Source organism: Leptodactylus fuscus, chromosome 8, assembly GCF_031893055.1.
Source record: "Leptodactylus fuscus isolate aLepFus1 chromosome 8, aLepFus1.hap2, whole genome shotgun sequence".
Taxonomy (NCBI): Eukaryota; Metazoa; Chordata; class Amphibia; order Anura; family Leptodactylidae; genus Leptodactylus; species Leptodactylus fuscus.
The window spans coordinates 21,502,923-21,647,101 of NC_134272.1; the positions used below are offsets into that span (position 1 = coordinate 21,502,923).

At 44.5% G+C, this 144,179-nt stretch overlaps 4 protein-coding genes and 1 pseudogene across 4 annotated transcripts; 4 read left to right on the plus strand and 1 right to left on the minus strand.

Moving 5' to 3' along the window:
• Positions 1–34,346: 34,346 nt before the first annotated feature.
• Positions 34,347–38,710, plus strand: LOC142217183 (serine protease 33-like). Its single transcript, XM_075285372.1, has 5 exons — positions 34,347–34,389; positions 35,706–35,910; positions 36,125–36,396; positions 38,056–38,225; positions 38,465–38,710. Exons 1-5 carry the CDS (start codon positions 34,347–34,349, stop codon positions 38,708–38,710), a joined length of 936 nt encoding a protein of 311 aa, XP_075141473.1.
• An 873-nt stretch (positions 38,711–39,583) lies between these two features.
• Positions 39,584–64,604, plus strand: LOC142217184 (transmembrane protease serine 9-like). Its single transcript, XM_075285373.1, has 10 exons — positions 39,584–39,602; positions 41,176–41,359; positions 42,018–42,289; positions 43,402–43,571; positions 43,799–44,031; positions 44,683–44,788; positions 61,221–61,444; positions 63,567–63,838; positions 63,933–64,102; positions 64,356–64,604. Exons 2-10 carry the CDS (start codon positions 41,187–41,189, stop codon positions 64,602–64,604), a joined length of 1,869 nt encoding a protein of 622 aa, XP_075141474.1. The 5' UTR covers positions 39,584–39,602; positions 41,176–41,186.
• On the minus strand, positions 47,878–57,371 carry LOC142217578 (serine protease 33-like). Its single transcript, XM_075285872.1, has 5 exons — positions 57,279–57,371; positions 55,767–55,953; positions 50,610–50,881; positions 48,427–48,596; positions 47,878–48,155 (listed from the first exon to the last, which is right to left on the minus strand). The coding sequence occupies exons 1-5, from the start codon at positions 57,325–57,327 to the stop codon at positions 47,907–47,909; spliced, it is 927 nt and encodes a 308-aa protein (XP_075141973.1). The 5' UTR covers positions 57,328–57,371; the 3' UTR covers positions 47,878–47,906.
• A 9,219-nt stretch (positions 64,605–73,823) lies between the features above and the next one.
• LOC142217185 (transmembrane protease serine 9-like) lies at positions 73,824–112,184 on the plus strand (annotated as a pseudogene).
• Positions 112,185–119,723: 7,539 nt separating this feature from the next.
• Positions 119,724–141,798, plus strand: LOC142217186 (transmembrane protease serine 9-like). Its single transcript, XM_075285375.1, has 11 exons — positions 119,724–119,789; positions 122,452–122,659; positions 125,992–126,266; positions 128,820–128,989; positions 129,488–129,761; positions 130,077–130,110; positions 134,375–134,481; positions 136,931–137,135; positions 139,845–140,119; positions 140,795–140,964; positions 141,347–141,798. Exons 1-11 carry the CDS (start codon positions 119,747–119,749, stop codon positions 141,623–141,625), a joined length of 2,040 nt encoding a protein of 679 aa, XP_075141476.1. The 5' UTR covers positions 119,724–119,746; the 3' UTR covers positions 141,626–141,798.
• Positions 141,799–144,179: the final 2,381 nt, after the last annotated feature.

The window sequence follows — 144,179 nt, forward strand, 5'->3', positions numbered from 1 at the left end:
AATCAGTATGAGAGGTCAGAGCCAGAAACAGTAAAAAAGGTCAGAGCCAAAATCAGTCTGAGAGGTCAGAGCCAGAATCAGAATGAGAGGTCAGAGCCAGAAACAGTAAAAAAGGTCAGAGCCAGAATCGGACTGAGAGGTCAGAGCCAGAATTAGTATGAGAGGTCCGAGCCAGAATCAGTATGAGAGGTCAGAGCCAGAAACAGTAAAAAAGGTCAGAGCCAAAATCAGTCTGAGAGGTCAGAGCCAGAATCAGAATGAGAGGTCAGAGCCAGAAACAGTAAAAAAGGTCAGAGCCAGAATCGGACTGAGAGGTCAGAGCCAGAATTAGTATGAGAGGTCAGAGCCAGAATCAGTATGAGAGGTCAGAGCCAGAATCAGTCTGAGAGGTCAGAGCCAGAATCAGTATGAGAGATCAGAGCCAGAATCAGTATGAGAGGACAGAGCCGGAATCAGACTGTGAAGTCGGAGCCAGAATCAGTATGAGAGATCAGAGCCAGAATCAGTCTGAGAGGTCAGAGCCAGAATCAGACTGAGAGGTTAGAGCCAGAATTAGTATGAGAGGTCAGAGCCAGAATCAGTCTGAGAGGTCAGAGCCAGAATCAGTATGAGAGGTCAGAGCCAGAATCAGTCTGAGAGGTCAGAGCCAGAATCAGTATGAGAGATCAGAGCCAGAATCAGTATGAGAGGACAGAGCCGGAATCAGACTGTGAGGTCGGAGCCAGAATCAGAATGAGAGATCAGAGCCAGAATCAGTCTGAGTGGTCAGAGCCAGAATCGGACTGAGAGATCTTAGCCAGAATTAGTATTAGAGGTCAGAGCCAGAATCAGTATGAGAGGTCAGAGCCAGAATCAGTATGAGAGGTCAGAGCCAGAATCAGTCTGAGAGGTCAGAGCCAGAATCAGTATGAGAGGACAGAGCCGGAATCAGACCGTGAAGTCGGAGCCAGAATCAGTATGAGAGATCAGAGCCAGAATCAGTCTGAGAGGTCAGAGCCAGAATCAGACTGAGAGGTCAGAGCCAGAATTAGTATGAGAGGTCAGAGCCAGAATCAGTATGAGAGGTCAGAGCCAGAATCAGTATGAGAGGTCAGAGCCAGAATCAGTCTGAGAGGTCAGAGCCAGAATCAGTATGAGAGATCAGAGCCAGAATCAGTATGAGAGGACAGAGCCGGAATCAGACTGTGAGGTCGGAGCCAGAATCAATATGAGAGATCAGAGCCAGAATCAGTCTGAGAGGTCAGAGCCAGAATCAGACTGAGAGGTCAGAGCCAGAATTAGTATGAGAGGTCAGAGCCAGAATCAGTATGAGAGGTCAGAGCCAGAATCAGTATGAGAGATCAGAGCCAGAATCAGTATGAGAGGTCAGAGCCGGAATAAGACTGAAAGGTCAGAGCCAGAATCAGTGTGAAAGATCAGAGCCAGAATCAGTATGAGAGGTCAGAGCCAGAATCAGTATGAGAGGTCAGAGCCAGAATCAGTCTGAGAGGTCAGAGCCAGAATCAGTATGAGAGATCAGAGCCAGAATCAGTATGAGAGGACAGAGCCGGAATCAGACTGTGAGGTCGGAGCCAGAATCAGTATGAGAGATCAGAGCCAGAATCAGTCTGAGAGGTCAGAGCCAGAATCAGACTGAGAGGTCAGAGCCAGAATTAGTATGAGAGGTCAGAGCCAGAATCAGTATGAGAGGTCAGAGCCAGAATCAGTCTGAGAGGTCAGAGTCAGAATCAGAATGAGAGATCAGAGCCAGAATCAGTCTGAGAGGTCAGAGCAAGAATAAGTCTGAGAGGTTAGAGCCAGAATTAGTATGAGAGGTCAGAGCCAGAATCAGTATGAGAGGTCAGAGCCAGAATCAGTATGAGAGGTCAGAGCCAGAATCAGTATGAGATATCAGAGCCAGAATCAGTATGAGAGGACAGAGCCGGAATCAGACTGTGAGGTCGGAGCCAGAATCAGTATGAGAGATCAGAGCCAGAATCAGTCTGAGAGGTCAGAGCCAGAATCAGTATGAGAGATCAGAGCCAGAATCAGTATGAGAGGACAGAGCCGGAATCAGACTGTGAGGTCGGAGCCAGAATCAGTATGAGAGATCAGAGCCAGAATCAGACTGAGAGGTCAGAGCCAGAATTAGTATAAGAGGTCAGAGCCAGAATCAGTATGAGAGGTCAGAGCCAGAAACAGTAAAAAAGGTCAGAGCCAAAATCAGTCTGAGAGGTCAGAGCCAGAATCAGAATGAGAGGTCAGAGCCAGAAACAGTAAAAAAGGTCAGAGCCAGAATCAGTATGAGAGGTCAGAGCCAGAAACAGTAAAAAAGGTCCGAGCCAAAATCAGTCTGAGAGGTCAGAGCCAGAATCAGTATGAGAGGTCAGAGCCAGAATCAGTCTGAGAGGTCAGAGCCAGAATCAGTCTGAGAGGTCAGAGCCAGAATCAGACTGAAAGGTCAGAGCCAGAATCAGTATGAGACATCAGAGCCAGAATCTGTATGAGAGGTCAGAGCCAGAATCAGTATGAGAGGTCAGAGCCAGAATCAGTATAAGAGGTCAGAGCCAGAATCAGTATGAGGGGTCAGAGCCAGAAACAGTAAAAAAGGTCAGAGCCAAAATCAGTCTGAGAGGTCAGAGCCAGAATCAGTCTGAGAGGTCAGAGCCAGAATCAGTATGAGAGGTCAGAGCCAGAATCAGTCTGAGAGGTCAGAGCCAGAATCAGTATGAGAGATCAGAGCCAGAATAAGTATGAGAGGACAGAGCCGGAATCAGACTGTGAGGTCGGAGCCAGAATCCGTATGAGAGATCAGAGCCAGAATCAGTCTGAGTGGTCAGAGCCAGAATCGGACTGAGAGGTCAGAGCCAGAATTAGTATGAGAGGTCAGAGCCAGAATCAGTATGAGAGGTCAGAGCCAGAATCAGTATGAGAGATCAGAGCCAGAATCAGTATGAGAGGTCAGAGCCGGAATAAGACTGAAAGGTCAGAGCCAGAATCAGTGTGAAAGATCAGAGTCAGAATCAGTATGAGAGGTCAGAGCCAGAATCAGACTGAGAGGTCAGAGCCAGAATTAGTATGAAAGGTCAGAGCCAGAATCAGTATGAGAGGTAAGAGCCAGAATCAGTCTGAGAGGTCAGAGCCAGAATCAGTATGAGAGATCAGAGCCAGAATCAGTATGAGAGGACAGAGCCGGAATCAGACTGTGAGGTCGGAGCCAGAATCAGTATGAGAGATCAGAGCCAGAATCAGTCTGAGAGGTCAGAGCCAGAATCAGACTGAGAGGTCAGAGCCAGAATTAGTATGAGAGGTCAGAGCCAGAATCAGTATGAGAGGTCAGAGCCAGAATCAGTCTGAGAGGTCAGAGTCAGAATCAAAATGAGAGATCAGAGCCAGAATCAGTCTGAGAGGTCAGAGCAAGAATAAGTCTGAGAGGTTAGAGCCAGAATTAGTATGAGAGGTCAGAGCCAGAATCAGTATGAGAGGTCAGAGCCAGAATCAGTATGAGAGGTCAGAGCCAGAATCAGTATGAGAGATAAGAGCCAGAATCAGTATGAGAGGACAGAGCCGGAATCAGACTGTGAGGTCGGAGCCAGAATCAGTATGAGAGATCAGAGCCAGAATCAGTCTGAGAGGTCAGAGCCAGAATCAGTATGAGAGATCAGAGCCAGAAACAGTATGAGAGGACAGAGCCGGAATCAGACTGTGAGGTCGGAGCCAGAATCAGTATGAGAGGTCAGAGCCAGAATCAGACTGAGAGGTCAGAGCCAGAATTAGTATGAGAGGTCAGAGCCAGAATCAGTATGAGAGGTCAGAGCCAGAAACAGTAAAAAAGGTCAGAGCCAAAATCAGTCTGAGAGGTCAGAGCCAGAATCAGAATGAGAGGTCAGAGCCAGAAACAGTAAAAAAGGTCAGAGCCAGAATCAGTATGAGAGGTCAGAGCCAGAAACAGTAAAAAAGGTCCGAGCCAAAATCAGTCTGAGAGGTCAGAGCCGGAATCAGTATGAGAGGTCAGAGCCAGAATCAGTCTGAGAGGTCAGAGCCAGAATCAGTCTGAGAGGTCAGAGCCAGAATCAGACTGAAAGGTCAGAGCCAGAATCAGTATGAGACATCAGAGCCAGAATCTGTATGAGAGGTCAGAGCCAGAATCAGTATGAGAGGTCAGAGCCAGAATCAGTATGAGAGGTCAGAGCCAGAATCAGTATGAGGGGTCAGAGCCAGAAACAGTAAAAAAAGTCAGAGCCAAAATCAGTCTGAGAGGTCAGAGCCAGAATCAGAATGAGAGGTCAGAGCCAGAAACAGTAAAAAAGGTCAGAGCCAGAATCAGTATGAGAGGTCAGAGCCAGAATTAGTATGAGAGGTCAGAGCCAGAATCAGTCTGAGAGGTCAGAGCCAGAATCAGTATGAGAGATCAGAGCCAGAATCAGTATGAGAGGACAGAGCCGGAATCAGACTGTGAGGTCGGAGCCAGAATCAGTATGAGAGATCAGAGCCAGAATCAGTCTGAGTGGTCAGAGCCAGAATCGGACTGAGAGATCAGAGCCAGAATTAGTATGAGAGGTCAGAGCCAGAATCAGTATGAGAGGTCAGAGCCAGAATCAGTATGAGAGGTCAGAGCCAGAATCAGTCTGAGAGGTCAGAGCCAGAATCAGTATGAGAGGACAGAGCCGGAATCAGACCGTGAAGTCGGAGCCAGAATCAGTATGAGAGATCAGAGCCAGAATCAGTCTGAGAGGTCAGAGCCAGAATCAGACTGAGAGGTCAGAGCCAGAATTAGTATGAGAGGTCAGAGCCAGAATCAGTATGAGAGGTCAGAGCCAGAATCAGTATGAGAGGTCAGAGCCAGAATCAGTCTGAGAGGTCAGAGCCAGAATCAGTATGAGAGATCAGAGCCAGAATCAGTATGAGAGGACAGAGCCGGAATCAGACTGTGAGGTCGGAGCCAGAATCAATATGAGAGATCAGAGCCAGAATCAGTCTGAGAGGTCAGAGCCAGAATCAGACTGAGAGGTCAGAGCCAGAATTAGTATGAGAGGTCAGAGCCAGAATCAGTATGAGAGGTCAGAGCCAGAATCAGTATGAGAGGTCAGAGCCAGAATCAGTCTGAGAGGTCAGAGCCAGAATCAGTATGAGAGATCAGAGCCAGAATCAGTCTGAGAGGTTAGAGCCAGAATTAGTATGAGAGGTCAGAGCCAGAATCAGTATGAGAGGTCAGAGCCAGAATCAGTATGAGAGGTCAGAGCCAGAATCAGTATGAGATATCAGAGCCAGAATCAGTATGAGAGGACAGAGCCGGAATCAGACTGTGAGGTCGGAGCCAGAATCAGTATGAGAGATCAGAGCCAGAATCAGTCTGAGAGGTCAGAGCCAGAATCAGTATGAGAGATCAGAGCCAGAATCAGTATGAGAGGACAGAGCCGGAATCAGACTGTGAGGTCGGAGCCAGAATCAGTATGAGAGATCAGAGCCAGAATCAGACTGAGAGGTCAGAGCCAGAATTAGTATGAGAGGTCAGAGCCAGAATCAGTATGAGAGGTCAGAGCCAGAAACAGTAAAAAAGGTCAGAGCCAAAATCAGTCTGAGAGGTCAGAGCCAGAATCAGAATGAGAGGTCAGAGCCAGAAACAGTAAAAAAGGTCAGAGCCAGAATCAGTATGAGAGGTCAGAGCCAGAATCAGTCTGAGAGGTCAGAGCCAGAATCAGTCTGAGAGGTCAGAGCCAGAATCAGACTGAAAGGTCAGAGCCAGAATCAGTATGAGACATCAGAGCCAGAATCTGTATGAGAGGTCAGAGCCAGAATCAGTATGAGAGGTCAGAGCCAGAATCAGTATGAGAGGTCAGAGCCAGAATCAGTCTGAGAGGTCAGAGCCAGAATCAGTATGAGAGATCAGAGCCAGAATCAGTATGAGAGGACAGAGCCGGAATCAGACTGTGAGGTCGGAGCCAGAATCCGTATGAGAGATCAGAGCCAGAATCAGTCTGAGTGGTCAGAGCCAGAATCGGACTGAGAGGTCAGAGCCAGAATTAGTATGAGAGGTCAGAGCCAGAATCAGTATGACAGGTCAGAGCCAGAATCAGTATGAGAGGTCAGAGCCAGAATCAGTCTGAGAGGTCAGAGCCAGAATCAGTATGAGAGATCAGAGCCAGAATCAGTATGAGAGGACAGAGCCGGAATCAGACCGTGAAGTCGGAGCCAGAATCAGTATGAGAGATCAGAGCCAGAATCAGTCTGAGAGGTCAGAGCCAGAATCAGACTGAGAGGTCAGAGCCAGAATTAGTATGAGAGGTCAGAGCCAGAATCAGTATGAGAGGTCAGAGCCAGAATCAGTATGAGAGGTCAGAGCCAGAATCAGTCTGAGAGGTCAGAGCCAGAATCAGTATGAGAGATCAGAGCCAGAATCAGTATGAGAGGACAGAGCCGGAATCAGACTGTGAGGTCGGAGCCAGAATCAATATGAGAGATCAGAGCCAGAATCAGTCTGAGAGGTCAGAGCCAGAATCAGACTGAGAGGTCAGAGCCAGAATTAGTATGAGAGGTCAGAGCCAGAATCAGTATGAGAGGTCAGAGCCAGAATCAGTATGAGAGATCAGAGCCAGAATCAGTATGAGAGGTCAGAGCCGGAATAAGACTGAAAGGTCAGAGCCAGAATCAGTGTGAAAGATCAGAGCCAGAATCAGTATGAGAGGTCAGAGCCAGAATCAGACTGAGAGGTCAGAGCCAGAATTAGTATGAAAGGTCAGAGCCAGAATCAGTATGAGAGGTCAGAGCCAGAATCAGTCTGAGAGGTCAGAGCCAGAATCAGTATGAGAGATCAGAGCCAGAATCAGTATGAGAGGACAGAGCCGGAATCAGACTGTGAGGTCGGAGCCAGAATCAGTATGAGAGATCAGAGCCAGAATCAGTCTGAGAGGTCAGAGCCAGAATCAGACTGAGAGGTCAGAGCCAGAATTAGTATGAGAGGTCAGAGCCAGAATCAGTATGAGAGGTCAGAGCCAGAATCAGTCTGAGAGGTCAGAGTCAGAATCAGAATGAGAGATCAGAGCCAGAATCAGTCTGAGAGGTCAGAGCAAGAATAAGTCTGAGAGGTTAGAGCCAGAATTAGTATGAGAGGTCAGAGCCAGAATCAGTATGAGAGGTCAGAGCCAGAATCAGTATGAGAGGTCAGAGCCAGAATCAGTATGAGAGATAAGAGCCAGAATCAGTATGAGAGGACAGAGCCGGAATCAGACTGTGAGGTCGGAGCCAGAATCAGTATGAGAGATCAGAGCCAGAATCAGTCTGAGAGGTCAGAGCCAGAATCAGTATGAGAGATCAGAGCCAGAAACAGTATGAGAGGACAGAGCCGGAATCAGACTGTGAGGTCGGAGCCAGAATCAGTATGAGAGATCAGAGCCAGAATCAGACTGAGAGGTCAGAGCCAGAATTAGTATGAGAGGTCAGAGCCAGAATCAGTATGAGAGGTCAGAGCCAGAAACAGTAAAAAAGGTCAGAGCCAAAATCAGTCTGAGAGGTCAGAGCCAGAATCAGAATGAGAGGTCAGAGCCAGAAACAGTAAAAAAAGGTCAGAGCCAGAATCAGTATGAGAGGTCAGAGCAAGAAACAGTAAAAAAGGTCCGAGCCAAAATCAGTCTGAGAGGTCAGAGCCAGAATCAGTATGAGAGGTCAGAGCCAGAATCAGTCTGAGAGGTCAGAGCCAGAATCAGTATGAGAGGTCAGAGCCAGAATCAGACTGAAAGGTCAGAGCCAGAATTAGTATGAGACATCAGAGCCAGAATCTGTATGAGAGGTCAGAGCCAGAATCAGTATGAGAGGTCAGAGCCAGAATCAGTATGAGAGGTCAGAGCCAGAATCAGTATGAGGGGTCAGAGCCAGAAACAGTAAAAAAGGTCAGAGCCAAAATCAGTCTGAGAGGTCAGAGCCAGAATCAGAATGAGAGGTCAGAGCCAGAAACAGTAAAAAAGGTCAGAGCCAGAATCAGTATGAGAGGTCAGAGCCAGAATTAGTATGAGAGGTCAGAGCCAGAATCAGTCTGAGAGGTCAGAGCCAGAATCAGTATGAGAGATCAGAGCCAGAATCAGTATGAGAGGACAGAGCCGGAATCAGACTGTGAGGTCGGAGCCAGAATCAGTATGAGAGATCAGAGCCAGAATCAGTCTGAGAGGTCAGAGCCAGAATCAGACTGAAAGGTCAGAGACAGAATTAGTATGAGAGGACAGAGCCGGAATAAGTATGAGAGATCAGAGCCAGTATCAGTATGAGAGGACAGAGCCGGAATCAGACTGTGAGGTCGGAGCCAGAATCAGACTGAGAGGTCAGAGCCAGAATTAGTATGAGAGGTCAGAGCCAGAATCAGTATGAGAGGTCAGAGCCAGAATCAGTCTGAGAGGTCAGAGCCAGAATCATTATGAGAGATCAGAGCCATAATCAGTATGAGAGGACAGAGCCGGAATCAGACTGTGAGGTTGGAGCCAGAATCAGTATGAGAGATCAGAGCCAGAATCAGTCTGAGAGGTCAGAGCCAGAATCAGACTGAGAGGTCAGAGCCAGAAATAGTATGAGACGTCAGAGCCAGAATCAGTATGAGGTCAGAGCCAGAATCAGTCTGAGAGGTCAGAGCCAGAATCAGTATGAGAGGTCAGAGCCAGAATCAGTATGAGAGGTCAGAGCCCGAATCAGTATGAGAGATCAGAGCCAGAATCAGTATGAGAGGACAGAGCCGGAATCAGACTGTGAGGTCGGAGCCAGAATCAGTATGAGAGATCAGAGCCAGAATCAGTCTGAGAGGTCAGAGCCAGAATCAGTCTGAGAGGTCAGAGCCAGAATCAGTCTGAGAGGTCAGAGCCAGAATCAGTATGAGACATCAGAGCCAGAATCTGTATGAGAGGTCAGAGCCAGAATCAGTATGAGAGGTCAGAGCCAGAAACAGTAAAAAAGGTCAGAGCCTAAATCAGTCTGAGAGGTCAGAGCCAGAATCAGAATGAGAGGTCAGAGCCAGAAACATTAAAAAAGGTCAGAGCCAAAATCAGTCTGAGAGGTCAGAGCCAGAATCAGTATGAGGTCAGAGCCATAATCAGTCTGAGAAGTCAGAGCCAGAATCAGTCTGAGAGGTCAGAGCCAGAATCAGTCTGAGAGGTCAGAGCCAGAATCAGTCTGAGAGGTCAGAGCCAGAATCAGACTGAAAGGTCAGAGCCAGAATCAGTATGAGACATCAGAGCCAGAATCAGTATGAGAGGTCAGAGCCAGAATCAGTCTGAGAGGTCAGAGCCAGAATTAGTATGAGAGGTCAGAGCAAGAATCAGTCTGAGAGGTCAGAGCCAGAATCAGAATGAGAGGTCAGAGCCAGAATCAGTCTGAGAGGTCATAGCCAGAATCAGTATGAGAGGACAGAGCCGGAATCATACTGTGAGTTCGAAGCCAGAATCAGTATGAGAGATCAGAGCCAGAATCAGTCTGAGAGGTCAGAGCCAGAATTAGTCTGAGAGGTCAGAGCCAGAATCAGTCTGAAAGGTCAAAACCAGAATCAGTATGAGACATCAGAGCCAGAATCTGTATGAGAGGTCAGAGCCAGAATCAGTCTGAGAGGTCAGAGCCAGAATCAGTATGAGAGATCAGAGCCAGAATCAGTATGAGTGGACAGAGCCGGAATCAGACTGTGAGGTCGGAGCCAGAATCAGTATGAGAGATCAGAGCCAGAAGCAGTCTGAGAGGTCAGAGCCAGAATCAGACTGAGAGATCAGAGCCAGAATTAGTATGAGAGGTCAGATCCAGAATCAGTATGAAAGGTCAGAGCCAGAATCAGACTGAGAGGTCAGAGCCAGTATTAGTATGAGAGGTCAGAGCCAGAATCAGTATGAGAGGTCAGAGCTAGAATCAGTATGAGAGGTCAGAGCCAGAATCAGTCTGAGAGGTCAGAGCCAGAATCAGTATGAGAGATCAGAGCCAGAATCAGTATGAGAGGACAGAGCCGGAATCAGACTGTGAGGTCGGAGCCAGAATCAGTATGAGAGATCAGAGCCAGAATCAGTCTGAGAGGTCAGAGCCAGAATCAGACTGAGAGATCAGAGCCAGAATTAGTATGAGAGGTCAGATCCAGAATCTGTATGAAAGGTCAGAGCCAGAATCAGACTGAGAGGTCAGAGCCAGTATTAGTATGAGAGGTCAGAGCCAGAATCAGTATGAGAGGTCAGAGCTAGAATCAGTATGAGAGGTCAGAGCCAGAATCAGTCTGAGAGGTCAGAGCCAGAATCAGTATGAGAGATCAGAGCCAGAATCAGTATGAGAGGTCAGAGCCAGAATCAGACTGTGAGGTCGGAGCCAGAATCAGTATGAGAGATCAGAGCCAGAATCAGTCTGAGAGGTCAGAGCCAGAATCAGACTGAGAGGTCAGAGCCAGAATTAGTATGAGAGGTCAGAGCCAGAATCAGTATGAAAGGTCAGAGCCAGAATTAGTATGAGAGATCAGACCCAGAATCAGTCTGAGAGGTCAGAGCCAGAATCAGTATGAGAGGTCAGAGCCAGAATCAGTATGAGACATCAGAGCCAGAATCTGTATGAAAGGTCAGAGCCAGAATCAGTCTGAGAGGTCAGAGCCAGAATCAGTATGAGAGATCAGAGCCAGAATCAGTATGAGAGGACAGAGCCGGAATCAGACTATGAGGTCGGAGCCAGAATCAGTATGAGAGATCAGAGCCAGAATCAGTATGAGAGGTCAGAGCCAGAATCAGACTGAGAGGTCAGAGCCAGAATCAGTATGAGAGGTCAGAGCCAGAATCAGTATGAGAGGTCAGAGCCAGAATCAGACTGAGAGGTCAGAGCCAGAATCAGTATGAGAGGTCAGAGCCAGAATCAGTATGAGAGGTCAGAGCCAGAATCAGTATGAGAGGTCAGAGCCAGAATCAGTATGAGAGATCAGAGCCAGAATCAGTCTGAGAGGTCAGAGCCAGAATCAGTATGAGAGATCAGAGCCAGAATCAGTATGAGAGGACAGAGCCAGAATCAGACTGTGAGGTCGGAGCCAGAATCAGTATGAGAGATCAGAGCCAGAAAAAGTCTGAGAGGTCAGAGCCAGAATCAAACTGAGAGGTCAGAGCCAGAATTAGTATGAGAGGTCAGAGCCAGAATCAGTATGAGAGGTCAGAGCCAGAATCAGTACGAGAGGTCAGAGCCAGAATCAGTATGAGAGGTCAGAGCCAGAATCAGTATGAGAGATAAGAGCAAGATTCAGTATGAGAGGACAGAGCCGGAATCAGACTGTAAGGTCGGAGCCAGAATCAGTATGAGAGATCAGAGCCAGAATCAGTCTGAGAGGTCAGAGCCAGAATCAGTCTGAGAGGTCAGAGCCAGAATCAGTATGAGAGATCAGAGCCAGAATCAGTATGAGAGGACAGAGCCGGAATCAGACTGTGAGGTTGGAGCCAGAATCAGTATGAGAGATCAAAGCCAGAATCAGTCTGAGAGGTCAGAGCCAGAATCAGTATGAGAGGTCAGAGCCAGAATCAGTCTGAAAGGTCAGATCCAGAATCAGTATGAGAGGTCAGAGCCAGAATCTGTATAAGAGGTCAGAGATAGAATCAGTATGAGAGGTCAGAGCCAGAAACAGTAAAAAAAGTCAGAGCCAAAATCAGTCTGAGAGGTCAGAGCCAGAATCAGAATGAGAGGTCAGAGCCAGAATCAGTATGAGAGGTCAGAGCCAGAATCAGTCTGAAAGGTCAGAGCCAGAATCAGTATAAGACATCAAAGCCAGAATCTGTATGAGAGGTCAGAGCCAGAATCAGTATGAGAGGTCAGAGCCAGAATCAGTATGAGAGGTCAGAGCCAGAAACAGTAAAAAAGGTCAGAGCCAAAATCAGCCTGAGAGGTCGGAGCCAGAATCAGAATGAGAGGTCAGAGCCAGAAACAGTAAAAAAGGTCAGAGTCAGAATCTGTATGAGAGGTCAGAGCCAGAAACAGTAAAAAAGGTCCGAGCCAAAATCAGTCTGAGAGGTCGGAGCCAGAATCAGTATGAGAGGTCAGAGCCAGCATCAGTATCAGAAGTCAGAGCCAGAATCAGTCTGAGAGGTCAGAGCCAGAATCAGTCTGAGAGGTCAGAGCCAGAATCAGCATGAGAGGTCAGAGCCAGAATCAGTCTGAGAGGTCAGAGCCACAATCAGTATGAGAGATCAGAGCCACAATCAGTATGAGAGGTCAGAGCCGAAATAAGACTGAGAGGTCAGAGCCAGAAACAGTGTGAAAGATCAGAGCCAGAATCAGTATGAGAGGTCAGAGTCAGAATCAGTATGAGAGGTCAGAGCAAGAATTAGTATGAGACGTCAGAGATAGAAGCCGTCTGAGAGGTCAGAGCCGGAGTCAGACTGAGAGGTCAGAGCAGGAATAAGTCTGAGAGGTCAGAGCCAAAATCAGTCTGAGTGGTCAGAGCCAGAAGAAGTCTGAGAAGTCAGAACCAGAATCAGTATGAAACGTCAGAGCCAGAAGCAGTCTGAGAGGTCAGAGCCAGAATCAGTCTGAAAGGTCAGAGCCAGAATCAGTATGAGACATCAGAGCCAGAATCTGTATGAGAGGTCAGAGCCAGAATCAGTATGAGAGGTCAGAGCCATTATCAGACTGAGAGGTTAGAGCCAGAATTAGTATGAGAGGTCAGAGCCAGAATCAGTATGAGAGGTCAGAGCCAGAATCAGTATGAGAGGTCAGAGCCAGAATCAGTCTGAGAGGTCAGAGCCAGAATCAGTATGAGAGATCAGAGCCAGAATCAGTCTGAGAGGTCAGAGCCAGAAGAAGTATGATAAGTCAGAGCCAGAAGTAGCATGAATCATCAGAGCCAGAAGCAGTCTGAGAGGTCAGAGCCAGAATCAGTATGAGAGGTCAGAGCCAGAAGCAGTATGAAAGGTCAGAGCCAGAAGCAGTAGGATAGGTCAGAACCGGAATCAGTACTTGACGTCAGAGCCAGAAGCAGTATTAGACATCAGAGCCAGAAGCAGTCTGAGAGGTCAGAGTCAGAATCAGTCTGAAAGGTCAGAGCCAGAATCAGTATGAGACATCAGAGCCAGAATCTGTATGAGAGGTCAGAGCCAGAATCAGCATGAGAGGTCAGAGCCAGAATCAGTCTGAGAGGTCAGAGCCAGAATCAGTCTGAGAGGTCAGAGCCAGAATCAGTCTGAGAGGTCAGAGCCAGAATCAGTTTGAGAGGTCAAAGCCAGAATCAGTCTGAGAGGTCAGAGCCAGAATCAGTCTGAGAGGTCAGAGCCAGAATCAGTATGAGAGATCAGAGCCAGAATCAGTATGAGAGGACAGAGCCGGAATCAGACTGTGAGGTCGGAGCCAGAATCAGTATGAGAGATCAGAGCCAGAATCAGTCTGAGAGGGCAGAGCCAGAATCAGACTGAGAGGTCAGAGCCAGAATTAGTATGAGAGGTCAGAGCCAGAATCAGTATGAGAGGTCAGAACCAGAATCAGTGTGAGAGGTCAGAGCCAGAATCAGTCTGAGAGGTCAGAGCCAGAATCAGTATGAGAGATCAGAGCCAGAATCAGTATGAGAGGACAGAGCCGGAATCAGACTGTGAGGCCGGAGCCAGAATCAGTATGAGAGATCAGAGCCAGAATCAGTCTGAGAGGTCAGAGCCAGAATCAGTCTGAGAGGCCAGGGCCAGAATCAGTCTGAAAGGTCAGAGCCAGAATCTGTATGAGAGGTCAGAGCCAGAATCAGTATGAGAGGTCAGAGCCAGAAACAAAAAAAAAAGGTCAGAGCCAAAATCAGCCTGAGAGGTCAGAGCCAGAATCAGAATCAGAGGTCAGAGCCAGAAACAGTAAAAAAGGTCAGAGCCAAAATCAGTTTGAGAGGTCAGAGCCAGAATCAGTATGAGAGGTCAGAGCCAGAATCAGTCTGAGAGGTCAGAGCCAGAATCAGTCTGAGAGGTCAGAGCCAGAATCATTCTGAGAGGTCAGAGCCACAATCAGTATGAGAGATCAGAGCCAGAATCAGTATGAGAGGTCAGAGCCGGAATAAGACTGAGAGGTCAGAGCCAGAATCAGTGTGAAAGATCAGAGCCAGAATCAGTATGAGAGGTCAGAGCCGGAATCAGTATAAGAGATCAGAGTCAGAATCAGTATGAGAGGTCAGAGCAAGAATTAGTATGAGACGTCAGAGCTAGAAGCAGTCTGAGAGGTCAGAGCAAGAATTAGTATGAGACGTCAGAGCTAGAAGCAGTCTGAGAGGTCAGAGCCGGAATCAGACTGAGAGGTCAGAGCAGGAATAAGTCTGAGAGGTCAGAGCCAAAATCAGTCTGAGAAGTCAGAACCAGAAGTAGCATGAAACGTCAGTGCCAGAAGCAGTCTGAGAGGTCAGTGACAGAATCAGTATGAGAGGTCAGAGCCGGAATCAGTATTTGACGTTAGAGCCAGAAGCAGTATTAGACGTCAGAGCCAGAAGCAGTCTGAGAGGTCAGAGCCAGAATCAGTCTGAAAGGTCAGAGCCAGAATCAGTATGAGACATCAGAGCCAGAATCTGTTTGAGAGGTCAGAGCCAGAATCAGTATGAGAGGTCAGAGCCACAATCAGACTGAGAGGTCAGAGCCAGAATTAGTATGAGAGGTCAGAGCCAGAATCAGTATGAGAGATCAGAGCCAGAATCAGTATGAGAGGACAGAGCCAGAATCAGTCTGAGAGGTCAGAGCCAGAATCAGTATGAGAGATCAGAGCCAGAATCAGTCTGAGAGGTCAGAGCCAGAAGAAGTATGATAAGTCAGAGCCAGAAGTAGCATGAATCATCAGAGCCAGAAGCAGTCTGAGAGGTCAGAGCCAGAATCAGTATGAGAGGTCAGAGCCAGAAGCAGTATGAAAGGTCAGAGCCAGAAGCAGTAGGATAGGTCAGAACCGGAATCAGTATTTGACGTCAGAGCCAGAAGCAGTCTGAGAGGTCAGAGCCAGAATCAGTCTAAAAGGTCAGAGCCAGAATCAGTATGAGACATCAGAGCCAGAATCTGTATGAGAGGTCAGAGCCAGAATCAGTATAAGAGGTCAGAGCCAGAATCAGTCTGAGAGGTCAGAGCCAGAATCAGTATGAGAGATCAGAGCCAGAATCAGTATGAGAGGTCAGAGCCGGAATAAGACTGAGAGGTCAGAGCCAGAATCAGTATGAAAGATCAGAGCCAGAATCAGTATGAAAGATCAGAGCCAGAATCAGTATGAGAGGTCAGAGCCGGAATCAGTATGAGAGATCAGAGTCAGAATCAGTATGAGAGGTCAGAGCCAGAATCAGTCTGAGAGGTCAGAGCAAGAATTAGTATGAGACGTCAGAGCTAGAAGCAGTCTGAGAGTTTAGAGCCGGAATCAGACTGAGAGGTCAGAGCCGGAATCAGTCTGAGAGGTCAGAGCCAAAATCAGTCTGAGAGGTCAGAGCCAGAAGAAGTATGAGAAGTCAGAACCAGAAGTAGCATGAAACTTTAGAGCCAGAAGCAGTCTGAGAGGTCAGAGCCAGAATCAGTATGAGAGGTTAGAGCCGGAATTAGTATTTGACGTCAGAGCCAGAAGCAGTATTAGACGTCAGAGCCAGAAGCAGTCTGAGAGGTCAGAGCCAGAATCAGTCTGAAAGGTCAGAGCCAGAATCAGTTTGAGACATCAGAGCCAGATTCTGTATGAGAGGTCGGAGCCAGAATCAGTATGAGAGGTCAGAGCCTGAATCAGTATGAGAGGTCAGAGCCAGAATCAGACTGAGAGGTCAGAGCCAGAATTAGTATGAGAGGTCAGAGCCAGAATCAGTATGAGAGGTCAGAGCCAGAATTAGTCTGAGAGGTCAGAGCCAGAATCAGTATGAGAGGTCAGAGCCAGAATCAGTATGAGAGGTCAGAGCCAGAATCAGTATGAGAGGTCAGAGCCAGAATCAGTCTGAGAGGTCAGAGCCAGAATCAGTATGAGAGATCAGAGCCAGAATCAGTCTGAGAGGTCAGAGCCAGAAGAAGTATGATAAGTCAGAGCCAGAAGTAGCATGAATCATCAGAGCCAGAAGCAGTCTGAGAGGTCAGAGCCAGAATCAGTATGAGAGGTCAGAGCCAGAAGCAGTATGAAAGGTCAGAGCCAGAAGCAGTAGGATAGGTCAGAACCGGAATCAGTACTTGACGTCAGAGCCAGAAGCAGTATTAGACGTCAGAGCCAGAAGCAGTCTGAGAGGTCAGAGCCAGAATCAGTCTGAAAGGTCAGAGCCAGAATCAGTATGAGACATCAGAGCCAGAATCTGTATGAGAGGTCAGAGCCAGAATCAGCATGAGAGGTCAGAGCCAGAATCAGTCTGAGAGGTCAGAGCCAGAATCAGTCTGAGAGGTCAGAGCCAGAATCAGTCTGAGAGGTCAGAGCCAGAATCAGTTTGAGAGGTCAAAGCCAGAATCAGTCTGAGAGGTCAGAGCCAGAATCAGTCTGAGAGGTCAGAGCCAGAATCAGTATGAGAGATCAGAGCCAGAATCAGTATGAGAGGACAGAGCCGGAATCAGACTGTGAGGTCGGAGCCAGAATCAGTATGAGAGATCAGAGCCAGAATCAGTCTGAGAGGGCAGAGCCAGAATCAGACTGAGAGGTCAGAGCCAGAATTAGTATGAGAGGTCAGAGCCAGAATCAGTATGAGAGGTCAGAACCAGAATCAGTGTGAGAGGTCAGAGCCAGAATCAGTCTGAGAGGTCAGAGCCAGAATCAGTATGAGAGATCAGAGCCAGAATCAGTATGAGAGGACAGAGCCGGAATCAGACTGTGAGGTCGGAGCCAGAATCAGTATGAGAGATCAGAGCCAGAATCAGTCTGAGAGGTCAGAGCCAGAATCAGTCTGAGAGGCCAGGGCCAGAATCAGTCTGAAAGGTCAGAGCCAGAATCTGTATGAGAGGTCAGAGCCAGAATCAGTATGAGAGGTCAGAGCCAGAAACAAAAAAAAAAGGTCAGAGCCAAAATCAGCCTGAGAGGTCAGAGCCAGAATCAGAATCAGAGGTCAGAGCCAGAAACAGTAAAAAAGGTCAGAGCCAAAATCAGTTTGAGAGGTCAGAGCCAGAATCAGTATGAGAGGTCAGAGCCAGAATCAGTCTGAGAGGTCAGAGCCAGAATCAGTCTGAGAGGTCAGAGCCAGAATCATTCTGAGAGGTCAGAGCCACAATCAGTATGAGAGATCAGAGCCAGAATCAGTATGAGAGGTCAGAGCCGGAATAAGACTGAGAGGTCAGGGCCAGAATCAGTATGAAAGATCAGTGCCAGAATCAGTATGAGAGGTCAGAGCCGGAATCAGTATGAGAGATCAGAGCCAAAAATAGTAAAAAAGGTCAGAGCCAAAATCAGTCTGAGAGGTCAGAGGCAGAAGAAGTATGAGAGGTCAGAGCCAGAAGAAGTATGAGAGTTCAGAGCTGGAATCAGTATTTGACGTCAGAGCCAGAATCATTGTGAGAGGTCAGAGCCAGAATCAGTCTGAGAGGTCAGAGCCAGAATCAGTCTGAGAGGTCAGAGCCAGAATCAGTCTGAGAGGTCAGAGCCAGAATCAGTTTGAGAGGTCAAAGCCAGAATCAGTCTGAGAGGTCAGAGCCAGAATCAGTCTGAGAGGTCAGAGCCAGAATCAGTATGAGAGATCAGAGCCAGAATCAGTATGAGAGGACAGAGCCGGAATCAGACTGTGAGGTCGGAGCCAGAATCAGTATGAGAGATCAGAGCCAGAATCAGTCTGAGAGGGCAGAGCCAGAATTAGACTGAGAGGTCAGAGCCAGAATTAGTATGAGAGGTCAGAGCCAGAATCAGTATGAGAGGTCAGAACCAGAATCAGTGTGAGAGGTCAGAGCCAGAATCAGTCTGAGAGGTCAGAGCCAGAATCAGTATGAGAGATCAGAGCCAGAATCAGTATGAGAGGACAGAGCCGGAATCAGACTGTGAGGTCGGAGCCAGAATCAGTATGAGAGATCAGAGCCAGAATCAGTCTGAGAGGTCAGAGCCAGAATCAGTCTGAGAGGCCAGGGCCAGAATCAGTCTGAAAGGTCAGAGCCAGAATCTGTATGAGAGGTCAGAGCCAGAATCAGTATGAGAGGTCAGAGCCAGAAACAAAAAAAAAAGGTCAGAGCCAAAATCAGCCTGAGAGGTCAGAGCCAGAATCAGAATGAGAGGTCAGAGCCAGAAACAGTAAAAAAGGTCAGAGCCAAAATCAGTTTGAGAGGTCAGAGCCAGAATCAGTATGAGAGGTCAGAGCCAGAATCAGTCTGAGAGGTCAGAGCCAGAATCAGTCTGAGAGGTCAGAGCCAGAATCATTCTGAGAGGTCAGAGCCACAATCAGTATGAGAGATCAGAGCCAGAATCAGTATGAGAGGTCAGAGCCGGAATAAGACTGAGAGGTCAGAGCCAGAATCAGTGTGAAAGATCAGAGCCAGAATCAGTATGAGAGGTCAGAGCCGGAATCAGTATGAGAGATCAGAGTCAGAATCAGTATGAGAGGTCAGAGCAAGAATTAGTATGAGACGTCAGAGCTAGAAGCAGTCTGAGAGGTCAGAGCAAGAATTAGTATGAGACGTCAGAGCTAGAAGCAGTCTGAGAGGTCAGAGCCGGAATCAGACTGAGAGGTCAGAGCAGGAATAAGTCTGAGAGGTCAGAGCCAAAATCAGTCTGAGAGGTCAGAGCCAGAAGAAGTCTGAGAAGTCAGAACCAGAAGTAGCATGAAACGTCAGTGCCAGAAGCAGTCTGAGAGGTCAGTGACAGAATCAGTATGAGAGGTCAGAGCCGGAATCAGTATTTGACGTTAGAGCCAGAAGCAGTATTAGACGTCAGAGCCAGAAGCAGTCTGAGAGGTCAGAGCCAGAATCAGTCTGAAAGGTCAGAGCCAGAATCAGTATGAGACATCAGAGCCAGAATCTGTTTGAGAGGTCAGAGCCAGAATCAGTATGAGAGGTCAGAGCCACAATCAGACTGAGAGGTCAGAGCCAGAATTAGTATGAGAGGTCAGAGCCAGAATCAGTATGAGAGATCAGAGCCAGAATCAGTATGAGAGGACAGAGCCAGAATCAGTCTGAGAGGTCAGAGCCAGAATCAGTATGAGAGATCAGAGCCAGAATCAGTCTGAGAGGTCAGAGCCAGAAGAAGTATGATAAGTCAGAGCCAGAAGTAGCATGAATCATCAGAGCCAGAAGCAGTCTGAGAGGTCAGAGCCAGAATCAGTATGAGAGGTCAGAGCCAGAAGCAGTATGAAAGGTCAGAGCCAGAAGCAGTAGGATAGGTCAGAACCGGAATCAGTATTTGACGTCAGAGCCAGAAGCAGTCTGAGAGGTCAGAGCCAGAATCAGTCTAAAAGGTCAGAGCCAGAATCAGTATGAGACATCAGAGCCAGAATCTGTATGAGAGGTCAGAGCCAGAATCAGTATGAGAGGTCAGAGCCAGAATCAGTATAAGAGGTCAGAGCCAGAATCAGTCTGAGAGGTCAGAGCCAGAATCAGTATGAGAGATCAGAGCCAGAATCAGTATGAGAGGTCAGAGCCGGAATAAGACTGAGAGGTCAGAGCCAGAATCAGTATGAAAGATCAGAGCCAGAATCAGTATGAAAGATCAGAGCCAGAATCAGTATGAGAGGTCAGAGCCGGAATCAGTATGAGAGATCAGAGTCAGAATCAGTATGAGAGGTCAGAGCCAGAATCAGTCTGAGAGGTCAGAGCAAGAATTAGTATGAGACGTCAGAGCTAGAAGCAGTCTGAGAGTTTAGAGCCGGAATCAGACTGAGAGGTCAGAGCCGGAATCAGTCTGAGAGGTCAGAGCCAAAATCAGTCTGAGAGGTCAGAGCCAGAAGAAGTATGAGAAGTCAGAACCAGAAGTAGCATGAAACTTTAGAGCCAGAAGCAGTCTGAGAGGTCAGAGCCAGAATCAGTATGAGAGGTTAGAGCCGGAATTAGTATTTGACGTCAGAGCCAGAAGCAGTATTAGACGTCAGAGCCAGAAGCAGTCTGAGAGGTCAGAGCCAGAATCAGTCTGAAAGGTCAGAGCCAGAATCAGTTTGAGACATCAGAGCCAGATTCTGTATGAGAGGTCGGAGCCAGAATCAGTATGAGAGGTCAGAGCCTGAATCAGTATGAGAGGTCAGAGCCAGAATCAGACTGAGAGGTCAGAGCCAGAATTAGTATGAGAGGTCAGAGCCAGAATCAGTATGAGAGGTCAGAGCCAGAATTAGTCTGAGAGGTCAGAGCCAGAATCAGTATGAGAGATCAGAGCCAGAATCAGTATGAGAGGACAGAGCCGGAATCAGACTGTGAGGTCGGAGCCAGAATCAGTATGAGAGATCAGAGCCAGAATTAGTCTGAGAGGTCAGAGCCGGAATCAGTCTGAGAGGTCAGAGCCAGAATCAGTCTGAGAGGTCAGAGCCAAAATCAGTCTGAGAGGTTAGAGCAAGAAGAAGTATGAGAAGTCAGAACCAGAAGTAGCATGAAACGTCAGAGCCAGAAGCAGTCTGAGAGGTCAGAGACAGAATCAGTATGAGAGGTCAGAGCCGGAATCAGTATTTGACGTCAGAGCCAGAAGCAGTATTAGACCTCAGAGCCAGAAGCATTCTGAAAGGTCAGAGCCAGAATCAGTCTGAAAGGTCAGAGCCAGAATCAGTATGAGACATCAGAGCCAGAATCTGTATGAGAGGACAGAGCCAGAATCAGTATGAGATGTCAGAGCCAGAATCAGTATGAGAGGTCAGAGCCAGAATCAGTCTGAGAGGTCAGAGCCAGAATCAGTGTGAGAGATCAGAGTCAGAATCAGTTTTGGAGGTCAGAGCCGGAATAAGACTGAGAGGTCAGAGCCAGAATCAGTATGAAAGATCAGTGCCAGAATCAGTGTGAGAGGTCAGTTCCGGAATCAGTATGAGAGATCAGGGCCAGAAATAGTAAAAAAGGTCAGAGCCAAAATCAGTCTGAGAGGTCAGAGCCAGAAGAAGTATGAGAGGTCAGAGCCAGAATCAGTATGAGAGGTCAGAGCTGGAATCAGTATTTGACGTCAGAGCCAGAATCAGTATGAGAGGTCAGAGCCAGAATCAGTCTGAGAGGTCAGAGCCAGAATCAGACTGAGAGGTCAGAGCCAGAATCAGTCTGAGAGGTCAGAGCCAGAATCAGTATGAAAGGTCAGAGCCAGAATCAGTATGAGAGGTCAGAGCCAGAATCAGTATGAGAGGTCAGAGCCAGAATCAGACTGAGAGGTCAGAGCCAGAATCAGTCTGAGAGGTCAGAGCCGGAATCAGTCTGAGAGGTCAGAGCCAGAATTAGTCTGAGAGGTCAGAGCCAGAAGAGGCATAAGAAGTCAGAGCCAGAATCAGTATGAGAGGTTAGAGCCGGAATTAGTATTTGACGTCAGAGCCAGAAGCAGTATTAGACGTCAGAGCCAGAAGCAGTCTGAGAGGTCAGAGCCAGAATCAGTCTGAAAGGTCAGAGCCAGAATCAGTTTGAGACATCAGAGCCAGATTCTGTATGAGAGGTCAGAGCCAGAATCAGTATGAGAGGTCAGAGCCTGAATCAGTATGAGAGGTCAGAGCCAGAATCAGACTGAGAGGTCAGAGCCAGAATTAGTATGAGAGGTCAGAGCCAGAATCAGTATGAGAGGTCAGAGCCAGAATTAGTCTGAGAGGTCAGAGCCAGAATCAGTATGAGAGATCAGAGCCAGAATCAGTATGAGAGGACAGAGCCGGAATCAGACTGTGAGGTCGGAGCCAGAATCAGTATGAGAGATCAGAGCCAGAATTAGTCTGAGAGGTCAGAGCCGGAATCAGTCTGAGAGGTCAGAGCCAGAATCAGTCTGAGAGGTCAGAGCCAAAATCAGTCTGAGAGGTTAGAGCAAGAAGAAGTATGAGAAGTCAGAACCAGAAGTAGCATGAAACGTCAGAGCCAGAAGCAGTCTGAGAGGTCAGAGACAGAATCAGTATGAGAGGTCAGAGCCGGAATCAGTATTTGACGTCAGAGCCAGAAGCAGTATTAGACCTCAGAGCCAGAAGCAGTCTGAAAGGTCAGAGCCAGAATCAGTCTGAAAGGTCAGAGCCAGAATCAGTATGAGACATCAGAGCCAGAATCTGTATGAGAGGACAGAGCCAGAATCAGTATGAGATGTCAGAGCCAGAATCAGTATGAGAGGTCAGAGCCAGAATCAGTATGAGAGATCAGAGTCAGAATCAGTTTTGGAGGTCAGAGCCGGAATAAGACTGAGAGGTCAGAGCCAGAATCAGTATGAAAGATCAGTGCCAGAATCAGTGTGAGAGGTCAGAGCCGGAATCAGTATGAGAGATCAGAGCCAGAAATAGTAAAAAAGGTCAGAGCCAAAATCAGTCTGAGAGGTCAGAGCCAGAAGAAGTATGAGAGGTCAGAGCCAGAATCAGTATGAGAGGTCAGAGCTGGAATCAGTATTTGACGTCAGAGCCAGAATCAGTATGAGAGGTCAGAGCCAGAATCAGTCTGAGAGGTCAGAGCCAGAATCAGTCTGAGAGGTCAGAGCCAGAATCAGACTGAGAGGTCAGAGCCAGAATCAGTCTGAGAGGTCAGAGCCAGAATCAGTATGAAAGGTCAGAGCCAGAATCAGTATGAGAGGTCAGAGCCAGAATCAGTATGAGAGGTCAGAGCCAGAATCAGACTGAGAGGTCAGAGCCAGAATCAGTCTGAGAGGTCAGAGCCGGAATCAGTCTGAGAGGTCAGAGCCGGAATCAGTCTGAGAGGTCAGAGCCAGAATCAGTCTGAGAGGTCAGAGCCAGAAGAGGCATAAAAATTCAGAGCCAGAATCAGTATGACAGGTCAGAGCCAGAATCAGTATTTGACGTCAGAGACAGAAGCAGTATTAGACGTCAGAGCTAGAAGCAGTCTGAGAGGTCAGAGCCAGAATCAGTCTGAAAGGTCAGAGCCAGAATCAGTATGAGAGATCAGAGCCAGAATCAGTATGAGAGGTCAGAGCCAGAATCAGTATGAGATGTCAGAGCCAGAATCAGTATGAGAGGTCAGAGCCAGAATCAGTCTAAAAAGGTCAGAGCCAGAATCAGTATGAGAGATCAGAGTCAGAATCAGACTTAGAGGTCAGAGCCAGAATCAGTCTGAGAGGTCAGAGCCAGAATCAGTCTGAGAGGTCAGAGCCAGAATCGGACTGAGAGGTCAGAGCCAGAATCAGTCTGAGAGGTCAGATCCGGAATCAGACTGAGAGGTCAGAGCCGGAATCAGTCTGAGAGGTCAGAGCCGAAATCAGTCTGGGAGGTCAGAGCCAGAAGAAGTATGAGAAGTCAGAACCAGAAGTAGCATGAAACGTCAGAGCCAGAAGCAGTCTGAGAGGTCAGAGCCAGAATCAGTATGAGAGGTCAGAGCCAGAAGCAGTATGAAAGGTCAGAACCGGAATCAGTATTTGACGTCAGAGCCAGAAGCAGTATTAGACGTCAGAGCCAGAAGCAGTCTGAGAGGTCAGAGCCAGAATCAGTCTGAAAGGTCGGAGTCAGAATTAGTATGAGACATCAGAGCCAGAATCTGTATGAGAGATCAGAGCCAGAATCAGTATGAGAGGTCAGAGCCAGAATCAGTATGAGAGGTCAGAGCCAGAATCAGTATGAGAGATCAGAGCCAGAATCAGTATGAGAGGTCAGAGCCGGAATCAGACTTAGAGGTCAGAGCCAGAATCAGTCTGAGAGGTCAGAGCCAGAATCAGTCTGAGAGGTCAGAGCCAGAATCGGACTGAGAGGTCAGAGCCAGAATCAGTCTGAGAGGTCAGATCCGTAATCAGACTGAGAGGTCAGAGCCGGAATCAGTCTGAGAGGTCAGAGCCGAAATCAGTCTGGGAGGTCAGAGCCAGAAGAAGTATGAGAAGTCAGAACCAGAAGTAGCATGAAACGTCAGAGCCAGAAGCAGTCTGAGAGGTCAGAGCCAGAATCAGTATGAGAGGTCAGAGCCAGAAGCAGTATGAAAGGTCAGAACCGGAATCAGTATTTGACGTCAGAGCCAGAAGCAGTATTAGACGTCAGAGCCAGAAGCAGTCTGAGAGGTCAGAGCCAGAATCAGTCTGAAAGGTCAGAGTCAGAATCAGTATGAGACATCAGAGCCAGAATCTGTATGAGAGATCAGAGCCAGAATCAGTATGAGAGGTCAGAGCCAGAATCAGTATGAGAGGTCAGAGCCAGAATCAGTATGAGAGATCAGAGCCAGAATCAGTATGAGAGGTCAGAGCCGGAATAAGACTGAGAGGTCAGAGCCAGAATCAGTATGAAAGATCAGAGCCAGAATCAGTATGAGAGGTCAGAGTCGGAATCAGTATGAGAGGTCAGAGCCGGAATCAGTATGAGAGGTCAGAGCCTGAATCAGTATGAGAGGTCAGAGCCAGAATCAGTATGAGAGGTCAGAGCCAGAATCAGTATGAGAGGTCAGAGCCAGAAGCAGTAAAAAAGGTCAGAGCCAAAATCAGTCTGAGAGGTCAGAGCCAGAAGAAGTATGAAACGTCAGAGCCAGAAGCAGTGTGATAGGTCAGAGCCAGAATCAGTATGAGAGATCAGAGCCAGAAGCAGTATAAAAGGTCAGAACTGGAATCAGTATGAGAGGTCAGAGCCAGAATCAGTCTGAGAAGTCAGAGCCAGAATCATTCTGAGAGGTCAGACCCAGAAGCAGTCTGAGAGGTCAGAGCCAGAATCAGTATGAGACGTCAGAGCCAGAATCAGTCTGAGAGATCAGAGCCAGAATCAGTCTGAGAGGTTAGAGCCAGAATCAGTCTGAGAGGACAGAGCCAGAAGTAGTATGAAAGGTCAGAGCCAGAATCAGTATGAGAGATCAGTGCCAGAATCAGTATGAGAGGTCAGAGCCGGAATCAGTATGAGAGGTCAGAGCCAGAAGCAGTAAAAAAGGTCAGAGCCAAAATTAGTTTGAGAGGTCAGAGCCAGAAGAAGTATGAAACGTCAGAGCCAGAAGCAGTCTGATAGGTCAGAGCTAGAATCAGTATGAGAGGTCAGAGCCAAAAGCAGTATAAAAGGTCAGAACCGGAATCAGTATGAGAGGTCAGAGCCAGAAGCAGTCTTAGAGGTCAGAGCCAGAATCAGTCTGAGAAGTCAGAGCCAGAATCATTCTGAGAGGTCAGAGCCAGAATCAGTCTGAGAGGTCAGAGCCAGAAGTAGTATGAAAGGTCAGAACTGGAATCAGTATGAGAGGTTAGAGCCAGAATCAGTATGAGAGGTTAGAGCCAGAATCAGTCTGAGAGTTCAGAGCCAGAATCAGTCTGAGAGGTCAGAGCCAGAAGTCGTATGAAAGGTCAGAACTGGAATCAGTATGAGAGGTTAGAGCCAGAATCAGTATGAGAGATCAGTGCCAGAAACAGTATGAGAGGTCAGAGCCAGAAGCAGTATGAGACATCAGAGCAAGAAGCAGTCTGAGAGGTCAGAGCCAGAATCATTCTGAGAGGTCAGAGTCAGAATCAGTATGAGAGGTCAGAGCCAGAATCAGTCTGAGAGGTCAGAGCAAGAATTAGTATGAGACGTCAGAGCTAGAAGCAGTCTGAGAGGTCAGAGCCAGAAGCAATATAAGAGGTCAGAGCCAGAATCAGTATGAGAGATCAGAGCCAGAAGCAGTCTGCTAGGTCAGAGCTAGAATCAGTATGAGAGGTCAGAGCCAAAAGCAGTATAAAAGGTCAGAACCAGAATCAGTATGAGAGGTCAGAGCCAGAATCAGTCTGAGAGGTCAGAGCCAGAAGTAGTATGAAAGGTCAGAACTGGAATCAGTATGAGAGGTTAGAGCCAGAATCAGTCTGAGAGTTCAGAGCCAGAATCAGTCTGAGAGGTCAGAGCCAGAATCAGTCTGAGAGGTCAGAGCCAGAAGTAGTATGAAAGGTCAGAACTGGAATCAGTATGAGAGGTTAGAGCCAGAATCAGTATGAGAGATCAGTGCCAGAAACAGTATGAGAGGTCAGAGCCAGAAGCAGTATGAGACATCAGAGCAAGAAGCAGTCTGAGAGGTCAGAGCCAGAATCATTCTGAGAGGTCAGAGTCAGAATCAGTATGAGAGGTCAGAGCCAGAATCAGTCTGAGAGGTCAGAGCAAGAATTAGTATGAGACGTCAGAGCTAGAAGCAGTCTGAGAGGTCAGAGCCAGAAGCAATATAAGAGGTCAGAGCCAGAATCAGTATGAGAGATCAGAGCCAGAATCAGTCTGAGAGGTCAGAGCCAGAATCAGTCTGAGAGGTCAGAGCCAGAATCAGTCTGAGAGGTCAGAGCCAGAAGCAGTATGAAAGGTCAGAACCAGAATCAGTATGAGAGGTCAGAGCCAGAATCGGTATGAGAGGTCAGAGCCAGAATCGGTATGAGAGGTCAGAGCCAGATTCAGTCTGAGATATACACTCACCGGCCACTTTATTAGGTACACCTGTCCAACTGCTCGTTAACACTTAATTTCTAATCAGCCAATCACATGGCGGCAACTCAGTGCATTTAGGCATGTAGACATGGTCAAGACAATCTCCTGCAGTTCAAACCAAGCATCAGTATGGGGAAGAAAGGTGATTTGAGTGCCTTTGAACGTGGCATGGTTGTTGGTGCCAGAAGGGCTGGTCTGAGTATTTCAGAAACTGCTGATCTACTGGGATTTTCACGCACAACCATCTCTAGGGTTTACAGAGAATGGTCCGAAAAACAAAAAACATCCAGTGAGCGGCAGTTCTGTGGGCGGAAATGCGTTGTTGATGCCAGAGGTCAGAGGAGAATGGCCAGACTGGTTCGAGCTGATAGAAAGGCAACAGTGACTCAAATAGCCACCCGTTACAACCAAGGTAGCCAGAAGAGCATCTCTGAACGCACAGTACTTCGAACTTTGAGGCAGATGGGCTACAGCAGCAGAAGACCACACCGGGTGCCACTCCTTTCAGCTAAGAACAGGAAACTGAGGCTACAATTTGCACAAGCTCATCGAAATTGGATAATTGAAGATTGGAAAAACGTTGCCTGGTCTGATGAGTCTCGATTTCTGCTGTGACATTCGGATGGTAGGGTCAGAATTTGGCGTCAACAACATGAAAGCATGGATCCATCCTGCCTTGTATCAACGGTTCAGGCTGGTGGTGGTGGTGTCATGGTGTGGGGAATATTTTCTTGGCACTCTTTGGGCCCCTTGGTACCAATTGAGCATCCTTGCAACGCCAAAGCCTACCTGAGTATTGTTGCTGACCATGTCCATCCCTTTATGACCACAATGTACCCAACATCTGATGGCTACTTTCAGCAGGATAATGCACCATGTCATAAATCTGGAATCATCTCAGACTGGTTTCTTGAACATGACAATGAGTTCACTGTACTCCAATGGCCTCCACAGTCACCAGATCTCAATCCAATAGAGCATCTTTGGGATGTGGTGGAACGGGAGATTTGCATCATGGATGTGCAGCCGACAAATCTGCGGCAACTGTGTGATGCCATCATGTCAATATGGACCAAAATCTCTGAGGAATGCTTCCAGCACCTTGTTGAATCTATGCCACGAAGAATTGAGGCAGTTCTGAAGGCAAAAGGGGGTCCAATCCGTTACTAGCATGGTGTACCTAATAAAGTGGCCGGTGAGTGTATGTGTATATATGCGCTCGCAAATACAGGGTGTCCAAAAAAAATGTATATACATTTTAGCAGCTGATAACTCAATTATTTATTCTTTCCTTACAGACTGAACCGATTACGAGCGCTCCCATTGAAGTTAAAGGGAAGTGTTCGGCAGCCTGCCGTAGCGCTTGCGTGTACGGCTGTGATACACGCTCGGCGTTACTCTGTGTGAATGTTCCCTTACACATGGTTGTGCACGTCAGTTTCACAACCTGAACAGTTGAGAGGCCATCGGGTCTAAATAGATATTATTACTTTTTATACTTTTTTGTACCAACCATATTTTAAAAATTACTACACTATCATCGGTTTTTGCTCGGTGCTGTTTTGTTTTGTGTTCTCTTTGAGGTTTAATATGATGGAAGTTCTTGGTTGTCTTGATCTGGTCCTAGTCTTCGCTGAAGTCCTCGCCTGTCTTGGATTGTGTTCAGTCCTGGTCTTGGGTTGTGTCTGGCCTTGTCCTGGATTGTGTCTATTCATGTCCTTGGGCTGTATCTAGTCATGTATTGGGCTGTGTGTAGCCTGGTCTTGGGCTGTGTCTAGAGACTCTAGACCTATTCTTGGGCTGTCTGACCCTGTCCTGGATCGGGTCTAGTTCTGTCTTGGACTGTATCTAGTCCTGGTCTTGGGCTGTGTCTGACCTTGTCCTGGATTGAGTCTAGTCCTGTCCTTGGACTGTATCTAGTCCTGGTCTTGGGCTGTATCTAGTCCTGTCTTGGACTGTATCTAGTCCTGTCTTGGACTGTATCTAGTCCTGTATTGGGCCGTGTCTAGACCTATTCTTGGGCTGTGTCTGACCCTGTCCTAGATTGTGTCTAGCCCTGTCTTGGACTGTATCTAGTCCTGTCTTGGACTGTATCTAGTCCTGTCTTGGCCTGGTGTAGCCTGCTTTTGGGCCGTGTCTAGACCTATCCTTGGGCTGTGTCTGGCCTTGTCCTGTATTGTGTCTAGTCCTGTCTTGGGCTGTATCTAGTTCTGACCTAGGGCTCTGTTTAGCCTGGTCTTTGGATGCTTCTTACTCTTGTCTTGGGCTCCGTATACTCCTGATCTAATATTATCTATAGTCAGAGTGTTTTGAGCATGCATTATCCCTAGCCTCACACAGCGGCGTCTCAGTAGTCAGCACTGCTACATCTGTCAGACCCCATAGGAATGTTATTATCCATATTCTGCACCGATTCTATGCTGACGGCTTAAAGTGACAGAGCAGACTTTCATATAACCTTCATGGAGTGCATCTGTCAGGGGTTTGTGTGATGCTGCGGTGCCGCACGTGTCTCATTCAGTCCATTCTTTGTTACACACACACACACACATATATATATATACATATATATATATATATATATATATATATATATATATATATATATATACATACTGTACATATCATGGAGGCTTCAGACCTGGGAGGTCAATTATTACCATCTCCTAGTACATGCTCGGCGTTCTACCTCCCAGAGGACACAATCCGCAGCAGAACCATCACCCAATTATATCGACAACCCAGCAGGAGCCACAGTTATTATTATTTCTTTCTAGTCATGTCCAATGTAAGCATTATAAAAAAAGTATTTGCCCCCTTCCAGAATCATTATTTATGAGTGTAAATGTACTTCAGTACTTTCCTCCTGTATTTGTAGTGCAGAAGTCTCGCCCCTGGCCATTGGGGGTAGCTGGTTCCATAGATTCAAAAAGCCCCAAGATGTCTCCGTAGGACAGAGGCAGGGTCTTCAGTATGGCACCTGTGAACCGAGTAGGGTCCAGTACGTAGACAATGGGGCTGAGCCACAGAACTACCATTGGAGAGGCTAGACAATGTTGCAGACAGAAAAATGGAAAAGAGTCCATGTTGCTAGTTGGGATGGGTACAGCACAGATCCAGTTGTGAACCCTCAACAACATGGAAGACGTCATCTTATCAAGAGACTGAGTTGGCCTGGAACCTGGAGGACAAACCTGGGTTTGTCCTTGTAACGTAAGAAACCAGCTTGTAGGCCGTGGGTTGAAGACCAGAGGCAAAGACAGCAGAGACACTGCACTTATTTAGAGATCCCTGGGTGGAAGTGGTGATCCTGACACCGCCAAAAACGGCCTATAGAGTCACCTGTAGGGGTGGGATGAAGTCGCTTCTCCCCAGTTCTGTTGATCTACTTGTTAAATATTTGGCAGGTTTGCAAAGACAGTGATAAAAGGTTCCACCGATGTGATTCTGAGCCTCCGGTAGAGCAGGAAGCCATAGGCCTCCTGCCCTACCACTCTGATATATAGGTTAAAAGTACCCTGCGGTCTAGAAGGTGCGAGGAAAACAGACAAGTCACGTGTCCTGGTGCAGGTGGTGGAATAATCACTGCCTTGTGTCCCCCGTGTCGGGTCACTCATGTCCTCTCAGAACTCCCGGTACCTTGTATGTGGCTCACAATCTGGAAGAAGAAGCAGCGTCACCGCGGGATGGCGGAGGTGAGTATAATATTCACACATCGGGGGGGGTTATAATAAGGGGACATTGTGGGGGATTATATTATTGGGGGAATCAGGTTACATTACAGGAGGGTATAAAAACATGGTGGCATAAGGTGACATTGATGGTCTTAGAGCACATTTGGGGATTGGTTATATCATGGGGGTATCAGGGGATATTGGGGGAATATTAATACAAAGAGACACCATTTATATCAGGCTACAGTCATACTACCTTCTTTCTATCTTGAAACACTATGCTAAAAAAGTGCAATGCCACAAAAAATATTTAACAAAAATATATCAGACTTTATTTAAATACATGTTAAAACATATATAAGAAAAGAGATAATGAGGTGGTACAACCATACAAAAAATGGAGGCCCAATTGAGATAATACTATATATTAGTAAGTAAATGACACTCTCATTGCATACATATAAGGATATATACAATATCCATAATTTTTAGAGTGCAAATACAACATAGAATTATCATAGTACAAAAATATTAATTATCTATCGGAAGACCTCCATATAGTAAACGCACCCCAGGGACCTCCAAACAAGGACACAGGTCGCAGCATGGGCATGTTATACTGTATGGGGGAGCACTGCTGGGCTTGCTATACTGTGGGGGGACACACTGCTGGGCATGTAATACTGTGTGTGTGTGTGTGTGGGGGACACTGCTGGGCATGTAATACTGTGTGTGTATGGGGGGGACACTGCTGGGCATGTAATACTGTGGGGGGGGGGCACTGCTGAGCATGAAATACTGTGTGTGTGTGTGTGGGGGGGACACTGCTGGGCATGTAATACTGTGGGGGGGCACTGCTGAGCATGAAATACTGTGCACGCCACTGCCCTCCCCCTTAGATGCAGCAGTACCCCCAAAGATCTCCTGCTCCCCCTTAAATGCCAGAAACACCCAAAGAACCCCGTCTCCCTCCATGCCAACGACTCCTATACCACCCTAAACATCAATCCAATCCCCCAGACCCTCCGGGATACAGTCCCATATAAAACATCACTCTCTTTTCAGCCTCATCCAACATGCAGTCCCGTGTAACTACATAACTCACCCCCCCAGCCTTACCCAACGTGCAGCACCATGTAACTAACTCGCTCCCCCCTCAGCCTCATCCAATGTGCAGTCCCATGTAACTACATCACTCCCCCCTCAGCCTCATCCAACGTGCAGTCCCATGTAACTACATCACTCCTTCCCTCAGCCTCATCCAACGTTCAGTCCCATGTAACTACATCACTCCCCCCTCAGCCTCATCCAACGTGCAGTCCCATGTAACTACATCACTCTCTTCCCCCTCAGCCTCATCTAACGTGCAGTCCTATGTAACTACATCACTCCCCCCTCAGCCTCATCCAACGTGCAGTCCTATGTAACTACATCACTCACTCCCCTCAGCCTCATCCAACATGCTGTCTCATGTAAAACAAACCTCTCTCTCCCCTTCCATCCTCCATTACCACGCTACAATCCTCTCTGCTTTCTGTTCTCCAGCTCCATGTGCTCTGCTCCGGCTTCCTCTACACAGCACAGAGCAGTGATGGACGAAACTCCGCCCTCCTCTGAAAGGCCACGTCCCTTCCTTTGACATCATACCTACCAGGAGCAACTCCACTCTAGTCACGACCGTGGCCAGGATTCATTGTATCTTATAGAAGATTTCTGTTGTATGGAGGAGAGGAAGCTACAGTAAAGAGAAAATAAAACACAGGTACCTGCTGGGGTTATTATTCCTAGTAATGTCAGACATACAGGGTTATTAATTTAGTTTTAGTAACTCCATGTGCCTCACATTAATAACAGTTAACCCCATCATGTCCCTCATATTAACCCCTGTGTGCCCCATATAAGGGTTACTAATATGTGAGACATATGGAGGTAATAATAAAGTGCCTTAATAATGCTTAATGTAATAATTATTACCTCCATGTCTCTCACATGTCAGTAACCCTTATATGAGGCACACAGGGGGTTAATGTGAGGGACATGATGGGGTTAACTGCTATTAACCTGAGGCACATGGAATTAGTAAGCTGTAATACACATGACCAGACTTTTTATCTGCAATGGTGGATTTCCCCCCCTCGGCTTATACTTGAGTGAATAAGTTTTCCCAGTTTTTTGTGGTAAAATTAGGGGCCTCGGCTTATATTCGGGTCTGCTTATACTCGAGTATATACAGTACTAATTTTAACTTTATTGTTTTTATTCCACTTCTTCTCCATCCCTTCATACTCTTTTCCCTTTCTTTTTCTCCCTTTCTCGCCTGGATCATATACGCAGCGTTATTTTGCGGCCGCAAAATCACGGCCGCAAAATAACGCGGCGTATATGATCCTAACTCCCATTGAAATCAATGGGAGCTTTTACGGCGCGCAAACTCTCACTCGCCGTATACGTGCCAGATCACGCTGCACGTTACATTGTGTGAAGGCACCCTAACACGCAATGGGAAGGAAAGAGTTTTCATAGCACTCACACACATGGGGTGAAGAGAGTCTGTCACTGTCAGTACTGCCCAGTGCTGTCACGGTCTCATACATGGGATGGGACTTATTCTCTAACATGGAACTCACCACAGATAGTAGCCTTCTGTCACCCACCACCTGCACTGGGCCCAAGAGAGAGCTGGTCCTTCTAATCAGCTTGTCAAGTCTATTTCTGTCCCTGGCTGATATACTACTCCCCCAACAGGCCACTCTGAAGAAGATGGCTGATGCCACTACAGAGTCGAAAAAGGCCCTAAAAAGTGTCCCCTGGACTCCAAAGGCCCTCAGCCTCCTGAGCAGGTAGAGCCTGCTGTGGCTCTTTCTGTGCATCCAGGTGATCAGCCCAGTCCAGCTTATTATTATTATTATTAATTATTATTATTATTATTATTATTATTATTATTATTATTATTATTTATTTCTATAGCACCATTAATTCCATGGTGCTTTACATTTAGGGGTTACATACAATACACAAAATATACAGGTAGATATAATACTAACAGTGACCGACTGGCACAGTGGGGTAGAGGGCCCTGCCCGTGAGGGCTTACAATCTATAAGCTTATTCTTGAGGAGCACACCCAGGTACTTATAGGTCTTGACTATCTCAATGCCTGTCCCCTGGATGTCCACTGGTTTTGGAGCACTTCTGCATTTACTGAAGTCCACCACCATCTCCTTGGTCTATCCAGCATTATTCCTGAGGTGTTTCCGCTGGTACCATTCCACAAAATCCTGGTATAAGTCCTGGGGGTCCATAGCTGAGCTCACTAGAGGGCAGAGATGTGTGAGAAACAATTTCTCTAAGACCTTCATCAAGTGGGATGTCAATGCTACAGGTCGGTAGCCGTTAAGGTCCATCGGATGAGGTGTGTTTGGAACTGGAACCACACAAGATGATTTCCATATATATTACACTCATATTGACCCTTGTGTGTAATAACACCACACAGCTGGTCCCCGCACATCTTAAGTAGCCTCAACCTTCTGCTTTCCCCATTTTGATCCATCTGAGTCCATTTCTCACTTGTTCACTTGTGAAGATCAGACTATGGCCAGATAACTGATTACTGGATTTACTGGATTTACTGGTCTGGAGGTGAGAATTAACAGCAGGGGGTGAGGTCAGTGTGGGAGAGAGGATTTAGTGGGACAAGTTGAATTTCTCATGAAAATAAAAAATATTGAAAATGGAACGAACTATTTAAAAGTTTTCAGAAGTGGGAAAATGTAAAAAAATTCATTGGTATCTGTCACACTTATGTTACTGACACCAGAGTCTTATGGACAGCAGTATATCTACAGTATTTACAGTTGAGATCCTTCTGCAATGTCCAAGGTTGACCTTTGCTAAAACATTATCATGTTATGAATGCCATAAAATAAAACTTTTTGCAAAAATTGATTATTTTTTTTTATATATATTTTTGAAACTTATTATGATAAACTTAGGAACACAGCTTATCCTTCTAAAAAAAAAAATCTCCCCACTATGACTATATCAATGGAACAATAAAAAAGTTATATCTCCAGAAACATGGACGTATAATTTTTTTTAAAAAAACTACTGTTATACCACAAAGGCCAACGCTATGTTAAACATATAGTTTATTGGCTGTGTAATATTTTGCTATGGAAATGATTTGGCTGTAGTCACTTGAATCTTCCCCAAAAAAAACCAGACCGGTCACATTCTGATCTCAAGGAGTGGGATACAGATAAGGAGAAGGAAGAGAGGAAGACTCCACCACCCACCTCCCACCACACTGACTGAGGACTTAGTCGTAACCAAAGGATTTTACAAAATATCTGCAAGGAGCAACACCACAAAACCAAATGACCATGAGCGGCGTCCTGTGTCTCGCCGGCCTCCTGCTGATCTCCGGTAAGTGACTTCTACGATCACTGGGATTTGCCAACATTTGTCCATAAATCCCATTGTTGTGTTCTTTATGACTATACAGATGGTGACTCAGATTTCAGGCTCCATGGCTCAGACAAAACCGTGCAGGCGCCGTGCTCCTCCGAGTATATTCATATGTTCGTACTAGATTGATAGATCATTCATCGATTTCTCAAGGACTTGTTTCAAAATGTTACTTAAATATTTGTGTGTGTGTTTCTAGCAACGGGTGAGATGTTACATTACAATATTGGGATTATCTGGCCTTTATTGTTTCAAATACGAACGATGGATATTAAGATATGAATAGGAAAAAGATGTTCAGCCTGGCTCGCTATTAAAAAAACAAACTGCACCAATTGGTGGAAGGCAGCCATCCTATGAGTCAATGTCTGACCCTTTAACATGCCTTGCAAGATTACAAGATTGCATGATGAGAGATGAAAGCCAAAACAGAGCTTTATTCGCACAAAGTTGTTTCATCAGGGCAGAGCAGAGGACTGGTTTGGTTGGGATTATAATCAATATGGCAAAGGACAGAACCCAGAAATTTATATGTGGGAACCCGGAAATGGTATCTACTCTTAAGTCTATAGTCCTCTGGCCATTTCCACAGTGGTGATTTGGGGCGACCCCTGGAACTTTGTCCTCTCTCTCAGCAACTATTGGGGAAATGCTGTGTATGTTTCAGCCATGCATATCAGATTTCCCCTCTAGGGCAACAGTGGAGATGTTCAATTCCAAAAAAGTGTTTGGTTTTTTTTTTGCAAGCAATGGGGTTTGTTGGCATGAGACTGCCTGTTGTATCCTAACTACCACTAACTAACATCTTAAACCTCTAAAAAGTTCCTGCCTTCCAATATATCTACCAGCTAACTGAAACATGCTCAAACAATAGCTAAAGGCTGGGTATAACTAGCAATGAGTCAGTTATATACCATATATGTATATGGAATTCATTATGATTATGGGCAGTTTGGGGTTTGGCCGCTGCATTCCCAAGATTGGCTTTGGCCAGTATTAGTGGGGACTGGCTGTGGGAGATATCTCTAGTTCACTAATACTATAAAATACAGCTCCATCACCCAATCCCCATCCTAGATACATTATAATGTCCCTTTTTTGGCCCTCCTAATACTCCACCATCCTCACAATACCAAAAGCAGTCATGGAAACTCTGTTGCCTCCTGTGTTCCGCCTCTCCCCTTCTATGTATATTGTAATGCACACTTTGTGGGCCCCTTGAGATAATTTTGTAAGAGAAATGTAGAAACTAATATGTTCTATTGTGTTTCCAGGCTACATCCCTCCAGTCATCCCTAACTTTACAGCCCAACCAACATGCGGAAACCCAGTGCTTGGTAATCGAATTGTTGGTGGCACAGGTGCAAGGGAAGGAGCATGGCCATGGCAAATCAGTCTACACTTTAAAGGTTCCCACCTCTGCGGTGGGTCTTTGTTCTCCGAGAAGTGGGTGATCTCTGCCACACATTGCTTTCTAATGTAAGTTACCTACAGAAAGAGACTCCTGGGTCTGGGTGCGACTGCACCCTCTGTAAATCTCAAGTTACACCCCCATCCCCATTCCAGGGCATCATTAGTTCCAGTCCAGGGTCCAAGTGAAATCTCATTTTTTTTGCTGCTACATGAATAACATTGTGAGAGGTGAAGGTGTTCAACATCATTGTGTAACATGACTTCTGCTTTCACTCTTTAGGTCTAAAAATCCCTCTGACTACACTGTCGTTCTTGGTGCGTATCAGCTGAGTATCCCCAGTGTTCACCAGGTTGTGTCCACCGTACAAAGTATTATTGTGAACTCCTTGTTCAGCGGAGTGGGCTACCCGGGAGACATCGCCCTGATTGAGCTCTCCAGTCCTATTAATTACACTAAATACATCCTACCAGTGTGCATCCCATCACCATTCATGAGCTTCCCAGATGGCACCAAGTGCTGGACTACTGGATGGGGCAGTATAGATTCTGGTGGTAAGAAAACTCATGACATGTACAGTAGTCTGATCGTGTGGTGTACTGTACCACAAAACACTACAACTGTGACAGCATCACAAAAGTCCACATATCATCACAACTTAAGTCATTCACCATTGTATCTAACAAATGAGAAAAACTAAAGCTCCAACAACTCCCCTATATAGGGATCACAATGTACATTTTTCCCTATCAGTATGTCTTTGGAGTATGGGAGGAAATCCATGTAAGCATAGAGAGAACATAGAAACTCCTTGCAGATGTTGTCCTTGGCAGTATTCGAATCCAGGAATCCAGCACTGGAAGGCTGCAGTACTAACCACTGGGCCCCCGTGTTACCCCTTGCAAAAATATATTTAAACTGGTATAACAGTATTCTCAAACAAGGGAGGTGTGGTTATAGATCAATTAAACATGACATGTTTTATGGGTATGTGATTATCCCCTTCTCAACATCCGCCGTAATAATACAGTGTATGTTGGCTCTTTAAAAATGGCGGCCACTTGGGAGTCATGCAGCTGCCATAGCTGCTGAGTTTCTGCTGCTTTATATAGGAAAGACCCAGCACTAATGCCAGCGATCAGTGGCTGCACTGATCTCTGGCATTAATCCCTCAGGTGCCTTGGTCAAAGCTGACTGAGGCGCATGTGGGTACCGCCATTTTGCCAGGGATCGCCAGCACCCGGGGCAAGCTCAGGGGTCAGCATCCCGTTACCTTATGAAGGCTCCCAGGCCTGTCTTTCATTTACTTTCATTTCAGACTGCGCATGTCCACAGGCCACAATACTGTGCAAGCGGCCATTTTCTCATGGCCTGTGGGCATGCGCAGTCTGCTCTGCCCAAGGCCTTAGAAGTTACAAGCCACTGCTGGAAGAAGAGGCTCAAGGTGACACCGCTGAAGAAGAGGAGGCGGCGCTGGAGAGAGTTCTCTTGCAGCAATGGGGACGCCCCCAGTGCTGCAAGAGAGCTCATTAGCATACCGACAAGAACCGGGATTGTAGGCGAACGGCGGCGCAGAGAAGACAACGAAAGTCAGGAGGCGAATAGCCTTTCTTATGGCTATTCCGACGTGGTACTTAGAAAAAATCATGTCTGAGTGATAGGATCCCTTTAAAGGCGGCATCATTAAGAACAATTTGTCCCGAAAACATCAAACATTAAGACCTCGTATGGCTCTGAGAGCGGAGAAATAAAAAAAGTTATGGGGTTTATAAGGAAGGGAGGGGGGAGTCAAAAATGAAAATTGATAAATCCCTCTGGTGGGAAGGAGTTTAAAGTTATGTTTTAGACTTTATAGGCTGGGACTTTACCATTGTATCTAAGTCTATGATACATGCTACTTCTTCAATTGCGCACTCAGCACTACATACCCCTTCATGGGGTCAATGTATCTAAGCTATAGAAATATCACATCCCCCAGGGATCCATAGAGCCCAACAACCCACCATTTTATCATGGGAGACAAATCCTATGATCCTATGGTATATTATGATACTAGAGAAACATAAAGCCCATCATTGGCCCACCAAGTAATATCCTAGCTGTGGCAGTCATCAGGGGACTTCTAGGTGATCTCCCCCATTGTATGACTATTGTCCTAGGTCTCTACGGTATTGTCTACTACATGACCATGACATTGCTCTTCTTCTCTGCAGTGAATCTTCCATACCCAAAGACTCTCCAGCAGGTCATGGTGCCTCTTATTAGTAATAGCGCCTGCGAGAAGATGTACCACATCGGCTCTAACACTCCTGTCAACCAACAGATCGTTCCCAGTGACCAGATCTGTGCCGGCTACCAGGCTGGCAATAAGGACTCTTGCCAGGTGGGTGACTTATCTTCCCCTGAATTCCATTGATCTGAACTATGATATTGTAAGTCATAAAAAGCGGCTTGTAATGCACCCCAGTATTGCCCTATACTGATACAGTCTCATGTATGTGATATTTTCAGGAACCTCTGTACAAATATGCCCATATATACCAGACACAATACCTGGAGTACAGTATATATAGGATAATAGCTGTTTAGTATTTTTATGTTATGCTATTTATTTCATTTCAGGGAGACTCCGGGGGTCCCCTCGTCTGCAAAATTAGTGGTATTTGGTACCTAGCTGGCGTTGTGAGTTGGGGAGATGGATGTGCTCTACCTAACCGGCCAGGAGTATACACCTATATCCCACACTACTACAAATGGATCTCCTCGTATGACACCCCGATCACCCCATCCTCATCCTCTGGGTTTACGGCATCAGCATTACTACTGACCATCTGTCTATTGCTGCAGATACAGCTGTATACAATCTGAATACAACCCATATTAGAAGATAAGCTACACTTGTCATTCAATAAATGATGTATTATATACCCATACCGGCTGGTATCACATATGGCATTTCTATATGTTCTATATGTCTGTATCTATACCTGAGAACACTACAAAAAGGTGAGTGACTATTCTTCAGGTATTTCTATGGGGATTCACACGATGTAACGTGCAGCGTGATCTGGCACGTATACGGCGTATGAGAGTTTGCGCGCCGTAAAAGCTCCCATTGATTTCAATGGGAGTTAGGATCGTATACGCCGCATTATTTTGCTGCCGTGATTTTGCGGCATACATCCCCAGATATGGAAATGTGCAAGTGTTATCAGGGTCCTAGTACAATGTAAAGATTGTGAAGGATATCAGTATGAAGTGTAGCCTGTCATGCAAAAAATAAGCCCTTATACATGTCCCTGAACAGAAGAATAAAAAAGGTTGCCTTTTGGAAAGTGGGGAGTAAAAAACAAAGAGTGAAAAATGGGTTTGGCAGGAACAAGTTAAATTGACTTTACTGAGCACATGACACGGCTCCCGGAGAGAGTGCAGTAAGTTTATTACAGAGAAGCGACTGTTGTAGTCACCACAATAATAAAAAGCACTAAACTATATACAGTAAGTCAAATAAAGAGTCAAATATAACCAGCTTTATTATTTACTCATTACCATGACAAAGGTCGCTTGCACAATTTGTGTTGGTCAGATGGATGTTCCTCAGGAACAGGTCCAACTACTTTCTGAGCTAAGAGTGAGGGATTCACACGCTGCAGTCATACAAGAATACACCGCCATACTGAGCGGGAGAACATCAACAAGAAGGTGCGAGCCGTGACCATGAATCGCGTTGGGTATATTGTCAGCCTTCTGCTGATCTCTGGTAAGTAACTTCGACCATCAGATGATCAATTATCAGATCTGATCACAGACACAAATCTCTTGTCTATATCTTCATGTGAACTGAGAATCAGGTCGTGAAAGGCGAATCTCTAATCCCAAGACTCGATTCACTGATTATTGTTTATGGCGAAAATGATTGCAGAAAAGCAAAATACCGGAGCACGCGCTGGCCACCAAGTCACTGATCTACTGGCCATCATCTCTCTATACCTATTTCAAAGAAAATGGTGCCATGCCGGAACAGTTACAGAAATGATAGAAATAATGGAAGTGGCCATATCTAGGGGAAGAATGTGCAGAGAACATGTTATTATCCAGTGTTAGAAACGCAGAGCTCTCTGTATATGTCATAAGTATAAAACACAGCCAGCAAATCTGAAAACTACTCCTGTGGTGGTTATAATACTGGCCCCAGTGTTGTATCTATCTATCTATCTATCTATCTATCTTCTATCTATCTATCTATCTATCTATCTATCTATCTATCTATCTATCTATCTATCTCCTATCTATCTATCTATCTATCTATCTATCTATGTCATATCTATCTTCTATCTATCTATCTATCTATCTATCTATCTATGTCCTATCTATCTATCTATCTATCTATCTATCTATCTATCATCTATCTATCTATCTATCTATCTATCTATCTTCTATCTATCTATATATCTTCTATCTATCTATCTATCTATCTATCTATCTATCTATCTCCTATCTATCTATCTATCTATGTCCTATCTATCTATCTATCTATCTATCTATCTATCTATATATCTATCTATCTATCTATCATCTATCTATCTCCTATCTATCTATCTATCTATCTATCTATCTATCTATCTATCTATCTCCTATCTATCTATCTATCTATCTATCTATCTATCTATCATCTATCTATCTATCTCCTATCTATCTATCTATCTATCTATCTATCTATCTATCTATCTATTATCTATCTATCTATCTATCTATCTATCTATCTATCTCCTATCTATCTCCTATCTATCTATCTATCTATCTATCTATCTATCTATCTATCTATCTATCTATCTATCTATCTATCTATCAATCATCTCTCTCTCTCTATCATCTATCTATCTATCTATCTATCTATCTATCCATCTATCTATTATCTATCATCTATCTATCTATCTATCTATCTATCTCATATCTGTCTATCTAAATGCAAATATTACAACACAAAACTGCGCACAGCACTAGGACATATAAAAATAGAGATGTAAATGGCATTACTGCTATTGTTAAAATCAACTAATATGATCTATAAGCCATACATATAAATTATACTATAAGGTTCACATCTGCATTCGGGTTTCCGTTTAGTGGGTCCGGTTGGGGACCCCCTGAATGGAAACCTAATCCATTTACCCGGGAAAACCTGTGCAATTATATAATACACACAAAAAAAATTCAATTAATTGATCAACTGAGTTGATGAAAGGGCATTTATAGCTTAATGGTGACACTAAAACTTTATGTCGCAAAGTAATAGAAATTTGAAAGCTAAAATGTCCCATTGTATTTATCAGTCTCCACCACCATGGCTCAGCAATGTGGTAGTCCGGTGCTCAGTGAGAGAATCGTTGGTGGCTCAGAAGCAAACGAAGGAGCATGGCCATGGCAAGTTAGTCTGAAGTACCAAGGCTACCATGTCTGCGGTGGATCCTTGATCTCCAACCAGTGGGTGCTCACTGCTGCACATTGCATTGTAGCGTAAGTACCTTTGTCATCTATCTATCTATCTATCTATCTATCTATCTATCTATCTATCTATCTATCTATCTATTTGTGAAGTAATACCAATAATATGCACTATATACAATCTATATACTGTATACATTATACATTATATATTTAACTGCTCATGTCCCCTTATAAATAATAGCCCCTGCTTAAACCCGGAAGACCCCATTATATTCTTTCCGCGGGTAACCTCTTCTTAAGCATAATGGGTTTCCTTTTTTTGGCTCCCCAAGCAGACCCAAAGAACAGAGACCCGAACACCCAAGTGTCATCTGTAATGATAGTTATGGCTCTAAACCTTCATTGCATGCTATAAATCCCACTTACCACCAGAAAGAAGAAGGGGGTTTCTCAGTTTGGGTATGTTCTCACAGCGGAAAATGGATTCCGCGTGCGAACATACCATGCAGCTAGCCGCGACGGAATGCCGATGCAGTGCATCGGTATCCCGTTGCGGCATTCTGCTCCAGATTAGGTCCGAATGAATGGGGCTAATCGAGAGGGGGTCTTGCGCCGAGGACGCACCGGCTGAGTCAGCTGCGGAATCCCTGGGAAGAAGGGGCATGTGAATTTGGAGAATTTGTGAGTGAAGATGTTCATCTTTTTTGTGTCTCTTTTCACTGTTCAGGCCTATAAATCCCTCGGACTACTCAGTCGGTCTTGGCGAATACCAGCTGCAAAACACCAGTCCAAACCAGTTTCTGTCCAATGTACAAAGAATTATTGAGAGCTCCCTGTACAGTGGAGCGCACACCCAAGGGGACATCGCCCTGATTGAGCTATCCAGTCCTATTACCTATACTCAGTACATCCTGCCAGTGTGTGTCCCAACGTCCTCTATGAGCTTCTCTGATGGCACCGACTGTTGGGTTACTGGATGGGGCGATACAGGATCTGGTGGTAAGAAAATCCAGGAGTCACATAATATTCTAAGCCAGCCATGTGTTATACTGGACTGTCCCAGACAACCAAACAACCCTCAGTATTTATCCATGTATCTAATCTTATGACATATAATAAGATGAGAGGGAACCACTTAGCACTACACAACCCCATCATTTTACTCTTGTATCTAGATGTCAGATAACACCATGAGAAACCTTGCTACTATACAGTAGTGCATCTTCCATCATTGACCAGTTTTTTAAGCCTATATTGAGTATTACTATCCCAGAGGCCATACTGTACTACAACCATCATTTGTTAGTGTATCTAAGCTTATGATGCATAAGCTTCATCGTAGGTCCATATTTTACCACATTGTGTACTGACCAAGGCTCTCATCAGGAATTTTGAGGACCTATATAAGCAAATTTCATAACCCACCAGGTGGTAGACATAAAAACCGGGGAGAGCCCTTCATAGAGTGATTCCCAAGTGGAATCCCATGGCTAGAGATGAGTGAACCAGTTCAGATCGAACCAGAATCAACCTGAATTTTTCAAAAGATTTAGAACTGAAACATTTGGGGTTCGTCAACCAAAAAACGCTTTCATGCTCTGGGGTCTAATCAGATTCCTGAGTATAATAAGCCAAAAGTGTCTGCTTGCAACCTTTTCCGGCCTTTGGCTGACGTCCTGTGCCCCGGGGTCACGTAAGGCTCAATCAACTCATTGCAATTCATGTGCTCCATATATTTTAGTGCACAAAAATGACAGAAAATGATCATACTTTATTTGCTAAATATAGTGTTCATTTTATTGTGTGAGACATAGCAGTTATGGCGATAACCAACATATGCCTGTTATATACTGTGTTGCCTGTCTCCCATATAATAGGTCCTGGGTTTTAAGCCTAAAGCAAATGACCTTGTAAAAAATATTTTAAAAAATGGAGGATCCTGACATCGGAAGTGCCATTACTATTCACTGCACTGAGCTGATATCAGGGTGCAGAGTATACTAATGAATGGGGCCAAGACCCCTTTCCATTGAGCTGAGACAGGGTCCCTGACACCAGAATTTTTTGTGACAATGTGCTTGATTTTGATGATTGTTCTTCTTTTTCTGTAGTGAGTCTTCCACCCCCACAGACTCTTCAGCAGGTCATGGTGCCTATTATCAGTAATAGTGTCTGTGATCAGATGTACCACATCGACTCCGACATTGATGCCAGCGAACAGATCATTCCAAGTGACCATATCTGTGCTGGGTACCAGGCTGGTCAGAAGGACTCTTGCCAGGTGGGTGACTTATCTTCCTACTAATTCCAGGAGTCTTTGTATTAGAATTTTAGGGAGTCTTTTTTTCCTCCTCCCTCCCTCCTATATGGTGTATCCTGAGCTGTACTGGTAAGCTTTTGTGTATATGTATTACTACATATCCCAGATACAACCAATCAATATATTATAATGACTCTTTAGATTTGTCTTCACCATGTTATTTAGCTGACTACCATTCTTCATTTCAGGGTGACTCCGGAGGACCTCTTGTCTGTAAAGTAAATGGGGTTTGGTATCAAGCTGGCGTTGTGAGTTGGGGAGAAGAGTGTGGAAAGTCTAACCGGCCTGGAGTTTACACCTATGTCCCAAATTACTACAATTGGATGGACAGTTATGAAGCATTGTCATCATCTTCTATGTTTGTGGCATCATCATTACTATTCACCATCTGTCTACTGCTACACACAGGGCTGTATTTACCGTCAGGACTGCCCTAGGTACCAAGTCTGAATACTCTCCCACAGATGTCTCCACCTGTAACTCAGCTTCAATTTGGTTAAAGATTCCAGTTTGTCATGAAACCAATGTACTGAGATATCAAACCATACTTGGAATACTCCTTGGAAGCCAACACATCTGCTGGATGCTCCACATAGACAATATACCATAGATTGCATATCACAAAAGCTGCTGATCCCCTTCCATAACTATTGTATGTGAGAGGTAATATAGTGGATAATAAAAGAACAGGTCCCTCAAGTACAACCTATCACCCCACAATGTTGATCCAGAAAATGCCTATTGGCTCATGTTAGAGGGACAAAATTCCTTCCTGATGCCAAGATACAGATCCTTGAATGTATGTCATATCTGGAGAAATCTCTGGCACTGTGTTCAAACAAAAGTCACATCAGCTTTACACAAAAAAGTCACGGACAAGGATCACATTGAAATGTTTGTTTTTTTTTTTGTAATCCACCAATTAATTGGATCCTGTTATGGTGAAGTTATATAACTCTCATGAAGTCTACAGCTTTATAATTTTTGCATGGCACACGGACCACTTAATCTTTTTTTTAAAAAAAAAAAATCATCACATGATACATAACAGATTACTAACTCATGTTTCAAGAAAAGTGTCCAGGCCCTTTCTGGACCAACAAGATGGAAGACATGAGCCCATCGTGAAGACCAGATTCCTGGAAAGGAGACTAAATGCTAAGGAGAAAGAAGGAAAGGTGAATATTAGGATTTTAACATACCTTTCTCTGGTCTCCGGGGTCTGAAGACATCAATGAGTATAACAAGCCAAATCACAAAAATTTTAAGTATGGCCAAACCCACAGTCTTTGAAAAGCTTTCTAATGAACCTGACTTGTTCCAAACCGTTTTACTCATCTCTACTGTCCACCAATATCCCGATTAATCCAGTGATGAATGAGCTCTCCGGAGAAGGACGTCCTGACAACAGCCACAGTGTGAGCTGAATTTTGGACTAGTTACTGCCAGATGAACCACTTAGGTTGAGGCCTTACGTTTCGGCAACAAAGCTTTTTTTGTTGCAGCTGTCATTGCGTTTTTCTGAGCCAAAGCCAGGAGCGGATTAAGCAGAAGGTAGAAGTATAAGTGCATCCTATATATGTCCCATTTCCTTTGGTAGCCATTCTTGGCTTTGACTCAAAAAACAGCAACAAAATCTGCAACAAAAAAAGCTGTGTTTCCGCAACGTGGGGCTTTAGCCATTGGGTGTTGCTCTTAAGGTGTATAATAATGATACTAGCATTTAAAGATGTATGCGACCATCATAGGCAAAAGAATGGAAGGCTGCAAGGAACACGTTGCGTTGTCATTTCAATTCCGATGTGAAGGACAAGTTATGTGTTATATCTATGTCTACTATTAATATATATGTGTATCAAAAATTCAATTACAGTGGCTCCCAATGGTACATCAATGTGTTAAGGATAGAGTTTGGAGCTGTGTTGGAGGGGTTTACTGTCTTACACACATACTTACATCTACACACTTCTGATGTACTTTGTTTTTTGTTGTAACCTTCAACATTTTGCAAGTGTCTTTTTGTTTTCGGTGTGTAACACCCCCTCTGAGGGAATCCGCTGGGGGGGCAATAAGGATTACAGAAATGGTTGTAGTAGTGACCGCTTCACCAGATTGATCACGCAGCGCCTCCACCTGAATCTTCACCAGGCTTGTGAACACCGTGTTGGTGAGACTCCACCACCAGGGGTCTATTCGGGAGAACCCCCATATCCCACCTGTAATTTCACTATTATGAATGACTGTAGTAAATCAAACACAAACCACACCGAGAAGATTTATTGTTTTCTTAAGATGTGTATTAATAAATGGAATCAAAGATGCAATACATATAATACTGCAATAAACAATGTACAAAAGCCTGCAGCACATATGGCGTATGCAGTATTAATGGCCTGACAATATCACCATGCTAAACAACAAGGCCCTGTGAGGGGATGACTCTCAGCTTGGCATACAGTAAGCAGTCAGTACATGGTATATCCTGAGGATAAACCATAACAAATTATACCTGGAACACCCCTTTAATATAACTCCCCTAATGCGCAACACTTTAAAGAGGTTGTGCAGTATATTTTTTTTATTTTTTATAATTAATCCAGAGGAGGTGAACCCATCCCCCCCCTCAAAAAAAAACAAAAAACAAAAAACAAAAAAAACATTCTAAACATACTCACCTATCCCCAGTGCTCCAGTGTCCTCCCAGCACAGTCCGGTCCTGCAGCTCTGCTGACTTCTTAAGTCTTCACAGACTGTGACATTCCAGGTGCCTTCCCTTAGGCTGTGGATTGGTCTCAGGGGTCACGTGATGTCACAGGTAGGCACATGCAGAGGGAACTTCAGCAGGAGCGCTGCATGACCGAACTGCACTGGGAAACACTGGGGACAGGAGAGAAAGTTTAGGGGTTTTTTTTCACCTGTAATTTTTTAAAAAAGAAGTTATCCTGCCTAACCCCTTTAATGTCTTCCAGGCTATTGGCTTCCATCACTGCAGGATATTAAACTGGGGGCAACTAGAGGGGGACATTAAACCGTAACAGTAGCTGGAGGAAGACATTAAACTGGGGGCAGTTAGAGGCGGACAGTTGTGCAGGATAACTTCTTGAGCGCTCCCATTGAAGTGAATGGGAAGTGTTCGGGAGCCGTCCGCTGCGCTCGCGTGTACGGCTGTGAATGAGTATTTTTACAAGCCCGGTGTAACTCTGTGTGCACGCAGCCTAAGAAAGTTTTTCAATGACTGTGGGTTTGGCCATACTCAAAATTTTTGTGATTTGGCTTGTTATACTTATTGATCTCTTCAGACCCCCGGAGGCCAGGGAAAGGTGTGTTAAAATCCTAAACGCTAACATTCGCCTTTCCTTCTTTCTTCTTAGCATTTAGTCTTCTTTCCAGGAATCTGGTCTTCGCGATGGGCTCATGTCTTCCATCTTGTTGGTCCAGAAGGGGCCTGGACACTTTTCTTGAAACTTGGGTCAACAACCTGCTTTGTATCATGCAATGGTTTTTTTTTTTTAAAAAAAAAAAAAAAGATCAATTGATCCGTGTGCCATGCAAAAATTATAAAGCTGTAGACTTCATGAAAGTTATATAACCTCACCGTAACAGTATCCAATTAATTGGTGGATTTAAAAAAAACAAAAAAAAAAACATTTCAATGTGATCCTTGTCCGTGACTTTTTTGTGTAAAGCTGATTCTTCTCTGGTGGATAGGACTTTTGTTTGAACGCAGTGCCAGAGATTTCTCCAGATATGACATACATTCAAGGATCTGTATCTTGGCATCAGGAAGGAATTTTGTCCCTCTAACACAGGGGTAGGGAACCTTCAGCTCTCCAGCTGCTGTGAAACTACAACTCCCAGCATGCTCCATTCACTTCCATGGGAGTTCCAAGAACAGCAGAGCCAGTATGCATGCTGGGAGTTGTAGTTTTGCAAGAGCTGGAGAGCCGTACATTCCCTATCCCTGCTCTAACATGAGCCAATTGGCATCTTCTGGATCAACATGGCGGGGTGATAGGTTGTACTTGAGGGACCTGTTTTTTTTTATTATTCCACCTTATCCACTATATTACCTCTCACATACATTAGTAATGTCAGGGGATCAGCAGCTTTTGTGATATGCAATCTATGGTATAATGTCTATGTGGAGCAACCAGCAGATGTGTTGGCTTTCAAGGAGTTTTCCAAGTATGGTTTGATATCTCAGTACATTGGTTTCATCACAAACTGGAATCTTTAACCAAATTGAGACTGAGTTACAGGTGGAGACATCTGTAGGAGACTATTCAGACTTGGTACCTAGGGCAGTCCTGATGGTAAATACAGTCCTGTGTGTAGCAGTAGACAATTGGTCAATAGTAATGATGATGCCACAAACATAGAAGATGATGACAATGCTTCATAACTGTCCATCCAATTGTAGTAATTTGGGACATAGGTGTAAACTCCAGGCCGGTTAGACTTTCCACACTCTTCTCCCCAACTCACAACGCCAGCTTGATACCAAACCCCATTTACTTTACAGACAAGAGGTCCTCCGGAGTCACCCTGAAATGAAGAATGGTAGTCAGCTAAATAACATGGTGAAGACAAATCTAAAGAGTCATTATAATATACTGAATGGTTGTATCTGGGATATGTAGTAATGTTTGTGCAGAGGTTACACCAAAAACTGTAGGGTACAGGAAATATCATATGCACAATACCTTACCAGTACAGCCCAGGATACACCATGTAGGAGGGTGGGGTGAGGAAAAAAAGACTCCCTAAAATTCTAATACAAAGACTCCTGGAATTAGTAGGAAGATAAGTCACCCACCTGGCAAGAGTCCTTCTGACCAGCCTGGTACCCGGCACAGATATGGTCACTTGGAATGATATTTTGGCTGGCACCAACATCGGAGCCGATATGGTATATCTGATCACAGACACTATTACTGATAATAGGCACCATGACCTGCCGGAGAGTCTGTGGGGATATAAGATTCACTGCGGAGAAGAAGAGCAACCATTAAGGTCATGCATAGGGTCACAAAAGTTCTACCGTCCGAGACCCTGTCTCAGCTCAATGGAAAGGGGTCCTGGTCCCATTCATTAGTCTACTCTGCACCCTGGTATCAGCTCAGTGCAATGAATAGTAATAGCCCTGCTGTTCCGATGTCGGGATTCCCCATCTGTTTAAATCTTTTTTCACAAGGTCCATCCCTTTAGTTTTAAAACGCAGGACCTTTTATATGGAAAGCAGGCAGTAAATGTGTTGAACCACAATCTCAAGTATTTTAATTGAAAAGATTTTCATTGACCATCTCCAATAGGATTGAGCGATCGGAATCAGGAAAGATAGGATCCCGATCGGCGATCGAGCAAATTTCACGATCGGGATCAAGATCAGCTGGAAAATGATCGAAAATCAGATTTTAAAAACGATCCTGAAATCTCAAGATCGGCTCAACCCAAATCATAAAACATAGTATATAACAGGTATATGTTAGTTATTGCCATAGCTGCTATATCTCACACAATAGCAATGGGGAATATTTAGCAAATAAGGTATGATCATTTTCTATTGTTTTTTTACACCAAAATATATGGCACACATGACCCCGGAGCACAGGACGTCACCAATAGAACTGCTGGATGTCTCAAGTATGCCCAGGAGAGGTGAGGCAGGTGAGTATAACTATTTGTTGTGTTGCCGCACCTCCCCAGGACCTCTGTTTATTATACACTGGGGTCTGAAGATAGTGTTTTGTGGGTGCGAACCCCAAATATTTCATTTTTGGGATGAACACTAGGGTTGAACCGATCTTGACTTTTCAGGATCGATTTTAAAATCTTATTTCCAATCATTTTTCATTCGAACCCGATCTCGATCCCAATTCCGATCCCAATGCAAGTCAATGGGATTTTTTTTATTAATCGGAGATCGGATTTTAAAAGCAATCCTATTCACTATACAGCATGGAATCTAACAATTGAACACTTTAATTGTTAGAATCCATGCTGTGTAGTGAATCACTAAGTAGCCAGAGGATTTTTTTTTAATCTTCTGGCTACTTAGTCCCCCCTGGTGTCCACTTACCTGCAGAGATGGCTGCTCCGGTGCCCGGTCCTTCTTTCTTCTTTGCTTCGCTGCCGCTCCATGCTGCTCCCTGCTCCCTCCCTGCCAGGTTAGGAGAGTGTGGGCGGGTTAGGAGAGTGCCCCGTACCCGCCCACACTCTCCTAAGCCACAAGCCCCGCCTTCCTAGCTCTTTAAACACTAAGGAGGCGGGGCAGTGAGAAGACCAGCGTGGAGCGGTAGCAAGAGGCAGAAGGAGAACACACCGGGCACCGGAGCAGCCATCTCTGGAGGTAAGTAGCTACTACAGATGTTTAGTTTAGTCTCCCATTAGAATGAATGGAGGCAGCTGGCGCGCAGGGGGTTAAGGCTGTGTGTCGGCTGCTTCCATTCATTCCTATGGACCTGCAGTGGAGCCTTCACACTGAGTATACAGCGTACTCAGTGTGAAGGCTAAACAAAGCATTGTGGGAAAAGATCACCGATCTCGATTCCACCTAAAAAGATTGTGTTCGGAATTCCGATCACGATAGCTCGACCCTAATGAATAGAGATGAGCGAGTACTGTTCGGATCAGCCGATCCGAACAGCACGCTCCATAGAAATGAATGGATGCACCTGGTACTTCTGCTTGGACGTAGCCGGTGCGCTTAACCCCCCGCGTGCCGGTTATGTCCATTAACTTCTATGTGAGCGTGCTGTTCGGATCAGCTGATCCGAACAGTACTCTCTCATCTCTACTAATGAACACAAAAGTTTTGAAAACTTTGGTTGATTTCGATTCAATCTGAACAGGTTCACTCAACTCTAGCCATGATCTGCCACTTGGGAATCACTCTACATGGATAAATGCTGAGGATTGTAGGGTTGTTTAGGTCTCTGGGACAGTACAGTATGACACATGGTTAGCCTATAATATTGTGTGACTCCTGGGTTTTCTTACCACCAGATCCTGTATCGCCCCATCCAGTAACCCAACAGTCGGTGCCATCAGAGAAGCTCATAGAGGACGTTGGGACACACACTGGCAGGATGTACTGAGTATAGGTAATAGGACTGGATAGCTCAATCAGGGCGATGTCCCCTTGGGTGTGCGCTCCACTGTACAGGGAGCTCTCAATAATTCTTTGTACATTGGACAGAAACTGGTTTGGACTGGTGTTTTGCAGCTGGTATTCGCCAAGACCGACTGAGTAGTCCGAGGGATTTATAGGCCTGAACAGTGAAAAGAGACACAAAAAAGATGAACATCTTCACTCACAAATTCTCCAAATTCACATGCCCCTTCTTCCCAGGGATTCCGCAGCTGACTCAGCCGATGCGTCCTCGGCGCAAGACCCCCTCTCGATTAGCCCCATTCATTCGGGCCTAATCTGGAGCAGAATGCCGCAACGGGATACCGATGCCCTGCATCGGCATTCCGTCGCGGCTAGCTGCATGGTATGTTCGCACGCGGAATCCATTTTCCGCTGTGAGAACATACCCAAACTGAGAAACCCCCTTCTTCTTTCTGGTGGTAAGTGGGATTTATAGCATGCAATGAAGGTTTAGAGCCATAACTATCATTACAGATGACACTTGGGTGTTCGGGTCTCTGTTCTTTGGGTCTGCTTGGGGAGCCAAAAAAAGGAAACCCATTATGCTTAAGAAGAGGTTACCCGCGGAAAGAATATAATGGGGTCTTCCGGGTTTAAGCAGGGGCTATTATTTATAAGGGGACATGAGCAGTTAAATATATAATGTATAATGTATACAGTATATAGATTGTATATAGTGCATATTATTGGTATTACTTCACAAATAGATAGATAGATAGATAGATAGATAGATAGATAGATAGATAGATGACAAAGGTACTTACGCTACAATGCAATGTGCAGCAGTGAGCACCCACTGGTTGGAGATCAAGGATCCACCGCAGACATGGTAGCCTTGGTACTTCAGACTAACTTGCCATGGCCATGCTCCTTCGTTTGCTTCTGAGCCACCAACGATTCTCTCACTGAGCACCGGACTACCACATTGCTGAGCCATGGTGGTGGAGACTGATAAATACAATGGGACATTTTAGCTTTCAAATTTCTATTACTTTGCGACATAAAGTTTTAGTGTCACCATTAAGCTATAAATGCCCTTTCATCAACTCAGTTGATCAATTAATTGAATTTTTTTTGTGTGTATTATATAATTGCACAGGTTTTCCCGGGTAAATGGATTAGGTTTCCATTCAGGGGGTCCCCAACCGGACCCACTAAACGGAAACCCGAATGCAGATGTGAACCTTATAGTATAATTTATATGTATGGCTTATAGATCATATTAGTTGATTTTAACAATAGCAGTAATGCCATTTACATCTCTATTTTTATATGTCCTAGTGCTGTGCGCAGTTTTGTGTTGTAATATTTGCATTTAGATAGACAGATATGAGATAGATAGATAGATAGATAGATAGATAGATAGATGATAGATAATAGATAGATAGATAGATGATAGATGATAGATAGATAGATAGATAGATAGATAGATAGATAGATAGATAATAGATAGATAGATAGATGATAGAGAGAGAGAGAGAGAGAGATGATTGATAGATAGATAGATAGATAGATAGATAGATAGATAGATAGATAGAGAGTATAATTAAAAGGACTGGATAGCTGAATCAGGGCGATGTCCCCCAGGGTGTGCTCTCCACTGTACAGGGAGTTTTTAATAATTCTTTGTACATTGGACAAAACCTGGTGAGGACTGGTGTTCTGTAGTTGGTATTCACCAAGACCGACTGCATAGTCCGAGGGATTTATAGACCTAAGTAGTGAAAAAGAACACAAAAGAGATGAACGTCGTCACCTACCACAATGTTATTCATGCAGCAACAGGAACTGATAATTTTCTGGAACCCTGAGGTGGAGCTAATGATGTGAGCAAGTGATGTCACCAAAGAAGACACATCTAAAGGGTTAAGAGAATTTATCCTCTAATAGGGTTAAGCGATTGGGATCGGAAAAGATCAGATTCCGATCCCGATCTTTTCCAGCGGGATCAAGGTCGGAAGTTATCTCAAGATTGGCTCAACCCTAAAAGTGACTTTTCCCATAGAGAAGCATTGACTAGGGCTGAGCGATCAGGATCGGAAAAGATCAGATTCCGATCAGTGAACAAGCAAATTTCACGATCGGGATCGGCTGGAAAATGATCGGAAATTGGATTTTAAAATTGATCCTGAAATCTCAAGATCAGCTCTACCCTACCTTCCAACCATAGGATAGAGGCTAACTATCTGATTGATGGGCGTCTGACCACTGGGTGATCTCCCCTCATTGTTTGACTGCAGCCAGGTTGAATATAGGAGGGTCCTTTGGTATAGCGTGTTCCCATTCCCTGGGAGCGTTGTATATAGCAGAGTGCGGTACTTTGGCCATCTCTTCAGATAAGTGAATTGTTACAAAATTTCCAAAAATATGGGGTTGAGATTTGGATTCACAATTCACAAATAATTATTATACTTTGAGGTCGCTTCAGACCCCAGAGAATAAAAATGAAGGCCCAGGCAATGTGCAGGAAAAAGGCCAAACACTGACACTCCCATTTCCTCATCTCTCCTGACTCCACTTCTTCTTCCAATCCTCTCTTGAGCCTTTCTTCTGACCTCCTGTGCACTAGTTCACCACTGAGACCTGTGATTAGAACTCAGTAGCCACATGGGATATGGCAATGTCATGACAGGTTTGTCAAAGTGTCATGGCATTGCTGCGACCCATTGCTGCGAGCAGTGACCCAGCACCATGACATCACCAGGAAGCCAGAAGATGGCACAAGAGAGGATAATGCTTTGGCAGAGACCCAGAGAGGACAGAAAAGGTATCAGTGTTTAGTCAAACCTGAGATTTTTGGAAAATTAGGAACCCTAATAATAATCAGGACTCTACATTGTATTCTATAAATACCTGCTTACCTCCTGGAGGAAGAAGTGATCTCCTAGTGTAGACGAGATACTGAAATTTGTAGGTGAACCTTGCGAATATTCATGAAAAAAATTATAATTTTTATCATCTTTTCTGCCTCCACCCCCTCCCAACTACAGGGCTGGCTCGCATGGGGAAGCTCCATTTCCAAAATATCTGCATGCTCCACATGCCACATACCGTTGAAGTCTATGGCAGAGCAGGGAGCTATAAAAGTCCCTGCTCTGCCAAGGAAGGATTAAACATACAGTGACGTCATCACGCTACCTGAATCGGAGTTCATCACGCTACCTGCACTGAACCTACATCGGAGTCCAACAGCCAGGAAAGACCTTAACTGATTCACTCATTAGGGGATTGTGGTAAGGTGAGTATAAGATTTATTGTTTTCTGCAAAAAGGGGCAGTGACTGCTAAGGAGATAATAATAATAATAATAATAATGATGATGATGATGATAATAATAATAATAATAATAATAGCAATAATAATAATGATAATAATAATAGTAATAATAATAATGATAATAATAATAATAGTAGTAGTAATAGTAATAATAATAATGATAATAATAATAGTAATAATAATAATGATAATAGTAGTAGTAATAATAATAATAGTAATAATAATAATAATAGTAATAATAGTAATGATAATAATAGTAATAATAATAAGAATAATGATAATAATAATAGTAGTAGTAATAATAATAATAATAATATAATGATAATAATGATAATAGTAATAATAATAATAATAATAATAATAATAGTAATAATAATGATAATAATAGTAATAAGAATAAGAATAATGATAATAATAATAGTAGTAGTAGTAGTAGTAGTAGTAGTAATAATAATAATAATAATGATGATGATGATGATGATGATAATAATAATAATAATTAGAGATGAGCGAACACTAAAATGTTCGAGGTTCGAAATTCGATTCGAACAGCCGCTCACTGTTCGAGTGTTCGAATGGGTTTCGAACCCCATTATAGTCTATGGGGAACATATACTCGTTAAGGGGGAAACCCAAATTCGTGTCTGGGGGGTCACCAAGTCCACTATGACACCCCAGGAAATGATACCAACACTACATCAGAGCCGAGGGTGCGCTTGAACCCTTGTGCAGCCTCGGCTCTGCTACATCAGAGCCGAGGGTGCGCTTGAACCCTTGTGCACACTCTGCTTCATAAAGCTAATAGAATGCATTGGCCAGCGCTGATTGGCCAATGCATTCTATTAGCCCGATGAAGTAGAGCTGAATGTGTGTGCTAAGCACACACATTCAGCACTGCTTCATCACGCCAATACAATGCATTAGCCAGTGCTGATTGGCCAGAGTACGGAATTCGGCCAATCAGCGCTGGCTCTGCTGGAGGAGGCGGAGTCTAAGGTCGGACCTGAATGGAGACTGGTGTGGAGCGATCTTAGACTCCGCCTCCTCCAGCAGAGCCAGCGCTGATTGGTCGAGTTCCGTACTCTGGCCAATCAGCGCTGGCCAATGCATCCCTATGGGAAAAAGTTTATCTCACAAAAATCACAATTACACACCCGATAGAGCCCCAAAAAGTTATTTTTAATAACATTCCCCCCTAAATAAAGGTTATCCCTAGCTATCCCTGCCTGTACAGCTATCCCTGTCTCATAGTCACAAAGTTCACATTCTCATATGACCCGGATTTGAAATCCACTATTCGTCTAAAATGGAGGTCACCTGATTTCGGCAGCCAATGACTTTTTCCAATTTTTTTCAATGCCCCCGGTGTCGTAGTTCCTGTCCCACCTCCCCTGCACTGTTATTGGTGCAAAAAAGGCGCCAGGGAAGGTGGGAGGGGAATCGAATTTTGGCGCACTTTACCACGCGGTGTTCGATTCGATTCGAACATAGCGAACACCCTGATATCCGATCGAACATGTGTTCGATAGAACACTGTTCGCTCATCTCTAATAATAATAATAATAATAATAATAGTAGTAGTAATAATAATAATAACAATATGAGTGGTTGCAAAAATCTATTAGGCAGAAAACATACACGTATACATTTCTATATGAATTCTGTATAATGTGTATTATTGGTATTACTTCACATCTAGATAGATAGATGACAGAGGTGACAACTTACTCTAGAAAGCAATGTGCGGCAGTGAGCACCCACTGCTTGGAGATCAAGGATCCACCGCAGACATGGTTACCTTGGTATTTCAGACTAACTTGCCATGGCCATGCTCCTTCGTTTGCATCTGAGCCACCAACAATTCTCTCACTGACTACGGGACTACCACAAGCTTGCTGAGCCATGGTGGTGGAGACTGATAAACACAATGGGACATTTTAGCTTCTACATTTCTCTTACTTGTGACATAAAGTTTCAGTGTCAGCCTGTAAGCCACGTAGAGCATTTCAATCATTAATTTACATAGCGTGACATCATTAAGCCATAAATGCCCTTTCATGACCTCAGTTGGTGTCTTTGCCCTTTGCTATGCTGAAAACTATCAAAGCAAGAAACAAGGATGGGTGAATGGGTTTTCCACATGTCCTTAAATGGACCACAATGGCTATGATGTTGTTACTTCTTTCAATGGTTGAGTGGATTTTTAACCCTCAAGCTTTGATTTGGGATCTCTATGTCCATCTGTATCTCATCTGTATCCAATGGTCCATTATATTGACTCTATCTTGGGTAGATGACTACAGTGTGTCCATCACCAAGAAAACATCTAACTGGCTACTCCAACTTTCCTATCCTTTATTCACAGAACAGAGGAGATTTTCTGATCTGTGGGGGTCTGATTATTGAGATGCCCATGAATCAGGAGTCCAAAGATCCCATCCCCCCATCTAACTGAACCAGATACACAGACATGTTGCCGGTTTGTTCCTTCCTCCCCATGAGTCTACCCGAAATAGACAATTACAGTGCCTGGCGATCTTCTGCAGTTCAATGTGCCTGTGCATCCTGCCTTTCCTTTCAGATGGGGGAATAGACACATGTTCTCCTAATTGGTCCCAGTGGTTGGTCCAAACCTAACAGATTTCCCCAATTCTATGCCCTAGTGAACACTTGACTTTTTATTATCCAGCTTTAATATGACTTTTGAGGTTATCGACTGCAGGCTGTAAGAGAAGGATAAAGACCATGGTTACCCCTTGATTGATCAATATGATAGCCAGAGAGATAGATAGATAGATAGATAGATAGATAGATAGATAGATAGATAGATAGGAGATAGATAGATAGATAGATAGATAGGAGATAGATAGATAGATAGATAGATAGATAGATAGATAGATAGATAGATAGATAGATGAGATAGATAGATAGATAGATAGATAGATAGATAGATAGATAGGAGATAGATAGATAGATAGATAGATAGATAGATAGATAGATAGATAGATGAGATAGATAGATAGATAGATAGATAGATAGATAGATAGATAGATAGATAGATAGAAGAGATAGATAGACAGACAGACAGACAGAAAGAAAGAAAGAAAGAAAGAAAGAAAGAAAGAAAGAAAGAAAGAAAGAGAGAAAGAAAGTTGAAGATATGATCTATAGAGAGAGCGATAGACCAGAGACTTTGTATCCATGATCAGATTTGATGATTGATCATCTGACGTTACTTACCAGAGATCAGCAGAAGGTTGACAATATACCCAACGCGATTCATGGTCATGGCTCGCACCTTCTTGTTGTTGTTCTCCCGCTCAGTATGGCGGTGTATTCTTGTATGACTGCAGCGTGTGAATCCCTCACTCTTAGCTCAGAATGTAGTTGGACCTGTTCCTGAGGAACATCCATGTGACCAACACAAGATCGAATATCAGGCCATTTGAAGAATTCGATTCCAATCGAATACCACGAAGCAAACGCACTAAAAATGTGTATCCCCTCCCACCTTCCATGGCGCTTTTTTTGCACCAATAACTGTGCAGGGGAGGTGGGACAGGAACTACGACAACAGAGGCATAAAAAAAATCGGAAAAAGTAATTGGCTGGCTAAATCAGGTGACCTCCAATTTATACGAATGGTGGATTTAACATTCGGTTAATTTGAGACTGTGAACTATGTGACTGTGAGACAGAGACAGATCTACAGGCAGGGTTAGCTAAGGATTACCTTTATTTAGTTGAGAATGTTACTCACCCAGCTCCTTGGGACTCTATCTGGTCGGGATCCCTGTCAGCTTGCGATATACATTGACCAGCATTGATTGGCCGGATGCCATACAGAGTACAGCATTCAGCCAATCAACTCTGGTTCTGCCAGAGGCTCGTCTATGAGGAGGCGGAGTCTAAGATCGGACCAGAATGGACTCCGAGATGTTGAGTGTGCGCTGAGCCCTCCTGCACACTCAGCTCTGCTATATCTCGGTGTAGCCGAACTGGCCATGTGCTGAGCTCGGCTGCATCTCCGGAGTAGGCAAGCTGAGCGCACGGCCAGCTCTGCTTCATCTCCAGTGTAGCAGTGCTGGCCGTGCGCTCAGCTCGGCTGCATCTCTGGAGTAGCTGAGCTGATCGCATGGCCAGCTCTGCTTCATCTCCGGTGTAGCAGCGCTGGCCGTGCTCTCAGCTTGACTGCACCTCGGAGTAGCCAAGCTGAGCGCACGACCAGCTCTGCTACATCTCGGCATAGGAATGCATTGACCAGTGTTGATTGGCCGAATACCATACAGAGTACAACATTCGGTCAATCGACGCTGGTTCTGCCAGAGGAGGCGGAGTCTAAGATCGGTCCACAGCAGTCTCCATTCCGGTCCGATATTAGACTCCGCCTCCTCACAGACGAGCCTCTGGCAAACCCATTTTTTTATTTTTATTTTTTACTCCCCACCTTCCAAAAGCCATCTTTTTTAAAATTCTACTGTTCACAAAGATGTATAAGGGCTTACTTTTTGCAGGACAGACTACACTTCATACTGGTACCATTTATTAATCTTTACATTATACTAGGACCCTGTGAATAAAAATCAGATTCTTGAAGTTGTCACATTGTGACTGATAACTTTTGTATATTTGCATACACGGGGTTCCATAAGGCAATTTTTTTTGGGGGCGGGGGGGGGGCAGATACTTCTTATTTCCCTGCTGGACTCGAGTGCCATTGAATTCCACCAAACTGATGTCAGTTAGAAGTTTTTCAGGTTGAAGAAGGCGATTAGATTGGAGGCCATCAACTGTAAAAGATTTCAGAAGGGTTCTGTAGATGTCCAGGGACTTCTGTGTTATATGGGGTCACATCTCAGTGTTGGCCATGTGTTTTGTTCTTTGTATGCTTGTCAAGAGTCTTACACCCTGTGAGTAATATACTCCTTGTGATGAGATCTAGACATTAACTGGTAGAATATGAGCCAGCAGAGACTGGTCTGAGCCAAGCCTTGGTTTCAGCTTCTTGTGTTTATTGTCTTTCTGCTTACTTAGACTGTTTTGGTTTTGCATAATAGCAGGAAACTTTTTTTTTATCTGAGTATTGTTGTTTTTTTCTTATCTCTTAAGAGTTTACATTGGGTAAATTCTTCATTTCTTCTTGGTTTTCAGTTCAACTTGTGCCCTTCAGCCATTAATGTAGCATTCTTCTTGGGTGGAAAGTTCTTATTTGGTTATAAGTAGAGATGAGCGAATAATACTCGATCGAGTACCACTCGCTGTTCGAATGTAAAAGTTCGATGCAGATGCAGCATTGATTGGCCGAATGCTATACAGTCGGCCAATCAACGCTGGTTCTTCTCCTACCTTTAGAAGTCTTCTCCTTGCAGGGTCCCCGCGGTGTCTTCCGGCTCTTCATTCACTCTGCCAGGCATCGGGCCTGGGCAGAGCCGACTGCGCATGTCCGCTTGTAGTGCGGGCAGGCGCAGTCGGCTCTGCCCAGGCCCGATGCCTGGTAGAGTGAATGAAAAGCTGGAAGATGCCGCGGGGACCCTGCAAGGAGAAGACTGCATGGAGGATCCAGCCCGACCCTCACTCATGGACTTGGTAAGTATAATTTGATTGAACGTTGCCTACCCCTGAAACGAGCATTTCCCCCCCATAGACTATAATAGGGTTCAATATTCGATTCGAGTAGTCGAATATTGAGGGGCTACTCGAAACGAATATCGAATCTCGAACATTTTACTGTTCGCTCATCTCTAGTTATAAGTGAATTGTGCCCATTACTTGACATCTGATCCCTGACTTCAGGTTAAGCAGGCCAAGTCTCTGATGCCTAAGTAGAACCACGTTTCTGTTCAGATATCCAAGTAGAACCAAATCTCTGGTCAGAGGATTAGATGTAGAGGATGTCCCCTTGTCACTATCAATGGCCTAGGTGTAGCGGATGACACCACGCCACTGTCACCAGCTAGGTGTAGAGGATGTCCCCTTGTCGCTGTCACCAGCCTAGGTGTGGAGGATGTCCCATTGTCACCATTACCGGCCTTAGTATAGAGGGTGATGCCTTGTCACTGTCACCGGCCTATAAGTAAAGAATTTCCTCTGGTCACTGTCAACAGCCTAGGTGTAGTGGATGACACCATGTCAGTGTCACTGGTTTAGGTGTAGCAGATGACACCTTGTTACTGTCACCAGCCTAGGTGTAGAGCATAACGCCTTGTCACTGGCCTAAGTGTAGAAAATGTCCTCTTGTCCACTGTGCCTGGCCTAGGTTAGAGGATAACATCATCAGCCTAGGTGTGAGAAGATCATTACAGAGTTTATGGGCCACAACTGTAAATGATATAATTGGAGTGTAATTCTTACCCGTTTGTGACCCATGGGGTATATCAGGAGGACTTGCCGTTTCTTATAAAATATTGGAAATTTATTGAAGTCGTCATATAAAGGGATGGGACGGGATGGACCTGTGTCTTCATCCAACTTCATCTACTATGTAACATGACAACGTCCCGAGACAGTGCAGAGATGTAGTTCTTGCAGTCATCACAATAAAATGTGTGACACCAAATCAAATAAAGTGTAATATATAACCAGTTTTATTTGATGTGGGACGATCTTATAACCATGACAAAGGTTATTTGCACATCCTGGATGTGTTCACATGGATATCCCTCAGGAACAGGTCCAGCCACATTGTGATCAGAAGGTGAGGGAATACACACACTGCAGTCATACAAGAAGACGCCATCACACTGACTGGAGGTCTAGTCTTGACCAAAGGACATTTTAAAAGAACATCATCCATAAGGTGCAACACAAGAAAACTGAGCGACCATGAACATTGTGGGCTGTGTCACCGGCATCCTGCTGCTTTCCGGTAAGTAACTCCTACTATCAGAAGATCACTCACCAGGTTTGATCACAAACACATTGGCCGTGATTTCTATCAGTAGGTGGATGGGGAATCGGATGGTGACAAGGTGAAGCTCTAATTCTAGGAATCGATTCACTTATAATTTATTGTCTATGGGAAATATGAATAACTGTAAAACAATGTTCAAAGCAAACTAACTGAGCACATGTGAGAAACCAGTTTACTGATCTGGTCGGGCAGGTCCATAACAACATGGTCGACTGCTTCAAAATAACACTGAACACTGGCTGACACTGAAACTTTGTATGTCACCGAGTAAGAAACATAGAAGCTTAAATGTTCCATTGTCTTTCTCAGTCTACACCACTGCGGGTCAACCATCATGTGGAAACCCAGTGATCAGCGGTCGGATCGTTGGTGGCAAAGATGCAAGTGCAGGAGCGTGGCCATGGCAAATCAGTCTGAAGTACAAAGGCTCCCACATCTGCGGTGGGTCCTTGATCTCCAAAAAATGGGTGCTCACTGCGGCACATTGCTTCGTATTGTAAGTTGTCACCTACAGATAGGATCTACCTGATCAAACAAGGCGATCATTGTCACAGTATGTCATGTTTGGCTGGAAAAACTAACTATAATGTCCTCTACTGGAACAGTTGGACATAACTGGCAGAGTAAAAATGGGTCAATGACAAAGTGATGTCGGGCCTTGTGAGATATTTATAAGGTTACCCAAACCACTGGGGACTAAGTTGATTATTATACTTTGGAGTCTATCTTAGGATATGTAAAATAAAAAAAATACCATATTTTTCAGACTATACTTGCATTACTACTTGTAAGCCCCCCAAAACTGCCCCCAGACCAGTGGGTAACTTGTTTGTTGCAGGCTGGCTCCTGCATGGCGAGATCTAAGGAGCCGACCTGTTTCTGTGACAGCCGGGAGCCTTATGAAGACTTCCCGGCCTGTCATAGTAATATTTCTATTGCAGCTGGTCTATGACCAGCCTCAATAGTACAGTATAAAATCTCTCATAGACTGCAATACAGTTGGATTGCAGTCTATGGGACTTGCAATCAAATGATCTAAGGTTCAAGCCCTGTAGGGAGGGGCTTAAAAAAAAATAAAAGTTCTGAATCATCCCCTTTCCCTAGAACACATCTAAAAGTAGAAATGCCCTATCTACACATTTATAAAAATATTTTTCCTGTAGGGTGTCGTACCTGGAAAAAGAATCAAAATTTACGAACTGCTGTTTTCTTCACTGTTTAGCTGCTCATTTCAATAAAAAGCGATCAAAGGAATAGACATTCCCCAAAATGGTACAGCTAAAAGTACATATGGCCCTGCTAAAAAAAAAGATGCCCTATGCCCTATGCTAAACTTCAACTCCCACATATTAAATATTTTACCACATTTTTTGCTTCAAAATTTTTATCACATTTTTTTCCTCTATAGCCTAGGTGCGTCTTATAGTCCAAAAAATACTTATTGACCTCTCCTGGGCTCTGTCACGACATGCTCTGGTGTTCTGGTCTTGGTCCTAAAGAAGAAGACCTAAACATCAGGCCTTCGATTATTATTAGAGATGAGCGAGTAGTTAAATATTCGATATTCGTTTCGAGTAGCCCCTCAATATTCGACTACTCGAATCGAATATCGAATCCTATTTTACTCTATGGGGGAAAAATGCTCGTTTCAGGGGTAGGCAACATTCGATCAAATTGAACTTACCAAGTCCACGAGTGAGGGTCGGGCTGGATTCTCCGAGAAGTCTTCTCCGTGCAGCGTCCCCGTGGCGTCTTCTGGCTCTGAATTGACTCTGCCAGGCATTGGGCCTGGGCAGAGCCGACTGCGCATGTCCGCACTACAGGAAAATGGCCGCTTACAGTCAAAAGGGCCATTTTCTTGTAGTGCGGGCATGCACAGTCGGCTCTGCCCAGGCCCAATGCCTGGCAGAGTGAATTCAGAGCCAGAAGACGCCGCGGGGACGCTAAGCGGAGAACACTTCTAAAGGTAGGAGAAGAACCAGTGTTGATTGGCCGACTGTATAGCATTCGACCAATCAATGCTGGTTCTGCATTGAATTTTTCCATTCGAATAGCGAGTGGTACTCGATCGAGTACGAGTATTTCAAATACCGTAGTATTCGATCGAATACCTACTCGATCGAATACCTACTCACTCATCTCTAATTATTACACCTAAAGAGACCCCAAACTACAATAATCAAGTCCGGTAGATTCAAGTTTAGCCAAACTCAAAACTTTGGGAAAATTAAAAGTGTACCCTCTTTGCTACAAACCAATTTATCCAATTTCTAGTAATCGTGAGGGTTGGGGTTAGGAAAGATGATTGTCATGGCTGTCACCAGGAGAGAGAAGTCATCTCCTAGTGTAGAAAGCAGCACTTGCTACTAGGACTTGGTCGTCAGATGGGAAGTACCAGCAGTAGAGTCCTGCTTTGAGGTGTTAGTAGACCTGAGATGACATATTGCCTTAATGTGCCTTCTCTGGTGACATCATTGGGTGCACATGATGACATTATTAGCTCCACCCAGGGTTCCAGAAAAATCTCAGTTCTAGCTCCTCCCTGAATATTGTTGTGTTAAGTGAAGATGTTCATCTACAGTATATTGTATAACACAGTATCTTGTTTCACTCCTTAGGTCTAAAAATCCTTCCATCTACACAGTTGGTCTTGGCGAGCACCAGCTAAAGAAAAACAACCCTAACAAGGTTGTGTCCAATGTGAAAAATATTACTGTGAACAAACTGTACAAAGCAGCGGGCGGCCCGGGGGACATCGCCCTGATAGAACTGTCCAGTCGTATTACATATACTGATTACATCCTGCCAGTGTGTACCCCAACACCAAACATGACATTCTCTGATAGCGACAACTGCTGGGTGACCGGATGGGGAAATATAGGATATGGTGGTAAGAAAACGATGATGTATGACTTTGGCCCTAGGTCCTGGTGCTACTGAGTCGTGTACTGCATGACGTTGACCATTGGTCTTCTTCTCCACAGTGACTCTTCCATACCCACAGACTCTCCAGCAGGTCAAGGTGCCTATTATCAATAATAGTGACTGTGATCTGATGTACCACATGAACTCTAACAATCCTGCCAGCCAACAGATCATTCCCAGTGACCAGATCTGTGCCGGGTACAAGCAAGGCAATAAGGACTCCTGCCAGGTGGGCGACGACTTATCCTCCTAATAATTCCACATTATCATAATAGGAGGTTTTATTTCCTGCCCACTCAAGGTCTGTCTTGCAAGGTTGTGAACTACTAGTAAGGGCTTGTGTATGTGATATTTTCTGTGCCCCGTAGGCTTTGGGTAACCTCTGCATAAATATTGCAATGTATCCCCGATACAACAATTGGAGTACAGTAGATAAGTACTCTTTGGTATGCTGCTAAACATGCTATCTTTCTTCATTTCAGGGTGACTCCGGGGGACCTCTGGTCTGTGAAATTAATGGGACTTGGTACCAACCTGGCATTGTGAGTTGGGGAGATCAGTGCGCCCTGCCAAACCGGCCAGGAGTGTATACCTATGTCCCTGAATACTACGACTGGATCTGCTCATATGGAGCATTGTCATCGTCTTCTGTGTTTACGGCATCGACATTACTACTGACCATCTGTCTACTGCTGCACATCAGGCTACACAAACAGTCAGCGCTGTCCTAGCTATCAAGTCTGAATACTCCCCTACAGATGTCTCTACCGAGCAAATCGCTGCGTTGTTTCTGTATCTCCATGAGAGTGAATGGGAGTTGTGGAGATGGTGTAGCAGATTGTGCTATGCTGTTGCTGTATCTCCTATTTACCTCTATGAGAGGTACGGAAACAGCATTACGCTTGGCTGTTTTCATAACTAACATCCCAGGGATCAGGAGTTCTGTATTCCCGCCTCGATATTTGGCCAAGATAAGAATACCCCTTTAGCTTTAGAATGGTTGAGGACTCCAGTTTCTCATGAAGCCAGTGCACTTTGATATTAGGTGGCATGCACACGACGTAATGCGGAGTTGATTCTGACACGATAACTCGTGTAATAATCAGCGCTGCAAAACGGAATCCCATTGACTTCCATGGGTTCCGTTTAGCGCGTGTGACACATTGAAATCAATGGGTTAAAAAGCCTTTTATTGATTTCAATGTGTTACGTGCGCTAAACGGAACCCATTGAAGTCAATGGGATTCTGTTTTGCAGCGCTGATTCTGATACGAGTTATCGTATCACCATTGAAAGGCTGAAAAACATAAAGCAACCGCTAGGTGGCAGCACATAGACACATATAGGATAGATAGCATCACCTGTTGCACCTAAGTGATGTGATGTCCTGTCAAAAAGGAAGGTAACAGCAGCATAGTAATAGATGAAACGACTGAATAAAGATACTGTTCTATAACATAAACCACCTAATAAACCATTCCAAATGGCAGGTAAGGGCCCCCGTTATAGATTTGCAATTGGGGTCAAGAGCTTCAAGTTACACCTCTGGCTACAAGACCTACTTAAGGAACGTGCCGCTTTGTCATTTCAATTTTGATGCAACTTTTGTTTACTTTTTTGATTGTATTAATATATGTTCATCACATATTGGATTTCAATGGCTCCCAATGGGCCACTAGTCAGAGTTCAGGAGTATATAGGAGGGGTCTGCAGCCACTTGCCTCTGGTCTCTCATATACACAGATACTTGAGCCCTTAACTTTTTGTACTGTGCTCATTAAATATTTTTTGCTTTTATCCTATCCGGAGGACTCTAGATACTTTTACTGTTGGTCACCCTCGTACATTTCCTACACCAACAATTACAATATGACAAGTTATATATAACAATTTGGTGGGCCGGTCATACAGATTTATTTCCTCCCCCACCTATTTCCATTAAGCCACGTCTCTTTGTCGTGCAAGCTGCACAAAGTGGCAAATGCGGTGTAAGATTTTTCCCGGTAAACAGAATTCTTGCCCATTTATCTTTGCAAATTTTTCAACAATTTTTCAATTTTTCTGTGTAGCAAAAGCCCAAGTGGTGTTATCCTACAGGACAGGTCAATGGAGGATGATTTTAGATTGTGCTAATTATCAAATGCTTGAAGAACGTTTCACGACCTTTCACCACCCCCAACTCTTTCCATTCTTTAGTAGGTGCTGTTCCTTTCTCTCTAGCCCCCACCATTCCAGAGCAATCAGTGCTGTTACTTTCAACTCCACTATGTTCTCTACTGTCAAGTGGGCGATCCTAGACTATCAGCTCCTGTCTGACTCTGCCCACCTGAGAAAGTGTCAAGTTTAACTTTCCTATGGCTGTACAGTAAAAAGATTTCTAGAATTGTAAGGAAAGGTGACAGGGATACAAGCAATATATTTTGTAATACAGATTCTCATCATTCACATTACTCCTTGTCCCCATTAGGGCTCACAATCTAAACTTAGAAATACAGTTCGCCATGAGGTGCTAAAGCACAGAGTCCTTACTGGGTCTAGAGTCAGGGAAATCACCATTCCTCTAGACCTTCAGGTCCAAACTGCATGAAGCACCTCAGGGTGCCCATTCTATTGAAGACAATGTCCTCCGCCCTATTCCAAAACATTGAGGGACCACTCAAAAAAAGGGGCAGTCGAGCCAAAGCTACAGACGGTCGTCTTCATCCTGTATTCTTATTTATCCACATTATAAATGTATCTACATCTCCATATATTTCAACAGTCTTTTTACCATTGAAAAGACATAGGTCAATACTTTCACAGCATCGATCTAACAGGTCAGTCTGTTTCTGGCAGGGTTTGCTCATAAAACAAATTGATGTTATTACAACTCATTCAGGGCATACTAATGCAGAGAGTCTAATATGCACCTCTGTACAGATCATTATTATTTATATTATTACCTGTCCCCATTAGGGCTCACAATCTAAACTTAGAAATACAGTTCGCCATAAGGTGCTAATGCACAGAGTCCTCACCGGATCTAGGGTCAGGGAAATCACCATTCCTCTAGACCTTCAGGTCATGGAAGAGCCCAAACTGCAAGAAGCACCTCATGGAGCCCATTCTAATAAAGACAATGTCCTCCATCCAATTCCAAAACATTGAGGGACCACTTAAAGAAAGGGGCAGTCGAGCCAAAGCCAGAGACAGTCGTCTTCATCCTGTTTTTGTATCTATTCACATTACAATTTATGTGAATTTGTTTCCCCTGTAAGAAAGAAAAATACCTACCTGACAGCGCACTTCTATTGTCACCTGTATCTTACTTTGTAAACCTCCACCAGCCTTCTATGTGCTCTCTAATGGCTTCTTATTCCTGCTATTGTCAAAACCAAGTGATGTCATCAATATGTAGAACTGCAATGATGATGTCATTTATAACAAATTACATCTGTTAGGAATAGATGAGCTCATCTCTAGTCAGAGCTTTATCCGCACCCATTGTTGTTTAATTGCCTTGGTGACAAAGATCTCACTTTTAAGAGGGACAGTGTCCGAAATCTTGCACATGCACCCTCCTCCCTGCTTCTTGGGACATACACTGTGAAGCCAGGTGTACTAGTGTCAGATTTCGGATGCTGTTCCTCTGAAGTGAGACCTTCTGTGCCATGTCAGTCATACAATGATAGATGTGATTAATTCTCTGGCACATGACTGGTTAATGCTGCGGACTCCCCCTAGTGTTTGGATGGGTAATAAATATCTTGACTAAAAGTGTTTTTAACGTGAATTATATTGATTTTGACAATAGTATCACTAGGAAGCTGCTATAGGGAAAGCGTCACCAAAATTATTTTATTACTGAAAATTGCGGTTTATTAATGTTTGGATTTTTTAATACATTTTTATTTTCTGTATTTCCAGCAACTGAAATTCAGAAAATTGTGAATGAAAATAAAAAAATAAGTCTGAAGATTTCCCATTGTTGGCCAGTAGAGGAAGCATCATGTGTGTACTATGTCAATGCACCAGACAGTACACGGATGATTTCTAATTGTAATATGATGACAACAAGAATCCTTGTCTAGCAGACTCAGCACAACTACATGTATATTACACACACAGCTCAACTACATACAGTTCCTGCATACAGCTAGCTACACACAAACCTCAACTACATACATATCACACACACAGATTAACTTCATGCACATCAAACAGTCAACTACATGTATATCACACACACTGCACAACTACATGTACATCACACACAGCTAACTACATACATATCACACACAAACCTCAACTATATACATATGAAACACAGCTCTACTGCATGCGCATCAAACAGCCACCTACATGCACAGCACTCACACAGCCAGTGCCATAACTACCAGGGTAGCTGCTACCACAGGACCCAGGACATTAGGGGCCCGGCGACAGCCGCTACCGCTGCGTTTTTGTTTTCTTAATAGGCCGTTAGTCTTTTCAGACCTCTGAGTATAATGATCGGACGCCCGGGAGAGGTAAGGTAACATAAATAACACAGTTACTTACCTCTCCGGGCTCCAGACAGGCATTGGGGTCTTAAAACGACAATGCACTGCATCGGAATCCCGTCACGGCTAGCCGCGTGGAAGTTTGCATGATGGAAACCATTTTCTGCCATGTGAACATACCCCAACTATGACACTGGGGACCTGCAGCTCTGCTCCTTCTCACTTGAATACTAGCAGAGATACGTCCAGCTCTATACCATGTATACATCCTCTGGCAGGTAGAGGCTGCCGGGTCACTGATCGGTCCAGGTACCCCCCACCATCAGATACTGATGACCCCTCCTATGGATAGATCATCACCATCCATATACATAGGATAACTCCTCCAATACATTACATAGGTGATGCTCCCTCTAGTGGCCAAGAATGAGAAATATATTGAATTACTTTTAAACTTTTGTCATATCTGTAAAAAGAATGTCAATTAAGATAAGATAAGATATTCCTTTAATAGTCCCACAATGGGGAAATTTCAGTGATACAGTTTCATAGATGGTACAGTAGTATATAACAAGAGAGAAACACATACAAGCTCATGGCAGATAGAGTAATACTAGGAATCATAGCAACTAAAAAAGAAAGAAACACAGACACACTGCAGGATCATTTAGTGCAGATTGATGTTAATAATAATAATTATAATAATAATAATAATAATAATAATAATAATACAGCCGACTTGGTTGTAGGACACGAGGAGGGGGGTCACAGCATGTGGATATAACAAGCAGAAATTTTGCAGAGGTGGGGGATATATCATGATAACATGTGGCAGTTCCTTTGGTAGGTGGTGAGATCTCCTGCTCACAGCTGATAGTTCGGTATCTTGCATCAGCACTATTGTCCTTTTAACCACAAAAAATGCCCCAAATGTCCTTCATCACAAGCCGTCCTCCTCCTCCTTACCACAGTGTTTACTGCCCCAAGGAAGTCAGAGACCATCCAGGTATACATGGTGCTGCTCTCTTGCCAAGTTTCCATAACTCCTGGGGTAGGTGGGTGATGGTTCCCAGGCTGTAACAGAGTCCCACGTGTCCACAGTAATAGAAAGAAATACCAGTCAGCTGTAGCATCTTCACACATCAGCAATTGACACCAGAAATCATCTCCTTGAACGAAGAAGTCTGCATTTCCATGTAGGTTTCTCTTCCATGCCGCATGTTGAGCCATGCTGTCCTAGCTGGGGGGATGGTAACAGGCACATGTGGAAACCAGCTGAACCAGGTCTTGAGTCCATGCTTTACAATGGAAACAAGAGGAACAAAAAAAAAACTCCACAGGGTCTTCCATTCGATTTATAGTTGCTAAATTCATAGTGCTAGATTGCTTGGTTACCGGATTCTTGAAGATACAGAGAAAAAGAGTGAAAAAGGAAAGAAAAGTTTGCTCCCAGCTTGGAGCACTGCATCAAGGCAGCCAGCCTCTCAGGGGGCGGTGCCTAAAAAAAAAAAAAAAAAATTACCAAACATTAGTAAGCAGAAGTGTCCATTAACAATAGTGGTGAGGATTTACAACATAAAACACAGGTGACAGTGCAGTGTCCCAGAACAAGATGCTAATGTTCTGTTTAAAAAGTCATTATGTCACCATATTATCTCTTATATTGTCAGGTAGGAATGTCTAATATCAGACATTCTTTTTGTGTGCTGTATATTCTACTGCATTTTTTAGTATACACTTAGCATTGTCTGCAGCAGTGTAGAGGTTAACTAGCTTTGCACCTTGTTTTAACTTTGCAAACCCACATGTTTGAGCATCTTGCAACTTCATTCACATGTTTTGCTTTCAGCCTATAGGAGCACAAGCTGCTTCTAGGGCGAGCTGAGACTTGTCGCCAGTCCAGCCCCTGCGTTCACGGCCGCAAAATAGTGCCGCGTATACGATCCACGCTCCCATTGAAATCAATGGGAGTGTGAACGGCCCGCAAAAGCTCACGTGGCGTCTACATGCCACATCACGCGGCATGTTACTCCGTGATGAACTCTCCCTAACCTGGCTTCCAGCCAGTCCACATGTCTGCCAGCATTGCTCCAGGCTGGTCAGAACCTCACATGGGCTATATACCACTATCAGTCCATCCCGACTACTGAATTCCTGCCAGTCTGCGCCTGGGAGATCATCTTAAAGTCTAATCCTATTCTATTGGCCTAAATCAAAGGAATAACCTGTTGGATAAAGAAGTCCTCTGCCTGGATCCACACTTCTCATGGGTTCCCCAGCTGGATCCAACCTAAGCGGCTTCCACGTCGTTGATTCACCGCTTTAGCACCCTGCTATAGGGCATTGCTCTAGCACCTACTCTGTAAGTACTCTCTTGCACCACATTGCACAGTATAGCCAAGCTGTGTTGAATCTCCCAAGGCAGAGCTAAAGCTGCACTGGACTGTATATCTATTAACTATTATCTACCTAGAATCTGTATACCTGCTATTCTAGTAGATATGGGACTGTGACTGAAGTGCTGCAATTACATGTGATAAGTGTAAAAGCTATACCGCTATTTGCTACTAAAGAGACTGTGATATCTGTACATTGCATGCACAAGAGATTTTTCAAGTAAAGTTCTTCAAAACCGTTGTTACTGGACTTTGTCACAGAAGTCATTCCAGCCTGTACACTGTAGTAACAGCTAAAGTGATAGGAAAGGTGCATGTATGTGACAGGGGAACAGGGTTGTATACCACTCAGGCCTGTGACATAACCGTGACTACTACCCCCATCAGCCCTGGACTACCACCACCATCGTGCACCCCCTTGCTCACTACATAAGTCTCAAAATATCTGGTCCTTTTTGAAGAAACTTGATGTGAATAGGACCCAATTTGGACAATCTGTATTGCCTGCCCTCTGCTGGATGAATGTGGATACTGCATGTGTAGTAAATTTTAAGTTCTGTAAAGACACAAACCGTATAGGGAAGGGACTGCAGGACTACGGGAGTAAAGAGCATTTTAATAAAGTGACAAGGTGGGGTTGTTGCCATACCTTCATCCATTTGTATAGTACGAAGAACAGCAAACATATCGGATTCCCTGGAGCACCTTATTCTGGTTACTCTAGGCTTGAGGAGATGTTGGACAGGGCAAAAGCTACTGTGGGTAAGGTCAGGCGGGCTGTCACCTAAAGGGGGAAGCAAACCACAGCATTGCACTCACTCTTTGATCAGACTCAACCCCAGCCCACCTGACTTGAAGATGGTGAAGAGGACGACACTGCAAAGGGACAAGACACCCTCTGGCAGGACAAGTTCTGAGAATTTGTCATCGGCACTTTGGGGTACACAAGAACAGAGTAGTCCATCAGATAGGGCCTCTGAGTGCTCCCGGAACACAGGGACTGGGTTTATTACAGTGGCGAGATCAAGACAGGGTGCACAGATGGATTTGTCAGTAGACAGCAAAGCTGGGAGGGGGTGCTTCCTTCAGGATGGGACACAAGATGGCGACTTCTTCCCATGCAGCACAGGAGCCACAGAAAGCAGACTTGCAGCATGCGCACATGTTGGCCGTGGGGAATGGAACTCTTGCCAGGGGCGGGTAAATTCCTTCAGCTACTGCCGCTGGTGTTGGGTGTAAAGGTGGTGTGGATTTCAAGCAGTGCTGCTGGGCAATTTGGTGGCTTGATCTAGGGAAAGTAGAGTTGGGGAGGGGGGACTTCTGCAGTGGTCCCCCAGTAGGTATCTCAAGGCTATAGCAATGACAAGTAGGAGGACTTCATCCGCCAGAAGCATTTATGGGGAGTCTAGAAGAAGTTGGGGATTGTACTGCAGCAAGCACAGCCGAGGGCACTTCATGGCTAAGGGATCGCCCAAGTGGTCTCTTGTAAGCGGTAGTGATACTGACTCCCTGTCCAACTTTCATTAGATGGCGATTACCCGCGGCGTCAGCACAGATGGAATCTGGAGTTGGGTTGGGCAGGATGTCGGGACTTTTTGATAACCCCACCATTCCCCAACTTGAGGGTATCTCCATTGGGACTAGTTGCTAAAAATGAGCCAGGTAAATATCTCCTCAAAGACCACTTACGGTACCCTCCAGGGAATCGGTTAATGAGAGGATGAAGTGACAGTGTTGTACACCTCCTTTGGTCAGGTTAGTTAGGGCTGTAAGTCCGGGGGCCCTCGTTGCCAAGTCGGAGATTAAATCTACTTACACTTTTTACCCATAAGTCATTCCTGTTTTCACCTGCTGGGTTGTCTCATTAACCCTTTTATTTATGATCTTTTTTAGGTCCCCTACAATATATGAGAAAGAAGCAGATAAAAGCATAAGAAACCAATGTAATACTGTATATTACCCATATAAATATCTGGAAGGCTACACAAAACGTATAATTCAATTCTGAGCTTTAGGGTCCATTCACAAAATCACGGCCGCAAAATAACGCGGCGTATACGATCCAGGCTCCCATTGAAATCAATGGGAGCTTTTACAGTGCTCAAAATCTCACACGCCATATACGTGCCAGGTCACGCGGCACTTACTCCGTGTGAATGGACCTTTATGTTGTAAAATGGATATTGGAGACCTAGAGAGGGTTAGCAGTGGTCAACTAAATTATTATAATGAGAGGATAGAAAATTGGTTGCAAATTTTGCTTAGAAACCGATCTTGTAATAATCTTCCAAACATTTCGGGATTTGCCAAACTCAAAATTTTTGAGGTTTGCCACCCATGAACCACTATTATATTCTAGTGTCTCTCCAGACCCCAGGGTATAATAAGTGCAGGCCCAGGCTAAGCTAGTAAATATAACCAACAGTCATACTCACCTCTCCTGGGCTCATGGACAACAATGCGTCCATCAATACCTTGGCTTAGACACAAGCGCCATTAGGTTGCAGCGATTCTCGTGACCTCTGAGGCCCAATCATAGACATCATTAGTTTTCCAGGGTGGCTGGCGTCATTTAGGAAGGTGGAAAGACCCAGAGAAGATGCCATGTGCTGCGATGGAGGAGAGGTGAATAAGAGTATTTGTTATGTTTATTCACCGCACCTAGACCTCTGCATATTATACACTGGGGTCTGAAGAGACTTCAGAGTATAATAGTAGCAATTTTGGCTCAGACCAAAGAAGTTCACCCCAGAATTAAAATTTTGGATGAACCCCGGTAGAACTTGATGGACATATGACTTTTTTCAACCATACTAACTATGACACTATGTAACCCACGTATATTTGGTGAAATGAATCTCACAAGGTTCATCCAACACTAGCTATAAATAAGATGAAAGATTGAGAAAGACAGAACTTGTCATTTTTCATACTATGTAACTATGGCGAAAAGTAAAATAATGCTGCCCAGCTGTGTGATGACGTTGAGTTTCCCCAGGAACAGGTCCAGCCACATTCTGAGCACGAGGTGAGAGACTCAGTAGCGCTGTAGTCAGTGTGAGCTATAGACGCCATCACACACCGCCGTCCTGACCAAAAGATGTTTTATGTGAACAGCAACCAAAAGGTGCGACTCAACAAAACCAAGAAGCCATGAACAGAGTCCTGTGTCTGGCCATCTTCATGCTGCTCTCTGGTAAGTGACTTCTACAGTCACCGGCTCATTCAATGGGATTTATAAAAGGACAATCTCTAATCCAATCTCTATCAGTATACAGATGGAGAATTAGATTGTCCCAAACAGAGGAAGTATAGTTTCCAGGAATTACAATAATATAATATGTTACTAATTTATTGATCTTCTCTGGAGGTCTTAAAGGGATTTTCCCATGAACATATCCATAGATAAGTTTGTAGACAATTAATAGGCTGACATTTTTGCAAATATAGATAAATAATTTACACACTTTTAAAGATTTTCTGTAACCATCTTAGCCTTGATGTCCTCATTGCAAACACGTTGTCAGATAGAGACCCTACATGTATGAGAAGATAACCTGACCACAATAAGGACATCATGGCTGGTTATCAGGAGGACACTACATGTATGAGAAGATAACCCGACCACAATAAGGACATCATGGCTGGTTATCAGGAGGACACTACATGTATGAGAAGATAACCCAACCACAATAAGGACATCATGGCTGGTTATCAGGAGGACACTACATTTATGAGAAGATAACCCGACCACAATAAGGACATAATGGCTGGTTATCAGGAGGACACTACATGTATGAGAAGATAACCTGACCACAATAAGGACATCATGGCTGGTTATCAGGAGGACACTACATGTATGAGAAGATAACCCGACCACAATAAGGACATCTTGGCTGGTTATCAGGAGGACATTACATGTATGAGAAGATAACCCGACCACAATAAGGACATCTTGGCTGGTTATCAGGAGGACATTACATGTATGAGAAGATAACCTGACCACATTAAGGACATCATGACATCATGTAAGGAGTGAGACAATACATTGTAATATTAGGATTTTGTGGTCACACCTATTATTGCTTTAGCAGAGGTGATGTCCATATATATATATATATATATATATATATATATATATATATATATGAAATCTCCAACATCTACATCCAGAAAACAGATCCGCTAAGTTAAATCTAAATATTCAGACCCCAGACCAGACTGCACAACTTCTTCACCTACGGCGGGGCCTCACAAAGTCCTGATTTTTGCCAGTATCAGGACTTAGGGGTGTCCCTGGGAGAAGGGGTTTTAAAAGTTATTTACTGAATTGGATTTCCATTGTGTCTATGTAAAAATTATTTCTAACAATCTTCTGGGTGACTATCCTGACCCATATAAACCCACCAGCCACAACGTGCACCACTAAATGTGACTATCACTGTCAATTCCTAGACTGCTGAATATCCAATTTGCCTAATGAATATGGTGATGAAAGAATAAGTGATGACAACCAGCACATCATCTGCCTTGTTTTATAAGGTCAATTTGACTTTCCGATTTCTAGGACATTTGGGTGATCATCCCAGTAGCAGCTATAATGGAGGCCATATCGGTCACCTTACAGAATGCGGACATTATTCTATGGAAACTAGAGTAGACACCAAACTGAAGGACTGTAGAATTTGCTATGTGGCATTTTTGTATTTTTTCTCCGAGGCAGGGTCTCTGCTACGTAGATACCTTTATAACAATACACGGATCAACAAATTCTTTTGTAAATGTTGGATGAAAGGGAGTGTCAGGAATGTGCAAGTGATGACATCACCGTGATCTTTATGTCCTGGAGGTATTGCATATATAGATGTCTATGAGGGACAGTTCATGAGTTCATAAGTTTTGCAAAGTATTGTATATTAGAGTGGGTAAAAATGTAGCAAACAAAAACTTAATAAAGTGTTGCCAAGTAAAAAAAAAAAAGTTTTTTCCATTTACAAAATGTTTTTCAGGATTTTTTTTTTTTTAAATTAACACATAATTGACATTGCCTATTTAGCCTTGGCTCCCATTCACACCAGTGCTTGCTATTGCCTTGTGCATACTTGCTCCTTACTGTCACTATTTCGGCTTGCATTCTTATCCTTGACCTTTGGCTTTCCTCACTGACTATTCTTTTGGACTCTGATTTGGCACTGCATCGCTCGACTGTTACTGACCCTTGGCTAGCTGACCTCTCTTTGTTGTTGTCCGTCTTGTCTCTGTTTTGTGTTTCACATATACAGGGAGGGACTGTCTTTGTGGTTGCCGCCTATTACGTAGGATAAGGCCTGGCAATAGGAAGGGACAGTTGGGGGATTCAGCTTAGGGCTCACTGTCTCTTGTGTCCTGTCCCAGGGTTCAACAGCTACTGGGGAATTGCTGTCCTAGCAATTCCCTAACAATAATTCCCTGAATTGCTTTTTGGTGCTAATTCATCTCCCAAACACTGGAAAAGAGACTATGAAGAAGAGAAATGTAACCTAAAAGTGTCTCAAATTTACAAGGTTAAGGAGATGTCGTCACTCCTTAGGGAGAGACCACCATGTAGGTGTGTGGAGTCTTATTAAGCCATAGACGCTCCTCTGTAAGGGATCATGGGAAGAATATGCAAATCTGTCTTCCATGATGTAAATAGGAAGACAGTGCCTCAGTCATGCAGCCCACTAAATGGTGCTCCCTTTAACATCATGTTCGACCTTACATCATGGAAGACAGATTTGCATATTCTTCCCATGATACCCTACAGTGGATCGTCTTACGGGTGTCCGCGAATAACCGCTGTTTTAGTGGTTTGGTTCTGTGTCATTCGAATCCCTCAACACAGATGTGAACCTAGCCTAAAGCTGGTATTGCCATAATCATAATCACCCAGAAAATGCATAGTGCTCATAACACACAATGGATGTTGAAAGAGCAAAACAAACATAAAACAATAAATGGGGAAATTGCTGATTCCCTCTCCCCTCCCCCAAAAATAAAATATCTTATATGTTTACCAATGGTGCCAAATAAAAATATAACATACAGTTATGTCATGGAGAAATAAATATGGTATAGGTCTTGGAAGGTGTGAAAGGAAAAAACATTGTTCCATTAAGGGGTGTTCCAGCTCATCAAAATGATTCAATAGGGCTGCATAAGGGCACATTAACCTATTAAAGGTTTACCTCGCCCCAATATCCTGTTGCTCCATTTCAGACCCTGCCCAGGTTCCTGCTGCACTATACTACCCAGTGTCCGACACAGGAAATGCTCACAGATTCTCTTTCAGCCAATCACTAGCTGAGGAACGTCAACACTGTGATTGGCTGAAGCGAATATTTCCTGTGTATCGGTAGACAGCAAGAAATGATACACAGCGCTGACCCAGACAGTGCCAAGACCAAAGCAAGGGGGGTATCGTCACTCCTTGGGGAGAGACCACCATATAGGTGTGTGGAGACTTATTAAGCCTTTAGCACTCTACTTTGCAAGGGACTATAGGAAGAATATGCAAATCTGTCTTCCATGATGTAATTAGGAAGTCAGGTGCCTCAGTGTTGCAAACCAATAGAGGGCGCTCACTGGAATGTGCAAGTCTGTCTTCCCTGATGTAATTAGGAAGACAGAATCTCAGTGAAATAACCCAATAAAGGCTGCACTTTGCAAACCAAAGGCCTCTTGGAAGGTTGAGCATGATGTTAAAGGGAGCAGCCTTTATTGGGCTATTTTCACTGAGATTCTGTCTTCCTAATTACATCATGGAAGACAGATTTGCATATTCTTCCCCAAGACCAAAGCAGAAAGGAATGGGGAGAAGGGGTCAAAGGTCACAAAGAGGACACATTAGCAGACAGGGGGTCGGGGAGGGTCAACAGCAAGTTTTAGCAAATGAAGAGACTGACTAAATAACTGTTACCAAAACTGATGTTTTCAGTTCTCAGCTGAGCGGAGGGCCCGCTTGAGTGGGCCCAATATCTACCTGAGATGGCAGGGTGCTGGTACAAGCCTTGCCTAAGACTCCTTCACTAAAAAGGAGTCTCATTTTCATCAATCAAAAGATTGAGCAATGCATATTTTTTTTGCTACTAGAAGTTGATTCACAACATCCTCTGTCTCAATGTGACTTACATTAGTGAAGGAATCAAGGTGATCTTTGGTCGCTCAACGAGAGTCGCAGTCAAAGTCACCATGTCTAGCTTTATGGACAGGCATGATGAAAATGAATAATGTGTTTAGGTCATGGGTATACGGTCTAGTATTGAAACTTTTTATGCAACCAAGTAAGAGAAATGTAAAAGCTTAAATATTCCATTATGTTTGTTACTCTATCCCCTCCTCCAGTCATCTCCATCTTCACCCCTTCCATTGAAGCATCGTGTGGAATCCCAGTGATTGGTAATCGAATTGTTGGTGGCACAAGTGCGAATGAAGGAGCGTGGCCATGGCAAATCAGTCTGAAGTACAAAGGATCCCACATCTGTGGTGGGTCCTTGGTCTCCAACCAGTGGGTGCTCACCGCCGCACATTGCTTTATGTTGTAAGTAGTAGAAGGGATTGACTTAGTCTACAGCACAAACTCAGTTGCCAGTGTGGTCCTAAATGTTAAGGTGGTAAATCTGACAACAATGAATTTTACTGGAGCCATTGTACGTGAAACAGAGTAAAATATGGTCATTAGGATGGTGGGTGGGGAAAGGATATATGACAACCATGGTTTTGAGTCTCCACGTATTCTTTGTATTCCCCCTTATCGCCTGTAGAAAGAAGTGATCTCCTAGTATAAAGGATTGCTATGTTTACTTGGTGGTTGGATGGGAGGTCCAAAGAATGGACACATAATTGAATCTGTTAGTAGAATATATTGCCTTCAATTGAGAAGGAGATGGTCTACCAATCTGTGCTTGGTGACATCACTGGGTTGACTTGATGACATCATTAGCTCTAGACAAAGGGCTGCATGAGTAAAATATTTCTATTTTGTAACATGGTGTTTGGTTTCACTCCTTAGTTCTAGCAATGCTTCCGACTACATTGTTGGTCTTGGCCAGTATCAGCTACAGAATACCAGTGCTCATCAATTTCTGTCCTCTGTACGAAGAATTTTTGTGAACACCTTGTACAGTGGATCGGCCACCCCGGGGGACATCGCCCTGATAGAACTGTCCAATCCTATTACGTATACTGAGTACATCCTGCCAGTGTGTGTCCCAACCACATCTATGAACTTTTCTGAAGGCACCAACTGCTGGGTTACTGGATGGGGCACTACAGGATCTGGTGGTAAGAAACTCAGGAGTCACATAATATTCTAAGCAAATCATATTTCAGACTGTTTCAGAGGGCCACACAACACCTAGGCTATATGTGTCAGGATACGGAGTCGCCGCGGTCTCCTTGCTGCGCGGCGTCTCCCTGGGAGACGTGTTAGGAGTTCTATTGGGTGTGCTTAGGTCATTAAGGGTTAATCTTTTCCTTGCCTTCAGTCTCCATGCCGTTAGCCATCAGGTGTGTTCTTTGCTGCTATTTAAACCCCACCCAGGCATGGATCCTTGCCAGCCATTCACTTTGTGTTTCCTGGTCCCCCTGCTCAGTCTGTTTCCCTGTCTGTTTGTATTCCATATGTTTCTTGGTTTGTATCCCGGCTTGTATTTTTGACTATCCCTTGTCTTTTGATTCGGTACCTTTATTATTATCTCCTGGCTCGACCTCTTGCTCGTCTGACCTCGCCTTCTCTTCTGTGTCTTGCTGGGACTTGTGGTCCTCCCTGGTTCCATGCTGTTTAGTCTTTTGTTTTGCATTGCATTTACACTGTGCTTTCTATTTAGGTGTGACCCCGTGACTCCAGTCCCTAGGACTTTCAGGGCCTCCTCTCCCCTTATCCTAGCCGCCGGGATAGAAGCGTAAGGAGTCGTGGTAGGCACACTTCAATTAGGAAGTGCATTGGTCTGCCTCATCTCAGATATTACAGCATAGTCATAGCCGCAGGGCCTACGACCCCTTTTGTCATTAGTTGCACAGTGTTGCTTTCCCAGCTGTGTCACTTTGCACTGCCTGACCCTGACTCCAATCCTTACAATATGTACCTAGGCTATATATCAGGACATCACATAGCCAATATTTCCCATCCTGTACCAGTTTAGTGTGGTACACAGTCCAGTCATTTTAATGTGACCACCTCCTACTTTTGACGTCAACGTTATATAACCAATCGCAGAAGGCACGTGTCATCAGCCATCTGGGTGCACTGATCATTGTGGAAGGTAAGATGGATCAACACAAGTATGCATCTATCCTTGTGGACCATGTTCACCCCTACATGCAAATTGTTTTTCCTCAGGATGATGGCATCTACCAGCAGGACAATGCGACATGTCATAAAGCTCGCAGTGTACGTGCGTGGTTGGAGGAGCACCAGGATGAGTTTACCGTACTCCCTTGGCCAACCAATTTCCCATTACTTGAACCCAATTGAGAATCTTTGGGACCACCTTGATCAGGTTGTTCATGCCATGAATGCTCAACTGCATAACCTAGCGCAGCTGGTCATGGCACTGAAGTTGGCATGGCTCAACATCCCAGTGATATCATCACAACATCCCCTCTCTTCCTGCACGTCTCGCAGCGGTCCGCTCTGCCAAAGGTGATTATTCTGGACTTTGACAGGTGGTCACATTAATATTACTGGACTGTGTATTATCCCAGAGTACTAAACAGATCTTCTTTGTCCACCAAGAAAAATCATACTATAGTGGTCAATATGATTCTTGTAGGTCGACGTTCACCATTTCTTGAGCTTGGTCCTAAGACTTTATGATACTGTATTGTGTATAGCACATGACATTGACCGTTCCTTTTCTTTTTTGTAGTGAATCTTCCATACCCACAGACTCTCCAGCAGGTCATGGTGCCTATTATCAGTAATAGGGCCTGTGATCAGATGTACCACATCAATTCCGTCATCAGTGCCAATGAACGAATCATACCAACTGATCAGATCTGTGCTGGGTACCAGGCTGGACAGAAGGACTCCTGCCAGGTAGGTGACTTAAGTATACTCATCACCTTCATCCCACCTCGCACAGCCCCTCTACCTGACCCATCTGTCAAAGTTAATGGGACCACACCTATCCCAGTCCCACAGATCCGCTGCCTTGGGATAATCTTTGACTCTGACCTTTCCTAATATATAAAAAACAAAAAAACTTTGCAAGTCTTCAGTAGATGATACCTTTTTTAATGGCTAACTCATAATGATGACAGAATATAACGTTTTGAAGCTTCCTCTGAGCTTCTTCTTCAGTTATATCTGAAGAAGAAGCTCAGAGGAAGCTTTGAAATGTTATATTCTGTCATCATTATGAGTTAGCCATTAAAAAAGGTATCATCTACTGAAGACTTGCAAAGTTTTTTTGTTTTTTATATTTTATAACCACTGGCTAACACGGTACCAAAACAAACATTTTCCTCTGACCTTTCCTTTAAGCCATACTTCCAAACCCTCAACACCTCCTGCCGCCTCCACTCAAGAACATCCATAAGATACGCTCCTTCCTCACCTCTGAACCTACAAAAATACTTGTCCATGCCTTCATAATCTCCTGCTTTGACTACTTTGACGCCCCTCTCCACAGCCTCTCACCAAATGCTCTCATTCCCCTCCACCTGAAACTGTGCCGCTCACTTAATACCGTACACCTTTCCCCCTGTTCTTTATCAGCCGCTCCGCTCTACCAATCCCATCACCATTTCCCAGCAAGTTCAAGATGTTAAGTCTGACATACAAAATTATCCACAACCTGTCCGCTCCATATATCTCTGACCTACTCTCCTGCTACCTGCCCACACGTAACGCCCAATCCTCCCAAGACCTCCTATTCCTCTGCTCTTATCTACTCTTCGCACAACCATCTCCAATATTTTTCCTGTTCATCCCCCATACTCTGGAACTCACTACCATGACACATAAGACTGACCCCCACAATCACAGGCTTCAAGAAGAACCTGAAAACTCACCTATTCAGGAAGGCCTCCAACCTCCAATAACAGTATTTTCACCATACCACCATCCTAACAGTCTCTCCCCTCACCTTCTGTCTCTACCCCTCTTCCCTCATAGATTGCAAGCCCTTCCGGGCAGGGACCTCTATCCCACTGTGCCAATTGATCATTGTTAGTATTGTATTTGTTTTGTACACTTTGTGTACTGTATGTAAACCCTCAAATGTCCAGCACCATGGAATTAATATAATAATGTCCAGCACCATGACATTAATATAATAATGTCCAGCACTATGGAATTAATATAATAATATACAGCACCATGACATTAATATAATAATGTCCAGCACCATGGAATTAATATAATAATATACAGCACCATGACATTAATATAATAATGTCCAGCACCATGGAATTAATATAATAATGTACAGCACTATGGAATTAATATAATAATGTCCAGCACTATGGAATTAATATAATAATGTCCAGCACCATGACATTAATATAATAATGTCCAGCACTATGGAATTAATATAATAATATACAGCACCATGACATTAATATAATAATGTTCAGCACCATGGAATTAATATAATAATGTACAGCACTATGGAATTAATATAATAATGTACAGCACCATGGAATTAATATAATAATGTCCAGCACTATGGAATTAATATAATAATATACAGCACCATGACATTAATATAATAATGTCCAGCACCATGGAATTAATATAATAATGTACAGCACTATGGAATTACTATAATAATGTACAGCACCATGGAATTAATATAATAATGTACAGCACTATGGAATTAATATAATAATATACAGCACCATGACATTAATATAATAATGTCCAGCACCATGGAATTAATATAATAATGTACAGCACTATGGAATTACTATAATAATGTACAGCACCATGGAATTAATATAATAATGTACAGCACTATGGAATTAATATAATAATATACAGCACCATGACATTAATATAATAATGTCCAGCACCATGGAATTAATATAATAATGTACAGCACTATGGAATTAATATAATAATGTACAGCACCATGGAATTAATATAATAATGTACAGCACTATGGAATTAATATAATAATATACAGCACCATGACATTAATATAATAATGTCCAGCACCATGGAATTAATATAATAATGTACAGCACCATGGAAATTTTGTCAATTAAAACAATGAAGTGAATGAAGAAAAGAGAAATTTAAATCCCATCAATGTGACCTTTGTCCTTTGGAGAAGGAGTCCTGGAAGTGATGATATGTCCCACACAGATATGGCCCTGATCTCAATATCATTCAGTTTATCTGGGATGAAGAGACAGAAGGATTGGAGGAAGCCTTCATCTATAGAAGATCTGTGCTTAGTTCTCCAAGATGGCGGGAACAACCTCCCTGCCGAGTTCTGCCAAAAACTGTCTGCTAGTATACCCAGTAGAATTGTTGGAAGGTAAAAAACAAATATCACACTCCAAATATTCATGTGATTTACATTTCCCTTTTCTTTTTAAAAAAAAATAAATAAATTCTTAACCCTTCTATTTCTGAAAGCATTTGTAGATTTTTATCCACCCTGCCTAATACTTTTTGCACGTTAATGATCACCGTTAGAGATGAGCGAACACTAAAATGTTCGAGGTTCGAAATTCGATTCGAACAGCCGCTCACTGTTCGAGTGTTCGAATGGGTTTCGAACCCCATTATAGTCTATGGGGAACATAAACTCGTTAAGGGGGAAACCCAAATTCGTGTCTGGAGGGTCACCAAGTCCACTATGACACCCCAGGAAATGATACCAACACCCTGGAATGACACTGGGACAGCAGGGGAAGCATGTCTGGGGGCAAAAAAGTCACTTTATTTCATGGAAATCCCTGTCAGTTTGCGATTTTCGCAAGCTAACTTTTCCCCATAGAAATGCATTGGCCAGTGCTGATTGGCCAGAGTACGGAACTCGACCAATCAGCGCTGGCTCTGCTGGAGGAGGCGGAGTCTAAGATCGCTCCACACCAGTCTCCATTCAGGTCCGACCTTAGACTCCGCCTCCTCCGGCAGAGCCAGCGCTGATTGGCCGAAGGCTTGCCAATGCATTCCTATGCGAATGCAGACTTAGCAGTGCTGAGTCAGTTTTGCTCAACTACACATCTGATGCACACTCGGCACTGCTACATCAGATGTAGCAATCTGATGTAGCAGAGCCGAGGGTGCACTAGAACCCCTGTGCAAACTCAGTTCACGCTAATAGAATGCATTGGCCAGCGCTGATTGGCCAATGCATTCTATTAGCCCGATGAAGTAGAGCTGAATGTGTGTGCTAAGCACACACATTCAGCACTGCTTCATCAAGCCAATACAATGCATTAGCCAGTGCTGATTGGCCAGAGTACGGAATTCGGCCAATCAGCGCTGGCTCTGCTGGAGGAGGCGGAGTCTAAGGTCGGACCTGAATGGAGACTGGTGTGGAGCGATCTTAGACTCTGCCTCCTCCAGCAGAGCCAGCGCTGATTGGCCGAATTCCGTACTCTGGCCAATCAGCGCTGGCCAATGCATTCTATTAGCCCGATGAAGTAGAGCTGAATGTGTGTGCTAAGCACACACATTCAGCACTGCTTCATCACGCCAATACAATGCATTAGCCAGTGCTGATTGGCCAGAGTACGGAATTCGGCCAATCAGCGCTGGCTCTGCTGGAGGAGGCGGAGTCTAAGATCGCTCCACACCAGTCTCCATTCAGGTCCGACCTTAGACTCCGCCTCCTCCGGCAGAGCCAGCGCTGATTGGCCGAAGGCTGGCCAATGCATTCCTATGCGAATGCAGACTTAGCAGTGCTGAGTCAGTTTTGCTCAACTACACATCTGATGCACACTCGGCACTGCTACATCAGATGTAGCAATCTGATGTAGCAGAGCCGAGGGTGCACTAGAACCCCTGTGCAAACTCAGTTCACGCTAATAGAATGCATTGGCCAGCGCTGATTGGCCAATGCATTCTATTAGCCCGATGAAGTAGAGCTGAATGTGTGTGCTAAGCACACACATTCAGCACTGCTTCATCACGCCAATACAATGCATTAGCCAGTGCTGATTGGCCAGAGTACGGAATTCGGCCAATCAGCGCTGGCCAATGCATTCTATTAGCCCGATGAAGTAGAGCTGAATGTGTGTGCTAAGCACACACATTCAGCACTGCTTCATCACGCCAATACAATGCATTAGCCAGTGCTGATTGGCCAGAGTACGGAATTCGGCCAATCAGCGCTGGCTCTGCTGGAGGAGGCGGAGTCTAAGATCGCTCCACACCAGTCTCCATTCAGGTCCGACCTTAGACTCCGCCTCCTCCGGCAGAGCCAGCGCTGATTGGCCGAAGGCTGGCCAATGCATTCCTATGCGAATGCAGACTTAGCAGTGCTGAGTCAGTTTTGCTCAACTACACATCTGATGCACACTCGGCACTGCTACATCAGATGTAGCAATCTGATGTAGCAGAGCCGAGGGTGCACTAGAACCCCTGTGCAAACTCAGTTCACGCTAATAGAATGCATTGGCCAGCGCTGATTGGCCAATGCATTCTATTAGCCCGATGAAGTAGAGCTGAATGTGTGTGCTAAGCACACTCATTCAGCACTGCTTCATCACGCCAATACAATGCATTAGCCAGTGCTGATTGGCCAGAGTACGGAATTCGGCCAATCAGCGCTGGCTCTGCTGGAGGAGGCGGAGTCTAAGGTCGGACCTGAATGGAGACTGGTGTGGAGCGATCTTAGACTCCGCCTCCTCCAGCAGAGCCAGCGCTGATTGGCCGAATTCTGTACTCTGGCCAATCAGCACTGGCTAATGCATTGTATTGGCGTGATGAAGCAGTGCTGAATGTGTGTGCTTAGCACACACATTCAGCTCTACTTCATCGGGCTAATAGAATGCATTGGCCAGCGCTGATTGGCCGAATTCCGTACTCTGGCCAATCAGTGCTGGCCAATGCATTCTATTAGCTTGATGAAGCAGAGTGTGCACAAGGGTTCAAGCGCACCCTCGGCTCTGATGTAGCAGAGCCGAGGCTGCACAAGGGTTCAAGCGCACCCTCGGCTCTGATGTAGGAGAGCCGAGGGTGCACTTGAACCCTTGTGCACCCTCGGCTCTGCTACATCAGAGCCGAGGGTGCGCTTGAACCCTTGTGCACACTCTGCTTCATCAAGCTAATAGAATGCATTGGCCAGCGCTGATTGGCCAATGTATTCTATTAGCCTGATGAAGTAGAGCTGAATGTGTGTGCTAAGCACACACATTCAGCTCTACTTCATCGGGCTAATAGAATGCATTGGCCAGCGCTGATTGGCCAGAGTACGGAACTCGACCAATCAGCGCTGGCTCTGCTGGAGGAGGCGGAGTCTAAGATCGCTCCACACCAGTCTCCATTCAGGTCCGACCTTAGACTCCGCCTCCTCCAGCAGAGCCAGCGCTGATTGGCCGAATTCCGTACTCTGGCCAATCAGCACTGGCTAATGCATTGTATTGGCGTGATGAAGCAGTGCTGAATGTGTGTGCTTAGCACACACATTCAGCTCTACTTCATCGGGCTAATAGAATGCATTGGCCAATCAGCGCTGGCCAATGCATTCTATTAGCGTGAACTGAGTTTGCACAGGGGTTCTAGTGCACCCTCGGCTCTGCTACATCAGATTGCTACATCTGATGTAGCAGTGCCGAGTGTGCATCAGATGTGTAGCTGAGCAAAACTGACTCAGCACTGCTAAGTCTCTGCATTCGCATAGGAATGCATTGGCCAGCCTTCGGCCAATCAGCGCTGGCTCTGCCGGAGGAGGCGGAGTCTAAGGTCGGACCTGAATGGAGACTGGTGTGGAGCGATCTTAGACTCCGCCTCCTCCAGCAGAGCCAGCGCTGATTGGTCGAGTTCCGTACTCTGGCCAATCAGCGCTGGCCAATGCATTCTATTAGCCCGATGAAGTAGAGCTGAATGTGTGTGCTTAGCACACACATTCAGCTCTACTTCATCAGGCTAATAGAATACATTGGCCAATCAGCGCTGGCCAATGCATTCTATTAGCTTGATGAAGCAGAGTGTGCACAAGGGTTCAAGCGCACCCTCGGCTCTGATGTAGCAGAGCTGAGGGTGCACAAGGGTTCAAGTGCACCCTCGGCTCTCCTACATCAGAGCCGAGGGTGCGCTTGAACCCTTGTGCAGCCTCGGCTCTGCTACATCAGAGCCGAGGGTGCGCTTGAACCCTTGTGCACACTCTGCTTCATCAAGCTAATAGAATGCATTGGCCAGCACTGATTGGCCAGAGTACGGAATTCGGCCAATCAGCGCTGGCCAATGCATCCCTATGGGAAAAAGTTTATCTCACAAAAATCACAATTACACACCCGATAGAGCCCCAAAAAGTTATTTTTAATAACATTCCCCCCTAAATAAAGGTTATCCCTAGCTATCCCTGCCTGTACAGCTATCCCTGTCTCATAGTCACAAAGTTCACAGTCTCATATGACCCGGATTTGAAATCCACTATTCGTCTAAAATGGAGGTCACCTGATTTCGGCAGCCAATGACTTTTTCCAATTTTTTTCAATGCCCCCGGTGTCGTAGTTCCTGTCCCACCTCCCCTGCGCTGTTATTGGTGCAAAAAAGGCGCCAGGGAAAGTGGGAGGGGAATCGAATTTTGGCGCACTTTACCACGTGGTGTTCGATTCGATTCGAACATGGCGAACACCCTGATATCCGATCGAACATGTGTTCGATAGAACACTGTTCGCTCATCTCTAATCACCGTTCTTAGTATTCGCCTAATCATGTTATTTATTGGACTATCATTCTTGATTTCAGGGTGACTCCGGAGGACCTCTGGTCTGTAGAATCAATGGGGTTTGGTATCAAGTTGGTATTGTAAGTTGGGGAACAGATTGTGCCCTGCGTAACCGGCCAGGAGTTTATACCTATGTCCCTGACTACTACACCTGGATCTACTCATATGTAGTTACAGATATCATGTCCTCATCTACTCCTCTGGTTACTATGCCCAGATCCTCATCTACTCCTCTGGTTACTATGCCCAGATCCTCATCTACTCCTCGGTTTACTCTATCCTCTGTGTTTATGGCATCGGCATTACTATTGACCACCTGTTTTCTGCTGCACTAGAACTGTTTTTTACGATCGGTGGTGACCTAGGCATCCAGTCTGCATAGACCTCGTATTGGCAGTCCAGCTTCTTCTGCATGTGGGTTAGCACAGTCTTCACAACACCCTTGTGTTAAACTGTTTTCTAAAATTCATGGCAAAGCTATAACAAAAATGCTTAGTGTAAATGTACTGATGAATTGCTTCCATGGTACGCCAGTATTAATAAAGGCAGAAGAACCTATTGTGGAAATACAGTAGAAGAGGGAACAGCTCTACTCTACGAGGAGTCTACAGATGCAACGCTCTGGTCCACTTTGTGCAGCCACCGAGATGGAGAATAGAAGAACTGATGACAAATGTTTTCTCAAAATAATTTAAATAAAAAGCTAAGAAATGGTCAAATGTTATAACAAATAAGTTTTTGAAGCAAGACAGTCATAGAAACAGAGGCAAATATACTAATCCTTGGTAATAATTTAGGAAGGACAATCTGAATATTCTCCACCAAACATTAGAGCTGGAACAATACAGTCAGGCAGACAATGTTCTCCAGGCATTCACCAAACCCAAAGTGGTCCATCAGAAGCCAAGTAGAGACATGTGATTTGTCAGTGTACAGAACACATTTCCACTGCTCCAGAGTCCAGTGTTGGCATTGTACATTACACCGCTCCATCCGATGCTTCTCATTGTGCTTTATATTACTCTATCTGACATTTGGTATTGTGCTGTACACTCCTCCATCTGACACTTAGCATTGTACTTTACACCGCTCCATCTGATACTTGGCATTGTACTTTACACCACTCCATCTGATACTTGATATTGTACTTTACACCCCTCCATCTGACATTAGGCAATGTGCTTTACACCCCTCCATCCACTACTAAGTATTGTGCTTTACATCACTCCATCTCCTGAATATCTAGAACTTCAGTTTCCAAAGGTGCAGATAGTGCTACATGTCCAGAGATGGTCATGAGATTGGAAATTCATATGGTTTCTGATCAGTAGATTTATTTGCAGAACTTTTTGAAATCTCTACATTCCTGCAAAACATGTTTGTATTAAATATTGGAATTTTGTTACTTCCTCCTATTGATTGCGTTGGGAATTTTAGAATGGCTTCTTTGGTTTTCAGTGTCTGTTCTTCAATTGATCCATCTAAGTCCCAGTCTAAGTCCCAGTCTAAGTCTAAGACCCAGGGTTACCTCCAGTAGAGATTACCCATATGTGATTTACATCTTCTCCTTGTCCTCAGTAAACGTATTCACACAGATTTATGTACATTAGACAAAGAGTTGGTACAGTTATTGGTGAGTTTGTCTTGTAGAGTTGGAGGTCTACTATTTTGTTTTGTTGGCCCACCTGCGTTCTTTCTCTCCAGTCTTCGGCCTCTCAAAGCCCCAATGATCTGACTTTGTGAATTTGAGTGGGAGCCATGGGTCATTGGGTGGTCTTTCTGGCATGACTATGATACACCATCAGTTATTACATAATTTATGGATGACATCTCTGATACGTGGAAGGCTCCTTAAAGGGCTTGTCCAAAAACCAAGGCATTAGTATGAGATTTGTGGGGGTCTGACACTCTTACACCACGGTTGACTCTACTGCCAGAAGCCCTATACAAAGTACAAAGCTACAGTCCCTGGTATAACCACTACAGTATATGGAAGTGGAAGCTGTATACTGTAAACATCTTGTACACATCTTGTTCCAGGTTGAAGTTATCGACATCCAAAAATATCTGCCTTTACTCAAAGACTACCAAAAATAGAGACTGTAATATTTTACTGCTAGTTCAGGTAGTTCCCCGAGTTCCCGGTCATGTGTTTTAATACAAGTTCCCTTTCTTTGTTCATATCCGATGAGATCTCCCTCGTGTGATTTACATCTTGTTGCTCATCCTCATAAACGTGTCCTAATCATATGAACAGATTATCTATTTCTAGAAGTTCAGCTGTTATAGATATTGTAAATTGCTTACTACGCAATTCTATGAAAGGTATACCCTTGATAAGACGTCACTGTACGAGTGTTTTGTGATATCAGAAGACAAAGTCACTGGAAAACTGCCTATAATTGCTGAAGACTCAAATATTCTCATTGTGCCTGAGATGATAAACGGTAGTCTGATTAGAAGGGGTTAAAGTACAGTGATCTCAACATGGGGGATGGGGAAAGAAATTAATAAGACTGGTGTTTCCTACTTACAGTCTTATTCCTTTCCTCCTGGAGACTGCCGGAACAGCTGCTGTTCATGTGATTCGGGCACCAAGTCAGATACAGACAACATATCCAGCAGATAAGTCATGAAAATAAAAAATATTTTTTAAAAAATCCAAAAAATAGACAATTTTTTGGTGATACACTTCCTTTAAGACTAGAGGCCTAAGGCTTCTACTAATTCTGGCAAATCTCAGGAGAACCCTGTATATCGCAATTGGAATTTCACCAGTTTTCTGGTGCAAGTCATACCAGATGTGTTGGGCCATGGCTCTTCTGCATTCATCATTGTCCCACTCCGACCAATTTTCTCAAAAGTGATGATCAAGTCATAAGGTAGACCAAGCGAAACATTTTTTGTCACAAAATGGACATGTACCAAAAAATGTGACCAAATGTACTCCAGGAAAACTGGCGTACTGAGATGTATAGATTCCAGTCATAGTGCCCAAGAGCTCGGACCCCTCCCTGCCCATCATGCTCTATGGTTTATCCAATTACCAATCCATTAAAATCCATAAGAGAAAAATCTAATGAAGAATTGGTATTGGCCATTAAGGGGGCATTCACACGGAGTAACGCCGGGTGTGTACCACAGCTGTACACGCCGGCGTTACGGCAGACTGCCGAACACTTTCCATTCACTTCAATGGGAGCGCTCGTAACAGCGGCATTTACGAGTGCTCCCATTGAAGTGAATAGGAAGTGTTCGGCAGTCTGCCGTAACGCCGGCGTGTACAGCTGTGGTACACGCCCGGCGTTACTCCGTGTGAATGCCCCCTAATAATTCACCGGGGAAAGATCATTATTGGAAATGTGGAATTTGTTGCATAATATTAATGATTAGAGATGAGCGAACAGTGTTCTATCGAACTCATGTTCGATCGGATATTAGGCTGTTCGGCATGTTCGAATCGAATCGAACACCGCGTGGTAAAGTGCGCCATTACTCGATTCCCCTCCCACCTTCCCTGGCGCCTTTTTTGCTCCAATAACAGCGCTGGGTAGGTGGGACAGGAACTACGACACCGGTGACGTTGAAAAAAGTAGGCAAAACCCATTGGCTGCCGAAAACATGTGACCTCTAATTTAAAAGAACAGCGACGCCCAGCTTCGCGTCATTCTGAGCTTGCAATTCACCGAGGACGGAGGTTTCCGTCCAGCTAGCTAGGGCTTAGATTCTGGGTAGGCAGGGACAGGCTAGGATAGGAAGGAGAAGACAACCAACAGCTCTTGTAAGAGCTAAATTCCAGGGAGAAGCTTGTCAGTGTAACGTGGCACTGACGGGCTCAATCGCCGCAACCCAGCTTTCCCAGGATCCTGAATGGAATACACTGTCAGTGTATTCCCGTATACCCGATATATACCCCGATACCCGTTCCAACGGTGTGCCCCCCCACCTTCACCCCAGAAATACCCTGCAAGTCCCCTAGCAATAGAATTGGGGCTATATACACCCACAATTTTTACTACTGGTATACAGTGCCATTGTCTGACTGGGAATTCAAAGAATATATTGGGAATACAAATACCCTCATTTCTTGCTACTGCCATATAGTGCCAGTTTCTGACTGGTAATTCAAAGAATATATTGGGGTTACGTGCACCCACAATTTTTACTACTGGTATACAGTGCCATTGTCTGACTGGGAATTCAAAGAATATATTGGGAATACAAATACCCTCATTTCTTGCTACTGCCATATAGTGCCAGTGTCTGACTGGGAATTCAAAGAATATATTGGGGTTACGTGCACCCACAATTTTTACTACTGGTATACAGTGCCATTGTCTGACTGGGAATTCAAAGAGTATATTGGGAATACAAATACCCTCATTTCTTGCTACTGCCATATAGTGCCAGTTTCTGACTGGGAATTCAAAGAATATATTGGGGTTACGTGCACCCACAATTTTTACTACTGGTATACAGTGCCATTGTCTGACTGGGAATTCAAAGAATATATTGGGGTTATAAATACCCTCATTTCTTGCTACTGCCATATAGTGCCAGTTTCTGACTGGGAATTCAAAGAATATATTGGGGTTACGTGCACCCACAATTTTTACTACTGGTATACAGTGCCATTGTCTGACTGGGAATTCAAAGAGTATATTGGGAATACAAATACCCTCATTTCTTGCTACTGCCATATAGTGCCAGTTTCTGACTGGGAATTCAAAGAATATATTGGGGTTACGTGCACCCACAATTTTTACTACTGGTATACAGTGCCATTGTCTGACTGGGAATTCAAAGAGTATATTGGGAATACAAATACCCTCATTTCTTGCTACTGCCATATAGTGCCAGTTTCTGACTGGGAATTCAAAGAATATATTGGGGTTACGTGCACCCACAATTTTTACTACTGGTATACAGTGCCATTGTCTGACTGGGAATTCAAAGAATATATTGGGGTTATAAATACCCTCATTTCTTGCTACTGCCATATAGTGCCAGTTTCTGACTGGGAATTCAAAGAATATATTGGGGTTACGTGCACCCACAATTTTTACTACTGGTATACAGTGCCATTGTCTGACTGGGAATTCAAAGAATATATTGGGGTTATAAATACCCTCATTTCTTGCTACTGCCATATAGTGCCAGTTTCTGACTGGTAATTCAAAGAATATATTGGGGTTACGTGCACCCACAATTTTTACTACTGGTATACAGTGCCATTGTCTGACTGGGAATTCAAAGAGTATATTGGGAATACAAATACCCTCATTTCTTGCTACTGCCATATAGTGCCAGTGTCTGACTGGGAATTCAAAGAATATATTGGGGTTACGTGCACCCACAATTTTTACTACTGGTATACAGTGCCATTGTCTGACTGGGAATTCAAAGAGTATATTGGGAATACAAATACCCTCATTTCTTGCTACTGCCATATAGTGCCAGTTTCTGACTGGGAATTCAAAGAATATATTGGGGTTACGTGCACCCACAATTTTTACTACTGGTATACAGTGCCATTGTCTGACTGGGAATTCAAAGAGTATATTGGGAATACAAATACCCTCATTTCTTGCTACTGCCATATAGTGCCAGTTTCTGACTGGGAATTCAAAGAATATATTGGGGTTACGTGCACCCACAATTTTTACTACTGGTATACAGTGCCATTGTCTGACTGGGAATTCAAAGAGTATATTGGGAATACAAATACCCTCATTTCTTGCTACTGCCATATAGTGCCAGTTTCTGACTGGGAATTCAAAGAATATATTGGGGTTACGTGCACCCACAATTTTTACTACTGGTATACAGTGCCATTGTCTGACTGGGAATTCAAAGAATATATTGGGGTTATAAATACCCTCATTTCTTGCTACTGCCATATAGTGCCAGTTTCTGACTGGGAATTCAAAGAATATATTGGGGTTACGTGCACCCACAATTTTTACTACTGGTATACAGTGCCATTGTCTGACTGGGAATTCAAAGAATATATTGGGGTTATAAATACCCTCATTTCTTGCTACTGCCATATAGTGCCAGTTTCTGACTGGTAATTCAAAGAATATATTGGGGTTACGTGCACCCACAATTTTTACTACTGGTATACAGTGCCATTGTCTGACTGGGAATTCAAAGAGTATATTGGGAATACAAATACCCTCATTTCTTGCTACTGCCATATAGTGCCAGTGTCTGACTGGGAATTCAAAGAATATATTGGGGTTACGTGCACCCACAATTTTTACTACTGGTATACAGTGCCATTGTCTGACTGGGAATTCAAAGAGTATATTGGGAATACAAATACCCTCATTTCTTGCTACTGCCATATAGTGCCAGTTTCTGACTGGGAATTCAAAGAATATATTGGGGTTACGTGCACCCACAATTTTTACTACTGGTATACAGTGCCATTGTCTGACTGGGAATTCAAAGAGTATATTGGGAATACAAATACCCTCATTTCTTGCTACTGCCATATAGTGCCAGTGTCTGACTGGGAATTCAAAGAATATATTGGGGTTACGTGCACCCACAATTTTTACTACTGGTATACAGTGCCAATTTCTAACTAGGAATTCAAAATGCGCAAGGCTCCCGGAAAGGGACGTGGACGAGGCCGTGGGCGAGGTCGGGGGAATGGTTCTGGGGAGCAAGGTAGCAGTGAAGCCACAGGGCGTCCCGTGCCTACTCCTGTGGGGCAGCAAGCATTGCGCCACTCCACAGTGCCAGGGTTGCTTGCCACATTAACTAAACTGCAGGGTACAAACCTTAGTAGGCCCGAGAACCAGGAACAGGTCTTGCAATGGCTGTCAGAGAACGCTTACAGCACATTGTCCAGCAGCCAGTCAGACTCTGCCTCCTCTCCTCCTATTACCCAACAGTCTTGTCTTCCTTCCTCCCAAAATTCCGAAGCTTTACAGAACAATAACCCAAACTGTCCCTGCTCCCCAGAGCTGTTCTCCGCTCCTTTCATTGTCCCTCAACCTGCCTCTCCACGTCACGATTCCACGAACCTAACAGAGGAGCATCTGTATCCAGATGCTCAAACACTAGAGTCTCCTCCATCTCCGTTCGATTTGGTGGTGGATGACCAGCAACCCACCCTCATCGACGATGATGTGACGCAGTTGCCGTCAGGGCATCCAGTTGACCGGCGCATTGTGCGGGAGGAGGAGATGAGACAGGAGTTGGAAGAGGAAGTGGTGGATGATGAGGACACTGACCCGACCTGGACAGGGGGGATGTCAAGCGGGGAAAGTAGTGTGGATGTTGAGGCAGGTGCAGCACCAAAAAGGGTAGCTAGAGGCAGAGGCAGAGGTCAGCAGCTTAGGCGAAGCCAGGCCACACCCGGAATCTCCCAAGATGTTCCAGTTCGTACCCAGCCCCGAAAAACTCCCACCTCGAGGGCACGTTTCTCGAAGGTGTGGAGTTTTTTCAAGGAATGCGCCGAGGACAGATATAGTGTTGTCTGCACAATTTGCCTCTCGAAATTGATTAGGGGCTCTGAGAAGAGCAACCTGTCCACCACTTCAATGCGCCGTCATTTGGAATCCAAGCACTGGAATCAGTGGCAGGCAGCAACGGCAGGACAAAGGCCGACTGCCGTTCACGCCACTGCCACTGCCTCTGCCTCTGCCTCTGCCACTGCCACTGCTGACTGTGCTGGCGATGCACTCCAGAGGACGAGCCAGGACACCACTTCATCTGCCTCCGCCACTTTGTTGACTTCTACCTCATCCTCCCCTGGTCCTGTCTTATCTCCTTCTCCTGCACCATCAAAGGCACCATCAGGCGTTTCTTTACAACAACCCACCATCTCTCAGACATTGGAGCGGCGGCAGAAATACACTGCTAACCACCCACACGCGCAAGCCTTGAACGCCAACATCGCTAAACTGCTGGCCCAGGAGATGTTGGCGTTCCGGCTTGTTGAAACTCCCGCCTTCCTGGACCTGATGGCAACTGCGGCACCTCGCTATGCCGTCCCTAGCCGTCACTACTTCTCCCGGTGTGCCGTCCCCGCCTTGCACCAGCACGTGTCACTCAACATCAGGCGGGCCCTTAGTTCCGCGCTTTGCACAAAGGTCCACTTGACCACCGACGCGTGGACAAGTGCATGCGGACAGGGACGCTACATTTCACTGACGGCACACTGGGTGAATGTAGTTGAGGCTGGGACTGCTTCCCAAACTGGCCCGGTGTACCTCGTCTCCCCGCCTAACATTCCTGGCAGGGACACGAGAAGAACACCCCCCTCCTCCTCCTCCTCCTCTACCGCCTCCTCCTCCGCCACCGCCTCCTCCTCCGCCACCGCCTCCTCCTCCGCTGTTAGATTGACCCCAGCTACGAGTTGGAAACGTTGCAGCACTGGCGTTGGTAGACGTCAGCAGGCTGTGCTGAAGCTGATCAGCTTGGGGGACAGACAGCACACTGCCTCCGAGGTGAGGGATGCCCTCCTCGATGAGACGGCAATATGGTTTGAGCCGCTGCACCTGGGCCCAGGCATGGTCGTTTGTGATAACGGCCGGAACCTGGTAGCAGCTCTGGAGCTTGCCGGACTCCAACATGTTCCATGCCTGGCCCACGTCTTCAACCTAGTGGTGCAACGTTTCCTAAAGAGCTACCCCAATGTTCCAGAGCTACTGGTGAAAGTGCGGCGCATGTGCGCCCACTTTCGCAAGTCGACAGTAGCCGCTGCTAGCTTAAAATCTCTCCAGCAACGCCTGCATGTGCCACAACACCGGCTTTTGTGCGACGTCCCCACACGCTGGAACTCAACGTTTCAGATGTTGAATAGAGTGGTTGAGCAGCAGAGACCTTTGATGGAATACCAGCTACAAAACCCTAGGGTGCCACAAAGTCAGCTGCCTCAGTTTCACATCCATGAGTGGCCATGGATGAGAGACCTTTGTGACATCCTACGGGTCTTTGAGGAGTCCACAAGGAGGGTGAGCTCTGAGGATGCGATGGTGAGCCTTACAATCCCGCTCTTGTGTGTTCTGAGAGAATCCCTGATTGACATCAGGGATAACTCAGATCACACAGAGGAGTTAGGGATAGCATCCGATCCGTCACAGCTGGAGAGTAGGTCCACACATCTGTCCGCTTCACTGCGTTTAATGGAGGAGGAGGAGGAGGAGGAGGAGGAAGAAGAGTTGTCCGATGATGTGATGGTGATACAGGAGGCTTCCGGGCAACTTCGAATCGTCCCATTGTTGCAGCGCGGATGGGTAGACATGGAGGATGAGGAGGAAATGGAGATTGAACTTTCCGGTGGGGCCAGAGGAGTCATGCCAACTAACACTGTGGCAGACATGGCTGAGTTCATGTTGGGGTGCTTTACAACCGACAAGCGTATTGTCAAAATCATGGAGGACAACCAGTACTGGATCTTTGCTATCCTTGACCCCCGGTATAAAAACAACATCTCGTCTTTTATTCCGGTAGAGGGGAGGGCCAATCGCATCAATGCTTGCCACAGGCAATTGGTGCAGAATATGATGGAGATGTTTCCAGCATGTGACGTTGGCGGCAGGGAGGGCAGTTCCTCCAGTAGGCAACCAAGTTCTCACCGGTCCACACAAACGAGGGGCACACTGTCTAAGGTCTGGGACACCTTGATGGCACCCCCTCGCCAAAGTGCCGCCACGGAGGGTCCTAGTGTCACCAGGCGTGAGAAGTATAGGCGCATGTTGCGGGAATACCTTTCCGACCACAGCCCTGTCCTCTCCGACCCCTCTGCGCCCTACACGTATTGGGTGTCGAAGTTGGACCTGTGGCTTGAACTTGCCCTATATGCCTTGGAGGTGCTGTCCTGTCCTGCCGCCAGCGTCCTATCTGAGAGGGTGTTCAGTGCAGCCGGTGGCATCATCACTGACAAGCGCACCCGTCTGTCAGCTGAGAGTGCCGACCGGCTCACTTTGATAAAAATGAACCACCACTGGGTAGAGCCGTCATTTTTGTGCCCACCTGTGTAAAGCACCCCAACATGAAACTCCATGTCTGTACTCAACCTCTCCAATTCCTCCGCATCCTCATACTCATCCACCATAAGCGTTGCACAATTCTGCTAATACTAGGCTCCCTCCACCCTGATTTCCCCCAACTCTGCTGGTTAGAGGCTCCCTCCACCATGAATTTGCCCAAACTGGGCTGTTTAGAGGCTCCCTCCACCATGAATTGGTCCAAACTGGGTTTTTTAGAGGCTCCCTCCACCATGAATTTGCCCAAACTGGGCTGTTTAGAGGCTCCCTCCACCATGAATTGGTCCAAACTGGGCTGGTTAGAGGCTCCCTCCACCATGAATTTCCCAAAACTTGGCTGTTTAGAGGCTCCCTCCACCATGAATTTGCCCAAACTGGGCTGTTTAGAGGCTCCCTCCACCATTAATTGGTCCAAACTGGGCTGGTTAGAGGCTCCCTCCACCATGAATTTGCCCAAACTGGGGTGGTTAGAGGCTCCCTCCACCATTAATTGGTCCAAACTGGGCTGGTTAGAGGCTCCCTCCACCATGAATTTCCCAAAACTTGGCTGTTTAGAGGCTCCCTCCACCATTAATTGGTCCAAACTGGGCTGGTTAGAGGCTCCCTCCACCATGAATTTGCCCAAACTGGGCTGTTTAGAGGCTCCCTCCACCATTAATTGGTCCAAACTGGGCTGGTTAGAGGCTCCCTCCACCATGAATTTGCCCAAACTGGGCTGTTTAGAGGCTCCCTCCACCATGAATTGGTCCAAACTGGGGTGGTTAGAGGCTCCCTCCACCATGAATTGGTCCAAACTGGGGTGGTTAGAGGCTCCCTCCACCATTAATTGGTCCAAACTGGGCTGGTTAGAGGCTCCCTCCACCATGAATTTGCCCAAACTGGGGTGGTTAGAGGCTCCCTCCACCATTAATTGGTCCAAACTGGGCTGGTTAGAGGCTCCCTCCACAATTAATTGGTCCAAACTGGGCTAATTAGAGGCTCCCTCCACCATGAATTGGTCCAAACTGGGTTTTTTAGAGGCTCCCTCCACCATGAATTTGCCCAAACTGGGCTGTTTAGAGGCTCCCTCCACCATGAATTGGTCCAAACTGGGCTGGTTAGAGGCTCCCTCCACCATGAATTTCCCAAAACTTGGCTGTTTAGAGGCTCCCTCCACCATTAATTGGTCCAAACTGGGCTGGTTAGAGGCTCCCTCCACCATTAATTGGTCCAAACTGGGCTGGTTAGAGGCTCCCTCCACCATTAATTGGTCCAAACTGGGCTGGTTAGAGGCTCCCTCCACCATGAATTTCCCAAAACTTGGCTGTTTAGAGGCTCCCTCCACCATTAATTGGTCCAAACTGGGCTGGTTAGAGGCTCCCTCCACCATGAATTTGCCCAAACTGGGCTGTTTAGAGGCTCCCTCCACCATGAATTGGTCCAAACTGGGTTTTTTAGAGGCTCCCTCCACCATTAATTGGTCCAAACTGGGCTGGTTAGAGGCTCCCTCCACAATTAATTGGTCCAAACTGGGCTAATTAGAGGCTCCCTCCACCATGAATTGGTCCAAACTGGGTTTTTTAGAGGCTCCCTCCACCATGAATTTGCCCAAACTGGGCTGTTTAGAGGCTCCCTCCACCATGAATTGGTCCAAACTGGGCTGGTTAGAGGCTCCCTCCACCATGAATTGGTCCAAACTGGGGTGGTTAGAGGCTCCCTCCACCATTAATTGGTCCAAACTGGGCTGGTTAGAGGCTCCCTCCACCATTAATTGGTCCAAACTGGGCTGGTTAGAGGCTCCCTCCACCATGAATTTGCCCAAACTGGGGTGGTTAGAGGCTCCCTCCACCATTAATTGGTCCAAACTGGGCTGGTTAGAGGCTCCCTCCACAATTAATTGGTCCAAACTGGGCTAATTAGAGGCTCCCTCCACCATGAATTGGTCCAAACTGGGTTTTTTAGAGGCTCCCTCCACCATGAATTTGCCCAAACTGGGCTGTTTAGAGGCTCCCTCCACCATGAATTGGTCCAAACTGGGCTGGTTAGAGGCTCCCTCCACCATGAATTTCCCAAAACTTGGCTGTTTAGAGGCTCCCTCCACCATGAATTTGCCCAAACTGGGCTGTTTAGAGGCTCCCTCCACCATTAATTGGTCCAAACTGGGCTGGTTAGAGGCTCCCTCCACCATGAATTTGCCCAAACTGGGGTGGTTAGAGGCTCCCTCCACCATTAATTGGTCCAAACTGGGCTGGTTAGAGGCTCCCTCCACCATGAATTTCCCAAAACTTGGCTGTTTAGAGGCTCCCTCCACCATTAATTGGTCCAAACTGGGCTGGTTAGAGGCTCCCTCCACCATGAATTTGCCCAAACTGGGCTGTTTAGAGGCTCCCTCCACCATTAATTGGTCCAAACTGGGCTGGTTAGAGGCTCCCTCCACCATGAATTTGCCCAAACTGGGCTGTTTAGAGGCTCCCTCCACCATGAATTGGTCCAAACTGGGGTGGTTAGAGGCTCCCTCCACCATGAATTGGTCCAAACTGGGGTGGTTAGAGGCTCCCTCCACCATTAATTGGTCCAAACTGGGCTGGTTAGAGGCTCCCTCCACAATTAATTGGTCCAAACTGGGCTAATTAGAGGCTCCCTCCACCATGAATTGGTCCAAACTGGGTTTTTTAGAGGCTCCCTCCACCATTAATTGGTCCAAACTGGGCTGGTTAGAGGCTCCCTCCACAATTAATTGGTCCAAACTGGGCTAATTAGAGGCTCCCTCCACCATGAATTGGTCCAAACTGGGTTTTTTAGAGGCTCCCTCCACCATGAATTTGCCCAAACTGGGCTGTTTAGAGGCTCCCTCCACCATTAATTGGTCCAAACTTGGCTGTTTAGAGGCTCCCTCCACCATGAATTTGCCCAAACTGGGCTGTTTAGAGGCTCCCTCCACCATTAATTGGTCCAAACTGGGCTGGTTAGAGGCTCCCTCCACCATGAATTTGCCCAAACTGGGGTGGTTAGAGGCTCCCTCCACCATTAATTGGTCCAAACTGGGCTGGTTAGAGGCTCCCTCCACCATTAATTGGTCCAAACTGGGCTGGTTAGAGGCTCCCTCCACCATGAATTTGCCCAAACTGGGCTGTTTAGAGGCTCCCTCCACCATGAATTGGTCCAAACTGGGCTGGTTAGAGGCTCCCTCCACCATGAATTTCCCAAAACTTGGCTGTTTAGAGGCTCCCTCCACCATTAATTGGTCCAAACTGGGCTGGTTAGAGGCTCCCTCCACCATGAATTGGTCCAAACTGGGGTTTTTAGAGGCTCCCTCCACCATGAATTGGTCCAAACTGGGGTTTTTAGAGTCTCCCTCCACCATGAATTGGTCCAAACTGGGGTTTTTAGAGTCTCCCTCCACCATGAATTGGTCCAAACTGGGGTTTTTAGAGGCTCCCTCCACCATGAATTTGCCCAAACTCTGCTGGTTAGAGGCTCAATCCACCCTGATTTTCAAAACAAATGTTGGTGCCAACCTCAACTTACTACAAGGGCCAAATTCACTGCTGGTGACAAGCTCTCCTCACTGCAAGTGCCAAATACACATGTTTCAAGGTGTTTTCCTACTGTCAGAGAGGTGGTATTGAGTGTGTAAAGTGTGTAGTTGTTAGGCTGTGATGTTGGGGTAATAGAGGGTCTTTGGTGTGTTAGATGCCCCCAGACATGCTTCCCCTGCTGTCCCAGTGTCATTCCAGAGGTGTTGGCATCATTTCCTGGGGTGTCATAGTGGACTTGGTGACCCTCCAGACACGGATTTGGGTTTCCCCCTTAACGAGTATCTGTTCCCCATAGACTATAATGGGGTTCGAAACCCGTTCGAACACACGAACATTGAGCGGCTGTTCGAATCGAATTTCGAACCTCGAACATTTTAGTGTTCGCTCATCTCTATTAATGATATGAATATTTTTTTATCAAGTTATTTATATAAGGTGTCAGGACCTGGGGGTGCTGGGTGGTTGGCATAGACACCGACTTCAAGGTAACAGTCCAAATATTGAGCTTTATTCAGTCCAACAAACAATGGAACATGCAGTCGCAAAAGAAAATACAAAACAAGCCCCTGCCCGTCTGGGCTCTAACTAAACATAAGTTGGTTGCCTCACCTAAAAATAGAAATCAATTGAGATTGTCAGGTTCATCTCCAGCAGTAGCAACCTCTGTGGTGGCTTTCCAACCAAGTTTTGCTAAAATTTGTTCTTCAAGTAGACTTCTTAGGGACTGTTCCCACGATGTAACGCGGCGCTCATTCTGACATGTAAACACGTGTCAGATTGAGCGCTTCAAAACAGAATCTCATTGACTTCAATGGGTTCCATTTAACGCGCGTAACACATTGAAATCAATGAGTTAAAAAGCCTCCCATTGATTTCAATGTGTAGCGCGCGTAAGACGGAACCCATTGAAGTCAATGGGATTCTGTTTTGAAGCATTCGGCCAATCAACGCTGGTTCTGCTGGAGGCTTGTCTGTGAGGAGGTGGAGTCTAAGATCGGATCACAGCAGTCTCCATTGTGGTCCTATTTTAGCCTCCGCCTCCTCACAGACGAGCCTCTGGCACAACCAGCGTTGATTGGCCGAATGTTGTACATTGGCCAATCAACGCTGGTCAATTAATTCCTTTGAGAAACGTAAGCTCCCTCATAACAGCAAGCTGCCAGCTCTCCTGACTAGCAAGGACGAGCCTGCTGCAGAACCAGCGTTGATTTGCCGCAGGCTCATCTTTGCTAGTTGGGAGAGCTGTCAGCTTGCGATTACGAGGGAGCTTACTTTTTATCAGCGCAACTGCAAGCGCTGTGCAGTTAAAGCGCACAGACCCCATAGACTATAATGGGGTCCGTGCGCTTTAACTGCACAGCGCTCCTCCTAAACACTCTCCTCCTGCTACTCGTGGACTTGGTGACTCTCCTTTAGTTGAATAGTGGTTTCCCCTGAAACGAGCACTTTTTCCCATAGACTATAACGGGATTCGATATTCGATCGAGTAGTCGAATATTGAGGCTCTACTCGAAACGAATATCGAATCTCGAATATTTCAGGGCTAGTTCACACGTGAACAAAGGGGTGGATTTTGACAGCGGATTTCCCTTCAAAATCCGGCCCTTTACAATAGTGGTCTATGTAGATTGCATTTTTTTTTCTGCTAGCAGAAAAAAAGAAGCGACGTGACCTTTCTTCAGACGGAAGCCGCGGCGCGCTGAGAAAAATAAAAGGGTGAGAAAGATGAGTAATACTTTATGAACAGTAAAATGTGGAAAGAGAGCATAAAAGAGATTGATTATTGTCTTCTTGTAGTCCAAAGTTTAAAGTGAGAACTTCCTGCTGTCGGCGCCTCTTATATATATCTGATGAGCTCTGGAGACTTACCAACTCATCTTCCAAGGGGACACAACAGAGTGTACATCTGCTGGGAAGAAATGGGAAATAACCTGCTCTATGTTCTGGTGGCCCTACATGTTGGTAAGGGAGTCTTCATATCTCCATGTATATAGCTTCCATGGTCTTGTATAGGACTGCAGGTAGCATCGACTACATTATTTTCTGAATGGCTCTTACTCCACCATCTGCTCTCCTCATAATTCCTTTTGGTGTTCACATCTCCCATGTAAACTCCTTCTGTATCATTTTGCAGGAAAAAAAAAATTTGCAAAAAATTAGTCATGTGAAACCCCCCATTCATATACAGTATATATGCCGTGTAATGTTGACTCGGGCAACACTTCAGTCCGGTTAGTCGCAGTCTAGTTAGATAATAAATCAGCACACATTTTTACCATGTACTACTAATTTATAGGGGCAGCAATTTTTGGGTGATTTTCTGTAATATTAAATGAAACTGGTCACTTTGCTATGAATACTTCTCTTAGGATAGAGAAGGTTTGGTTTTCACTATGTCGCTGTAATACTTGGCATAGCGTTTCGAGAGCTCACTGTATAGAGGTATTAGTCCAGCTGTTACTTACAGAAGTCCTCCGATGACTCTGCTATAGTAGGCCTTATCACTGATGGTGACTTAAACCGGGACTTTGTTGAATGGTGCCAGCAGAACCACCTCAGGATTAATGCTGGGAAAATCAAGGAGATGGTGGTGGACTTTAGTAAACGGAGAAGTGCTCCGACTCCGGTGGAGATCCAGGGGACATGTATTGAGATAGTCAGGACCTATAAGTACCTGGGTGTGCTCCTCAATAATAAACTAGACCGGGCTGATCACCTGGACGCGCTGCACAGAAAGGGCCACAGCAGACACTACCTGCTCAGGAGGCTGAGGGCCTTCGGAGTCCAGGGGCCACTTCTTAAGGCCTTCTCCAACTCTGTGGTTGCCTCAGCCATCTTTTTCAGTGTGGCCTGCTGGGGGAGCAGTATATCAACCAGGGACAGAAATAGACTTGACAGGCTGATCAGGAGGGCCAGCTCTGTCCTGGGGAGCCCCCTGGACCCAATACAGGTGGTGGGTGACAGACGGATACTGTCTGTGGTGACCTCCATGCAGGAGAACAAATCCCACCCCATGTATGGGACCTTGATGGGACTTGGCAGCACTGTAAGTGACCATCTGCTTCACCCCAAGTGTGAGAAGGAGCGCTATCGCAGGACCTTCCTTCCAACCGCGACCAGGCTGTATAATCTACATCAGACCAAGCGAAGATCACTCCGCACAGAAAACTAATAATGATTATGATTAAGATGTCTTCCTTCTTTCTTCTTCTGTTCCTTAGCTGCTATGGACTCCTAGTATATCTTCTCTTCTCAGCATACGTGTGTCTACGTCTGTAATATATTACTGTGTATTATCCTGTATCTGTATTACTAGGCTGCTGTAACATGCTGAAATTTCTCCACTGTGGGACTATTAAAGGATTATCTTATCTTATCTTATCTTATCTTAGTCCACACATCTAGTTGTCAGGCTCCTGCCCAGACGGTGTGTCGTTTGACATGAATGGCCACAGTCATGGCCACATTGGGGGACAATCCCAATCATTGTGCTCCAGTGCTCCAATTTCCAGTTTTGCTGATTTGCACAGATTGAATCCCATAAGTGTGAAATTTGCTACAATCCAAAATTTCAGAAAAATTTGTAAATAATTTGATTATGTTGGGTTCACACCAGCATTCAGGTCTCTGTTATCAGGTTTCCCTCTTCTTCCGGCAGAAGACGTAAACCTGTCAGACAGTGTCCGGCTGTGAGCGCCGGTGAACGTTTTGTGCTCCCCGCGGCGAAACCGCTTTTTTAAACCAGACATGCAGGACTTTGTGTTCAGTTAAAAAAAAAAAAACAGTTTCACCGCAGAGAGCATAAAACGCTCACCGGCGCTCATGGCCGGACAGTTCTCAAACCCATTCAAATGAATGGGTTTGAAACATGACTGCAGATTTCCGTCTCCTGCCCAGTTTCGAGCAGGAAACGGAAACCTGCATAACGGAGACCCCGGGCGCAGATGTGAACGAGTCCTTAATCACGCGACATGAATGATTTGGTCAATTTTATTTATGTCCAGACCAGGAATCACAGTTGATTTGACAGTTGATTCTTGCGTGTATCCAGGACTTGTGTGAACTGAATTTACAGAAAGGCGATTTATGATCCTGCGAGTTCCACAACCACCATGAATCTACAGTTCTGTACTTTCACAATCACAGCTCTCATATAAATCACATGGGGCTGTCAATCCCGTTCAGACGAACAATGGTCGAGCCATAAAATGTGACTGTTACATGGACTATGTTTTTAAGCTTGGACACTGCTATGTTAAATGAACTTTAGACCCATATCCATAATCAATGATGATGCCACGTTCTCGGACAAAGATTTGGCTAACGGTCTGGCTGCAATTACATCTTAAGCTATTTGCAGCTGCCATTTTGGATTTCTATTAAAAAAAATCCATATCTCAAAACCGGAGGAGTCTATATTCAACTCATCAGTAGAGATGAGGGAACAGTAAAATATTCGATATTCGTTTCGAGTAGCCCCTCAATATTCGATTCGACTACATTTGAATATTGAATCCTATTATACTCTATGGGGGGAAAATGCTCGTTTCAGGGGTAGGCAACGTTCGATCAAATTACACTTACCAAGTCCACGAGTGAGGGTCAGGCTGGATGCTCCGAGAAGTCTTCTCCGTGCAGCGTCCCCGCGGCGTCTTCCGGCTCTGAATTCACTCTGCCAGGCATCGGGCCTGGGCAGAGCCGACTGCGCATGCCCGCACTACAAGTGGGCATGCGCAGTCGGCTCTGCCCAGGCCCGATGCCTGTCAGAGTGAATTCAGAGCCAGGAGACGCTGTGGGGAAGCTGCACAGAGAAGACTTCTAAAGGTAGGAGAAGAACCAGCGTTGATTGGACTGTATAGCATTCGGCCGATCAATGCTGGTTCTGCATCAAACTTTTCCATTCGAATAGCGAGTAGTACTACTACTACTACTCGCTCATCTCTACTCATCAGCTATAGGCCATTTCCAGAGGGATCCCCTCGATACCATCACTTGATACCTCTACAATTAATTTTTTTTACAGTAAATACATTTGTAAGATGGATAAAAAATATTACAGTCCAATGGTTGTGATTTTTGGGCTGTGACTGGTATCTATAGCTCCTCACTCCAGAATAGTGGAAGTCCCCAAATACTGTGTGGGGCACTCCCTTAATTTCCTTAAGGCACTTGAATCTGAGGGAATGCACCAAGTAGCCCTTGACTGGTGAGTTTATTAGATCGAGAGTGAGTCAAGCCCTTGGTCATCAAACAACCAAAGAGATTTTAAAAAAGTGGATGTTGTGTCTTCAGTGATGTGATGTTGGAGGTCCGGGTCAATATATTAACGTTATGTATATTTCCTTTCAGCTCTTCTCATCCCAGCAGATGCCAACTCTGTCTGTGGCTCCCCACAGGTTACAGACCGTATAGTTGGTGGCACCGATGCCGTTCAAGGAGAATGGCCGTGGCAGGTGAGCCTGCTTTACTTCGAACAAGGAAGTATCTACCATTCATGCGGAGGTTCCCTGATCTCATCCAAGTGGGTACTGACTGCTGCCCATTGCTTTAATAGGTAAGTGCCAGGTTCACTCATCCACATCCCTGAAGACCTGTGTCATGGAGGCTTTATATGTCTTATTGTTCTTTCTTTTATAGTTTAGTGTTTTAATACATATACAGATGTGTCTCGAGATAACTAGCTTTTCAAAGAATATTGTTTTGTGATATTGTATTACAAAATGATATCTAGAGATGGGTGGACTGACTTGTACTAAGCCCAACTCAAGCCAAATATTCCAAATTGTTTGTTAGCTTTTTTTATTAAACCGAACAAATGGAGTTTTGTCTTTGACAAATTTAACGGGTTGCCACATTAAACTCTGGGGTCTCTTTAGACACCAGAGTATAATCGGTGGAGGCCGTTAGAAGTTGAATTTAAAAAAATAAATAAATTCATACTCACGTTCCTTACTTCTTTTGGATCTTCTTTTGGCATCTGGCGCTCTCCTGGTCACCTCATACACTAGGTGTCACCACTGAGGCCTATGATTGGACCACTAGCGATCACATCGGCATGCCGAGCATGATGTCCTAAACCCCGGTTGTCACAGGCCTCAGTGGTGACACCCAGTGCCTGAGGTGACCAAGGAAGTGGAGAGAGTGTCGGGCACAGCAGGGAGACCCAAAAGAAGTGAGGGAAGATGAGTATTAGGGCCAGTTCACGCGGAGTTAACGCGCTCGCCTTCTGGCACGTATACACAAAACAGATCCCATTCATTTCAATGGATCGTTACGGGTGTATAAAATGTTGTATTTCACTGTTTTACTGACAGTCCGGATACTTCCTTCCAAGGCAGTGAGAAAGCTGACTCATAAGGAGCCAAGCTCATTACAAGAATGTTGGGGTTCACCACACACAAAACGTTATGATATTCCAGGATCTCTTTAAACCCCAAAAGTATAATAGTCGAAAGCCCTGGAACTCATCCTCTCCATTCCGATCCTCTCTGGGACTCAATTTTTTTCCTTGTTGCCTCCTGACCCTTTCTAGCCTACTGACTGGCGTCAGCAGTTTCGAGGGGACTACTTAGGTTTGTGCTTGAGCCTCAACTCTCATGCTGATGCAAGTGTCATGACATTGACAGAGAGGCAAGGGAAAGTGAAAAAGGGTTTTTTATTACTTTTTCCTTCAGTCTCTTATTATTATATTCTGGGGTCTGAATAATAGAACTTTTTACTGAGACTCACAGGTCAACCTCACAAATATTCACAAAATAAATCTCGCTTGGTCCCCCCTCATTACCAGCCAACTCCTAAAATCAATGAAAGTGCAGATACGAATCGGGGGAAGGCTGAACAGGATCAGGTCAATATAAACACTTGTAAACTGGCAAAAAGTCAGATTTATCGATTAGGTTCCAAGCACAGACAGCTGCAACAAAAGTAAATCCTCGCCTCTCTAAAAGTTACTATATGGCCACCTTCACACAGTCAGTATTTGGTTGTATATTGGATTGGTAATTGGTAGTCTTCTGTGTTTTGGACCTTTTCTGGTTGGCTTACCCATTCTGATTATAAAATACTGACCATGTGAATTAAATATGGGATGAGATACAGTCACTGGATGTAACATATTGTTGTGTCTTTTCATAAAATATCTGATCATATTGTCTGCTCCACAGTGATCCCTTTATTGTGAACTATGGCGTGCTGCCAGGTGCCTACAAACTTCAACTTGACGTTTCTAATTTAACCATCTACACTATACGGAGAATTGTAATTCATCGCGAGTACACAGGGGCAGTGAAGAGCAAAGGGGACATTGCTCTGCTAGAGCTCTCTGTTCCTGTGAACTACACCAAGTCCATTATGCCCATCTGTTTGCCATCATCCTCTGTCACCTTCCCCTGTGCCATGGACTGCTGGGTAACTGGTTGGGGTGCAATATACTCAGGAGGTGAGGATCACTTACAACTGATGGTGATGATGGTGGTGTGGATTATGGTGATAGTTGTATATGATGATAATAGTGGTGTGTATTATAATAGGGGTATGGTGATGATAGTGATGGATGCAAATGATGGTGTGGATGATAGTGCTGATATTGGTGTGTATTATGGTGATAGTGGTGTGTATTATGATGATGAGATTTATGTCAATCATGGTGATAGCAGTATGGGTTATGTCAATAGTTGTTCTGTCCCCACATGAAGTCGATTGAAGGTGTAACTAATAGTGGCCGTGTGACTTTCCTACCTTCGTATCCAAGCAGTGGAGCAGACCGGACCGGCAGGAGCTCAGGATAGATGGATTCAAACGTAGACACGATGATATGATGAACCAACGTGGGTTTATTTGACCCAAGAACAGCGACAAACGATAACACGATACTGTAATAGCCTTGGTAGTAGTGGTGTTGATCCAGTCCTGTTGGTGTCTTTCCTGAGGTTAACTGCTGGTCAAAAACGGATGCCTTCACAAGCCTAAGTATTAGCAAGTCCTGTCACACAGCTATGAAAAACTAAAATGGCTGCAGGGAGTGACATGGACCAGGGCTTTGCCTAAAACCACACCCAGAGAGAAAAAACCTTTATTAACAAGAACAAGGGCGTGCAGCATGAAAATTCTGGCCAACAGATGGCAGCAACAACAATGCATAGAAATAACATGAAAGGGAAATAGTAATACAGGACATTTAACTAATAAGTATGAGGAGAACAGCACAATAGTGGTGTGGATGATGGTGATATTCATGGTGTAAATTATGGTGATACTGGTGTGCATTATGATAATAGTAGTTTAGATGATGGTGATAATGTTAGTGTGGATTTTGTGGACAGTGTTACGGATGATGGTGACGATAGAGGTATGGATTATCATGATAGTTGTGGTGAAAATGTTGATGAGAGTAATGGTGGTGATGGTGAATCTTTGTGCGGTGCCATTAATAATAAGGATGATGATATTAATGAAGATGATTAGAGATGAGTGAACAGTAAAATGTCCGAGGTTCGATATTCGTTTCGAGTAGCCCCTTAAATATTTGACTACTCGAATCGAATATCGAACCCTATTACAGTCTATGGGGGAAAAAATGCTCGTTTCAGAGGTAGGCAACGTTCGATCAAATTATACTTACCAAGTCCACGAGTGAGGGTCGGGCTGGATCCTCCGAGAAGTCTTCTCCGTGCAGCGTCCACGCGGCGTCTTCCGGCTCTGAATTCACTCTGCCAGGCATCGGCCTGGGCAGAGCCGACTGCGCATGCCCGCACTACAAGCCGATGCCTGGCAGAGTGAATGAAGAGCGGGAAGACGCCGCGGGGAAGCTGCATGGAGAAGACTTCTAAAAGTAGGAGAAGAACTAGCATTGATTGGCCGACTGTATAGCATTCAGCCAATCAATGCTGGTTCTGCATCGAACTTTTACAATCGAACAGCGAGTGGTACTCGATCGAGTACAAGTATTTCGAATACCGTAGTATTCGATCGAATACCTACTCGATTGAGTACTACTCGCTCATCTCTAAAGATGATGATAGTCCTAAGGGCAATTGTGACAATATGGAAGATGTTAATGGTTTAAACAATGATGTAGGAAGTGTCCCTAGGTCTGAGGTTATAATCAAGGGTGTAGCTATAGGGGTATATATCTAGCAATTGCTAGTGGCTTAGGAGCCTTAGGGGATCTGAAGACCACTCTGCACCATAAAATAACACCAGTATTATAGATAGCACATGTCAAATGGGAGCCCCATTACTTATTTTGCTTTTGCACCCAGAAGCTTCATTGTATGTCCCTGGTTATAAATATGGGCAGGGTGCTGACCCCGTACAACATAACATTGTTCAAATAGTAATGGCTGCCCTAGATATACCCAAGACTCTAGACATGGACAGAAATTTGGCCCCATCCTACATGACGTTATTGAGAAGATAAAGTGACTCAATGATGTGACTGCTTATTTTCTCAGTGAGTTTGCCGTCCCCGATGACCCTCCAGAAGGTGATGCTCCCACTGATCGACCACAGGACCTGTGATTCCATTTATCATGTAAACTCCGTAACCAGCAGTTCTGTTACCATCATCCAAGACACCATGATATGTGCTGGATATTCGAAAGGAGGAAAAGACTCCTGTCAGGTGAGACCCCATTACAGGAACCATAGAAGTTTATGCTAAAATGTTCTAGGTTCAATATTCGTTTCAAGTAGCCCCTCAATATTCGACTACTTGAATTGAATATTGAACCCTATTATAGTGTATGGGTGGAAAATGCTCGTTTCAGGGGTAGGCAACGTTCGATCAAATTATACTTACCAAGTCCACGAATGAGGGTCGGGCTGGATCCTCCGAGAAGTCTTCTCCGTGCAGCGTCCCCGCGGCATCTTCCGGCTCTTCATTCACTCTGTCAGGCATCGGGCCTGGGCAGAGCCGACTGCGCATGCCCGCACTACAAGCGGAAATGCGCAGTCGTCTCTGCCCAGGCCCGATGCCTGGCAGAGTGAATGAAGAGCCAGAAGACGCCGCGGGGAAGCTGCACGGAGAAGACATCTAAAGGTAAGAGAAGAACCAGCGTTGATTGGCCGACTGTATAGCATTCGGCTAATCAATGCTGGTTCTGCATCAAACTTTTACATTCGAACAGCGAGTGGTACTCGATCGAGTACGAGTATTTAGAATACCGTAGTATTCGATCGAATACCTACTCGATCGAGTACTACTCGCTCATCTCTAGTCCTAAGGTTTCTGAATGTGAGAGTAAGGGACGTTTTTCTGTCCCAAAACACATAGGATTTTTATGCCATTAACCACAGTACCCATGGTTTGTTACTGTGTGTTTTTTTTAATCCTTATATGATTTAAAGTTACATTTTATTTTTATATGCGGGTGCTGATACTTTTATCGCTACTTATTGGAGTTTCTGGCATTGCCACAAACAAATTTTTATTATATTCTGGGGTCTCTTCAAACCCAAACACCGATACTCAGCTATCTTCTACTACTAGTGCTCTGCCACAGCGTCCGTTCCTTTCTTGTACTATTTTCAACCTTCTTCAGGCCTCCTTGGTGTTGTCACTGGTCGCCACTGAAGACTGTGATTTTGCCTCAGTGGTCACGTGGAGTTTATCATTGTCTTGAGGCTTTCATCAAAGTGTCCCGATGTTGATGTGTGACAAGGTTGCTCCAAAACAAAACTTGTGGACGAACAGATATTTGCAAAATGTATCTCATGAGATTTATCCATCATTATTAATCATATTGTTATCTTACAGGGAGACTCTGGAGGACCTCTTGTGTGTAAGGTCAATGGAGCCTGGTATCAAGCTGGTGTTGTAAGCTGGGGAGAAGGATGTGCTTTACCTAACCGCCCTGGGGTGTACACCCTGGTATCCGCCTATCAGTCCTGGATCCAGACATACGTACCAGAACTGAGTTTCCACAAGTTGACCAATATCACACAACCAAGTGCAAAATGCAGTGGAAACATGAACGTGTCCTGTTATATGCTGACCCTTCTCATTGTAGCAGTCTCACTGGCCACTCGTAGTTAACAAATTCTGCAAGTTTCATTTCTTCATTGACATCAGATTTGAAACTTTTCCATTTAACCCCTTAAAAAAATGTGCAAAATGTTTTCCTGTAGAATAAAAATATATTTTATTTCATTTTTTTATTCATGCAATAAAGAAAGTTGTATTTTGGTGTCTGAAATTGAGTCCTTCTGTTAGGATCACATCCTCCATCTTGTAATCTTGTAATCTTGTAATCTTGTAATCTTTTATATATAAACTTTATAAGAATATCCTTTAGGGGATAAGGCGTGTGGAATGTTAATAGATGGTTTATAACTCCTTATCTGTTTGTGGTAAGGGTCTCATCTTTGAAGGTGTGTGTAGAAACAGGTTCTATAACCTGTTGATCGTCAGCCCAAGACCAGAGTGGTCAGACAGCATGTGATCATTATCTCTCTTGCTGTGATATACATCTAGAATTAGTGTAAGATGTTGGTTTACACATAAATATTTTAGAGTCTTCTTTATTTCATGAGAAAGGTCATCCCAGTTTGGAAAGTAATAATGAGATGCAGATTACATTAGGCCTTATCCAATAGTCATGTGCCACACCTTATGTTATAACTCTTCAACCAATCATGTCATTAGAATAGTCCAACCTGCTTTTGTCTGTATTGTATTTAAACTACCTTTTTGCACCATTAAAATCAGAACTCACTTGATACATTATCAGCTGTGTGTGTGTGTGTGTGTGTGTGTGTGTGTGGCTTCTCCAGGCCCAAAAGGATGGGTGTAGCTCATCAAGGCCTGTTATTTAATTTGGAGCTCTGCAACATACTCTATTATGAGGACCCCTTGATGTCCCTAACACTTCTATAGAAGAATTCAGGTCCTGGTCTTCACCAGACATTGTGAGAACAGGGAATTTATTGAATATGGATGACAATATAGGTGCACAGTAAACTTACCTTTAGTAATCAGTGCCATTTTTTATTTATTATTAACTATTGGATCCATCAGGCAAGGCCTAAATGCTCATGACAAAAACATAGTTATGTCTCTATACAAATCACTCTGCTATAGTAGGCCTTATCCCTGATGGTGACGATAGGGAATACAGAGACTTAAACCGGGACTTTGTAGAATGGTGCCAGCAGAACCACCTCAGGATTAATGCTGGGAAGACCAAGTTGATGGTGGTGGACTTTAGTAAGCGGAGAGGTGCTCCGACCCCGATGGAGATCCAAGGAACATGTATTGAGATAGTCAGGACCTTTAAGTATCTGGGCGTGCTCCTCAATAATAAACTAGACTGGGCTGATCACCTGGAGGCGCTGCACAGAAAGGGCCACAGCAGACTCTACATGCTCAGGAGGCTGAGGGCCTTCGGAGTCCAGGGGACACTTCTTAGGGCCTTCTTCAACTCTGTGGTTGCTTCAGCCACCTTTTTCGGTGTGGCCTGCTGGAGGTGCAGTATATCAACCAGGGACAGAAATAGAGTGACAGGCTGATCAAGAGGGCCAGCTCTGTCCTGGGGAGCCCCTTGGACCCAGTACAGGTGGTGGGTTACAGAAGGATACTGTCTATGGTGACCTCCATGCTGGAGAACAAATCCCACCCAATGTATGGGACCTTGATGGGACTTGGCAGCACTGTAAATGACCATCTGCTTCACCCCAAGTGTGAGAAGCAGCGCTATCGCAGGTCCTTCCTTCCAACCGCGATCAGGCTGTATAGTCTACATCAAACCAAGCGAAGATCACTCCGCACAGAGAACTAATGATTATGACGATGAAGTCTTCCTTCTTTCTTTTCTCTTCCTTAGCTGCTATGGACTCCTAGTATCTTCTCAGCATATGTGGGTCTACGTCTGTATTATATTACTGTGTATTATCCTGTACCTGTATTACTATGCTGCTATAACATGCTGAAATTTCCCCAATGTGGGACTATTAAAGGATGATCTTATCTTATTACTGCCACATATAGACTTTTGTGGCTTCCAGTATACAAGAAGGACATAACTAAACTGGAGAACGTGCAGAGAAGGTGACCAGAAAAATTAGGGTAATGGGTAGTTTGTAGGACAGAGACAGATTAACAAACTTGGGGTTATTCAGTTTAGAAAAAAAGACGTCTATTGGAAGATCTAATAGCAATGTACAAATACATGAAGGGGCGGCACAAAGAACTATGTAATGATCTTTTCACACCTAGACCAATGACTGTGACAAGGGGACATTCTCTATATCTAGGCCAGTGACAAGTGCACATCCTCTACACCTCTGCTGGTGACAGTGACAAGGGCACATCCTCTACACCTAGACCAGTGACAAGGGCACATCCTCTACACCTAGACCAGTGACAAGGGTACGTCCTCTACACCTAGACCAGTGACAAGGGCACGTCCTCTACGCCTAGACCAGTGACAGGGGCATGTCCTCTACACCTAAGCCCGTGACAGGGGCACATCCTCTACACCTAGATTGGTGACAGTGACAAGGGGACGTCCTCTACACCTAGACCAGTGCCAGGGGCATGTCCTCTACACCTAGGCCAGTGACAGTGGCAAGGGCACGTCCTCTACTCCTAGGCCGGTGACAGGGGCACATCCTCTATACCTAGGCCGGTGACAGTGACAAGGGAACGTCCTCTACACCTAGGCCGGTGACAGTGGCAAGGGAACGTCCTCTAAACCTAGGCCGGTGACAGTGGCAAGGGAACGTCCACTACACCTAGGCCGATGACAGTGGCAAGGGAACGTCCTCTACACCTAGGCCGGTGACAGTGGCAAGGGAACGTCCTCTACACCTAGGCCGGTGACAGTGACAAGGGCACGTCCTCTACACCTAGGCCGGTGACAGTGACAAGGGCACGTCCTCTACACCTAGGCCGGTGACAGTGGCAAGGGCACGTCCTCTACACCTAGGTCGGTGACAGTGGCAAGGGCACGTCCTCTACACCTAGGCCGGTGACAGTGGCAAGGGCACATACTCTACACCTAGGCTGGTGACAGTGGCAAGGGAACGTCCTCTACACCTAGGCCGGTGACAGTATAGAGGATATTATGGATATTTATAGACAGATAATTATTGACATTTTTAGACATATATAGATAATTAAGAAAATGTATAGATATTTATTGATAATATGGATATATTTAGATATTTATAGAAAATTCTAGATATTTATAGCTACTTATGGATATTTATAGACAGATAATAATTATGACAATTATGACATTGACGAACATTTGTAATGTGCAGGGGCTTAAAGCACAGAGAGAGTTGTTGAGTAGGGGGGACAGTGGCTGCCGGACAGGTGCTCATCCCCAACACCCACAGGGGTCAGTTGTTTTACAGGAAGTCTATTACCTATCAGTATGTTTTTGACATGTGAGAGGAAATTCACAAAAATAGAACAATTATGGACGTTTAAAAATATTTACAGATTTTTTAAAATAGTTATATGGTAATCTTCACCCCATTATGGAGGACCTCAGTGGTCTAGCTTTGTGTTGTTTGTGTCTGTGCTTCTGTGAAGGGGCACAGTCTAATGAAGTCATATGAATGTTATGGTCATATAATGAAAATATACAAAAAACATAAAGTGCACCATACCAGCTGACTAAGAGTAATATGGCAGCAATATAAGGTAAGGGTATGTTCACACAGCGGAATTTGCATTGCATCAGCATTCCGTCATGGCACTCCGCTCCGAATTAGGTCCAAATGAATGGGCCTAATCGGGATAGGGAGGGAGCCTCGCATCGCGGACGCCATGGCTAATTCAGCCGCAAAATCCATGGCAAGAAGGGTCATCTCTAGGGTTGATCCGATCTTGAGATTTTAGGATCGTTTTTAAAATTCGATTTTCGATCATTTTCCAGCCGATCACGATCATGAAATTTGCTCGATCGCCGATCGAGATCCTATCTTTCCCGTTCCCGATCACTCAACCCTAGTCATCTTGCTTCTTTCTTCCTGTACCAACTAGTGGAAAAAAGAAGTGAGCAGCTCCCATTTAAGTCAATGAGAGCCGGTTTTGGCAGCGGATTTTGAGGCGAATTCCGTGTCAAAATCCGCTGCCAAATAACTCTGTGTGAACGAGCCCTAACAACACCCTGTTTACCTTCAGTCAAGGATGACACCTCCAGCTCAAGAACATCCACCAAATCCGCTCCTTCCTCACCCCAGAAACTACCAAGATGCTCGTCCAGGCCCTCATAATCTCCCGCTTAGTCTACTGCAACACCCTTCTCCATGGACTCCCAGCTAACACCCTCGCCCCCCTCCAGTCCACCCTAAACTGCGCTGCTCGCTTAATCCACCTCACCCCCCGATCCTCATCGGCTGCTCCCCTCTGCCAGTCCCTCCACTGGTTACCCATAGCCCAGTGAATCGAGTTCAAGCTACTAACGCTAACATACAAAGCCATCCACAACCTGTCCCCTCCATATATCTCTGACCTCATCTCCCGCTACCTGCCCACACGTAACCTCAGATCCTCCAATAACCTCCTACTCCGCTCTGCCCTCATCCGCTCCTCACACAACCATCTCCAAGATTTCTCTCGTGCATCTCCCATACTCTGGAACTCCTTACCACAACACATAAGACTGACCCCCACAATCACAGGCTTCAAGAAGGCGCTGAAGACTCATCTATTCAGGAAGGCCTCCAACCTCCAATAACACTATCACTGCTCTGCCATCTGTACAGTCTCCCCCTCTCCTTCTGTCTCTACCCCCTTTCCCTATACATTGTAAGCCCTCGAGGGCAGGGCCCTCTACCCCACTGTGCCAGTCGGTCACTGTTAGTATTATATCTACCTGTATATTTTAAGTATTGTATGTAACCCCCAAATGTAAAGCGCCATGGAATTAATGGTGCTATATAAATACATAATAATAATAATAATAATAATAATAATAATATATAGAGCAGCAAATTAAAATGCTTGTATCCAGCCCACACTATATAAGTGGTCCATTCCACAGAGTCATCACATGAAAGTAAATAACATCACAATATGTCAAAGAAAAAAACAAGCATGTAGGGGTCTCACTCTCCATCACAGCACCGACGTACGTTTCACCACTGCGACATCAGGGGGCTGCGATTATACGTAGTGGATTGATACTGGTTTGATTATTTCCTATAGCTTTGAGATTTTTACGTTATTTATGCTTGCAAATTCCCTGGCGTGATATTATAGGTTTTTCACCAGTGTACATGCAGCAAGATCTCCCATATTTGATTGTCTACTTCTCATTGTTCTTTGTTATATTGTTATAGCCGAAACGTTGCAATAACTTCAAATCAACAAGTCTACAAGTGTCATTTGCGTTGCGACTTTCTACGAATACAGTATAACAAAATGCAGATATCTGCTGAGTGTCATCCCTATCCTTCTACACTATTTTAACTAATTTAGGAGTTGGATCCGTTCCTCCTAGTGATCGTACACCCATATGTGAAGGTTCAGGCGAGTGCCGAATACTGAAATAGTTGAAACACATGAAGTTCTTGGTAGTTTCCTCATAACTCACCTTTAGCTTAAAGAGGTATTCCCACGTCGCATACTCACCAGTCTTTGCTGCTTTCTTCCTGGTTTCTTGTGTCATTGGTGGGCGGGGTTATATATGCAAAGCCAGCGGCGAGATGACGTCGCTTCTATGCCGCTGGCCCTGCGTGCGCGTTCCAGATGCAGCTAGGCATCAGACATACAGCGCTTTCAATGGTGAGACCAGTCCCCCAGCGTTCACATACTTCCCAAATATAAATCTCAGACGTTATGTATATAAAGTATAACAGTCCGTGGGGTCTCATCTTCCCGTTAGTTGCTGACCACTGTACAGGGCGGCCATAAAATAACCTCAGGTGTTTGGAGTCGTGTGCAGGATGACCCAATGGACGGAATTGCCTGAAAATTTGTATGTGTGCTAATCAAGTCATGGGGAAACGGACGGCATGAAAAAAAAAAATTGTAATACGAAAAAAAAAATGTAGTACGAAAACTCCCCACCAGGGGATAATGTGGCACTGTACAGTGATCGCGTGGCACAAAACCCGTCTGTCGATACTTGGGGATGTCCCATTTGGACCACCAGCTAGCATGACTGTTCAATGTGGCCGCCATCATGCATGGTGAGCATGGTCAACCTATGCAGAACATGCTCGACGCTTGCGTGTAATGTCTCTGGTGAGATGCTGCGCACTTCCAACGTGATGCGGTCTTTGAGGTCAAGCAGGGTTTCGACATTCCCCCAATAAACATGCTCCTTCAAGCGTCCCCACAACCAGAAATGACAAGGAGTGAGATCCGGAGAGCGTGGTGGCCACGCTGTAGGGAATGAGCGGCTCAAAATGTGCACGAAGAGCGTTCTTCACAGGATTTGCGATGTGAGGAGGGGCTCCATCCTGCATGAAGGTGATCGTCTGCAGACACTGCTATTGTTGGAGTTGGGGAACGACCACTGTTTCCAGCATTGTCCGGTACCTCACTGCTGTGATGGAAGAGGTGGCAACCCCAGTTGGGCCTAAATCTTCGAAAAAGAACAGTCCAATTATGAACGATGAGGTGAACCCACACCAAACGGTCACCTTGGGCAAATGCAGCGGAACCCCCTCGAGCGCATGCGGGTTTTCGGTGGCCCATATGCGACAGTTCTGTGTGTTGACCGTTCCATTCAGGTAAAAATGCGCTTCGTCACTCCACAGGATATTCCATGGCCAATTGGTATCCACTTCACTCTGGCCAGAAACATTAATGCAAATGTCATGCGGGTGTCATTGTCACGAGGAAGCAGTTGGTCATGAAGGCTAATTTTGTATGGGTATGCCCGCAAGACTTTTCGTGGATCTCACTCCTTGTGATTTCTGGTTGTGGGGCCACATTGAACAGTCATGCTAGTCGGTGGTCCAAATGGGACATCCCCAAATACCGATAGACGGGTTTTGCGCCAAGGGCTCATTGTACATCGCCACATTATCCCCTGGTGGCAGACACAGGAATAGCTAGAAACACAGGCTTGCTCCCATGCACTTAGCCCCTCCTCCCTCCCCCCTGAGAGCAGACAGCTAAGTCATTTGACTTTTGAGCAGATAAGCCCAAGGGCTGTGTCAACAATGAATTGAATAAAGTAATATAGTGGACAAACAAAGCAGTTTTGCTGAAGCAATGTATTTAGGAAAAGTCTTAAATCCACATTAACAAGTAGTATAGATAGGATCCTTGTGATGGGACAACCCCTTTAATCTATGTTGTCTCCCTTCCTCGGCTGGTTTGGTGTAGTTTTTCCAATGTACATTCTGTCGGATCTGATTTCTTCTGATTCATTACCTGCATTGGACTTTGCTTCATGAATTCATGATGTGAATGTTATTCATTTACCTTCAAATAAAAAAGGTGAGAAAGATAAGGAATAACAGCAAAATATGGAAAGAGACCATAAAAGAGATATATCAATGTCTTTTTGTAGACCAAAGTTTACAGAGAGCACTCCCTGTCCATGACGCCTCTTATATTTGATGAGCTCTGAGGACTTAGCGGCTCATTGTCCAAAGAGACACAGGAAAGTGAACATCTTCTGGGGAGAAATGGTGAAGAACCTTCTCTATGTGCTAGTGGTCCTACACGTTGGTAAGAGACACTTAATATAACCATAAATATATAGCGTCTGGGGTCTTACATAGGACTGTAGGTGACACCTACTACATTATCTAACACTTACCTCTTAAAACTATCTGATCTTCTCACTCACGTTCAGTCTCCTTTCCTCTTCTCTATGGCTCCATTCACATATGTTACACAAACTACATCAGAATAGGCTGCCACAGACTGCATCACATTTTCTAGAAGGAATTAACACAACATGGAGAGGGTCTTTTCTCTTCTTCTTCCTCCTCTTCTTTTTTTCTTGGTGTAACCAAAGGAACAGAAAAAAATATCAAAAACTCCTTGTCCTATGTCTAGGTAATGGGATCTTCCCATTTGATGCAGAGAAGTGGAACCTCTACATAAAGGGGGTCTAGGAGCCACAGTCACGAGAGAGGACAGTATAAACCTGAGGATTCTTGGGGCGCTTATATTTATGCACCTTGTAGTTTACATCTTACAATTATTACATTGAATATCATTGATAGTTGATATTGTTGGGTTAATTTCAGCTACAGAGTAATCCTCCAATGTCTTGTGCTTTGTTGGGGGTCTTCGGGTATCGTATTTTTCACATTTTTAGGGTGGAAACCCAGTGGGTAACCACTTTTTAAGCGGATTAGGTTCTATTTTCCTTGGTTCAAAAGAGGAAACGAGAAATGGAAAGCCGAACACCAAAGTTAAGATTTTGAAAGTTTTGACCAGTCCTTACTTTGGAAGGTCCTTGACCAATTTGGTTTTCCGATACTTTTGTAAGATGGATAAAAGGATCATATTACAATCCAATGGCTGAGATCTAATAAAACCCTTTTATCTCCGATTAATTTTCCATATGGACTATGTATCTGGATCAGAGTTACTAGGATTTAAGTCCATGACTATTATGCATTGCTCCCCACTGAATAGATGGACAGGTGGTAACTTCTGAAATAATTTTACCAACAAAAGGTACTTCAAGAGTCCCCAAGTGATACTTGGAGAATTCCTTTCATTTTTTTAAAACACTTTAATCTGAGAGAACACCCCAAGTAGTATGTGGGAACTCCTTTGCATATTTATAAAAAATATAACAGCATGGAAAACGTGTCAACTAAAGATGAACTCCAGAAAATTTGCTTCATCCTATGTTCGGACGAAGCAATTCCTCGGTTCAGTTTGGTCTGAACTTGTTTGCATAGAACCAAAAAAGAAATTATTATGCTCTGGGGTCTCTTTGGACCCCAGAACAAAATAGGTGGAGGTCCTTCTGTTACCTCTCTTGGGCCTTCTTGTGCCATTTGTGCCTTCCTCCTGGTGTCTGATGCTCTTCTGTGATGTCATGCACCCAGGGTCACTGCCAAGGCGTGTGATGATGTCATGATGCTTAGTATGACCATGTCACTGCTGAGGCCTAATTACAGGCGCAGGTGCTCTTCTGTGATATCATATACCTAGAGAAGGAAGACACAAATCGCCAGATACTGCTAGGACCCCAGAGTCAGCGCGGCACCTCCCATGAGGCGACCTGAAGCGACCGCTTCAGGCGGCGCTATGCCGGGGCTCCAGGGTGAGGCAGTATTTTTGCTGTTCTAAGCCAGTCTAGGACAAGCTGTCCTGGACTGGCTTAGCGTCACCGTCACCGAGCGGTGGATTGGGGCGGCCCTGTGGATGCAGTGCTGCTCCAGCGGCCACCCCTCACACTTAGCAGAGAGCAAGTCCTACCCCTGCCTGCTAACACCGCCCACTCCTCTCCCTCCACTCTGATCCGCCCCTCCGCCCCTCCGCCCCTCCGCGCGGCTTTCTGACGTCCGCCTCAGGCCGCACAAAGACTAGGTTCACCCTTGCCCAGAGTATAATATCCTGAGATGAATTCCAAAAATATGGACTATTTGGGCTGATCCTGGCTCAATACTGGTTGATTTACCCATTTCTAGTAAGGACAGGTCAGTTAATGAGATCAAGAAAAAGGTCAGGTATTTTTATAAAAAAAAGTGCCATAACAACCAAAATAGTTTAAAAACTGGATGCTGTGTCCTCAGTGACCCTGGATCCCTGAGTCTTCCTTGATCAAATGTGACCAAGGCATCAGTAGAGTAGCGGCACATGGACAGTGTCATCTTGCTTTAGATTATTGTCCCTTAGGCCAGTTAAACACGACTGTCTTGCCAAAAAGTTTGATTTTTGTCTCATCTGTCCATAGGACATTCTCCAGGAAGCTTTGTGGCTTGTCAACATGTAGTTTGGTTATTATCACTTTTGTCAGATTCAAGTTATTTTTGCGACCATTGGAGGTTTTTCTTCCATTAAACGAGGCGTACCAACAATTTTGTCCACCTATGTATCTAGTCAATGCTGTGATCTTACTGGCCTGGAGAATATAGAGGACCTGCCAGTTTTACTGCACAGTGAATGCCATAAAAATAAAACCTAGAAGAAAATTGTGCAAACTTTGTTTATTTCTAATTCCCCCCATTTGGAAATATTTGCAGCTTCTCAGTACATCATACAGAATAACAGATGGTACCATTACGAAGTCCACAAATATAAGTAATATAGCTCTGTAAATAGAAAAAATGTCAACGCTATGGCTTTTGGAAAGCGAAAATTCAAAAATGACAAATGGTTGTTGTGGTGGGAAGGGAATAACGATCTGTATATTTCCTTCCAGCTCTTCTCATCCCAGTAGATGGCAACTCTGTCTGTGGCTCCCCGCAGGTTACTGACCGTATATTTGGTGGCACAGATACCGTACAAGGAGAATGGCCGTGGCAGGTGTTGCTGATTTACATTCAAGACGGAGTCGTCTTCTACTATGAATGTGGAGGTTCCCTGATCTCATCCAAGTGGGTGCTGACCGCTGCCCATTGCATTAATAGGTAAGTGCTATATTCACTCCCAGTGTCCTGGTGGAGTCGTCATATGTCTTGTTATAATTTCTTAATTCTTTTTTCTTTTTTTGTTCTATAATATACATACAGATGTAAGAATACTATTTTGTGATACTGTATCACAAGTGGTTGTTCTGTGATTTGCAGCTTATTAAAGAGGACCTTTCATCAGATTGGGCACAGGCAGTTCTATATACTGCTGGAAAGCTGACAGTGCACTGAATTCAGCGCACTGTCGGCTTTCCCGATCTGTGCCTGGTGTAAAGCGCTATCGGTCCCGGTACCGTAGCGCTTTACAGTCAGAAGGGCGTTTCTGACAGTTAGCCAGGGACGCCCTTCTGCCCAGCAGCGCCTATAGTGCTGTACAGTGTGAGCGGGGAGGAACGCCCCCTCCCTCTGCTCACAGTGCTCGTCTATAGACAAGTATTATCAGGAGGGGAGGGGGCGTTCCTCTCCGCTCCACAGTACAGCGCGATAGGCGCTGCTGGGCAGAAGGGCGTCCCTGGCTAACTGTCAGAAACACCCTTCTGACTGTAAAGCCCTACGGTACCGGGACCAATAGCGCTTTACCCGGGGCACAGATCGGGAAAGCCGACAGTGCGCTGAATTCAGCACACTGTCAGCTTTCCAGCAGTATATAGACCTGCCTGTGCCCGATCTGATGAAAGGTCCTCTTTAAGGATTTTCATAGCCTTTCATGATATTATATTGAATTGGTTCATAAGAAATTTTTGGCAGCCATATAAAGATTGTCCGATCTAAACAGATAGGGAAAAAAATAAGTAATGCCAAATCGAACAGTAAAAAACTTTTATGATTGGTCTTCTTCGCAAGGTGCAAGGGTCTAGATCGCTAATATAAAGTAGGGCAGGATAGAAATGCTGACTATGGTGAAAGTAAGGGAGATTTGGGTGATGGCTGTGCATCAGAGTTTATCCATAGATGACTCCAATTGGTATTGTCTCGGAGGGTAAGCCAAAGCGCCCAGGTGGTTCTGTATCAGTGTATATTTCTGAATTCCAAATGTGAAAGCTATTCTACTTGGGAGATCTTACATAGTAGGTGGGAGATTGAGGGTGCTGTGTTTGAGACCCAATAAAGGGGAATTAGGGCTTTAGTCGTTGTGAGCAATAGGTGGTGAGGGGACGCTTTGGGGAACATAGACCAAATTTCAGGAAAAATTATCTGAGTGGTTAAGGGAATCTTATGGCCACAGATTTGGTCAAAAATATATTGGATTTGGATCCAGTAATCCTGAATTCTTTTGCAGTCCCACCATATATGTAGGTAGGTGCCCGGGTGCCAGTTACAATGCCAGTATAATGTGGTATTGTCAGGAGAATATTAGTGGAGTAGGGATGGCATTTTTTACCATCTAGTGATCAATTTGTAATTAGACTCCGAGAGGCGAGCACACCTCAATGGGCCTCGGACTTGTCTGAGAACAGATTTGATGTTGTCAGGAGATAGTAAGATTTGTGATTTCGATTCTCAAGTACTCAGGAAGGACAGGAAAAACTTCCGTTGTTCCTGTAATAAACTAGCATATAGTAAAGACTCAGGCTCCCAGGTAGCCACCTCTTAGAGATTGGAAGATCAGGAAGTGTATGGTGGCAAATTCCGGGACCAGATTAAGTCCAGGGAATGTGGGGAGAACCCTGTCTATTCATATAGCATCATACGGAAGATTCCCAGCAGTTCTTGGGAGGGAAGGGTATGGATCGGTGGTGTAACTAAAGTCTTGTGAGACCCGGTGCAATTTTTTGTCCAGGGCCCCCTACCTCATCCCTACAGTGAATTCTTGATAGTGATGGTTATGGGTGATAAGGAGTTTAATCAACCTTAGTGTGGTTAGGATAATCTGGGGGTCTCCTTGGCTTATGGGCCAGATGGAAACTGCAATCTCAATACTGATGCCAGTGCTTATAGGCCCCCTAAGGATTCTAGACCTCGGTGCGACTGCAATCTCTGCACCCCCTCAAGTTACATCCTTTGTATTGATCCAAAGAGATCCAATGCTCTGCTGAAGGGATTCTTCATTATGATCTGCATAGCGATATCCTGGAGGGAAATATAATCAAGGTCAGAGGTGTATCTACTGTAGCTCTGGAGAGTTGAATGGCATGGCAGTAGATCCCATGGCATCTAATTTTTCAGGGAGGGTTAGCAAATGACAGACAAAACAGAGATGGGTTCCTTGCCAGATTTACTGAGATGGAGGGAGGGAAAAAAGGGAAACAAGACTAGACATCGCAACAGAGCCTAGGTGTAACCTGAAGCTCCCGGGTGCCAAGGCAAAATCTGCAGTGGATCTCCTTCCTACATTGTGTCATTTAGAATTATGGTATATTTTATGTAGCAGAGCAATCTTTTTACTCCTAGGCCAGTGACAATGACAAGAGGACATCCTCTACGTCTGGAGGAGAGAAAGTTTCACCAGAAACATAGTAGGGGATTCTTTACAGTAAGAACAGCGAGGCTCTGGAACTCTCTGCCCCAGGAAGTGGTGATGGCGGATTCATTGAACAAGTTCAAAGAGGGTCTGGATGCCTTTCTTGAACAGAACAATATTACGGTTTCTAGATTTTAAGGACACATTGATTCAGGGTTTTTATACTGATTGCCAGATTGGAGTCAGCCCGTGAAATGGGACAATGGGCATAGTCCTCATGTTTTTTTTTTTTTGCCTTCCTCTGGATCAACACTGCAGGGGACTGTAGGGTTATAGGTTGGACTTGATGGACTGATGTCTTCATCCAACCTCATCTACTATGTAACTATGTAACCTTGAAGACCTCTTTAGGGTCCAGTGACCGGTAGCAACTGTTATCTCAAGTCAATAAGAACGTACTACACGGCCATATTCACACACTCAGGATTTCAAAACCAGAAGCAAAGCCTACAGTATACAGAGAGCTGGTATAATGGAAAGATCTGTACGTCTTCTGTGTTCTAGACCCCTCCTGGTTGGCTTACATATAGTAATGCTAGGTACCCTTGTGCTTTCTGTGCCCCCAGGCAGGGGGAAACTGTTCTCCTAGCTCCCCCTAAATACCCACCCAATGAATTATTTACCTAGCAGGTGAGACTGTGTCCAGGTGTCTCACATAGTAAAGAAGTCTTGGAGAAATATATCCCTCATGGAAATGTCCTGCATAGATGTTCCCCTATCCAACCCATTTAACCGCGACACACGTCATGACATGACACATGACACGACACGTCAGAACATCACATAATAATGTGTAGATGGGTCATGTCTGTCCTGATATAAAGTTACTAGGTGTAACAATTTTTTTTTCATATTCTCTGCTCCACAGGGGTTTCTCTCCTGAGGAGTATGGCGTGCTGCTGGGAGCCCACAAACTCTCATATGACTTTAATTTTAAAAGCATTCGTAGTCTGAGAAGAATTATAATTCACCCAGAGTACCCAGGGATATGGGAGCGCAAAGGGGACATCGCTCTGCTAGAACTCTCCGTTCCCGTTAACTACACCACGTACATCATGCCCATCTGTCTGCCATCCTCCTCCGTTATCTTCCCCTGTGGCATGGAATGCTGGGTAACCGGCTGGGGTCCAATAAACTCAGGAGGTAAGAACACTTATAACTCTACAATTCATGATGATGAGAAGAATAGTGGTGTGGATTATGGTGAAGGTAGTGGTGTGGATGATGATGAAAGTGGCATGGATGATGGTGATGATAGTGGTGGGGATGATGGTGGTTATAGTGGAGTGGATAATATTGATGATAATGGCATAGAAGATAGTGATGATATAGACATGGATGAAGGTGGTGATAGTGGTGTGGACGGGGGTCATAATAGTGCAGTGGATGATACTGATAATGGTGTAGTTGGTGGTGATAATAGTGGTGTGGATTACAATGATGGTGGAGTGGATGATGCAGATGATTGATTGATTGATTGATTGATCATACGAGGGGTGATAGTAATGTTGGTGGTCATAAGGATGATGGCGACAATATTGGAAATGGTATAAACAATGATGTTTGAAATGTTCATAGGCCTGAGGTTATGATTATGGATGTAGCTATAGGAGGTTCTGGGGACGCAGAGGAATCTATATATCATAATGAACATTATACTGTGTGTAGGATTCACCATGGGACATTATACTGTGTGAAGGAGTCACTATGGGACATTATACTGTGTGAAGGAGTCACTATGGGACATTATACTGTGTGAAGGAGTCACTATGGGACATTATACTGTGTGAAGGAGTCACTATGGGACATTATACTGTGTGAAGGAGTCACTATGGGACATTATACTGTGTGAAGGAGTCACTATGGGACATTATACTGTGTGAAGGAGTCACTATGGGACACTATACTGTGTGAAGGAGTCACTATGGGACATTATACTGTGTGAAGGAGTCACTATGGGACATTATACTGTGTGAAGGAGTCACTATGGGACATTATACTGTGTGTAGGAGTCACTATGGGACATTATACTGTGTGAAGGAGTCACTATGGGACATTATACTGTGTGAAGGAGTCACTATGGGACATTATACTGTGTGAAGGAGTCACTATGGGACATTATACTGTGTGAAGGAGTCACTATGGGACATTATACTGTGTGAAGGAGTCACTATGGGACATTATACTGTGTGAAGGAGTCACTATGGGACATTATACTGTGTGAAGGAGTCACTATGGGACATTATACTGTGTGAAGGAGTCACTATGGGACATTATACTGTGTGAAGGAGTCACTATGGGACATTATACTGTGTGAAGGAGTCACTATGGGACATTATACTGTGTGTAGGAGTCACTATGGGACATTATACTGTGTGAAGGAGTCACTATGGGACATTATACTGTGTGAAGGTTGCTGTATATGACATTATACTGTGTCGAAGGACTGTTATGGAACATTATAGTAGGAGTAAATGGGGTATTAAACTGTGTGGGGGCCAGGGAAGGGGGATGCTATGCTGTGGGATGGTGGAATGTTAAACATTTGCTATGAGGCCCAGTCTTTGCTAGTTATGCCCCCAGGATGTTGTTAATAATAATAATAATAATAATAATAATAATAATAATAATGTAATTGATCGTTATAAAGATAATTATGTGAATTGATGGTTATAATGGCGATAATGATGCTGTGGATAATGGTTATAATAGTAAGGGGGCATTCACACTACGTAAATGCCAGATTATTCTGAACGTAAAACACGTTCAGAATAAGCGGCGTATAAAGCAATTCCATTCATTTCTATGGGAGCCGGCATACGAGCGCTCCCCATAGAAATGAATGAACTGCTTCTTTCACTACGAGCACTCCCATTGAAGTGAATGGAAAGCGCTGCGTGTACGGCTCGGCATGAGCAGAGCTTGCCGTATACGCCGGCACTTCCCATTCATTTCTATGGGGAGCGCTCGTATGCCGGCTCCCATAGAAATGAATGGGAACTGCTTTATACGCCGCTGATTCTGAACGTGTTTTACATTCAGAATAAGCTGCCGTATACGTAGTGTGAATGAGCCCTTATAATGTAGGTGATAGTTATAATGGTGATGATGAAGATGTTTATGATAATGATGATGATGTGGAAGATGGTTATAATGGTGATCTTGTGAATGATGGATATAATATTGATAATGATATGGATGATGGTTAGAATGATGATGATGATGATGATGATGATGATGATGATGATGATTTTATCTACTTCACGGTTTTTCATTTCACAAACTACAAAAACTATGATACACTTCCCATAAATTATTATAAAATATTTCTCATTTCTATTCTAACTGATGCTGTTCAGAAAGTTCAGGAGAAAAAACAATAAAGAATAAGAAATTGCTAAAACCTAGGAGGATCCTAAGGAAAGTTACAATATCTCAATGTGAGAGTTCGGGCTGCAAAACAATCCTTCATGGGGATCTCCCACTTGGTTAGTCTTCTCATTTTGGTGTGCACTTTTCATCAATTTCAAGAACCTTATTACCCCTATAGCCACATTGGCCAAGAGACCTATGAGATAGTAATGGCTGCCCCAGTTATACCCAAGACTCTAGACATGGACAGAGGTTTGGATCCATCCTACATGAGATTATTGAGAAGATAAAGTGACTCAATGATGTGACTGCTTATTTTCTCAGTGAGTTTGCCGTCCCCGATGACTCTCCAGAAGGTGATGCTCCCACTGATCGACCACAGGACCTGTGACTCCATGTATAATGTAAACTCCGCAACCAGCAGTTCTGTTACCATCATCCAAGACACCATGATATGTGCTGGATATTCGAGAGGAGGAGTAGGCCCCTGTCAGGTGAGACCCCATTACAAGAACCATGACTTTAATCTCTGTAGTTTATAATAACGGAAATATTAGTTCGTATTCCATCTTATAGCTGTGTGAAAAGGTTGGAATACCCCTGGTTAAAGTCATTGGGTTTTATTTGTCAAAATTCAGTAAGGTCTAAGTAACCTATTAAGTTGGAAGTACCTTGTTTGGCATTGTCTATCTATTAACCAGAGGAGAGAGTGGCTACAAAGAGCACCTCTTTCTGGAAGATCCAGATCTACTCCATGTATTTATGGATACCCATTTGACTTTTACTACCATAATTTACAGTGGATTTCAGGATCCATGTGGTAGTGCTGTAGAGGAATTAAAATTTTCATGGGCTTGCTGGCACTGGGTCTCTATATCAAAGTTTCATTACATATACACACACAAGTTTGGTCTAAACTGAAGCTTGCTGATGAACCTCATGAATATTCACAAAGTTTACCCATCAACATTAACCATATTGTTATCTCACAGTCAGACTCTGGAGGACCTCTTGTGTGTAAGGTCGATGGAGCCTGGTACCAAGTTGGTGTTGTAAGCTGGGCAGAAGGATGTGCTTTACCTAACCGCCCTGGGGTGTACACCCTGGTATCCGCCTATCAGTCCTGGATCCAGACATACGTACCAGAACTGAGTTTCCACAAGCTGACCAACATCACACAACCAACTGCAAAATGCAGTGGAAACATGAACGTGTCCTGTTATATGCTGACCCTTCTCATTGTAACAGTCTCACTGGCCACTCGTAGTTAACAAATTCTGCAAGTTTTATTTCTTCATTGACATCGGATTTGAAACTTTTCCATTTAAGCCCTTAACAAAAATGTGTAAAATGTTTTTCAGTAGTATAAAAATATATTTTATTTCATTTTTCATTCATGCAATAAATAAAATTCTACTGCTTTGGCAGAAATCTAGTCCTTTTGTAGAAGAATTCAGGTCATGGTCTTCACCAGACATTGTGAGAAGAAGACATTTCTTGAATATGGATGACAATATAGGGAGTTCACTCCTGCGATTCTCTGTTTTTGTAATTTCTTTATGATTGATTTTATCATTTCAGACATTGATTTGTTTTGGTCCACACTGGGAGATTAGTGAAAGGCGAAATCCACAAAGGGGTTTCTAACCATAGAATTCCAGAATGACAGTCCGATCCTCTTTGACCTTATTCAGAAACTGGTTCCAAGTAGAGATGAGCAAACAGTGAAATGTTCGAAGTTTGATTCAAGTAGCCGCTCAATACTCAACTGTACGATCGAACATCGAACCCCATTATATTCTATGGGGAATAAATACTCGTTTAGGGGGAAACCACTGTTTGACTCAGGAGGGTCACCAAGTCCACTATGACACCCCAGGAAATGATGCCAACACCTCCGGAATGCAACTGGGACAGCAGAGGAAGCATGGCCAGCACTGCTACATCTCGGCATAGGAATGCACTGACCAGCGTTGATTGGCTGAATGCCATACAGAGTACAGCTTTCGGCCAATCACGTTGGTTCTGCTGGAGGGGGCGGAGTCTAAGATCGGTCCACAGCAGTCTCCATTCTGGTCCGATCTTAGACTCCGCCTCCACACAGACGAGCCTCCAGCAGAACCACCATTGATTGGCCGAATGCTGTACTCTGTATGGCATTCAGCCAATCAACGCTAGTCAATGCATTCCTATGGGAAAAAGTCAGCTTGTGCATATCGTAAGCTGGCAGGGATCCCGACCAGATAGAGCCCCAAAGAGCTGTGTGAGTAACATTCCCACCTAAATAAAGGTAATCCCTAGCTAACCCTGCTTGTACATCTATCCCTGTCTTACAGTCGTTCACAGTCTCATATGAGCCGGATATTAAATCCACTGTTCGTATAAATTGGAGGTCACCTGAATTAGTCAGCCAATTACTTTTTCCGATTTTTTTTCAATGCCTCCGTTGTCGTAGTTCCTGTCCCACCTCCCCTGCGCAGTTATTGGTGCAAAAAAAGCACCAGGGAAGGTGGGAGGGGAATCAAATTTTTTGTGAGTTTGCCACCTGGTGTTCGACTCAAATCGAACATCTCGAACAGCCTGATATCCGATCAAACATGTACTCGATCGAACGCTGTTCACTCATCTCTAGTTCCAAGACATTTCTCACAATCTATTAGCAGGGACTACATAGTTCTGTCATACAGATGATACTTGTAGTCCTGGCTCCAATAACAAACATTCACCCATGGAAGCTCCAATGGTTGGGAACATGCTAGAACCTTATAACTATAGGGTAGAGAATATTGCAGACTGCTAGTACTGATGGGATAAAGGTTTTAATTCTATCATAGTAAAAGTAACTGTCTGGTATGAGATCGCCTGATACTGGGCTTTTCCTGGTCTCACAAATTAAAATGCAATTAAAACACACAAAACTATGATAGTAGAAAATATACACCAATATTATAATGTATAAAATATTCCCAATAACAGACCATATTGATGACATAATGGCTGGTGATTCCTTCAGAAGTACCAAAAGGGTCAAAGATGATGTGTCAGTAAACTCTGTAGTTGTCATGTTGGTCTGGGTCAGATGGAGAAGGAAAGGAATGAGTACAGCCAGTGCTTAAATTGGGAAAGTTTTTTTAGGGGGAACACTCTCATCATTTATGTCCCATAGTGGCCCCTAGACACACTATAATGCCCATTGTGGACCACCCATGAACAATTATTATACTCTGGGTCTTTTTAGACCCCAGAGTATAATGATCAGAGACCCAGGGGAGATTACAAACATAAAAAACACTGTAACTTATCTCTCCCTGGTTCCAGTGAACTCTCCGCAGATGTCGGCCATCATCAATGATGTATGAGGTGTCGTGTGAGCAGGGGCTTGCGTCGCTACGCATAAGGATGCAATTCCCGGCCCGTGTGATGTCTGGGACGTCACCAAGTAGGCTTGAAGCATTTCAGAGCCAGGAGAGGTAAGTAACAGTGTTTTTTATGTTCTGCTTTGGGCCAATGTTCTGCGTTCTGGCCCAATTTAACCACAAACATAGAAGATGTCACCTGTGAGTGACTGAAGCTATAAAGGAGTTGTCACCTCTGCTGATGACTCCGTCCTTGTATTACCTGTGAGATAAATTCTGGAACATGTTTACTTACAGAAGTGTTATTCCTTACTGTCCTCTTGGCTCGACATGACCAGATATGTATATCACAGGTTAAGAAGATATTCTAAAAGCAAGACAATTGTGATCTGTTAACACAAAGAGATATGCTACCGTAACAACAAAAATAGAAACGGACATCTTTTACTGCTATACTGAATAGCTGCTCAGTCATGCTTGCAAATTCCTCTGCATTATAAGGGTGCATTCACACTGAGTAACGTGCCGTGTCACCTGGCACGTATACGCCGTGTGAGATTTTGAGCGCCGTATACACTCCCATTGATTTCAAATGGAGTTAGTCTCGTATACGCCGCGTTATTTTGCGGCCGCAAAATAACGCGGCGTATACGATCCAGGCGCCCATTGAAATCAATGGGAGCGTATACGGCGCTCAAAATCTCACACGGCGTATACATATTCATGTGAATGCACCCTAATACAGGTTTCTTACCAGTGTGCATGCGCGGCGAGATTTCCCATATGTGATGCTTGCTCTTCCTCATAATCACGTCACAGTTGTCAGAATTTCATAATATACAATTGTACAAAGAGTTACCCCACTGGTAAGACGTCCCTATAAATGTTTTGTACTATTAGAAGACAAAGTCATTGACTAACTATCTAGAATTACTCAAGAATGAAATAAGGTATCTAAGAGGGACTTATTTTTTACCTAATAGCTGATTGTGAACTGCCATAAAGATTAGAAAGGGTTAAGGTTCGGCAATCCCAACCAAGTTTGAGGGAGGAGGGGAATTTATTATGGCTGGTGTTTCCAACTTCAGTCTTAGTCCATTTCTCCATAGGCATGAGGCAGCAATAGACAGGAGCTGACTCATTGAGATCTAGTTCGGTTTCCTAGACACGTTCTGTGCAGACAGGGCGAGGAGATAAGCTGTGACATCATACATTGTTAGTAGTGATGCAATGATGAGGAATTGTGGGTGTTATCTGTAGAGTAGATGTACACTGATGAACAATTGATAGTATAGGTCAGCATTATGTGACGTGGGTGGGTTCTGGGGGTCAAACCCCCCACAGATCACATAATGAGGTTCCACCACTCTCCAGGCACCAGAAGCTACTGGAGTGGATGGGAAGAACATGAAGTCTACTCTTATTCATGTAGTAGAAGTGGTGCATGTTCTGCTCCTATTATATGAATAGTAGTTTCCAGTTACTGTGCACAGGGTCAAAACATTGGACCCACATAGATCAGATACTGATGACTATATCCTGGTAATAGATCATTAATATGAAGAATCCATATGTTCCAAACAGGGAACCTTATCTCTTATTTGATGACAAGTTGAGATTTCTATAACCCCTATACGTAGACCTCACACCAAAACTGGCTCCGCTTTGGCTTCTCCTTAGAAACTTCATCTATAAAGCCAATAATCCCCCTACTCTTATGATCTCAGCTATGTAACTACTCATTTCCCTCTAAATAGTGAGAGACAGAGACCCCGTCCCCGACCTATCAATGTGAAAAGCCAAAATGAACCAATTGTTTCGATTTGAGGAGTTTTTGAGTTGGCAGTCACACAACAGAGGCCTATTCCTCCTCACTTGGAAACCTTGAGCTGAATATAAATCTTGATACTGTAGGTGTGCTCTCTAAGCCTCAGTTCACATCTGCGTTCCAGCTATTCCGTTCCCCTATCCGCATGAAATATGCATAAAGAAAAGTCCTGCAAGCAGCACTTTTCTCTCCATATAGTGGAAACCACACGGACCCCATTATAGTCTATTCAGACAATCTATGGAGTGACATCCCTATCCTTGTGCACTACTCTCACTAAATCAGATGTTGGTTCAGTTCCTCCTGGTGATCGTACACCCACCTGTGAAGGTTCAGGCGAGTGGGGCCTTGTAAAAGAAATACCGAAACACTTGACTTCTGTTTTTTCATTATCTTTATTGTAGTTTAGAAACTGTTGAAAAAAAAAAAAAAAAAAAAAAAAAAGAATTAATATTGAGCAATGATAATTTACCCAGGGATACATCATTGTTGGACTTTGCTTCATGAATTCATGATCTGAATATTTTATTTGAGTTATTTATTGGCCTGCAAATTAAATGGTGAGAAAGATAAGGTGTAAAATCCCAACAGCAAAATATGGAAAGAGACCATAAAATAGTAATATCACAGTCTCTGAGCAGACCAAAGTTTACGGCGAGAACTTCCTGTCCAAGACGCCTCTTATTTTTGACCAGCTCCGAGGACTTAACGGCTCACTGTCCAAGGAGACACAGCACAGTGAACATCTACTGGGGAGAAATGGTGAAGAACCTGCTCTATGGGCTAGTGGTCCTACAAGTTGGTAAGAGACACTTAATATAACCCTAAATATATAGCGTCTGGGGTCTTACATAGGACTATAGGTGATATCTACTATATTATCTTCCAATTGTCTCTTACCCAACTATCTGCTCTTCTCACTCACTCTCAGTCTCCTTTCCTCTTCTCTATGGTTTCATTCACATAAATTACACAAACTACATCAGAATCGGCTGTCACAGACTGCACAGTATTATATTTTCTAGAAGGAATTAACACAACATGGAGAGGTTTTTTTTTTTTCTTTTTCTTTTCTTGGCGTAACCAAACCATAGGAGAAAAAAAGTATCAAAAACTCCTTATCCTATGTCTAAGTAATGGGATCTTCCTATATCATGCTGAGAAGTGGAACCTCTAGGGGGTGTAGGAACCACAGTCACAAGAGAGGACAGTATAAACCTGAGGATTCTTGGGGTGCTTATATTTATGCATCAATTTCACCTACAGAGTAATCCTCCATTGTCTTGTGCTTTGTTGGGGACCTCATGCTTCATGATTAAGTTCCTCAATCACCCTTAACTTCTTGGGGAGACAACACAAGGACTATGGATGTTAAAAAGGTCGATACATTGATTAAAAGGTTTAGCTTTATGGTAGCCATAGACAATTCCTCATCATAGACAATTCCTCGCACCTTCTTAACCAAGGTCCCATCAGCCAGCCCAGATCTCCTTCAGTGAAACGTTCATACTAGATGGGACATGCACAGGAGGTCGTTCTTTCCCTCGGCAATCTCACTCTAGAAGGTGGTGGTCTATTGTGGTACTGTTCCTTTTTATATAATTACTCTTCATGATTCTGTTATCTGATGTATTTTCCTCCTATTCTATTGTTTATTTCATGTGTTCCACACTGAGCTGTGGAATAACAATGGGATCAATAAAGTCTTCTCTTCTCGGATTGCAAATCATGTATGGAGACAAGACAATACTTCATTTTGACTAATCTCCAGATTAGTTGTAAATTTCCCAAAGTTTAGCCCATTTACTATTAGTTTGAAGGGCAAAGGGGAAAATTTTGTTGGGTGATTTTCTGAAGAATTAAGTGAAATCAGCCACTTTGCTAAGAGAAGTTGTGTTTTCCATCATGAGGCTATAAAACTTGTAGAAATTAGAGGTATTAACCCCCCTCGTTGAGTCATAAGATCCCCAACCCAGATGGTGTCTCATTAATATCATTCACATCAATCAATTTTGTAAATATTCTTAGTATTATACTATTACTCAGTATCTGACGCCGATTGTTGGCTATTCGCCTGGCTGCAGTTACACCTACAGTTGTCCTTGGCTACCATTATGTCATTCTGCCAAATAAACTCAAAACCTCAGAGTCAGTACTTGACTTATCAGCTACTGGCCACCTCCAGAAAGAGTCACTCCATACCGACACTTGATATCTCTAAGGCTTTTGAAACTTTTGACCTGCCCTTACTTTGGAAGGTCCTTGACCAATTAGGTTTTCAGATACTATTGTTAAATGGATAAAATATTACAATTCAATGGCTGGGATCTAGACTAATACAACTTTTTTTTTTATCTCTGATTAATCTTGAATAAAGGAACTATATATCTGGATCAGAGTTACTAGTATTTAAGTCCATGACTTTTATGCATGACTCCCCACTCAAGGAGGGTGGGAGGAATAGATGGACAGGAGGTAATTTTACCAACAAAAGGCACTTTAAGAGTCACCAAGTGCTACTTGGAGATCAGGGCTTTAGGGAACAAATTTCCCAAAATTGAAACCAAGCTGCGTTCTTGCTCGGTAGATAAAGAGTTTGGTATACAAAAATGGCATCAAACGAAGGTGTATTAATAAAAGATAAAGCATTTCAAGGTTTTTGGTGGTATATAAACACCACCTCTTCCTCAGATCTTTAGATTCAGAGATCGTAGAGCATGCCCGATTCTATGGAGACACAAACACAGTGGAGACCTGATGGCAATGACCAAGAGTGACCATGGCATTTGAAGAACAGAGTCACATGAGCACTGTCATGTTAACTTAGATTGCTGCCCATTAGCTCCCATACATTACCATGATGGCTGGGAGCTAATCAAAGGCCTGTCATTGTAGAGCTTCTAGGCAGCTTGTAACAGAAGTGAATGATCAATTCTGTGATCATTCCTATGGAGAATATAGGGGGCCTGCCACTTTTACTGCACAATGAACGCCATAAAAATAAAACCTACAAGACAATTGAGGAAACAGCTTTTTTTTTCAATTTCCATCATTCTGAATTGTTTGCAGCTTCCCAGTATATAATACAGAATGATAAATGATACCATTATGAAGTCACACAAATGTAAGTCATCATATAGCTCTGTAAACAGAAAAATGTAAAAGCTATGGCTTTTGGAAGGTGAAAATTCAAAAATGACAAATGATTGTTGTGGTGGGAAGGGAATAATGATCTGTATATTTCCTTTCAGCTCTTCTCATCCCAGTAGATGCCAACTCTGTCTGTGGCTCCCCACAGGTTACTGACCGTATAGTTGGTGGCACAGATGCTGTGCAAGGACAATGGCCGTGGCAAGTGAGCCTGTTGTATATCCAAGCAGGAATCATCTACCATAAATGCGGAGGCTCCCTGATCTCATCCAAGTGGGTGCTGACCGCTGCCCATTGTGTTAATAGGTAAGTACTATATTCACTCCCTGTGTCCTGGTGGAGGCGTTATATATTTTGTTAGAATTTTTTTTTGTTCTTTTTTCTTTATATGGTTTTACAATATACTAGCAGAAGAACCTGGTTATATTCTTTGTGTAGTGGCCCCATAAGAATAGGTTGGTTGCTATGGAAACCTTGTGTCAAGCTCTGCAAATTTCCATTGGTCCATAAACATCATGTGATCATGTGTATCTCAGTTTGGATATCAGTAAAAAACCTGTGTTCACTTATTTTGGAAACCTGGGGTAAAACTGTGTGTATGTGACCTTGTGTAACAATATCATCCACAGCAACCTGCCCTTTTAAAGCTGACCAACAGCAGTGAAAAAAAATGGCTGGGTTGTTATTGAGACCTGGAGTAAAACTGTGTGCATGGGGAGACTAAGCACCTGCGAGCTTCTATTGGCTGATAAAGGGACATGTGAAAGTGTGTACGGCAGTTGGAATATGAGTGAAATACTTGCAGGCTTGTATTGGCTAATGCAGGTCATTTTTTGGGGAAATACTGTATCTCAGGAACAGTATGTCCTAGAGAGCTGAGACTCAGACTAAAACCTTCCCGGATGCCTTGTGTACTTGTGTGCCAAATTTGGTGAGGATCAGTGCAGTAGATTGGTCGTGCATAAAGAACAGACAGAAACTCAATATATATATATATTGTGATAGTTGAGGTTATTTAGCAGCAAAGGTAAGCGGTGTTCCTGGGTTTACAGAGGTGTTGGTGGCGCTGGGTGCCAAATAAACAGCAGATCAGGTGGTACAATCCAAAACAGCCTAGCCCACACACAGGGCACTACCTCACTTCTTGAACCCTGTCTATTCTACCAAGGGCAAGATACTTTGCTGAGGTTTCATCTCACCAGTCTGGTTCAAAGTCCTTTCTGGAATCCAGTCCTCTTGGGACAGACCGTCTGTCTGTCTCTAACTGGTCCAAGGTCCACCTGTGTCTGCAGGTCACAATCTGTACTCTCTCTCTGGAGTTAGGCTCCTTCTGGAATCCAGTCTTCTTGGCACAGGCCACCTGCCCGTCTCCAACTGGTCCACAGTGCACCTGCTCCCTGCAGGCCACTAACAGCACTGTCTTGCTGTGTGCACTCACTCCGGAGTGGAGCCCCTCTCTCAGCTATGGGTGTAGTCAGAGTCCTTTTTAACCCTGTTTTGGGCCGCTCTATAGCACCCTCTAGGTTCATACCCTTACAATATATATATGAGAGAGACTTACAGATGTAAGAGTACTATTTTGTGTTATTGTATCACAAGATGATGTGATATCCTATGGCTTTGCTTTGTGTGGCCACCCAGGGGTTGTTCTGTGATTTGCAGCCTGTAAAGGGTTTGGGTATGAATCCAAAGAGGGCAATCTATATAGTATGAGATCTCTGAATGACATTAGGAAAAGGGCCAGAGGGAGCGGAAGGAGTTGTTTAGCCCATTGACAAGTATTATACAGTGCTCTGGTGACGGCATTCTTTGTTACAGTCTACGTAGTGACATTCTGGGGGAGCCATATAATCAAAGTAAGAGGTGTATCTACTGTTTTACCAGTCTAAAACTCTGGAGAGTTGGATGCCATGGTAGTATGCTATATTTCACTGTTTCACTGTCTTTTCAGATTTGTGTTTCTTCCCAGTCAGTACAGATGAATAAAGTTTTCAAAAAATGTGTGTTTCACTACCCACAAATCATTATTATATTCTGGGGTTTCTTCTGATAAATAATACACAGCTCATACTCATCCTTTACCACCACTCTAGGGCTCTGCTATGGAGTATGGTCTTCTTTCCCTGCTTCTTTCTGCTTCCTTTGGCCTCTTGGGTGACATCACTGGCTGTGGAATGGAGCGATAAGACCTGTCATTGGATCTCATTGGTCACGCGTGACTACTGAGGTCCAATCACACTTCTGATGTCACCCAGGAGAGGCCAGAATATGTAGGGAAAGAAGACTAGACATCACAACAGAGCAGAGGTGTAACTTGAAGCTTCTGGGCTCCAATGCAAAAAAAATTTGCAATCTTGTGTCATTTGAAATTATCATATCTTTTATATGGCAGAGCAACCTTAGAGGCCCCTTTAGCATGCTCGATAGCAACTGTTATCTCTGCACTATCTATTGCTATACCCCTGCCATGGAGCCACAGAGAGGTGAGGAAAAATGAGAATTAGCTCTATAATTTTTTACAACTCCCTGGGATATATGACAGCATTTCTTGTGGATACATTTTGAGAATAAACTATACTACACGGCCATATTCACACACTCAGCATTTCAAAACCAGAAGCAAAGCCTACAGTATACAGAGAGATGGTATAATAGAAAGATCTGTACGTCTTCTGTGTTCTGGACCCCTCCTGGTTGGCTTACATATAGTAATGCTAGGTACCCTTGTGCTTTCTGTGCCCCCAGGCAGGGGGAAACTGTCCTCCTAGCTCCCCTTAAATACCCGTCCTCTGAATTGGTTACCTAGCAGGTGAGACTGTGTCCAGGTGCCTCACATAGCAAAAGAGGAAATGTCTTGCATCGATATTCCTCTATCCAACCCATTTAACCGCAAAACACATCTTCTTGGTATTTGGAGAAGAACATGACATAATAATGTGTAGTTGGGTCATGTCCATCATGATATACAGTCACTAGGTATAACAAGTTGTTTTTTTCATATTCTCTGCTCCACAGGGATCCCTCTCCAAAGAACCATGGCGTGCTGCTGGGAGCCCACAAACTAGAAAATGACTTCTCTATTGAAAGGATGCATGGTCTGAGAAGAATTATAATTCCCACCGAGTACACAGGGGCAGTGAAGAGCAGAGGGGACATTGCTCTGCTAGAGCTCTCCATTCCCGTTAACTACACCAAGTACATCATGCCCATCTGTCTGCCATCATCCTCCGTTACCTTCCCCTGTGGTATGGAATGCTGGGTAACCGGATGGGGCACAATATCCTCAGAAAGTAAGAATTCTTATAACTCTACAACTCATGATGATGAGGAGAATAGTGGTGTAGATGATGGTGAAGTTAGTGGTGTGGCTGATGATGAAAGTGGCATGGATGATGGTGATGATCGTTGTATGGATGATAATGATGAGGATAGTATGGATGATGGTGATGGTGGTGTGGATTTGGGTGATGGTAGTGGTGTAGATGATGATGAAGTTAGTGGTGTGGATAATAATGATCATAGTAGTATGGATGATAGTGCTATGGATCATGGTGATAGTGGTGTGGATCATGATACATTTCCCATAAATTATTATAAAATATTTATAATTTCTATTCTAATTGATGTTGTTCAAAAAATTCAGGAGAATAACAAAAAACAATAAGGAATAAGAAATTGATAAAACCTGGGATAATCCTAGGGAAAGTTAAGATTTCCCAATGTGGGAGTTCAGGCTGCAGAACAATCCTCCCACTTGGTTAATCTTCTCATTTTGTTATACACTTTTCCTCATTTTACAGAACCTTATTACCCTAGTAGCCACATTGACCAAGAGACCCATAAGATAGTAATGGCTGCTCCAGTTATGGCTTAGGCTCTAGACAGGTACAGAGGCTTGGCCTCATCCTACATGACATTATTAAGAAGATAAAGTGACTGAATGTTGTGACTTCTCATTTCTTCAGCGAATTTGCCGTCCCCGATGACCCTCCAGGAAGTGATGCTCCCACTGATCGACCACAGGACCTGTGACAGTTTGTATCACATAGACTCAGCGACCAGCAGTTCTGTTACTATCATCAAAGACACCATGATATGCGCTGGATACTCGAAAGGAGACAAAGACTCCTGTCAGGTGAGACCCCATTACAGGAAACATGACTTTAATTTCCATAGTTTATATTAAAGGAGATATTTCTGGTAAGTATGGAACACTCCTGGTCAATTTCATTGTGTTGTTTAGTCAAGTACCCTATTAAGTTGGAAGTATCTTGTTTCGCATTGTCTATCTATTAACCAGAGGAGAGAGTGGCTACAAAGAGCACCTCTTTCTGGAAGAGCTGACCACTACTTTCTGGAAGAGCTGGCCACTACTTTTTGGAAGAGCTGGCCACAGAATATCAAAGTTTCATGACATACACGCACAACAAGTTTGGTCCAAACTGAAGCTTACTGATGAACTTTATGAATATTCACAAGGTTTGCCCATCATTTTTAACCATATTGTTATCTTACAGGGAGACTCTGGAGGACCTCTTGTGTGTAAGGTCAATGGAGCCTGGTACCAAGCTGGTGTTGTAAGCTGGGGAGAAGGATGTGGTTTACCTGACCGCCCTGGGGTGTACACCCTGGTAACCGCCTATCAGTCCTGGATCCAGACATATGTACCAGAGCTGAGTTTCCACAAGCTGACCAATATCACACAACCAACTGCAAAATGCAGTGGAAACATGAACGTGTCCTGTTATATGCTGACCCTTCTCATTGTAACAGTCTCACTGGCCACTCGTAGTTAACAAATTTTGCAAGTTTCATTTTTTCATTGACATCGGATTTGAAACTTTTCCATTTAATCCCTTGATCAAAAATGTGCAAAATGTTTTCCTGTAGCATAAAATATATTTTATTTCATTTATCATTCATGCAATAAAGAAAATCCTATTGGTCTGTCAGAAATCAAGTCCTTCTGGTCCAGATCTTCAACACAGATTTCACGCCAACGATCATACTTTCTATATGAATAACCAATGTGAATATTATGTATGTTGCTGGTCAGACAGATTGTATTGGTCCATACAGGGAGATTGGTCAAAGGGGAAATCTAATTTTCCACCATTGAATTCTAGAATGATATACAGTCTGATCCCCTGATTCCTAGACATTGGTCACAATCTATTAGTAGAAACTAAATGGTTTTTTGAAGGTTTCCAATTTAGAGTTAAAGGGCTTTGCCATGCCAAAAACCCCAAACGTTAAGGTTGGAAATTATTTCAAATAAAAAATAAAATGTTCCTCACCCCTTCTTTCCCCCTCGGTTCCAGTTATGGGTCCAGTCATATCTTCCAGCCTCCATTTCCAGAATTCCAGCAATGACGTCAATGAACCCAATGAATTCAGTGACTACTGTGGTCACATGTAGTAGTCGGGTACTACATTACTGGAGGGATTCCACACTGCAGCTAGGACTTGACTACTTACTGGTGACATGGGGGTGGGTTATTGACGTCATAGCCAAAATATCATCTTCAATGGATTTTTTTTTCTTTAAACACAAAAATTAAGCATTTTTATCAGTTTATCTGTAACCTAGATGGACTAAGAAGTTGTCAATGGACCATTTATTTTTCCCAAATTACCAATATTTTGAGGAAAGTGTTGGGTGCACCAAACAGTACTGGTCAGAGCACCTATAGAGAGCTGATATCTACCCATATATGTTCACTATAAGATTGGTCTTACCATAGTGATTTTTATTCTTTACTGACGGTAATAGTCAGACAGTAAGTGGTGGTGGTCTGTGACCATTGAACGATGGAGAATGAAGCAAGTTCCTCAGAAGTTCCTCTTCCCTATAACTGTGACATATGACAAGTTCATTGAGAGGATTTACCTAGAAACAAGTCACTACACACTACAAATATACTGTATTGATATTCTTTTGTATCTGGCCATTGTCTTCTTCTGTTTTCACAAGTTTCTTAGCGTCATTGTTTAACTTTAGCTTTACTTAAGGTTGAGGCAGCAGAATTTTCTTCAGTGCTTCCTCATATCCATTCTCTGTAGTCAGCAATAGCATATCTCCTTTGTGTTGTAAGTGATCAGTTACTAAGTAATGGTGTCGCCCTATTCAGTGTTTGATATGTCCATCCACATAATGTCTTGCCCATTGTTGAGCTCTGTAGGCTTCACATTCGTGATCTCATCTTCAGATGTGTCCATCAATCTGTCACCTCATTCTCTGGCTTCTTGTGAGTGTAATGGTTCACTGATTGGCAGAGTCATCGTGTGAGGTGAATCATAAAACACTTCAGCCTGGCCATTAATATATCAAATAGAAGGCTTGTCAAGCATGAACATGTACAGCGGCCACCTATAGGCTTCTAAATTGGTCATCACCGACTCAACAGTTCAACCACTACTTACATACTTTCTACCAGCACTGAGGATCCAGAGACATGGCAGCAACGTGGAGAAACCACCACCAGGGGTGTAGCTATTGGGGGGTGCAGCAGTATCAGTCCCTACCAGGACCTGGACCCTGACGGGGCGCAAAAGTCCATCAATAGCAGGCAATGTGATGGACATTAGCACAACTCATGACCTTCTACTATGACATGAGGGCAAATGATCCAAGCAAAGGTTTAGGCAGGTGTGGAAAAACAAAGGTGTGAATTGTAATAAACTTGTGCATCCGAAACAAATCTAGGACCGGAACCAACCAAATCTGGAACAAAATGAACCTGGTGGCAGTTTACCCATCTCTAGTAAGCACCGATCTTCTATGGATGTAGGCTTTCTCCAATCCTTCAGTCCCAAACAGACTGGATGATGTTGCCATCAGGGCTATATCTGGAGGCCATATCATTACTTCCAGGACTCCTACTCCAAAGGGCAAAGGTCACACCAAATATTTATAAATTAATTAGTGTATCTCATGGGAAATATATGTATGTAGTAAAACAGACAAGTCGGGAGGGGAGACAGATCCTCCAGCTGGTATATAATCTGTCTGTGACTGCTGATCAGTGCTGTATACTCCTGTATAGTCTCCAGTGTGATAATAACACTACTGACTTAGACCTGGTATGTGACCACTATAAATCATCGTATGGCAGTGTTACTATTATACTGCTGCTTGTATAGTTGTAGAATACACTTGTACCTGTCCCTGCCATGTGATTAGGTGTTCTTGTTTCCTTCTCATGTTGATCTTGTGGTTTACAAGCCAAGGAAGTGCGAGGGTGTGACCAGATTAAGCAATATTTTCCACAAGGTGCCTTGCAAAATACTTCCTCCTAGGTTTCCTAGATATCTCTTGATGATTTAGTGGCTGTGGGGTCAGTGCATGGC

Excerpts from the sequence above, each read along its gene's own strand:
- LOC142217184 (XM_075285373.1), top strand. The coding sequence starts at position 41,187 with ATGGCTCAGCAATGTGGTAGTCCGGTGCTCAGTGAGAGAATCGTTGGT. Across the intron at positions 44,789-61,220 it reads CTAAGGAGAAAGAAGGAAAG|AAACATAGAAGCTTAAATGT; the intron begins GTGAATATTAGG and ends TCACCGAGTAAG. Across the intron at positions 64,103-64,355 it reads GCAATAAGGACTCCTGCCAG|GGTGACTCCGGGGGACCTCT; the intron begins GTGGGCGACGAC and ends TCTTCATTTCAG.
- LOC142217578 (XM_075285872.1), bottom strand. The coding sequence starts at position 57,327 with ATGACCATGAATCGCGTTGGGTATATTGTCAACCTTCTGCTGATCTCT. Across the intron at positions 50,882-55,766 it reads GCCGCACATTGCTTTCTAGA|GCCTATAAATCCCTCGGACT; the intron begins GTAAGTTGTCAC and ends TTCACTGTTCAG. Across the intron at positions 48,156-48,426 it reads GTCAGAAGGACTCTTGCCAG|GGTGACTCCGGAGGACCTCT; the intron begins GTGGGTGACTTA and ends TCTTCATTTCAG.
- LOC142217183 (XM_075285372.1), top strand. The coding sequence starts at position 34,347 with ATGAGCGGCGTCCTGTGTCTCGCCGGCCTCCTGCTGATCTCCG. Across the intron at positions 36,397-38,055 it reads GGGCAGTATAGATTCTGGTG|TGAATCTTCCATACCCAAAG; the intron begins GTAAGAAAACTC and ends TCTTCTCTGCAG. Across the intron at positions 38,226-38,464 it reads GCAATAAGGACTCTTGCCAG|GGAGACTCCGGGGGTCCCCT; the intron begins GTGGGTGACTTA and ends ATTTCATTTCAG.
- LOC142217186 (XM_075285375.1), top strand. The coding sequence starts at position 119,747 with ATGGTGAAGAACCTTCTCTATGTGCTAGTGGTCCTACACGTTG. Across the intron at positions 126,267-128,819 it reads GGGTCCAATAAACTCAGGAG|TGAGTTTGCCGTCCCCGATG; the intron begins GTAAGAACACTT and ends TTATTTTCTCAG. Across the intron at positions 134,482-136,930 it reads GCTAGTGGTCCTACAAGTTG|CTCTTCTCATCCCAGTAGAT; the intron begins GTAAGAGACACT and ends ATTTCCTTTCAG.